The sequence below is a fragment of the Centruroides vittatus genome, unplaced genomic scaffold (genome assembly GCF_030686945.1).
Source record: "Centruroides vittatus isolate TY-2023 unplaced genomic scaffold, ASM3068694v2 contig_567, whole genome shotgun sequence".
Lineage (NCBI taxonomy): Eukaryota > Metazoa > Arthropoda > Arachnida > Scorpiones > Buthidae > Centruroides > Centruroides vittatus.
Window position 1 is genome coordinate 1 of NW_027122338.1, and position 119,282 is coordinate 119,282.

Genomic DNA, 119,282 nt, shown 5'->3' on the forward strand with positions numbered 1-119,282 from the left:
AGGGACTAAGAAGCTTTTTCTACCCGTTGCAACGCTCAGGCTTTAGGGGTGTAACAGCGCCCCTGCCGACCACCACGAGAAACTGTTTTGTCCCCTGCGCATTCTCGAAATGTGAATACGGGGGTTAGACGCGTGACAATATTTATTACTCGAGTTTAGGAGACGCGAGCGTCTTGGGTTTCTTGGAAGCAGTCGGTTGGGTGGGTGACGTCATTCGTGAATTAGGGTCGAGGCTACAGTTCGAAGTTCACCCGAGTTGAGACTATTTTGTGGAATTCCTTTGTTCGAAGGAGTTGTGGTTTGTGGGACGATATCCCCGTCTTGGATTTTAGGATATAAACTGTTCCGGTGTGCAAGAATCGTAGGTAAGTTGATAGAGTTGTTGCGCGTTCACGTGGATAAATTAATTCGGGTTGTTAGTACTTAAATCGGATGGTCGGTCGTAACGTTTCGTGGGTCAGCCATCTTCGGGTAAGGTGACGAAGACACTTCTTAGATTTAAAATAAATGTTAATATTAAGTTATTTGGAGTAAAGAATCCTTGAATTCCGGATAGAGGTATGTAAGGTTACATAAATTCTTATTTTTACTCTCTCGTTAAGTTAATATTCAATATATATCTAGGTTAATATAATATAAAAATCTCGTCAAAGGGGGTTAATCTAGAGTTTTAGGATAATAACTAAATATTTGAATCCTTCGCTAAAAAAAAAGACCATGAATGTAGCTAAGAATCTACAAATATAGGTAATTTTCAAAATGTTCGTAGGTTAAAACAAAAATCAAAAATAGCGGCGTAGAGATGGTCCCGTTAATAGGTTTGAACAATAGATTTTTGTTTTTGTCGAGTCGGGTCGCCTCGGGGCTTTTCTTCTTGGAAAGTGCCCCGTTGCGTGCTAGGCGAAGGCGGTCTCCTCGTGTTCCTCTTCCGGTGGAGGTCGGTGACTAGTCGAGCGGGAAAAACAAATTACGGATTTATACAATTTAGATTAATTCTATTTTGCTTCAGATAATTTAAATCTTCAAATAAAATATTACTTTTATCTCTTCTTTAGTATAAACACTCATAGATTAAATACAAGTTCTTAAAAAGTTTGTATTAATGTTTTTGTTTATTTTTCAGATACGTCAAATTACACAAAGTTTCGCAATGAGTCATAAATGTGAATTTTGTTTTAAAACTTTAAAATCTATTGTCGATCGCCACAACAGAACTCGCGCCAGAGAGAAGCCGTTCAAATGTGATATGTGTAAAAAATGTTTTTCGACGAAATTTCTCATGACCACTCATCGCAGAATTCATACGAGAGAAAGACGTTACCAGTGCAAGATATGCGGCAAACGTTTTTTTCGTAAATCCTATTTGGCCGATCGTAGCAGAAAGCGTACAAATGAAAGGCCGTTCGAGCGCGACACGAGTCACAAAACGTTTACGTATTGCTCAAGTTACGGTAAACACGAGAAAATGCGTACCGTTGTAAAAGATTTCGCGTGTTGTTTATGCAGTAGTTATTTTGCTCGACAAGATAAAATGGTTAAGCATATTCGACTGCATATTAATTTGGGCTGTCCAAAGTGCGATTGCCAGTTTTCGTGCGAACGAAGCTTTTTAGCTCACGTTCTTCAACATTCGGAGGAAACGCCACGAATGTGTGACACTTGCCTTTATCCGTTTGCTCGAATTTCTGCTTTTAACTCGTATAAGCGTATTCTGTCGTCGCCGGAAGATGCATCTTACTGCACGAAGTGTGGATCAAAAGTATAAATTGAAAGAAATCTAGTAAACTAACTTTCAGTTTTGTGCCATGTTTCCCTATTCAGTCGTATGCGCATTAAATATCGCTTACGAACGAAGAGGTTTAACTTTGATGTCTCAGCTTTCTGCCGAAAGAGTAAATGTAAATTTTTTTTTATTTGAATGTAATCAAATGACCATTGTATTTCAACAGTAAAATTTTTATGTTTTGTATCGAAGATGAGATTTTTATATAATGATTTATGAATGTGTTTGACAACTGAAATTTAGAGGAACGACTAATATTTTGTGTTTTATTTACTTTTTATTTTTTAATTGTTCTCCAATCAAAAGGTGTATTGTAAACGAATGTAATGTCACTTACGTGTGTTGAAGTACTCGACAATGATTGTAACATTTTATAGTTTACTAAAAATATTTTATTATTTACGTATAATAAAATAAATATAAAATTAATTTTTCAAGCGTATTATTAAAAAGAAATATTTATAACTGCGCAAAAATATTAATATACAAAATTATAACTTTCTGGTCGAATGATTAAATACTGTATAATCAGATTGGAATTTTTATAGTAAAACCATGCTATTATTCGCCTGTCACTTGGATATCCGTGCTGTGTAAATCAACTGAAAACAGACCCTGATTTAACTACATCATGTTTTGGTATTAAAAGAATTATATAAATGATGATGTAAAAAAAGAACATAAGAACACATAGACAACTACAGTTAGTGTGATTGTTGTATTTGAGAAACGATCTTGAAAATCGGAATTAAACTTTGTTGTTATATATACATATTGAAACACTCGCTTCAAGTTTTATAGATTTTATTAGTTTAAAAATACGACTGACAAATTACAAAAAGGTTTGTAGATTACCGCGGGAAAAAGATACGTAAAATGTGCATTTCTACAGTTAGCTTTCGATTTTGTATTTAAACAAGAAGTAGTTCACAAAATTATCGTAGCTGCCTTCATCTTTCATATTTCGTGTTAAAGTACCTCGACTCGATATGTACAATTTGATGGTGGAATTAACACCGTAAGAATTTAGTGCATTAAAGATAGGCAGTTATTTATTGAAAACACAGAATTTTTGAAAATTTAAAAATATAACTTTTACTGAAAGGTAAGTGTGTTTAATTAGAATTAAACCAAACAGATTAGAAAAGCTACGGCTTAAGCAAAATCTGCTGAAAAAAAAAACTCTGTCACAATTAATTTCTGATTATTTGTCATTATATAACTTTAAGATATTTATATGACAGATAATGAGAAATGAATGTTCACAGAGTGCAGCAACATCTCAGATTAACAAATGAACTGTAAACATTTCCTTAGGAAACATTTTTAGATAAAAAAAATGTTTATTGTTTATATTTAATTTGACTTTTGTTACATTGCACATTTTCAGGAGTATCATTGAAGATGCTATTGATATTTAAATTCTTTTAGGTTGTTAGAAGGGTACAAACGGTCATTTCGAATACTCTTAATATATACAGAGAGAACGTCGAACGTACTATTTCATGTTTTTCAGTTATTAAAAGAGTTAGGGAAAAACTTCTTGTTTGAGTTACTGAACTAGGAGTTTTTTCAAAATATTAGCGAAATGTTTTATATAAAACTTAAGGTTATTGACTAAAATTTTGAAACACTGATTAAAATATAAGAATTGATTTCCTTTATTAAATTGGTGCAGAGTTTCAGTTACTTTAACCTATAACTGATTAAAAATGTAACCGTGTTTAAGTTCAATGTATCGTAAAGGCCAAAAATTCTAACAGCTTTAATACTAAAGACAATAATGAAAAGTATTACACTGATTATAAAATATAAACAGAGTCAAATTGATTTATTCATTTTATTGTAATGTAGCCAATGAAAGTGAAACTGTGTTGCTGTATCCTTAACGCCAGTCTAATAAGTCCTGATAATAGAAAATACGTACTAGTAGACGGAAATAATATTATAATAAATTAATTACATCGAGGCATATTGATTTAATACCGTGTAACTTGTGTTCGGGTGAAAAATAAAGACTGTTTTTTCTGATAAGTTTTTTTTAAATTCCAGAATCGAATCATCAGTCTAATATGTTTTAGTAATAAAAGTCGTTGTAGACAAATGACAAATTATTTATTTATTTACTTAAATGCAAACGACAGAAAAAGTAATTAATAAGGGAAAATTTAAATCTGTAAATGACCACATTTACCACAATTGCTTTCAAACTACTTAAGGTTCAGTTTTTAAGTTTATATTTCCGGATTTTCCGTTATCAAACTTCCACATCTTTCCTTTATCCTTTCGTTGGTAAAGTTAATTAATTTTAGATGCAAACTGCGTCAATTTATTTAAGTTTCTTACTCGTAGATTAATTTCTTTATTTCTGCAATATATATTATTTGCCACAGTTTCGCATTTACCTTGTACTTGTACTCGATTAAATGCTTTAAATATTACAAATTGTTAAAGTTTGATTCGTACAGAAAATCATTACAATGTCTCTTAATTATTTTTTGCCATTTTCCTTATCAAAAAAGAAAACTAAAATACCCGTTTAAGTTTGAGAAAAAATGAAAATAATCCGAACAAATAGAAAAAAATACAGTTTATATTTATTTCAAATTCAGTGATGAAATTTTTATTATAATAATTTAACTGGAGTCGGACAGAAACATTCTTTTGTGTCACAAAATACGATTGATTAACACAATACAAATACGTCTTAGAAAAAGAAGAAAAATATTTTATTTTGTAATATCAATTGCTTTAAACGAACAAATGTATAATAAAAGTGCAAACCAATTTTTTTTTTATTCGTAAAATATTAATTTAACGTCCGATATTGTCCCTTCCAATGCAACGGAAATAAGCCAGGAAATTAAAAACTTTATACGTCATATATCTGTAGGAAATCGATGTCACTGAGGTCATAATTTAACGCGTTTTGAGTCGGTCAGAAAGAAATAGTAACAGTATCAAACACGTAAGTACACGGATTGCCAGTTGTGTATTTTTTGTCGACTGTTTTTGCTGTTCTCCGTGACAAGTGAATTAAGTCTGGTCGGGAGAGATGAGGTTTGTTATCGTTTTGCAATTACTATTTCTAGTGGTGAATTCGTGTCAAGAGTTTTGGCAACATTGGGGAAATGTTTCTTGTACTTCAACGGCAGACAGCTGCTACGAATCAAAGAACTTTTCCTCTGTTGATATATTCGATCAATCCTTACGGCTGAATTGTGGCGACAAAACGATTGACTCTCGTTTGATGCGATGTTTAAACGTTAGAAATGTACAAAAGATATCATTTAGAGATTGTTTTCTGTCGGAGATTGACGTTGGAATATTCACGTTTGGACATGCAATCGAGCACGTCAACATCTGGTATGTATCAATCCTGTATGAAAGAAACTTCGAAAGCGCCTCGTTTAATAACATGACCAGTCTGCGATCTGTCGAAATACGAGGAGTGAAGACGTCGGAACTTCTAAATTTAACTTTTCGCAATGTTCCGTCGCTGACTTCATTGACAATTGAACGGTATAACTTCAGTTTATTTCCGAACAAACCTTTCCGAGAGTTAATTAATCTTTTCGAATTGTACCTCACGAATGGTAAGTTAAAAGTTTTACCCGAAGATCTATTTTATAATCTTCATAATTTGACCAAGCTGGCCTTAGATAACAATTACATCGAATCGATTCATCCACTTGTCTTCAGAAATCTCACCAAACTCGAATATTTGCATTTAGGATCTAATCGAATAAAGGATTTACCAGGTGACACGTTGAAAGGTCTTTTTAATTTAAGGACATTTTCTATTATTAAGAACCGACAATTATCAGAAATCCCATCCGGATTCTTTAAGAAACTGCACAACTTGACTGAATTTTCTGCATGGGATTGTTCTATTTATTCACTCGAAGACGATGTATTTTCTGACTTAATTAATTTGAACTACGTCGATTTAAATTCCAACAAAATTAAACATCTCCCTCCAAATCTTCTAAGAAATAATAAACTGCTGACAAAGTTTTCCTGTTCGTTTAATAGAATATCGACACTTCCGACAGGAATTTTTCATGGACTTTCTGAACTGCGATGGTTAACGTTGCGGGGAAACCGGTTAGAAAATCTTCCCGAAGATGTTTTTCAGAATTTGTCGTCATTGAAAACTCTCATTTTATCATCGAATAGCCTGACATTATTACACGAAAACGTATTCCTCCCATTGATTAATTTAACGGATCTCGATCTATCTGAGAACAATTTAACTAAACTTACTGGTAAGTGTCCTTTTGGCAGCAGCAAGCATCTCAATTATCTAAATTTATATAAGACAAATTTGACACAATGGCCGACGATAAGTTGGACGGAATACAACTTGACTAAAGTCGATTTGTCAAATAATCATTTTGAAACCGTCAACTTGCCAATTTACACTCCAAATCGCGTGCAAATTTATCTGTCTAATTGTAAAATCAGAACAATTTACATCGATGACAAAAAATATGGATTTCAAATGCCGACTTATTATTTAAGGTATAATGAAATCACTTGTAACTACGAACTGCAGCAATTCGTTTCTGCTTTAAAATCAAATATAGAAATAGCGAAAAAAATGTTTCCAGACATAGAGAACACGAAATGTTTCGGAGAAGAACGAAATTTGCTCGATAATACATCTCTCGTAGTCGTAGGAAATTATTGTCCGATGAATTGCGATTGTTTTGCAGAACAAAATCACGTGATGGTCAATTGTTCCGGAAAGGGAATCGACAGAATTCCCGAAGTTCTCGTCCCGAATGCCACGATTGTCGATTTGAGTAATAATTACATAAAGGAGTTATCTGATATCGATTGTGTGACGTGGAGATACGTCACCCATCTGCGTCTGAGTAATAATTCTTTAATTTATATTTCGGATTATATTCTTTTGCCAAACCTGAAATACCTGTGGTTGAAGGAAAACCGGTTAACCCAATTTTCATCCGGATTAATGAACCTGGTCGACGTTTCTTCAGAATTTAAAGTTTACTTATCCAGAAACAATTGGAATTGCCATTGTCACTCGCAATTTACTAAGGACTGGTTGCTTAGAAACAGGCAGAAGATTGCAGATTTCTCCGATGTTTTCTGCGCGAGAAATTCGTCGTCTTTGTCTTTCACCGAAATTGCTTCTAACGACGGATGCACAGAAATTCCAGAAATAAATTTGTCATCTTCGGTAAATGCTTCTTCTTCGAACGAATATTGATTGGATGAAGTTAGTTCTGTTTCAAAATGGAAGATCGCGGTGGCTTTTCTTACTTCGTTAATGTTAATAGGCGTGATTGTTGTTGTTTGCGTTGTTTGTTGTCGCAGAGAAGAAAAATGTCGAGAAAGAAGACGAAGTGATTTGTTACAATGTTTACGCTGGACGAATTCTACAATTACGACAATTAAAATGTATCTACGTTCATCAATTTAATCAGTACTTGCCAATAAATTGTGATTATTTTATATTTGTTTATAGAAATGGATTTTGTTTATTTCAAATATGCTGTAACAAATGTTACTTGTATATGATTTTGTGATGAATTTGGTGTAAGTATTATATAATAAAATGTGTAATGATTAGATAATAAAGCTGAAAATCAATCACAAAGTCAATACTGAAATTTAACAATAAAACAATAGTTTATATACACAAAGTAGAGAAATGAAAGTAACAATTTATAATTCAGAAAAATTATTATTAAAACTAGCAGATAACCGGAAAAAAGTAACGATCGCGGAGATTAAGATTATTACATTATCGCCAATCTTACCCGTTTTCACAGAATGCAAGAATTAGGTCCCCTGTTTCCAGCCTAATTAGAGAATTTTTGTACGGGTCTAGAAATACGTTCGATTTCCCGCAAAAACGCAAAAAACCGCATCCCCAGCTCTAAATATTGCACGTCGCTTCCTCTGAACACTTCCATCTTAACATTTTCATTGTTAAGAAATACACTTCTTTCATACCCCACGTGATATCGTGTAAATGTGATACCCTACTAAAACGCAGTTAAAAATAAAAAATTGCATCTAAAATAGTACAGTAGAAGCCGAGTTCTTTAGGATAAGCCTTAAATCTCGTTTCTCTCCCCGCGGGGAGAATTTCGAAAAATCCTTTCTTAGTGTACATTCTCGTGACGTACCCTGTGTAGCAGATTTCAACTTTCAACTCCTAACCGTTTTGGCTCGGCGATTATTATTATTATCATCAACCCATCTCGATTATATTATAAGATTCGTATTCTCTGTAACACATCGTTGATATTTCGATAACAATTAACATTTTTCTATGCAGAATTTCCGGCAATTCGTTTCGAGATTTGCTATTGATATTATCTATTTCTCTGTAATTCAGTTTACTTATTAGCTGTTTATATTATTTTATACTTTGAACAAACGAAAAATGGAAAACTGCGTTCACTTTATATTACGGTGTAAATATATATAACAGTGCAAGGTACTTTTATAAGTAATTTTAGTGGATTGTCTACAGGAAATAACATCGAAATAATTGATTATCCGGTGTTTATTATAGAACGTTTGGAAGTTTTGTTAGTTTTTGATGGCAAATGGTTTAGTTACATCGCGACTTCACTTTTGTTTTCCCATACAATTAGTGTTTAGTTACTTTCATATTAACTTTTTCGTTATTATAAAAGATCTCAATCACAGAGACTCGAGGGAAATATAGGAGTGGAAATGAAAAGAAAAAAGAGATGTTATCCATAAAAAACGTTTGTCAGAAGTTCATTGAAATAAAAGCTGTAAATTAGGTCGTAGTCGAGTGATAAGTCATTTCCGCCTGGCAAAGTCGACTTCGGCGGATAAAATGTTTATTTTCTACAAAAGAAGAAAAGCCTTTTCCACCAAGGATTCTTACATTCGACGGATTTTTTCAGGATCTCTTTCGTCGAGTCTTACCTCGCGCGACCGCTTGTCCTCCGTTAATTTCACAACTTTCGGGTATCGTCGTTACAAATACGCGACAGGAGACGAGGTGCTTTCGTTCGAAGATTTGACAACCGCCCGTTTCTTGTCGGGTGTAGGCGACTTTCGGCTTCTGCTTCGTTCAACATCTTTCGGAAGCACCCGAATGACTGGAACGGAAGTAGAAGAGGAAAATGAGGCGCTTTCCTCTCGCTTATCATCGCCCGAAGTGTGCAGCTTTCTTAAAACGTGTATATAAACCATATCGGGAAATAAGAATTTAATGTATTTATTAATTTCCATTTTGTTTTAACATTCGATTGAATTCGAACTACACGAAAATTAATAAAAAGGGAACAGTCGACGAACAGTGAAATCGTAATTTACAAAAATGTTACTTTGAATAGGTCTATGCCAGTGTTCGCGAACACGACAATTTATGACGTCATTTCCACGATAAGTATTACGTATAGTGTTTGTAATTTCCTGGTTTCTTCCCGTTCCAGGGAAGAGCAATATTATATTAAAGATAAATGAAAAAGTGTCACGAATTAAAGTCTTTTGCCATGTTAAAAGGAGTTAATCGGTCGTTTTCCTCTATAGATTTGATTCGTTAAAATTTAAAATTCATTTTGACAATAGACGGAAGTTTAACTTGCAGGTAATCGGTTATTGTTCTGTTAAACTTAAGGGAAAATGAAAATGTCTTACTTCCGTATGTAAAGAAGACCGAAAAAAGATACTTTGAAAGGCACAGAAATGATTTCCTGTATGGAGACAGTACAATCAATTGTAATATTTTGCGGTAATGGTGGTATTTCCAAATCTAATGGAACTATGAATGTGATTGATGTGGCCAAGTAGAAAATGTCATTGTAAGTCTGTAGCCGTGTAAATTGACACAAGTTGTTACTTGGCGCATTTTTTTTACATTTCAAATAGATATCAATTGTTTCTGTTTAATAATTGTACTCTTTCGTCAAGACACAAGACTATACGTCGTTTAGAAAAATCGCTATAAGTAGTACTAATTCGCAAAAATAAGAGCATTTATAAATCTGAGTGACGTTTTAAATAAAATTTATTTGTATCCACGCAATTTCATCTTTATAAGCATAAAATTAAGTCGTAAAACTGAACTGACTCTATGGGAAATCCTGTGAACTTTAACCTATCCAACCGGAAGTATGGCTTGTATCTCACCAATAATACACAAGGCTTAAGTTTAAAATTTGAGCTTTCTACACACAGTAGTTTTTTCTCTACCTGGGTTTGCAGTGTTAATTTTTTAGACGATTTTTATTATTACTAATATTTAGCCAACGGCTTTACAAAAAACTTTGACATTGTGCACACTTTCCAACAATTCCGGGAAGCGGAAAAATCGTCTTCAGAACATGGCAATTCTGACTCCTGTATGTATAATCGGTCGGTGACTTCTTTACTTAAAAAGGACTCACTACTGTGACTCTTGACCGTAAAAAATGTAAATTACTTATCGTGATCTGGTCATAGCGACGAACCTCAATTATATTTTAATATAAATCATCTAGCAAACTCCTTCTCGAAATTAACGAAAAACGGACGATAGAAACTATGTTATAGGCCTGCGATTTGAATCTCCAGGCCCAAATAAAATTCAGACAAGGAAAATATTACATTCGTTTCTCAGTGACCTGTGTTTTCGAGAACTTTTTCGCCTCTTCCAGAGAAGAACAATAACATTTTTAACGTCAACTGCTGCAAATGGCGTGCGTATGGTAAGAAGTGTTTTTAAACAATTTTCTTAATTTTTATCATAGCGACGGAAGGAATCTCCTTGTAATCGTAGTGCTCGTGACGTCATTTCCAACGTGTCTTCCATAGAAACAAACTATTTTTTATATTGCGACTGAGTACAATGTCCACTAACGTATAACAGTTTATTTGAAAGCCTTTATTTCAATGAACTTCTGACAAACGTTTTGTCCCTGCTGTTCAAAGGAAATCTGAAATAATTGTGGGCGGATAAATCTACACTAGAAAGTCTCTATGTGTTGTTTAATGCTTTTAGGCCAAGTTGTTGGATTTTCTGTCATTTTTCGTCTACTACGAAGAGCCCAACTGTCAATTTGTCACTTTGTTGTTAGACGTTGTTCCGTGACCCCTGCATTCTGGCTCTTATTAATTTTTGCGAGAAATTAAAATATCTTTGTATATTAAGATCGAGCTTTTTTGTCGTTATTTTTTATATTCGGATTGTTAGCTCTATTGGGTACCGCTTGACAATTATCCACATCAATATGTTCCTCTTGAATTTCTAAATTCACATCTATCGAGTCTATTAATTTCTTCCTAGTTTACCTCTATAAAAATACCATTTTTGCCAAATATCTATCTACGGAGTCTATTTGTTTTGTACTAGTAGCATCTATTTTCTTTTTCATTTTCATTCTTCTATTGTCCCCAATTCTCTGTGATTAAGATATTTTATCTAAACGAAAATCTCAACACGAAAGTAACTAAACACTAATTGTATGGGAAAACAGAAGTGAAGTCGCAATGTACGTAAACCATTTGTCATCAAAAACAGAACCTCTATACATCGTATAATAAACACAGAGTAATAAAATATTTCGATATAATTTCCTGTAGAAAATCCATCAAAATTACTTATAAAAGTATCTTGCACTGTTATATATATTTACAATGTAATGTAACGTAAATGCACTTTTCAATCCTTCATTTGTTTAAAGTATAAAATAGCATAAACAGCTCGAAAGTTGAACTACAAAGCGAAAAATAATAACAAATTGAAAGCAGCAAATCTGAAAACGAATTGCGGCAGATTCCCCAAAGGAAAAAATTAATTATTATCGAAATATCAACGATGTGTTACGTTTTTTACTAATTATTTTACTGAACTATAAATTGTTACTTTCATTTCTGTATTTTCTGTATATAAAGTATTACTTTATTGTCGAATTTTAGTATTGACTTTGTCATTGAATTACAGTTTTATTTAATTATTACACATTTTATAATACTTAATTAGAATTAACCACAAAAGTATATAAAAGTTAGCCACAAAAGCATATACAAATTCATAATGACGATTTATTAGCAAGTACTGATTAAATAAATGAAAATAGATATATTTGAATTGTCGTAATTACAGAATTCGTCAAGTGAAAACATTGTAATGAACCACTTCCTCTTTATTAGTCTTTGGCACTCGCTGAACATTTCCTCTTGTGCGATAAAAAATAAAGCAAACCAGAATAATTACAACTATAAACAATAGCGAAGTAAGAACAGCCACTGCGATTTTCCATACAAAAACAGAACTAACTTTCTCTGGAGACACGCATTTTGTACACGAAACATTTATGGACGACGCCAAATTATCTTCTGCAATTTCTCTGCATCGGTCATTAGAAACAATTTCCGTAAAATACAGAGAAAACGAATTTCCCGAGCAGAAAAAGTCAGGAAAATCGACAATTTTCTGTCTGTTACTAAGCAACCAGTCCTTAGTAAAAAGCGAACGGCAATGGCAATTCCAATTGTTTCTGGATAAGTAAAGTTTAAATCCCGGAGAAACGTCGACCAGATTCATTAAACCGGAAGGCAATTCGGTTAACCGGTTTCCGTCCAACCACAGGAATTTCAGGTTTGGCAAAAGAAAATAATCCGAAATATTACTTATTGAATTATTACTCAGACGCAGATGGGCGACGTTTCTCCACGTCACACAATCGACATTTGGCAACTCCTTTATGTAATTATTACTCAAATCGACAATCGTCGCATTCGAAACGAGAACGTCGGGAATTCTGTCGATTCTCTTTCCGGAACAATTGACTATCACGTGATTATGTTCTGCAAAACAATCGCAATTAGTCGGACAATAATTTTCTATGACTACGAAAGATGTATAATCCAGCAAATTTCTTTCTTCCCCGAAACATTTCGTGTTTTCTATGTTTGGAAACATTTCTTTCGCTACTTCTATATTTGATTTAAAAGCAGAAACGAATTGCTGCAGTTTCTGATCACAAGTAATTTCATTATTACTTAAATCATAAGTCGGCATTTGAAATCCGTATTTGCTGTCATCCACGTAAATTGTTCTGATTTTACACTTAGACAGATCAATTTTCACACGATTTGGTGTGTAAATTGGCAACTTCACAGTTTCAAAATGATTTTTTGAAAAATCGATTTCAGTCAAATTGTATTCTGTCCAATTTACCACCGGCCATTGCGTCAAACCTGCATTCTTTAAATCGAGAGTACGTAGATGTTTGCTGCTGCTAAAAAGACTCTTACCAATAATTGTAGTTAAATTGTTGTAAGATAGATCGAGAAGCGTTAATCTAGTCAACGGGAGAAAGATGTTTTCGTGTAAAAATGTCAGGCGATTTGTTGATAAATTGAGTTCCTCCAATGACGACAAACTCTGAAAAACATTTTTGGGAAGATTTTCTAACTGGTTTCCCCAGAAATCTAACTCTCGCAGTTCAGAAAGTCCGTCAAAAATTCCTGTTGGAAGTGTCGATATTTTATTACAGCAACACCAAAACTTTGTCAGCAGTTTGTTATTTCTGAGAAGATTCGGCGGGAGATGTTCAATTTGGTTGTAATTTAAAAAGATGGTTTTCAAATTAATTAAGTCAGAAAATACATCTTCTTCGAGTGAAGAAAAGGAACAACTCCATGCATCAAATTTAGTCAAGTTGTGCAGTTTCTTAAAGAATCCGGACGGAATTTCTGATAATTGTTGGTTAAAACTAATGTAAAATGTCCTTAAGTTAAAAAGACCTTTCAACATTTCACTGGGTAAATCCTTTATTTGATTAATTGCTAAATCCAAATATTCCAATCGGGTGAGATTTCTAAAGACAAGTGGATGAATCGATTCAATGTTATTGTGACTTAAGTCCAGTTTTGTTAAACTGTAAAGATTATAAAATAGATCTTCGGGTAAAACTTTTAACTTACCACTCGTGAGGTACAATTCTGAAAGATTAATTAACTCTCGGAAAGGTCTGTTTGGAAATAACCTGAAGTTATATCGATCAATTCTCAATGAAGTCAGCGATGGAACATTGCGAAATGTTACATTTAGAAGTTCCGACGTCTTCATGTCGAATATATAGACATATCGCAAAGAGGACATGTTATTAAACGAGGCGCTCTCGAAGCTTCTGTTATGCCGGTTTGGTTCGTAGAATATTAGGACTTGTTCGATTTCATACCCGAAAGTGAATATTCCAAAGTCAATCCCCGTCAGAAAACAATCAGTAAATGTTATCTTTTGTACATTTTTAACGTCCAAGCATCGCATCAAACGAGAGTCAATCGTTTCCTCGCCGCACTCGATGGATAAAGACTGGTTGGATATTTGAACGGAGGAAAAGTTCTTTGATTCGTAGCAGCTGTTTTCTGATGACGGACAAGAAACATTTTTCCAATGTTGCCAAAATTGTTGACAAGAATTTACCACTAAAAATAGGAATTGCAAAAAGATAACCCACCTCATCTCGTCCAATGAGTCTTGTAATTACATCGACAGACGAATCTCAGAAGTAAGATCGTTAGAAAAGAATCAACAATAAAACACAATTCCGAACACCTAATATTCGATATCTCAACTGTCGCTACGTCGGCAACACGATAAATTATAACGTCAGTTACATTCAATCGTCACTTCCTACAGAAATATGACGTATACAGTTTTTAATCTGCTCGTTTATTTCTGTTGCAGTGAAAGGAACAATATCGGATAAACGTTAAATGAATGTTTTACGAATAAACAATTTGTTTTGCCCATTTATTACAAGTGAGTTGTTCGTTTACAAAAGTTGATATTGTAAATTATTATATTACTTATTTTCTTTCTTTAAGACGTGTGCGAATGGCGTTAATCAACTGTGTTTCGTGACACAAAAGAACGTTTCTGTCCGACTCAGGTTAAATTATTATAACAAAAATTTTATTAGTGAATATGAAATAAACATAAATTGTATTCGTTTTATATTTGCCAGACAAAGGAAATAGTACTTAAAAAGGAAATGTAAAATTTAATAATTTAAACCGTCAGGAAAACAAGTTACGTAAGTGTCGTTTCGGCGACACCGGACTTTGACATCGTCGATCAAAAGGAATAAAAGGGATCACAAAATTTTAGAATAAAAGAAACTTTAGAAAGGAAACATTTAATAGTTAAGACGCAATAAAGTAAGACGAAGCGAGAATGTATTAAATGGGATAGCAACAAAGCCCGATGATAGTGTGAAAATCAGAATTTAGGGGTCGGTATTTTAGGGAATTGTTTGTAAAATTCATGTTTATAATTGAAATAATATTTTATATTTTATTGTTGACACTTCAACAAACTTTGTGCTTTTTTTCAACGGAAGCGCAACACGGAACTTCCTTTGAAGGGGAAGATGTAACAAACTTTCACTTCCCAAATCTTTTGTGTATATTCTCTATAATTTGTAAAGAGAGATATATAGAAACGTAAGGCATTACGTTTATAAGGTGTTCATACCAAATGGAAAGTAAAGTCAACTTGAAGACTTCTTCGACCGAGAAGGGAAGAGAAATTCCGGTTCGACGGAAATCAACTTCCTTTTGTGGGGTCTTATCACCCCTCTCATCACCGACTCAACTGACGATTTTACTCCTCAAGATTGCCCCCGTGCATTCTTTTCACGTGGGAGAAATCCATATGTTTGATTGCACATTGACAAAGAATATTAGCGAAGTTAGCGCCAAAATCGAGGAGTTAGCCACAAGTACCTCGGAGGAAGAGTAGGTATCAACAGGCTTCTCCGCGAGTCGGCCAAAATCGAGGAGACGCCTTGAGAATACCTTGAGATCGCCTAAAGTTCGCCAGGAGTTAGTGTTCTGTCTCTATATAGAGGAGCCACAAAGAAGGCACCACCCGAGGCGACAGTATAACGAAGGCGTGGAGAAGGCTCTCCGTAGATAGAAGAATCCAATAGAATCTGGAATATATTCGAGGAATTGTATCTTACGAGTCAGCTCCCATATCGAGGTGAATAGTCAAGTCCACAACGAATTACGGACATTCAGAACTCTATATTTAGAAGACATCGATACCCGAAGACTACAAGAATACTTCTGAGGTTGTATGTCTTGTTAGATATTGGTAACTCTCTCCACTCACGACTTAGACATAGTTGTAACACAGAATTGACCTCCATACGCCAGTTACGCATAGAAGTTACAAAGAATAGCCATTGATTTAGGCGTAGTATATTTGGTTTGAATTATGTTATTTGCATATATACCCTATTGTAATCGATTAATTAATCGATCTGTTGTATAACTTTTTGTATCAATTGTTTAATTCGATTTAATAAATTTATTCGTTTATTGTTATATGCACGACTCATCCTTTCGGTGCACTCCCGTTCGACGTTCGCTCGACCCACTCGATCATACGCGAGGAAATTAAAAGCGTGTTTGGCCGCTATATCGACTAACTGGTGTTAGGAATCCCGACGTTAGGAGTAAGATAATCTCGCAATTACCGGACTCCGCAACTGTCATCCCATAATATAAGTCCCTCCAAAACACTCGTTATTCCAATTTGGAAGCCAACCTTTAGACGACCGAAGGTTACATTTAACAACTAACTGCCGATTAAGTGGTAGAAAGTACTTTCCCAACTTCGTACTCCCGGCTGACCTCACAATAGTCGAGAGGACGGTGTCGAATGAACCATCCCCGCAGATCTTTATCGCCACCTAATCTGGTCTCAATTCTCACCTACAGACAGGTAAGAGACCAACATTTTTCTGTCTCCTAAAATCACCACCCACATACTCGTGATCTTAGACCATCTCGACGAAAGGGAATAAAACTTCCCACCCTAATCGGCCAACTTACGTATTTGTCCGATTGGAAGTTTCCTCATTTTAATCATATTATGGCAAAATATAAAATATTTCTCGCGATTATTGATTATTTTTTCTCAAACTTAATAGAAAATAAAAATGTCCTGTCTTCGTACGTAAAGAAGACAGCAAAAAATAATTAAAAGGCACAGAAATTATTTCCTGCGTGGACGAAACTCTAACCACTTGTAATATTTAAAGCTTTAAGTAATAAGAATAAATTTATCTTTCCAGGAAGAAACTTAAATTAAATCAGGCAGTTTGCATCCGAAAATGATTACCTTTAAACAAGAACTTAGAAAGGAAGTATTTTCAATTTATATAAAGCGAAATCAGGAGAAATAAACTTTAAAAATAAAAGTCAAATACTTTAAATCGTGCGGAAACGATTATAGTAATTACGGTCGTTTGCAGCTTGTATTTATTAATTAGTTTTTTGCGTTTAATTACTTCATTAATCTCTCGCATTGACATTAACACGTACAATCAGTTCGAAAAGTTTAGGATAATTTAAATCCATCGCCCAACCCGTTAACCTTAAGTGGCAAGAACTGGGTAAAATAAATAACTATGATAAAGGTAAACAACGAGGTATTTAGCCTGGTCTTTATCCTTTATCTTCGTGTGAAAATATGAATTTCAAACTAAAGTGTTAAATAGTCACAATTTCCTTCCATGTGGGATTGATTTTCAAAACGTTTAGAACAATATGAAATAAATTGATACGTATTGACTAATTGTAGGTAACAACGCTTGAAATTTAGTGCAATTATGGGACTTTTATCACGGGTAGCGTTGTGTTACCAGGTTCATTCGACTGGACTGGACTTGGAAAATCGTGATTTTTAACGGGAGTGTGTGGCGATATCTTCCGGTATTTCCTTATTGCATAATGAAAGATCATTCGCGAGATGACGATGCGATCTTTCAACAAGATGCAGTTTAAAGTTACGCGTGCAAAAATGCCAAAGAATGGATTACATCTTAAAATATAAAATCCTCGGATTGACCCGGAAACACCGAACTGGACTCCGTTTGGAAAAGAGTGACGACGAGAATCTAACCCAGGTAATAAAATAGATTTAAAAATAAAAATGTACAAAAATTGAGTCCGAAATTAAACGAGTACAAGGAAAATCATTTATTGAGAGTACGTTAAAAAAACAAGTTATAGCCTATATTTTGACCTGGTGACAATACCGGCGGCAATTTTTTAATATATTTCTAATAATTTTTCAATTTAAAATATATGCTCTGTACCTCAAATTAGCAGTTGCTTGGTTTCGTACATCACTCTTTTCATTTAACAATAAAGTCGTGCCGGTCATCTGTTTAACTCCACAAGCAACAATAGGAAGCAACAATAATCACGCCTGTTTACACGAGCGAAGTAAGAACAGCCACTGCTATTTTCCATCCTGAAACAGAACTAACTTCATCCAATCAATCTTCGTTCCAATAAAAATCATTTACCGAAGATGCCAAATTATCTTCTGGAACTTGTTCGCATTGATCATTAGAAACAATTTCGGTGAAAGACACAGAAGACGAATTTCTTCCGCAATAAACATAAGAGAAATCTGCAATCTTCTGTCTGTTTCTAAGCAACCAGTCCTTGGTAAAAAGCGAATGACAATGGCAATTCCAATTGTTTCTGGATAAGTAAATCTTAAATCCCGGAGAAACGTCGACCAGGTTCATTAAACCGGAAGGTAATTGGGTTAACCGGTTTCCGTCCAACCACAGGAATTTCAGGTTTGGCAAAAGAAAATAATCCGAAATATTAATTATTGAATTATTACTCAGACGCAGATAGGTGACGTTTCTCCACGTCACACAATCGACATTTGACAACTGCTTTATATAATTATTACTCAAATCGACAATCGTCGCATTCGGACGAGAACGTCGGGAGTTCTGTCGATTCCTTTTCCGGAACAATTGACCGTCACGTGATTTTCTTGCGCGGAACATTCGCAATTCATCGGACAATAATTTCCTATGACTACGAGAGATGTATTATCGAGCAAGTTTCTTTCCTTGCCGAAATATTTCGTGTATTCCATATTTGGAAACATTTCCTTTGCTAATTTTATATTTAAGGTATGCAGTTAAGGTAAACGATAAAGTTTTCCCTCGTAATGCTTTCTCGAAGAGGATGGAAATGCAAGGTGGATCGTGACATCGTTTCGATGCTTCAATAATGTCTCGAACTGTAAAAGAATCGTGAATAAATCTTATATATTTTGGCAGTTTATGTTCTCTTTCCAGGTCGTTCTATTGGAAACTTGGTGTTGAGGTAAATCCGCTATCGAGGGGTTTCACGGTTATTAACGAAGCCGGTTATGGCGAGATTAATAGAGAACATTATATAGGAGGTTGGATGTTAAGTAAATTGTTAATTTATGGAGTTTTAACACACAATAGGTTTTATTTGGTGATTGAAATTACTTAGGTAATAATTCGTATATAAGACCTGTTATTTGGGAAGATATTTGGATGGAGATTGTTACGCTCGTTTAAAGTTAGAATTTTCATATTCTAATGGGCCATTTTAACGCACGTACTGGAATTCATCCACAGGATTGGGTCCTGGAAATTTTTGGGTCGGTTGGATTGGTGTTGGTTATAGAGAACTAGGAGCCCGGGACGCCCCTTAGTGGGCGTTCATTACAAATTTCATGATAATTAAAAATCATTATTTAGTGTTATTAAACATTCTATAAATACTTTAAAATAGTTTAATTTGTTTATTTACCTTCGCTGGTAACATTCGCTAGGGCGCCCCTAGTGGGTGTTAATTTAAATAATAATTTATATTGTTAATTTAAATGCTTGAAATATGATACACGATAGGGGCGCCTCTAGTGCCCGTTTTTGGCATACCGTTACGCGGACGGACGGTCGGACGGGCACGCGTTCAATGGGTTATATATATTGATATTAAAATATTAGCTTAACTATTTCACTTATCGTTTTATCGTAGCGGTTCAAATCTATCCGGTTTTTCGTTATTCGCCCCCTAGTGAACATTACAGGCATTCCGTGACAGTAATAAATTCCTATTACAAATATACTGAATTATTTATATTGTTATATTGACCAAATAATAATGTATTGGCCAAATAAATAATAATAATTTATATTGTTAATTTAAATAATAATTAAAATTGTTAATTGAATTTGAATGTTTGAAATATGACACACGATAGGGGCGCCTCTAGTGTCGGTTATCAAACGGTTACGGGACGGACGGACGGAAGGAAGGACGGACACCTGTTGAATGGGTTATATATATAGATATCGCAGGATCTGATAGCAAATGTGCAAAGTTAATCCATTTTAGGTTTCTGTGAGAATTTTGGCTAACTGATTATGAATGGTAAAGATTCATTTGTCTGTAAAGGTTGTTATTTTTATGTGAGTTATTCGTGTAGTTCAGTTATTGATTTGGCTCTAATTAGATTCGGGTAACATTCTAGGAGGGGGAAAGGGGAGGTTAACCCCCCCCCCAAACGATAGACCCCCCTGTGCGATCAAAAAATGTCTAATGAACCACACCCCTACAGGCGACCCCCACGAGATATAGCCCCCCAAAATCGGGCCGCGCGAGATCGCGGCGCGCGTCGCCCTGCTAACTCGCGTCGCTCAGCGCGCGGGTCTCCCTGCTAACTCGCGTCGCTCAGCGCGCGCGTCGCTCAGCGAACGTGATAGCGATATGAAGCACACGCGACAAAACGTACGTCATTTCCGGTCACGTGACTCCGCAAAATGGAAAATATAAAATCGTTTATATATAGTATAAATAATTTTTAGTCACGTGACTCCACAAAATGGAAAATATAAAATTGTTTATATGTTTATATATAGTATAAATAATTTTTATGTAATAATTTAATAAATAGTAAAAATAAATAATTAATTCTGCTAAAATTTATTATTATTACTTTTAGATGCTGACGTGCTGTTGCAACTTGGGTATTGCAACTTGTAATAACAGCTATCGTAAGGGTCGAGTTATAAACTCCGTAACGTAACCGTATCCGTATTCGTAAATGTTTGTTACAAAGCGATGCTCACGCTAGACTCATCGTGAGCATGCGCAAAATCATCGGTTGTTATTGCCAGATCTAACACTATAATTATTTATTCATTTTATTATTTTTCTATTTTTTTTATAATCAAAGTAATTCTTATCTTAAAATTTTATATTATTCAGAAGCAGCATTGTCGGGCAAAAGTTACGTTTAAATTAATCTGTCAAAGTTTCGTCGGTTGCTTCCGACACAACTTCCGATTGTATATCGACTCATTCGACTGACGGCGACCTAGCGCATGCGCAGTTGGTCAATTCTTCATATTCCTACCATAAAAGTTTGATCGATCCAAACTTTTCTTACGGAATACGGTACGGCCATACGGATTCGATACGGTGTTTATAACCACGATATACGGATACGGTTACGTTACGGAGTTTATAACTCGACCCTAAACAGCTATTGTCATCTATGCTAGTAATGAAAACTTTCACTACCGACAGTAAATTAAAGAAAGAATTGTTTATTAAAAAGAAATCGAATAAAACTGATAAGAAAACTTTTACATGTAAATAAACAGGATTAATCAAAAGAATATGTTAAATGTCGTAAAACTTTACAAGATCTTCATTTTAAATTAATATATGAAAATTGTATTTTAAAAATTGTAATAATAGAATATTTAAAAAAGTGTGTAGGCCTACCTGATTTTAAAAATTTGTTTATTTTTGGTTTTAAAAAGAAAAAAAAAGTGGTTTGACGATGTAAATTAAATTAATTTACTTGTAAATTCTACGTAGGTGATTTATATATTAAAATTAATCTTTTAGGAAACTATTGTTGTTATAATATCATAAAATAGATAAAATCGATTTCATTTACAAAGTAGAACCAGACATAAAGAAAGATGCGTATTAATTCATTTTACGATATATACAATTATTAGTGTGTTAGATAAAATGTATAGATTAAGTTTATTACTGAGCGCTCATCGCCACATGTGATTTTGTTTGAGGGAACTAATCGTGCGTTCATTAGGGAGGGAACATTCGTGCGTTCGATTGCGGGTACGAAGGGGTTAAATTGATATTTTATATTGATCGAAAATTACTGGTGGAATATACACATAGGTAAATTCGAACTATCTGTACAAATTTTCTCTCTCTTGCCAAAGCAAGTCATTTGTACGCAAATTAAGAGACTCATTCATAATTTTTTTCGTTTTGTTTGTATTCTTTGATCTATGTATAGTCCTATTGACATTTGTTATCGCGAAATAATTTTGGGAGCTTTTTGCAACATGAAAGTTTTATTTTAGATAGACAAAAAATGTGTGCAATGCAAGAACGAAGGCAAGTTAGTGAAAAATAGACAAAAATGTTATTTTCCGTGTACAATTTGCATTAAATTTTATGCTTACCCTACCTTACACATCCTTTTGGACGGTCGGATGGCCGAGCGATCAAGGGGAGTATTTTTTTTATTCCTCCGCGCGAGCGGCACCCGTTTAAAAATTCCTGCCGAAGTGAGCGCTGTCAGACAGCAAAAACAGCCGCTTGTAGCAGTAGTTTACGGTGGAAAGCAACATGGCGTCCTCCATGGCTCAAACAGTTTCGTTTCGGGGTCCATTATGTGGTTTTATGAATGAAAATTTAGAAGTTATGAAAGCGCAAGTTAGTACACGCAGTGATGTATCTTCTCGAATTTTTTTGAATGGTGCCCGGCATTCTAATTTTTTTTGTGGCTACTTTGAATGCTCTGTCTGCAAGATAATCCATTTCATGGTTAAGGTTTACAATTGAGACTCTTGGTCTTTAAAAACGCATATTTTAAAATCGTAGATTTTTCTATTAGGATACTATCGACAGTACCGGCGCCGACATCTTTCTTTCATTCACGTCATTTCTAAATGCCTACAAACAGCAGCGCACTCCTGTAGTAGTGGAGACGCGAGCGACTGCTATTAATTAACGAACGAACCCAAGGTGGCAGCCTACCGCTTTGGGGACCCGGGATCGAGTCGAAAAATCTCCATGAATTTTTCGGGAGGTGGTCTGTCTGGATATGTCAGGCCCCATCCTCACCAACCCGGTCTCTCCATTGTGGGCCTGGCTAAATACATAATGGGCTAAGGCCATTATTAGCTCACAAATGACTCCTTGACAAGAGAGAAAATTTATACAGCTACACGGAATGTTCATATCCCGCGTTTCTTTATGCAGCGCTCGAGAAGCGCTTTACAGCGAACACACTGAAACTGGTTTCTAATTGGCCAACATTGCTCATGATGTCATTTCGCTGCACTCTCGCTGCATAAAGAAACGCGGCCTATATAACAAACACTGAAAAGAAAAATATATAGTTTGGTTATTTTTGCCTACCATTGTCACTTTAATCGCGATACTCAGAAGGTACGAAATTGCACAATCTGATTGGTCAAGTAGACACCAATTGGAAATATCTTTTAAAAAATTTAAGATATATTTTTTCCTAATGTTCACTGTGACCGGGATGACGTAGTATAGTCCTCCCGATTCGATGGCGCGGCCCGATTTTGGGGGGGCTATATCTCATGAGGGGTCGCCCGTAGGTGTGAGTTCATTAGACATTTTTTGATCGCACAGGGGGTCTATCGTTTGGGGGTTAAACCCCCCTTTCCCCTCTCCTAGAATTTTCTATCAGGCCGAGTTTAAACTGTAATTTGGAAGAAATTTACTAAGATAGCAGCGAAGCCGAGATCGGTAGGTTCCACGTCGTTTTAGAAGGGTGATTGCAGTCTAGTGGTAAATCGAAAATGTAACGAATTCAGGGCTATTCAGAGTTGATTTTTTGGTCCGGTTAGTAATCGATATTTTTGTCGATTGGAATAAGAAATGTAGAGGTTTGATAAATTTTCTTGGGTTGATCCGGAATGTAGAACGAGTATTTTAAGTTGGAATGCGACGAGACGGGTAACATTTGGAGATGAAATTGCGGCAGCTAATTTTGTTACGGAAAGGAATGTCTCTGGTAATTTATACAGAGCGAAGAACAAATTATATCTTCAAAAATTGAATAAAGATTTAACTTCTGGAGACGGTGTGCGATTTTGGAAGTGCGTTAATTTATTTCTTCGGGCCGGGCGCGTGAACCTGCCAAATCTGGATTGGATAGAACATTTCGTGAAAGTATTTGGCTCGGAATGTTATAAGCCAGATCTTTTGTTATATAATTTGTGTTATAATTGGCAAGATAATGTTTTGAATGTCGAGGTTGTCTTTTTAGTAGCAGGGTCAACTGTGTCATCAAAGAAAGACGGAACTGCTCCAGGTAGGCATTTCTGTAGAATTTTCGAACAATTTTCCTACACTATTTAATTTTTTATCTTCTTTACTTAATAACATTTACAAATCGGGAGGCATTCTAACAGATTGACGCGTAAGTAAAATTATTCCAATACATAAGAAAGGTTGTAGGAATCGTCCAGCGATATTTCCTTATTACCCACAATTTCTAAGATATTCCCTAAGATTCTGTATAGGAGATTAGTTACGTGGCTGGATAATTATGGGTTTTTTTTTTAATTTTCAGATTGGTTTTCGCTCTGGATTCTTAATCTTGGACAATATTTTTGTATCGTACACTTGTATTTTAAGGAGAAAACGTGAAAAACTTCTTGCCTTTTTCGTAGGTTTACAATAGGCATTTGATTCTCCGGACAGAGGTATTTTACGGCAACAGTTATGGGAATTGGTCTAAGTTACAGATGTGTCAATTGGCTAATCCAATTATATACTAATTCGAAAACTTGTACTATTAGACAGAGATGTGTATTAAGATCAATTCCGTTTGATTTCTATAATAACGCATTTGTTAAGGAATTAAGTCTTTAGAAGCACCGGGACGTGATCCGGAAGGTTAAGATTCTTACTTACGCGGACGATTTGGTAATGTTGGCAGATTCTCCAATAAGATTACAAAAACGATTAATTTTAGTGTAGACGCCGCGCATAAATTATGTCTTAGTATTAATGTTAACAAATCTAAGGTCACGGGGTTCGTGCTAAAAATAAAAGTGGTACTGACTCCTGTTTGTATAATCGGTCGGTGATTTCTTCACTTAAAAAGGACTGACTACTGTGACTCTTGACCGTAAAAAAAAAAAAAATTACTTATCGTGATCTGGTCATAGCGACGAACCTCAATTATATTTTACCATAAATCATCTAGCAAACTCCGTTCTCGATATTAACGAAGGACAGACGATAGAAACTATGTTTATATAGGCCTGCTATTTGGACGGCCGGATGGCCGAGCGGTCAAGGTGGCAGCCTACCGCTTTGGGGAACCCGGGATCGAATCCGAACGAGTCGAATAATCCCGAGGTTCTATCGTCCGTCCTTCGTTAATTTCGAGACGGAGTTTGCTAGATGATTTATATTAAAATATAATTGAGGTTCGTCGCTATGACCAGATCACGATAAGTAATTTTTTTTTTTTTTACGGTCAAGAGTCACAGTAGTCAGTCCTTTTTAAGTGAAGAAATCACCGACCGATTATACAAACAGGAGTCAGAATTGCCATGTTTTGAAGACGATTACTCCGCTTTCCGAACGTTTAAACTAATTTTAAATTTTTCGTTCGCAAGGTAATTGTTTTCTTGGAAAGTGTGCACAATGTCAAAGTTTTTTGTAAAGCCGTTGGCTAAATATTAGTAATAATAAAAATCGTCTAAAAAATTAACACTGCAAACCCAGGTAGAGAAAAAACTACTGTGTGTAGAAAGCTCAAATTTTAAACTTAAGCCTTGTGTATTATTGGTGAGATACAAGCCATACTTCCGGTTGGATAGGTTAAAGTTCACAGGATTTCCCATAGAGTCAGTTCAGTTTTACGACTTAATTTTATGCTTATAAAGATGAAATTGCGTGGATACAAATAAATTTTATTTAAAACGTCACTCAGATTCATAAAAGCTCTTATTTTTGCGAATTAGTACTACTTATAGCGATTTTTCTAAACGACGTATAGTCTTGTGTCTTGACGAAAGAGTACAATTATTAAACAGAAACAATTGATATCTATTTGAAATGTAAAAAAAATGCGCCAAGTAACAACTTGTGTCAATTTACACGGCTACAGACTTACAATGACATTTTCTACTTGGCCACATCAATCACATTCATAGTTCCATTAGATTTGGAAATACCACCATTACCGCAAAATATTACAATTGATTGTACTGTCTCCATACAGGAAATCATTTCTGTGCCTTTCAAAGTATCTTTTTTCGGTCTTCTTTACATACGGAAGTAAGACATTTTCATTTTCCCTTAAGTTTAACAGAACAATAACCGATTACCTGCAAGTTAAACTTCCGTCTATTGTCAAAATGAATTTTAAATTTAAACGAATCAAATCTATAGAGGAAAACGACCGATTAACTCCTTTTAACATGGCAAAAGACTTTAATTCGTGACACTTTTTCATTTATCTTTAATATAATATTGCTCTTCCCTGGAACGGGAAGAAACCAGGAAATTACAAACACTATACGTAATACTTATCGTGGAAATGACGTCATAAATTGTCGTGTTCGCGAACACTGGCATAGACCTATTCAAAGTAACATTTTTGTAAATTACGATTTCACTGTTCGTCGACTGTTCCCTTTTTATTAATTTTCGTGTAGTTCGAATTCAATCGAATGTTAAAACAAAATGGAAATTAATAAATACATTAAATTCTTATTTCCCGATATGGTTTATATACACGTTTTAAGAAAGCTGCACACTTCGGGCGATGATAAGCGAGAGGAAAGCGCCTCATCTTCCTCTTCTACTTCCGTTCCAGTCATTCGGGTGCTTCCGAAAGATGTTGAACGAAGCAGAAGGCGGAAGTCGCCTACACCCGACAAGAAACGGGCGGTTGTCAAATCTTCGAACGAAAGCACCTCGTCTCCTGTCGCGTATTTGTAACGACGATACCCGGAAGTTGTGAAATTAACGGAGGACAAGCGGTCGCGCGAGGTAAGACTCGACGAAAGAGATCCTGAAAAAATCCGTCGAATGTAAGAATCCTTGGTGGAAAAGGCTTTTCTTCTTTTGTAGAAAATAAACATTTTATCCGCCGAAGTCGACTTTGCCAGGCGGAAATGACTTATCACCCGACTACGACCTAATTTACAGCTTTTATTTCAATGAACTTCTGACTAACGTTTTTTTACCAATAACATCTCTTTTTTCTTTTCATTTCCACTCTTATATTTTCCTCGAGTCTCTGTGATTAAGATCTTTTATATAAACAAAAACGTTAATATGAAAGTAACTAAACACTAATTGTATGGGGAAACAAAAGTGAAGTCGCGATGTAACTAAACCATTTGCCATCAAAAACTAACAAAACCTTCAAACATTGTATAATAAACACCGGATAATCAAATATTTCGATGTAATTTCCTGTAGAAAATCCACTAAAATTACTTATGAAAGTATCTTGCACTCTTATATATATTTACTCCGTAATATAAAGTGAATGCAGTTTTCCATTTTTCGTTTGTTCAAAGTATAAAATAATATAAACAGCTAATAAGTAAACTGAATTACAGAGAAATAGATAATGTCAATAGCAAATTGAAAGCAGCAAATCTCGAAACAAATTGCCGGAAATTCTGCATAGAAAAATGTTAATTGTTATCGAAATATCAACGATGTGTTACAGAGAATACGAATCTTATAATATAATCGAGATGGGTTGATGATAATAATAATAATCGCCGAGCCCAAACGGTTAGGAGTTGAAAGTTGAAATTTGGTACACAGGGTACGTCACGAGAATGTACACTAAGAAGGGATTTTTCGAAATTCTCCCCGCGGGGGAGAGAAACGAATTTAAGGCTTATCCTAAAGAACTCGGCTTCTACTGTACTATTTTAGATGCAATTTTTTATTTTTAACTGCGTTTTAGTAGGGTATCACATTTACACGATATCACGTGGGGTATGAAAGAAGTGTATTTCTTAACAATGAAAATGTTAAGATGGAAGTGTTCAGAGGAAGCGACGTGCAATATTTATAGCTGGGGATGCGGTTTTTTGCGTTTTTGCGGGAAATCGAACGTATTTCTAGACCCGTACAAAAATTCTCTAATTAGGCTGGAAACAGGGGACCTAATTCTTGCATTCTGTGAAAACGGGTAAGATTGGCGATAATGTAATAATCTTAATCTCCGCGATCGTTACTTTTTTCCGGTTATCTGCTAGTTTTAATAATAATTTTTCTGAATTATAAATTGTTACTTTCATTTCTCTACTTTGTGTATATAAACTATTGTTTTATTGTTAAATTTCAGTATTGACTTTGTGATTGATTTTCAGCTTTATTATCTAATCATTACACATTTTATTATATAATACTTACACCAAATTCATCACAAAATCATATACAAGTAACATTTGTTACAGCATATTTGAAATAAACAAAATCCATTTCTATAAACAAATATAAAATAATCACAATTTATTGGCAAGTACTGATTAAATTGATGAACGTAGATACATTTTAATTGTCGTAATTGTAGAATTCGTCCAGCGTAAACATTGTAACAAATCACTTCGTCTTCTTTCTCGACATTTTTCTTCTCTGCGACAACAAACAACGCAAACAACAACAATCACGCCTATTAACATTAACGAAGTAAGAAAAGCCACCGCGATCTTCCATTTTGAAACAGAACTAACTTCATCCAATCAATATTCGTTCGAAGAAGAAGCATTTACCGAAGATGCCAAATTTATTTCTGGAATTTCTGTGCATCCGTCGTTAGAAGCAATTTCGGTGAAAGACAAAGACGACGAATTTCTCGCGCAGAAAACATCGGAGAAATCTGCAATCTTCTGCCTGTTTCTAAGCAACCAGTCCTTAGTAAATTGCGAGTGGCAATGGCAATTCCAATTGTTTCTGGATAAGTAAACTTTAAATTCTGAAGAAACGTCGACCAGGTTCATTAATCCGGATGAAAATTGGGTTAACCGGTTTTCCTTCAACCACAGGTATTTCAGGTTTGGCAAAAGAATATAATCCGAAATATAAATTAAAGAATTATTACTCAGACGCAGATGGGTGACGTATCTCCACGTCACACAATCGATATCAGATAACTCCTTTATGTAATTATTACTCAAATCGACAATCGTGGCATTCGGGACGAGAACTTCGGGAATTCTGTCGATTCCCTTTCCGGAACAATTGACCATCACGTGATTTTGTTCTGCAAAACAATCGCAATTCATCGGACAATAATTTCCTACGACTACGAGAGATGTATTATCGAGCAAATTTCGTTCTTCTCCGAAACATTTCGTGTTCTCTATGTCTGGAAACATTTTTTTCGCTATTTCTATATTTGATTTTAAAGCAGAAACGAATTGCTGCAGTTCGTAGTTACAAGTGATTTCATTATACCTTAAATAATAAGTCGGCATTTGAAATCCATATTTTTTGTCATCGATGTAAATTGTTCTGATTTTACAATTAGACAGATAAATTTGCACGCGATTTGGAGTGTAAATTGGCAAGTTGACGGTTTCAAAATGATTATTTGACAAATCGACTTTAGTCAAGTTGTATTCCGTCCAACTTATCGTCGGCCATTGTGTCAAATTTGTCTTATATAAATTTAGATAATTGAGATGCTTGCTGCTGCCAAAAGGACACTTACCAGTAAGTTTAGTTAAATTGTTCTCAGATAGATCGAGATCCGTTAAATTAATCAATGGGAGGAATACGTTTTCGTGTAATAATGTCAGGCTATTCGATGATAAAATGAGAGTTTTCAATGACGACAAATTCTGAAAAACATCTTCGGGAAGATTTTCTAACCGGTTTCCCCGCAACGTTAACCATCGCAGTTCAGAAAGTCCATGAAAAATTCCTGTCGGAAGTGTCGATATTCTATTAAACGAACAGGAAAACTTTGTCAGCAGTTTATTATTTCTTAGAAGATTTGGAGGGAGATGTTTAATTTTGTTGGAATTTAAATCGACGTAGTTCAAATTAATTAAGTCAGAAAATACATCGTCTTCGAGTGAATAAATAGAACAATCCCATGCAGAAAATTCAGTCAAGTTGTGCAGTTTCTTAAAGAATCCGGATGGGATTTCTGATAATTGTCGGTTCTTAATAATAGAAAATGTCCTTAAATTAAAAAGACCTTTCAACGTGTCAGTTGGTAAATCCTTTATTCGATTAGATCCTAAATGCAAATATTCGAGTTTGGTGAGATTTCTGAAGACAAGTGGATGAATCGATTCGATGTAATTGTTATCTAAGGCCAGCTTGGTCAAATTATGAAGATTATAAAATAGATCTTCGGGTAAAACTTTTAACTTACCATTCGTGAGGTACAATTCGAAAAGATTAATTAACTCTCGGAAAGGTTTGTTCGGAAATAAACTGAAGTTATACCGTTCAATTGTCAATGAAGTCAGCGACGGAACATTGCGAAATGTTAAATTTAGAAGTTCCGACGTCTTCACTCCTCGTATTTCGACAGATCGCAGACTGGTCATGTTATTAAACGAGGCGCTTTCGAAGTTTCTTTCATACAGGATTGATACATACCAGATGTTGACGTGCTCGATTGCATGTCCAAACGTGAATATTCCAACGTCAATCTCCGACAGAAAACAATCTCTAAATGATATCTTTTGTACATTTCTAACGTCCAAACATCGCATCAAACGAAAGTCAATCGTTTTGTCGCCACAATTCAGCCGTAAGGATTGATCGAATATATCAACAGAGGAAAAGTTCTTTGATTCGTAGCAGCTGTCTGCCGTTGAAGTACAAGAAACATTTCCCCAATGTTGCCAAAACTTTTGACACGAATTCACCACTAGAAATAGTAATTGCAAAACGATAACAAACCTCATCTCTCCCGACCAGACTTAATTCACTTGTCACGGAGAACAGCAAAAACAGTCGACAAAAAATACACAACTGGCAATCCGTGTACTTACGTGTTTGATACTGTTACTATTTCTTTCTGACCGACTCAAAACGCGTTAAATTATGACCTCAGTGACATCGATTTCCTACAGATATATGACGTATAAAGTTTTTAATTTCCTGGCTTATTTCCGTTGCATTGGAAGGGACAATATCGGACGTTAAATTAATATTTTACGAATAAAAAAAAAATTGGTTTGCACTTTTATTATACATTTGTTCGTTTAAAGCAATTGATATTACAAAATAAAATATTTTTCTTCTTACTCTAAGACGTATTTGAATTGTGTTAATCAATCGTATTTTGTGACACAAAAGAATGTTTCTGTCCGACTCCAGTTAAATTATTATAATAAAAATTTCATCACTGAATTTGAAATAAATATAAACTGTATTTTTTTCTATTTGTTCGGATTATTTTCATTTTTTCTCAAACTTAAACGGGTATTTTAGTTTTCTTTTTTGATAAGGAAAATGGCAAAAAATAATTAAGAGACATTGTAATGATTTTCTGTACGAATCAAACTTTAACAATTTGTAATATTTAAAGCATTTAATCGAGTACAAGTACAAGGTAAATGCGAAACTGTGGCAAATAATATATATTGCAGAAATAAAGAAATTAATCTACGAGTAAGAAACTTAAATAAATTGACGTAGTTTGCATCTAAAATTAATTAACTTTACCAACGAAAGGATAAAGGAAAGATGTGGAAGTTTGATAACGGAAAATCCGGAAATATAAACTTAAAAACTGAACGTTAAGTAGTTTGAAAACAATTGTGGTAAATGTGGTCATTTAGAGATTTAAATTTTTACTTTATTAATTACTTTTTTTGTCGTTTGCATTTAAGTAAATAAATAAATAATTTGTCATTTGTCTACAACGACTTTTATTACTAAAACATATTAGACTGGTGATTCGATTCTGGAATTTAAAAAAAACTTATCAGAAAAAACAGTCTTTATTTTTCACCCGAACACACGTTACACGGTATTAAATCAATATGCCTCGTTGTCCTTAATTTATTATAATATTATTTCCGTCTACTAGTACGTATTTTCTATTATCAGGACTTATTAGACTGGTGTTAAGGATACAGCAACACAGTTTCACTTTCATTGGCTACATTACAATAAAATCAATAAATCAATTTGACTCTGTTTATATTTTATAATCAGTGTAATACTTTTCATTATTGTCTTTAGTATTAAAGCTGTTAGAATTTTTGGCCCCTACGATACATTGAACTTAAACACGGTTACATTTTTAATCAGTTATAGGTTAAAGTAACTGAAACTCTGCACCAATTTAATAAAGGAAATCAATTCATATATTTTAATCAGTGTTTCAAAATTTTAGTCAATAACCTTAAGTTTTATATAAAACATTTCGCTAATATTTTGAAAAAACTCCTAGTTCAGTAACTCAAACAAGAAGTTTTTCCCTAACTCTTTTAATAACTGAAAAACATGAAATAGTACGTTCGACGTTCTCTCTGTATATATTAAGAGTATTCGAAATGACCGTTTGTACCCTTCTAACACCCAAAAAGAATTTAAATATCAATAGCATCTTCAATGATACTCCTGAAAATGTGCAATGTAACAAAAGTCAAATTAAATATAAATAATAAACATTTTTTTTATCTAAAAATGTTTCCTAAGGAAATGTTTACAGTTCATTTGTTAATCTGAGATGTTGCTGCACTCTGTGAACATTCATTTCTCATTATCTGTCACTATAAGACGTCACTTTAAGATACGTAATGACAGATAATGAGTAATTAATTGTGACAGAATTTTTGTGACAGAATTGTGTGACAGATTGTGACAGTTTATATCCTAAAATCCAAGACGGGGATATCGTCCTACTAACCACAACTTCTTCGAACAAAGGAATTCCACGAAATAGTCTCAACTCCGGTGAACTTTGAACTGTAGCCTCGATTCTAAGTCACCAATGACGTCACCCACCCAACCGACTGCTTCCAAGAAACCCAAGACTCTCGCGTCTCCGAAACTCGAGTGATAAATATTGTCACGCGTCTAACCCCCGTATTCACCAACGCGAGTTAAACAGAGAGTTGACGAACTCGAGTTTAGATATAAATCAGTCAGATTACGAGCTTCTTTTCCTTCGTATTTAGATAAAAATTTAACTCTAGAGTTAATGTTTTAAAACAATCCTGCGTTCGAGATTAAACAAGTTTTGTTTCGTCAGCAGCGTCTTGATTGGTTGAAAGCAAACACGTGTAACACGTGTAGAATATGGCGGAAAGTCGAGAGGATAGTGATGTTCGCCGTAATTTCACAAACTTTGAAAGAGAGATACTACTCGAATTAGTCGAGAAATATAAACAAATGATAGAAAATTCTGATTTGTGAAATTGTGTTGCTGTATCCTTAACACCAGTCTAATACGTCCTGATAATAGAAAATTCGTACTAGTAGACGGAAATAATATTACACGTTACACGATATTATGGTGTTTCGACCGGTCGGTCCCTCGTCAGCAGGTTTACGTCCAATAATTTCTAAAACAAAATATAAAGTTACTACAAATTGATAAAATACTCGTTAATAAAATAATAAAAAACAAAATAAAACTTACAGTTTTTGATTTTTAAATACATCAACATTCAAAAGCGTAAGTAGCAGAAATCCAATTTTTTTCCCTTATTGTTATTCATTTTATTTCATCGTCTTGCTGTGTGGATACGTTCATATAGCTGCCCTTTATATACGTTCATATAGCTATCCAAGATGCCACAGGTTTTCCGTCCGTTTGGGTATAGAATTTATCATCAAACTGGAAATAATTGTTTTCAATAATTAATAAGCATCATTATATTAACCGTTCCGGTGCATCTATTTGTGATAACAAATTTTTAATGTCTTCTTTAGTAATGCTCGGGTACATATTTATATGCAGCGTTACTGATTCATATTATCACTAATAATAATTTTATTATTTTTAAATCTCTTTAATAATTTATCTGTGTTTTCACTATATTTAGATATTTCTAATAAATTTAATATATTCTTCAAATATTTTTCTAGATTATAATGTACATAGTTTTTAACGTGTATTAAATTGTGTACAGTAAAGGAATAAAGAATTTTTAAAATGTGTTAAATCGGTCACTCGATGCAATAACGTAAGATAACCTTTGTAGTTATATACATCAAATTCTACAGTATAACGATCATTAAAACGATAACTATATAAACACTTTGGCTATTTCAGCCTACCACTGCCACGTTTATCGCCAAACTGGGATAGTAACAAACGGCACAGTTTGATTGGTCAAGTAGACAGGAATTGAAAATTCTGCATATTTTAAATTTTTCAGATAACGTTTGTTTGATGTTAACTCTAAGATACTGCACCATTCGCAGCCGAATATCAAATGGTAATCTGCCAACCAATCAAATTTTAAAAAAAAAACGGGCCAAACATTTAAACTCGGCACTGTCGCCGCTTAAAACATATTTTGTGCTCACCGGTAACCTTGTATTATGTAACTTTACTATTCGAATGCCACAATACCGCTAGTTCTATAGAAAGAATATGTGAGAATAGGGTTAATGTTACCTATGGTAAGGAAGACGGTGACGGGGAGATTATTTCTACCCTACGTTCGACGTGGCCGCGTATCCGGTCGCCATCACAAAAAAATAATAATAATATTAAAAAATACAAATAAAAAATAGGGTAACTTACTTTGTTACTGAGCTTTTTCCCATTTTCCACGTTTCCTGTCGACAGAACTTGACTCTCCGGTACGAGACGAGGCTGTTTTTTTCCCCTTTCGTTTTAACAATTTTCTCTTTCTTCACCTTTTTCTTGTGTTTCCCTTTTGTTTTTCTTTCTTGCTGGCAATAGGTGCGGGAGCAGTCGGAATAGTCTCCGATTCTTTCTAACTAGGTATTTTTCCGTGACCGGAATATATCATTCTTACGTGTTTAATAAAGGTGTGAAATTTTTCGCCGGGATTTTTTAACGGCCATTTGTGATACTTCTTATACATAAATGCGTACGTACATATATGAATCCGACAAATCTTCTGCGTAATGTTTCGGCAAATTCTTCTTGTTTTTTTAAGAAACTCCACAACCTTTCGATATTCTGAGTATGAACGCCTGTAATCGGATTGACAAAATTTTCGGAGTGATTTCTTATCCTTCTAATTCGTCTATGTGGTTATATCCCTTCCATTCGTCTGTGAATACTATGCTGCCGGAATTAACATATTTCGATATTATCCAATTCAGAGTTATTTCGGATCTGTCATTAACCTGGCATATAAAACAACTGTTGTCCTCCCGGCATATACTTCCAACCACCCATTTAGTACTTTTCATTTTTCGTCCTTTTTCGTATTTACGTTTACGTATCACTGTTTCGTCTATTTCCACCGTTTTGCCAACACCTATTTTGAACGATGTCAGATTGTGTAAGGACACTAACATAACGAAACGTATGTGGTTCGACCAGTCTATGCCTGCCTTTTTAGAAATACCCGAGGAAATTGCCGAATTACTCGTCGCGCACTCTAAACCGATATAGTGCCGTACGAATGTCAAAATATTCGCCCACGAAATATTGCCGCATTTCTCTTTGAACGTTCCTTCGAAAGCCGAACCATTCCGCCAGCATTTTCGGCAACGCATCCCGCATGATTTCCGGTCGCTGCGATAACTCGATTTGCATGTTTTGCCACATTTCTGGCCAACTTCCTCGGTGTGTCGGAGGTCCAGCTTTACGGCAAATTTCAGTCAGCCATCAATTCTTTCGTCTTATCCTAGTTCGGAAGACTCTGCTTCGAGTAACTGATAAAAACGTCGCGCAGTACACTCTTTCCAAAATTCGTCCGATTCTAAATCGCAATTCGACGTGACTAACTTGTGAAAAATATCCATTCAAGAATTGTAGAAAACGCTTAGCCAATTTTTCAATTAATAAATTTTAATCGCTTAAATTCACAATGAAAATTAATATGATTATTAATTACCTCATAATAGAAAAATTCCAAACGTCAAAATAATCTCGCACGACAACACGCCTACTCCACTATCGGGGGAAAAAAATTTGCATAACTGCCGATCAATCGCGTCGAAGTTACGAGGTTACGGGAAACGAGTCCACGTCGAACGTAGGGTAGAAAAAATTTCCTGGTCGTTGTCTAGAATGTAGGGAAAAAGAATTTCCCCATCGCCGTCTTCGCTACCATAGGTAACATTAACCGAGAATAGTTCTTTTTATACGATAATGAAGTGTTTAAATTTTGACTGCAGATTGTTTCAACTACGTGCGAAGTGTGTTCTCGTAAATATTGCGTCCATACAAAACTTATTGGGCTGCAATTTCAAATATTCTCACTGTCGTCCGGCTGTCTCTGTCCTTTCTTAATCTCGAGAACGGAGTGAGATAGATGCAACTCGAGACCAGACGTACAGTACAAACCTTCGGGGCAGGAAACGCTGCCTAACCGTATACGAACTTCTGATTTGTACCATTAGTCACGTTATTTCAATTTAAAAAACTTTTTAAACGCAGTTAGATACGTAACTAGCACGACTCTATTCTGACAAATCAAGTACGATGTTCGGGAGCAAAACACCACTACACTGCTCGCAGACAAGTGCAATGTGCCACCTCTCTGCGCGTAACGGCACATTTATTTTGCACTATATCGTTGTTGCAGTAACTCAGTGAATATTATAAATATTTTTTTAAATTATATCTTTTTTGTAAGAATTGTATGTAGTTAATTATTTTTTTAATTTTTTGACATATGGCGCTACCGGATAAGCCAGCAATCAAATCGATAATTTGGGGAGACGTAAGACATGATATAAGCTAGAAGTATTTGAAAGTAACTTAACCAAGTGCAAATTTCCTAATCGGTAGAGGTGACAGACATATAAAAACGATTAAAAGAACAATTAAAGATATGCGACAGATATCCGTTTTTCGGTAACGAGTATGGTCCCACGGACAGCTGTAGGGCCAGGCATACTATCAACGAAACCGTCTGCCGATCGAACTCCATGCCTCCCCAATCCACGATGCCCGTTGTAGAGCCGGTGTGACGTTCGGCCAAAAGGGCCGGCAGGTAGTGTTTCGACCACCGGATTCCGTCACGCTCGTCGTTCCACCAGGGACGGAAGCAGAATTCATCCGTAAACAATAGCCGGTGGCACTCGGTGATCCAGTTACGATGACGATTACTAACGTCAAGAAAACCCGAAAAACTCCTCGTGGCAATTCCTTGGTCAAGGAGTTTAGTAGTTTTATCCACTCGGCCACGGACAGGCTTGTGTGTAACAGACAGAGACGTCGGGCTACTGTTTTGGAGAACCCTAAAATCGAACTGAATTCTTCAGACTAGCAGATTTTATCCTTAATCATGCAGTCATTCTGTCATGCAGGTTCCGTTCTTTATAATATATTGTACTTCAACATTTAAAAAACGTGTAATTATTATGTAATTATACGTTATTTTTAAATATTAAAGCATATAGTACCATTCTCATAACTAGAGATAATTCGGATGTTCAATCGGATAAGGTGACAGCCTATTAGTTTGAGCTCGGGATCGAAGAGGACGGGTATAAATACTCAAGAATTTTTTGGGGTGTGATCCGTCCGGATATGTCGGAATCGGTCCCCCATCACCCGACCGCTGATTGTGGGCCCGGCCGAATTTATAATAAGCTCGCTAAATGGCTCTCTTAGTACCGACAGAGCGGATTTGGTTAATGTTACCTTAGGATCCAAAATGGCAGCCAGGGAAATTTTTCCCTACGTAGGAGACTGCGACGGGGAAAAAATTTTTCCCTAGAGTCGCGACGTCGACGACGTGGGGAATTTTTCTCCGTTCGGTTTCTACCCTGCGTTCGACGTTGCCGAGTATTCTGTAACCTCGAAACGGAGACGGAAGTGTGTAAATTTGCGACGGTAGAGGGAGCCTTTTCGTGACGTCGTGCAAGAGTAAAATCGGCAGGAAATTCGTAGGTGTGTTACGAACGAATATGCAAATGCATGATCTGTGACGTGATTTCTGTTCATTTCTGGGCAATTTTATGCAAATCGACTAGTTTCCAGTTAGAATCGTTTACTGCTGTGTTGCGACGAATTGCGTATTGGATTAATTGCTGTGTTTGTTTTTCGTAACGATATTTTATTCGCACACAAATTGCTATCGTTGAATATTTATTATTATTATTTCCTCCAGTATTAGTAAGTACTGTTATTTCTTTTATAACAATTTAATCCTAAAAGTTAGAGAACCAAGTAATCAGAAATTAAGGAAAAAGCGTGTTTTTTCTCTATCCTTACCTCCCTCGTTTAGTTTATTGCCAATTGTTCGATAATGACTAGTTTTGCCGATTTGAGTTGCAACGACGAATTTTGGTCGAGATGCATTTCCGAAAATTTTTCTGTTTACGCGGATTTCCGCTTTATACGGGTTTCGTTTTAATTGGACTTTCAAGTCTGTTGACCTTCCTTTCGTTTTTCACGCTTTCTTCCAGTGAAGTTGTGCTCTTTCTTTTTGCCAACGTGCACTAAGGGGTGCACAATAAAGTACATATTCATACACGAAATCTGTAGTGTTGATTGAACTTTGCCGACGTTTCGTGTAGTAAATAAGAGAACGAGACTTACACTAGAAAAGGGAATTCTTCGCGGTGGAGAGCAGGTTATAAGCCTGAGCCGTCGTTAACCTCTTAACAGTGGAACAATCAGACGTGGCGCTACCAGTAGTTGTGGAGTAGAAGCGTGGGAAATTTTTTAAGAATTTTCCCACGCGTTTTTCTCGTTTCCGTTTAGGAAAAAAAATTTTTAAACAGTTACGTCTTGTAAAGAAAAAATCGTTCTTTATTGTCACATAATTTTTTTATATATGAATTTTTTTAGCGGTATTTGTTTGCTAAAATTTTTTTTTTCAAATTTATATTAAATTCTTTTTTGATTTTTTATCCGATACGATTTTTTCAAAACTTTTGAATTTATTTTCAATTTTATAAAATTTTTTAAAGTTTTAGGCATTTAAGTAATGACGATTTTTTCCAACCTGCGAATCAAATTCAAGAAAATGTAATTGACAGTTAACGAATTTCATCCACAACAATAGAAGACGTAAAGGTTGTTATGACTACAACTGGCGGCCTTTCCCCCAGACTGAAATGTGGGTGAAGGTCGTCTCGTGTTCTACTTTCTGTAGAAGTGACGTAATCATTGTAAATAAAAGAAAATTTCAGTATATCGTTTATTTAAAATTTTAAAATTCCTTGTTCAAATTTACGCCGAAATATTAAAGCGAATTAAAATATTAGCATTTTGTAAATAAACTTACTTGACATATAATAAATTTAAATAAATTAATCTTTAAGAAACAACAAAACAATAAAAAAATGTAGAAATATTTTTATATTCATCTTCACATTTATAACATATGTTATCGTCATTGACCGATATTTAATTTTAAAAACAATTTTCATCATTGGCATGCATCAGAAATGAAAGCATAACTTCCCTAAAACACTTCACTGAGTGGGTTCGCTTCACTCTGAAAAAGCTGACAGTTTTATCTCAGAAATCCAACGTGTGACCTACTTTCTCGAACATAGTAAAACAAACTAAGTTACAGTACAAAAATACACATAAACGCAAATAAATTAGTAACTCAATAATACATACCTTCATTTATATCCATATGTTATATCCAAAGGTCAGTTATCCCAAATTGTCGAAAAATAAATTATTTTCAACTTTTCTTTCTGAATTTAGAAGTAATTCACAGTAAACTTTATGCCTTAAAATATCCATTGCAATCAACGCAAAATGTATGAATCCACGTAATAAAAAATTATCGCAGTGAACTTCGAAAAAACGAGAACACAGAATTATTAAACCGCACTTTACGAAATCTGGCGCGAACTGTCGTATACAATAAACAAAACGAAAATGCTCTTGTCCAATGTCATCACGTGACAAAAAGTTTCTAAATAAACGCTAAAAGTTTTAAAGAATTCTTTCACAAAAACCGATGAATTTAATTAATACACAATAACTAAATCTGCTTAATAAAGGTTAATAATTTTCCATTATAATTATGCAAATTAGATATAAAAAAGATCATCGCGCAAATTCTCCCGCGAACCATGGATGACTCTTACGTCATCTGGATTGAAGTTTCCTGCAAAATACTGAAAATTTTTATATAATTATTTTACTAATCCAGCCAAATTTAAATAATATAAAATGTCTAGATCTGTTTAATAAAAATTAGTAATGTACTATCACTAATATGCAAATTAGATATGACAAAGATTACTGTGGAAAAATTCCCGCCAAGATAAAAATAGCTTTCGGTCACGTGATCACCAAGAAATACGCGTTAAATTTAATGTTTGTGTACAAATTAATACATTTTAACTAATGTCATCGTTTAAAATTTAATGTTTCTGTAAAAATTAGTAAATTGTAACAAATTTCATCAAAGACAACAGAATAATTTTCAGCTTATAAAAACTCTACAATAAATGATTATTTCTTCGAAAGACGTCGATATGCACGAATAAATAATAAATATACAATAATGCATTTATCCCTTTTAAGTGGATATTGTAAACATTAAGCTATTTAATTTGTTTGGCTTTTATAATTTAGTTTCCGAATATTTTACTGTGAAATTCCATTTAGTAAACATAAACAAAGACAAGCTATTAGTTATAAACAGGACAATAGAATAATTTTTACGTAAATTGAGTGAAAATACAGAAAAAAACGAATTATATCAAAGATGGGGACAAACAAGCTTACATCCCCAGAACAGAGCTTATAATTCGTTGTTATTTTCAGCCTGTTTCTACTTCGACTGTTTTTTGTTGGTAAAAAGTTAATGTTTTAAGATGTTCTTAGTGAAGAAACATAAAAGTATCGAAATATAATATTCACACACACAAAAATATTCATGTATGTCGACATTAGAAATTTGAAATCAATTATAGAATGTCCTGGATAGAGATATCGTGTGATTGTCTGTTTCTTCTGTCTTATTTTGTTTTTCTACGTGAAAATAAGATATCTTTTATAACTATTGATAATATAAACATTTTGTTTCTTTATATATTACTTCAATTACAGCTGCAAACTTTAACACATGGAGCATGTGAGAAAGTATTATTGTATAGATTATTACATTTTTATGAATACACCTGAGACTCGTGACAATATAGGCCTATATTAACCTACTTTAAGTGTCAATATTTTATTTAGAATCATTTTAAACGTTATTATTACATCAAATTATGAAATGGAATGTTCCAAGTATAGGAGTAAGAGGGAGGGGAAAGAAGCCATGCGTGGGGAAAAAATGAGTTTTTATCTAAATTATAATAAAATTTACTTATATTTACGAGAAATATCGCTAATTTTCTTCTGGAGAAATGTATCTTGATAAAATTAATTATCTATATGAATGAAACTTTCAATAATACATTAGTTACAATGACTGACGTTCCTTTCTTACCCTTTCTGTAGTATGTCTTATTATTAAACATAGTTTCTTAGATTATAGCATAATAATGTGTAAAAAAAAAATGGAAAATTTTGTTAATTTGTAAACGCAGATACAATCACATAACAAGCATACTGTATCCTCTGTATATTTAAAGTCAGTTATTCGCGATTGAATTTTTCCAAATAAGCCTGTTTAATCCGTAATTTATTTGACAGAAAGAAATTGTTTATGGACGTATTTCATTTATATAATGTTTTTCTCGTGATATTATTTTTAATATCGGAAAAAAATATACATTTCTACTATGGACATACATCAATATTTTTAATTCTGAATATTATATTTCGATACTTTTATCTTTCTTCACTAAGAACAAAGTACTTTTATTTTGAAAAATTAACTTTTTCCCAAGATAAAACAGTCGAAGTGGGAACCAGGCTGAAAATGACAATGAGTATATGAGCTCTGTTCGAGGGATGTCAGCTTATTCGTCCCATCTTTGATATAATTCGTTTTTTTCTGTATTTACACTCAATTTACGTAAAAATTATTCTATTGTCCTGTTTGTAATTAATAGCTTGTCTTTGTTTCTGTTTACTGAATGGAATTTCACAGTAAAATATTCGGAAACTAAATTATAAAAGCCAAACAAATAAAATAGCTTAATTTTTACAATATCCACTTAAAATGGATAATAACATTATTTCATATTTATTATTTATTCGTGCATATCGACTTTTTTCGAAGAAATAATCATTTATTGTAAAGTTTTTATAAGCTGAAAATTATTCTGTTGTCTTTGATGAAATTTGTTACAATTTACTAATTTTTACAGAAACATTAAATTTTAAACGATGACATTAGTTAAAATGTATTAATTTGTACACAAACATTAAATTTAAGGCGTATTTCTTGGTGATCACGTGACCGAAAGCTATTTTTATCTTGGCGGGAATTTTTCCACAGTGATCTTTGTCATATCTAATTTGCATATTAATGATAGTACATTACTAATCTTTATTAAACAGATCTAGACATTTTATATTATTTAAATTTGGCTGAATTAGTAAAATAATTATATAAAAATTTTCAGTATTTTGCAGGAAACTTCAATCCAGATGACGTAAGAGTCATCCATGGTTCGCGGGAGAATTTGCGCGATGATCTTTTTTATATCTAATTTGCATAATTATAATGGAAAATTATTAACCTTTATTAAACAGATTTAGTTATTGTGTATTAATTAAATTCATCGGTTTGTGTGAAAGAATTCTTTAAAACTTTTAGCGTTTATTTAGAAACTTTTTGTCACGTGATGACATTGGACAAGAGCATTTTCGTTTTGTTTATTGTATACGACAGTTCGCGCCAGATTTCGTAAAGTGCGGTTCGATAATTCTGTGTTTCTCGTTTATTCGAAGTTCACTGCGATAATTTTTTATTACGTGGATTCATACATTTTGCGTTGATTGCAATGGATATTTTAAGGCATAAAGTTTACTGTGAATTAGTTCTAAATTCAGAAAGAAAAGTTGAAAATAATTTATTTTTCGACAATTTGGGAGAACTGATCTTTGTTTGGATGTAAATGAAGGCATGTAAATTTATTTGTGCATATAATTATCTAGTTCTAATTTCGAAACATTTATTGCATTTAGTGTTTATAAGCATGTTATTTAGACATGTCTACCAATTTATTGCTAAAACGTAGAACTACGTCAAAGAAGAATACAAACTTTAATTAGCAAGTAGTATCTTTATTAAAAAACTTATTTGTTGGTAGATTTTTTTACATTTAAAGTGTAATTACATGAAACTAAATGGATGTGAACATAGAAAGTAGAATATGGCAAGACTAATAGATAAAACTATTATTACATATTACTCGATCAGAAAAATTTATACTTGAAGAATTTTGTTTTGATAATTATTGCCTAGGGTTTATGTCGAAAATATTTTTCAGTTATATTTGTAATTACAGTTAATTCGAATAGTAATGGCGCTTAAATATTTATAGAATTAATTGAAGTTTTCGAATTTTGTTTTGAGGAAACTGAGGAAGGCAAGAGTATCTACAGTTGTATAATGAACTGAATTTAAGTAAATTAGGTGACTTTGTATGTTTCGATGTAGTTTTTTATAATATTACGATATACGAACTTTCGATTTTGTAAATTGTATTATACTAAAAAATAAAGTTTTTCGTTATTCTCCTACTTAATGATGTATTTATAATGTTTCTGAACTAAATAATACTTATTAAATTGAAATCCGAGCATTACAAATTACTATGAATATTAAAGAAGACCGTTTTACTATAAACTACTACGGTATACTACAGCTTACTCCAATGTTGATTCTACGAAAAGTAGGTCAGACAAGGACCGTTAGACTAATGACGTAGGCTGTTTACTTTTTCCGGTTGCATCGGTGCACTCCCGATAGCGTCATTTACAGAAGTCACACCTACTTTTTTCTGATGCGAGCCAATTAGGAATATTAATTTTTTTAACCAATCAGATGACGGCGGGAGATTTAAATTCGATTTATGTCGATAGATGGCCGTCTAAAATTTCATATTTATTTTAATTTTCTCTCTTTTATTGTAATTTCTCGAGAACTAAAGGATATTCCAAAACAAAGTTGGAGAACCCAACTACTCGTGAAAATTCTACGACTTCACGAAATGGTCCAGGTATTTTATAAGAATTTTTTAACGACTATAGTCGTCCTTCACAACTGCCACTCGATCGTCTTGGACGACTATTCTCGTCCTTCACTGTTAAGAGGTTAAGCGATCATTGGCTGAACACGATTGTATTAACTTAGTACTTTAAAGATGAATTGGCCCACCGAAACATTATATATTCGAAGTGAACATGAACTGATTTACATTCTTCCTCGTAAACATTCATCTGTGAACATTTCGACCTTAAACAATAAAGAACAAAATTGTGGTTTCTTAACTGCAGTGTTACGTCAGAGATGTCGAACTAACCCGCTCCGACTGACGTTGCTTCCGCTTTCACTATATTCATTCGAATGTCGGGTCATAACTTATGGCGATTGATGTAATTTGATACGTTCTATTTCGGATGATGACGTATGTTTTTCTTAAGCCGTGGTCAACCCATGCGATTTCCAGCCGCGCAAGCGACCGCGACTGCAACACGCGCGAGTCGCGCGCGTCTTCTCGTGGTCACATTGTTCGTTGACGTTGCAACTCGAAAACACGTGACCCTATAATAAACCAATAAAATTCAGTAGCTTGTTTTTCAGTATTTTCGCGAGTTTACCGACATTTTACGTTCTACCTCATAGTATTTGAGAAATTTTAGCCACTATTCTTATTAAAACGGCAAGCAGTTCTTTTTCTGGAATTAGTAAAAGAAAAAAAAGGCAATTATTTTGATAGAACAGGCGAGAATACACGAAAAGATAAAATCTTCGATAAAACAAAGAATTAATATCCCACGGGTATTCGCGATCCTGGATAAGCTCGATCGATCTCGATTCTGTAAAAGTATTAATTTTCTAACTATCCGCCATGAGGATGAACTACAGTGGTGCCTCGTATAACGTACAGTACGCCTCGAATAACGGACTTTCCGGCATAATTGGTGACTGCTCCATGTGTGCGTTCTTTAATAGCGGTCGCTCTGCGTCTCCGCTACTACGGGAGTGCGCTGCCGTTTGTAGGCATTTAGGAAGACGGCGAAAGAAAGAAATATGGCGGCGCCCGCGCTATCGATAGTATCGTGACAGAGGAATCTATAATTCTAAAATATGAGCTTTAAAAGGCAAAAGAAGGATCCCAATTGTAAAATTTAATCATAAAATTGATATTTGTTGAAAGAGCATTCAAAATACCCTCGAAAAAAATTCGTAAAGACACTTACATCACCGCGCTCGCTAACTCCCGCTTTCATAATTTCTAAATTCTCATTTATAAAACCAAATAATGGACCCGGAAACGAAACTATCTGAGCCACGGAGGACGCCACGTTGCTTTCCACCGTAAACTACTGCTACGAGCGGCCGTTTTTGCCGTTCGACGGCGCGCACTCCCACCGGAATTTAGGAACGCGTTCGGCAGGAATTTTTAAACGGATGTCGCTCGCGCAGAGTTACGAGGAGGAATAAAAGAACGCACCCCATGTTCATTTATTTTATGATACAGCACGGTTATTTTATCCTGCGGAACGAATTAGATGTTTTAACATGTATTTCTATGGCAAAATGCGTTTCGTATAACGGACGTGCACCTGGAACGGATTAAGTACGTTATACGAGGCATCACTGTATTTTCAATGTTGTTACCGTATGACGTTGCACAAAGGCATTTGTTCATTGGATGCGCGTTTGGAATCGGCGCGAAAAGAACAAACTTGTCTGTAGTGGCGGTTGCATTCGCCGGCGCGGCGGGAAATCGCATGGTGTGACCAGGGCTTTAGCGATTCAAATGTTTTCGTTGTCTAACAACGTTTAGATCTCGTCTGTGACGACGTACAATACACATACCAAAAAACACTTCTACGTAATAAAGACAATCACTACTTTTTGAAGGATCAGTCGTACGGTGACGAATTATCTATTTATTTTTTTAAGTGCAAACGATAGAAGTAATTACCGATAGAAACTAAAGTTAACATTTAAGTCTGTAAATAACCACACTTTTTACAGTTATTTCCTCGTCTTTTAAACTACTTTCGTTTTTGTTTTAAAGTTTGTTTCTCCGTATTTTCCTTTATCAAACTTCAACATCCTTCCTTTATCCTGTCGTTCGTAAAGTTCATTAATTTTAGATGCAAATTACCTCGATTTGTTTAAGTTTCTTACTCGAAGATTAATTCATTTTTATTTGCCAGAGTTCCGCATTTATCTCGTACTTTTATTTACTGTTGTAAATGCTTTAAATATTACAAATGGTCCGAGTTTCGTTCAAACAGGGAATCATTTCTATGTCTTTGAATTATGTTTTTGCTGTCTTCTTTTCTTATCAAAAAAGAGCACTTTTATTTTCTCTTAAGTTTGAGGAAGAAATATTTTATATTTCGTCATATGATTGAAATTTCACACGGCGAAAAAACTTCCATTCGCACGAATATAAAACAATTACAATTTATATTTATTTTAACAACAATAATGACTTTATTGTATTAAGGAGACCTTCTTACAGGGGGAGAGATAAGACAATAAATAAATAATTGGCATGTAATAACATTAATGTACTGTACAATACATAACATCAATCAATACAATACAATCTTACATAAATATATAAATGTACAAATTTCGGAGAACGTTGACAAAAATAATTAATTCTGACGGAAAATCGGTACTAATTCTGCCGTTTAAAATATATAACTGAGATTGGAAAGCGTATTTAAGTAGTTGTAGTCCCATATTATTGTATTTGTTATCCTTAGATTTACGAATATTATGAATCAGTGAGTTCGGACCTTTAAATTCTAAATCCATTTGTTGCGCTATACCGGCATTCGAATCTCCTATTATAATAGCAAATGGTGAAATATGTTTCAATTTTTCGTATTGTTTAAAAATATCATTTAAAAGTTGATGCTCGGGAGGAATGTGGACTAATATAACAATAATTAGTTTATTTTTCAGAAAGATCAGATCAGAATTATTTACTTGTAGTATTACTATTATATAATTATTATTTTTTGAATTGATTTAATTTCTCCTATTTTTTTCTTAAATAATAGACAAAGACCGCCGAAAGGACGTCCGGGGCAAACGCTTTATGAGCTAAAGTAGATATAATGTAATAATTACCATTATTTTTAATTAGTTTATCGGGTATTGAAGTCATCCAGGTTTCTGTAATTCCCAAAATGTCAGTATTATTTAAGAGGTGAATAAAGTCACCGGCGGTAATTTAATCTGTATACCACGTTTTTTAAGTCAATATAATGAGGGAGTAGTAATTTTCGTCTAATACGAGAGTTTTTAACCAAATCTGTTGATATATTTAATTTTCTCCAGTCTTCAATCGGATTACTTTGTTTTAGCTTACTAAAGGAAGTGATAATATTGTTTCTCAGTTGATCGGATTCTAGGATAACACATTTAATGTTAATTTTATCAGTAGGAATATTATATATAGATTTAATACTTTCATCCATAGTGCGACGTATATTTAGAGAGTGATTCAATAAATTCAGGACTTCGTTATGATTTGCATCTGTAAACGATTTTGAATAATCGTAAATTATTAGTTTATTAGGTTAATGTTACCTATGGTTCCAAAATGGCGGTTCGTCTACGATTCCAGCAAATAGAAGAAAGGAAACACTGGAGAGGCACGTTCTAACCTAACCTAACCTATTGTAATAAATTACCGTAATTATTACCAACGAAACTATTAGAATAGGTCACGTTAAATTAGAACGTGCATCCCTACTGTTTCCTTTCTTCTATTTGCTGGAATCAGAGACGAGCCGCCATTTTAGAACCATAGGTAACATTAACCGTTTATTATTATTAAGTGTATTATTGAAAGAATTGATGTTATATTGCATTAACTCTTTGTCAATCCGGAGTTTAGATATTTTTTGATCAATCTATTCGTTTCTTTCAGTAATTAGATGAATTCGGTAAATTCATTACGAATACCATTAATTTCTTTTTGAATATATTCAAATTGACGTTCTAATTATTCGTTATTTTCATAATTAAATCAACGATTTTCAACCATAAAGCTGTAGTTGCGGTGTCCGGGGATTCGATATTTAGATTTTCTAGCGAAGTGTTTGAAAGAAATTTTTCACTTTGCGAAGATGAATTAATTTTTCTCAGTTCCACATAGGTAATAATCAATTTTTTTTCTCCTTCCCGAGATTTACGATTGACGACTGGCTGATTGGAAGGATGGATAGGCGGTTTTCCTCGTTTCGTAGGAGTTTTCTGTAATGGGCCAGCATTCGGATCTATTCCGGCTATTATTAGCAGTAGCAGTATCGTCGTAAGATTATTCATTTTAGTATAAATAATTAAATAAATACGTATACTAAGATATTATTAGATTTGAGAAGAGTGAGCTGAGAAGTCACCAGTCAGCGCCCCCCGTTCAACCCTAATTATTCCATTATAGTTCTTTCAATTCCATTTATAAAATTTTTATTATAATTAACTGAAGTCAGACAGAAACAGTCCTTTGTATCACAAAACATTATTGATTGACACGTCTTAGAGAAAAAATAATAATAATATTTTATTTACAATATCAATATGTTTAAACGAACAATTCCCGTGTGATAAATGTGCAAACCAATTTTTTTATTCCTAAAATATTAATTTCACGTTAATCCGATATTGTTCCTTCCAATGAAACGGAAATAAACGAGGAGATTAAAAACTGTATACGTAATATTTCTGGCGGAAATGACGATTCTATGTCACTGACGTCATAAGTTATCGTGTTTTCACTCAGTCAGAAAAAAGTAGTAACAGTACTAAATATGTAAAGCTCGGTTTGACTATTGTGTATTGTTCGTCGACTGTTTCTGCTGCTCTTCGTGTCGAATGAATTAGTATTTTCATCGGACGAGATGAGGTTTGTTATCGTTTTGCAATTGCTATTTTTAGTGGTAAATTCTTGTCAAGAGTTTTGGCAACATTGGGGAAATGTTTCTTGTACGTCATCGGCAGAATGCTGCTACGAATCAAAAAACTTTTCCTCCGTTAAAATATTAAACCAATTATTATTCATCAAGTGCGGCGAGGAAACAATTGACTCTCGTTTGATGCGATGTTTGGACGTTAAAAATATACAAACGATATTATTTAGAGATTGTTTTTGTCCGGAATTGACTTTGGAATATTCTCGTTTGGATATGGAATAGAACACATCAAGATATTTTACGTATCAAACGTGCATGAAAGAAAGTTCGAAAGCGCCTCGTTTAATAACATGTCTTCTCTGCGATCGGTCGAAATAGAAAGCGTGAAGACGTCGGAACTTCTAAATTTAACATTTCAGAATGTTCTGTCGCTGACCTCATTGAAATTTGACTCCTTTAAGTTCAATTTATTTCCGAACAAACCTTTCCGAGAGTTAATTAATCTTTCCGAATTATACATCACGCATGGTAACTTACGACTTTTACCCGAAGATCTATTTTATGATCTTCACAATTTGACAAAACTGGACTTAAGTTACAATAACATCAGATCGATTCATCCACGTGTCTTTAGAAATCTCACCCGATTGGAATATTTAGATTTAGAATGGAATCGGATAAAGGATTTACCCGGTGACATGTTGAAAGGTCTTCATAATTTAAGGACATTTAATATCAGTTGGAACCGAGAATTATCAAAAATTCCGTCCGGATTCTTCAAGAAACTGCATAACTTGATGGAAATTAATGCAGTGTCTTGTTCCCTTTCTTCCCTCGAGGAAGATGTATTTTCTGACTTAATTAATTTAAAAACCGTCGAGTTAGTTTTCAACCAAATTGAACATCTCCCGCCAAATCTTCTGAGAAATAATAAACTGCTGACACGATTTTCCTGTTTGTATAATAAAATATCGGCACTTCCAAGAGGAATTTTTCATGGACTTTCTGAACTGCGAGAGTTAGAGTTGCGGGGAAACCGGTTAGAAAATCTTCCCGAAGATGTTTTTCAGAATTTGTCGTCATTGCAGATTCTCGATTATATCAGAAAATCGCCTGACATTTTTACACGAAAACATCTTCTTCCCATTGACTAATTTAATGTATCTCGATCTGTCTAATAACAGTTTAACTACAATTATTGGTGAGCATCCTTTTGGCGGCAGCAAGCGTCTGCGTACTCTCCGTTTAAAGAATGCAGGTTTGACACAATGGCCGGTGTTAAATTGGACAGAATACGACTTGACTGAAGTCGATTTCTCAAATAATCGTTTCCAAACCGTGAAACTGCCAATTTACACACCAAATCGCATGATAATTCGTTTGTATAATTGTAAAATCAGAACAATTTACATCGATGACAGGAAATATGGATTTAAAATGCCGACATATGATTTAAGTAATAATGAAATTACTTGTAACTACGAACTGCAACAATTCGTTTCTGCCCTTAAGTCAAATATAGACGTGGCAAAGAGAATGTTTTCATATATAGAGAACACGAAATGCTTCGGAGAAGAAAGAAATTTGCTCGATAATACATCTCTCGTAGTCATAGGAAATTATTGTCCGATGAATTGCGAATGTTTTGCAGAACATAATCACGTGATGGTCAATTGTTCCGGAAAGAGAATCGACAGAATTCCCGACGTTCTCGTCCCGAATGCGACGATTGTCGATTTGAGTAATAATTATATAAAGGAGTTGTCAGATGTCGATTGTGCAACTTGGAGAAACGTCACCCATCTGCATCTGAGTAATAATTCTTTAAGTAATATTTCGGAATATATTCTTTTACAAAACCTCAAATTCCTGTGGTTGGACGGAAACCGGTTAACCGAATTACCTTCCGGTTTAATGAGCCTGATCGACGTTTCTACGGAATTTAAGATTTACTTATCGAGAAACAATTGGACTTGCGATTTCGCTTCGCAATTTACAAAGAATTGGTTGCTTAGAAACAAACAGAAAATTGCAGATTTCTCCAATATTTACTGCAGAAGAAATTCCTCTTCTTTTTCTTTCACCGAAATTGTTTCTGATGATCGATGCACACAAATTCCAGAAGATAATTTGACGTCGTCGGCAAATGCTTCTTCGTATGAAGGTTATTCCGCAAATGTTTTCGAACGAAGAATATCAAAGAAATTTCTTTTTTCTCCGAATGAAGTTAATTCTGTTTCCGGATGGAAAATCGCAGTCGCTGTTCTCACTTCGCTATTTATATTAGGTGTGATTATTGTTGTTTTCATCGTTTATTATCGCAGAAAACGAAATGACAAGAATGAGCCAAAGAATAATCGAGACGATGTGATTTATTACAATGTTTACACTTAACGAATTCTGTAATTACGACAATTCAAATGTATCTATATTAATCAATTTAATCAGGAATTACCAATAAATTGTTATTATTTTGCATTTGTTTCTATATAAATTAATTTTGTTTATTTCAAATATGCTGTAATAAATGTTAGTTTTATACGCTTTTGTGGTGAATTCTGATTAAGTAGTATATTATACAATGTGTAATAATTAGATAATAAAACTGTAACTGAATCGCAAAGTCAATAATGAAATTCGACAATAAGTAATACTTTATACAGAAAAAGTAGAGAAAGGAAAGTAACAATTTATAATTTAGAAAAATTATTATTAAAATTTATATTCTCTGTAACATATCGTTGATATTTCGATAACAAATAATATATGTTTCTGTGGCATTATATGCGTCTTTCCCTCCTAGTAAAGAAACGTGGACCTGTAGCTATACACACAATATTAATATTGATTAAAGAATAAAATTCCGTATTAGCAAATGTAAATAAAGAAATCGAATTTGAAAAGTACCAACCAAATTTAACAAACCTTTTGCTCGTCGTGCTGTCAAAGTTATCTTTCGATACCGTAAGCGTATTAAGTTAGTGTTATCTACTACAATAAGACCCCGCTTGACGAGGAGGATACGTCTCTTGACGACGAAGTGCTAAACGAAACAGCGTTAAACCAGATCATTTTAACATCGAGTAAATAGAGATAGAAAACACGCGACAAAAACCAAACAAATTTTACTATAATTTTAAGTTATATTTATATTAATTTGCATAATAATATGTTAAATTACACAAACATAAGCACACAGAAATGTAAAGTTTATTTTTTGTGACGAAGATTCTGGCTCTACTGAAATTCTTGTTTTTTGCGATAAAGTCGTGAAGTCTTATTTGTGGCTTTTTTCTTTTCTTAATTAAGCAAATGTCGGGAGCGGAAGATTGCATCTAAAACGCCTCGTTTCGCTTTTGCACTCTTTTCAAAATCTGGATCATTCGGTACAGTTTGATCAACGATTACGGTTATTGTTACCAAACTTTTCCTAAGGAAATCTGTAGAGAAATTCTTTGGGTGCTTCGTTTTCAGAATCGCTATTTTCCAGTTCTATACGAATTCCTTGTTCTGCCAGTTATTGAAGATCGTCGTTGGTAAGGCTTCACCAGAAACCTTCTGTAACTCCTCAATACCCTGCTCGTCTACATCTCCTGTATTGATCAAGTTGACAATTTGTTCGACCTAATGATACACCGATAGGCTCTTTTCGTTGAGAACTTTTGGATACCTTCAGCCATAACTTCATAAATTCAGTCATAACATTTTGTTCATGCATTTATCAGTTAATTCTTACCAATTGTTAAACCACCAATTCACACAAGGAGACTTGTGCGAATTGGTGGTTCAACAATTAGAGTAAAAGATCACATCTCTATTCCTACCTAACATCCTACTTTATAAAAGGTACGTGGATGACATCGTCATTCTTTGGAAGGTTGAGCCCAACATAAATGATTTCATAGATTTCATGAACAAGAACTTATATGCCTTACTGTCAAGATAGAACAAAAGAGCATTTCCCGAATGTCAACGTTCGCCTGGATGCATGCGGAGTGCAAACCAGCGTATATTACAAACCTAGCTACGTACCAATATTTATTCCATCGAACTCTGCGGACCCTTTTTCTTACAAGATCTCTGCATTCCGTGCCCTAACTAGAACGGCTTACACCCACCATACTAGACGAGAGGATACTGTGGCTGAAATAAGGCGCATTGAAAACATAGCGGTAAAGCACGGGTACAGTAGAGGCATGATACGTAAGTTATCGAGCAAATACGCCAACTCGCTAACGAAGGATCACACTGATACAACACAAGTAAAGCCCAATAACACACACATTCATAACAGTAAGCAATTACGCACGGTGGTGCAATACCACCTATGCCAACCAAAGACATACTACCGTCCTATCTGCCTATGCTATTGACCCCGAAATACAAGCCGACCTCCATAAGGCCAAATTGGTAAAAATGTATGATCAAATTCAACACCTTTGCAACCTAAAAGCGTTAGAAATACACAAAGCCGGCCTGGCCGGCGACTGTATTTATGCAAAGGATGCCGCTAGTATTTCTTACGCATGGAGGTGGTGCTACGAAAAATAACGGGAGCAACACTAGCAAGTAGATAGCGTTTCTACACCAGTAATTACATCTTATTATTTGTGTGGTGATGTAAAGATATTTTTATCACTTCATAAACACGTACAATAAAAATCATTTTCCAATGTTTAAATATTTTGGAATTTAAAATCATTTGTAAACACTGTGTTCTAATTTCCGGTTTCGAATTTATACTGGCCAATATTAGACTGGTGATTTGATTCTGTAATTTAAAAAAAACTTATCAGAAAAAACTCTTTATTTTTCACCGGAACACACGTTACACGATATTAAATCAATATGTCTCCATTTCCTTAATTTATTATAATGTCATTTCCGTCTACTAGTAGGCCCTACGTATTTTCTATTATCAGGACTTATTAGACTGGCGTTAAGGATACAGGAAGACAGTTTCACTATCATTGGCTACATTACAATAAAATGAGTAAATCAATTTGACTCTGTTTATATTTTATAATCAGTGTAATACTTTTCATTATTGTCTTTAGTATTAAAGCTGTTAGAATTTTTGGCCCCTACGATACATTGAACTTAAACACGGTTACATTTTTAATCAGTTATAGGTTAAAGTAACTGAAACTCTGCACCAATTTAATAAAGGAAATCAATTAATATATTTTAATTAGTGTTTCAAAATTTTAGTCAATAAACTTAAGTTTTATATAAAAAATTTCGCTAATATTTTTAAAAAACTCCTATTCCTAAGGCTTACACAAATTTATCAAGTACTCAGCAAAATTAAACATAAGAAAAGTTTAGTAAGTCAAACAAGAAGTCTTTCTCTAACTCTTTTGATAACTGAAAAACGTGAAATAGTACGTTCGACAGTCTCTCTGCATATATTAAGTGTATTCGAAATGACCGTTTGTACCCTTCTAACACCCTAAAAGAATTTAAATATCAATAGCATCTTTAATGATACTCCTGAAAATGTGCAATGTAAAAAAGTCAAATTAAACATAAATAAACATTTTTTTATCTAAACATTTTTCTAAGGAAATGTTTACAGTTCATTTGTTAATCCGAGATGTTGCCGCACTCTGTCACAATTAATTTCTCATTATCTGTCATTACATATCTTAAAGTTATATAATGACAGATAATAAGAAATAAATTGTGACAGTTTTTTTCAGCAGATTTTGCTTAAGCCGTAGCTTTTCTAATCCGTTTGGTTCAATTTTCATTAAACACACTTACCTTTCAGTAAAAGTTATATTTTTAAATTTTTAAGAATTCTGTGTTTCCAATAAATAACTGCCTACCTTTAATGCACTAAATTCTTACGGTGTTAATTCTACCATCAAATTGTACATATCGAGTCGAGGTACTTTAACAGGAAATATGAAAGATGAAGGCAGCTACGATAATTTTGTGAACTACTTCTGGTTTAAATACAAAAACGAAAGCTAACTGTAGAAATGCACATTTTACGTATCTTTTTCCCGCGGTAATCTACAAAACTTTTTGTAATTTGTCAGTCGTATTTTTAAACTAATAAAATCTATAAAACTTGAAGCGAGTGTTTCAATATGCATATATAACAACAAAGTTTAATTCCCATTTTCAAGAAGATCGTTTCTCAAATACACCAAATTCCAACAATCACACTAACTGTAGTTCTCTGTGTGTTCTTATGTTCTTTTTTTACATCTTCATCATTAATATAATTCTTTTAATACCAAAAAATTATGTAGTTAAATCAGGGTCTGTTTTCAGTTGATTTACACAGCACGGATATCCAAGTGACAGGCGAATAATAGCGTGGTTTTACTATAAAAATTCCAATCTGATTATACAGTATTTAATCATTCGACCAAAAAGATATAATTTTGTATATTAATATTTTTGCGCAGTTATAAATATTTCTTTTTAATAATACGCTTGAAAAATTAATTTTATATTTATTTTATTATACGTAAATAATAAAATATTTTTAGTAAACTATAAAATGTTACAATCATTGTCGAGTACTTCAACACACGTAAGTGACATTACATTCGTTTACAATACACCTTTTGATTGGAGAACAATTAAAAAATAAAAAGTAAATAAAACACAAAATATTAGTTGTTCCTCTAAATTTCAGTTGTCAAACACATTCATAAATCATTATATAAAAATCTCATCTTCGATACAAAACATAAAAACCTTACTGTTGAAATACAATGGTCATTTGATTACATTCAAATAAAAAAAAATTTACATTTACTCTTTCGGCAGAAAGCTGAGACATCAAAGTTAAACCTCTTCGTTCGTAAGCGATATTTAATGCGCATACGACTGAATAGGGAAACATGGCACAAAACTGAAAGTTAGTTTACTAGATTTCTTTCAATTTATACTTTTGATCCACACTTGGTGCAGTAAGATGCATCTTCCGGCGACGACAGAATACGCTTATACGAGTTAAAAGCAGAAATTCGAGCAAACGGATAAAGGCAAGTGTCACACATTCGTGGCGTTTCCTCCGAATGTTGAAGAACGTGAGCTAAAAAGCTTCGTTCGCACGAAAACTGGCAACCACTCTTTGGACAGCCCGAATTAATATGCAGTCGAATATGCTTAACCATTTTATCTTGTCGTGCAAAATAACTACTGCATAAACAACACGCGAAATCTTTTACAACGGTAGGCATTTTCTCGTGTTTACCGTAACTTGAGCAATACGTAAACGTTTTGTGACTCGTGTCGCGCTCGAACGGCCTTTCATTTGTACGCTTTCTGCTACGATCGGCCAAATAGGATTTACGAAAAAAACGTTTGCCGCATATCTTGCACTGGTAACGTCTTTCTCTCGTATGAATTCTGCGATGAGTGGTCATGAGAAATTTCCTCGAAAAACATTTTTTACACATATCACATTTGAACGGCTTCTCTCTGGCGCGAGTTCTGTTGTGGCGATCGACAATAGATTTTAAAGTTTTAAAACAAAATTCACATTTATGACTCATTGCGAAACTTTGTGTAATTTGACGTATCTGAAAAATAAACAAAAACATTAATACAAACTTTTTAAGAACTTGTATTTAATCTATGAGTGTTTATACTAAAGAAGAGATAAAAGTAATATTTTATTTGAAGATTTAAATTATCTGAAGCAAAATAGAACTAATCTAAATTGTATGAATCCGTAATTTGTTTTACCCGCTCGACCAGTCACCCACCCGCTCAACTAGTCACGGACCTCCACCGGAAGAGGAACACCAGGAGATCGCCTTCGCCTAGCACGCAACGGGACACTTTCCAAGAAGAAAAGCCCCGAGGCGACCCGACTCGACAAAAACAAAAATCTATTGTTCAAACCTATTAACGGGACCATCTCTACGCCGCTATTTTTGATTTTTGTTTTAACCTACGAACATTTTGAAAATTACCTATATTTGTAGATTCTTAGCTAAATTCATGGACTTTTTTTATCGAAGGATTCAAATATTTAGTTATTATCCTAGAACTCTAGAATAACCCCCTTTTGACGAGATTTTTATATTATATTAACCTAGATATAAATTGAATATTAATTTAACGACAGAGAAAGTAAAAATAACAATTTATGTAACCTTACATACCTCTATCCGGAATTCAAGGATTCTTTACTCCAAATAACTTAATATTAATATTTATTTTAAATCTAAGAAGTGTCTTCGTCATCTTACCCGAAGATGGCTGACCCACGAAGCGTTACGACCGACCATCCGATTTAAGTACTAACAACCCGAATTAATTTATCCACGTGAACGCGCAACAACTCTATCAACTTACCTACGATTCTTGCACACCGGAACAGTTTATATCCTAAAATCCAAGACGGGGATATCGTCCCACAAACCACAACTCCTTCGAACAAAGGAATTCCACAAAATAGTCTCAACTCGGGTGAACTTCGAACTGTAGCCTCGACCCTAATTCACGAATGACGTCACCCACCCAACCGACTGCTTCCAAGAAACCCAAGACGCTCGCGTCTCCTAAACTCGAGTAATAAATATTGTCACGCGTCTAACCCCCGTATTCACTAACGCGAGTTAAACAGAGAGTTGACGAACTCGAGTTTAGATGTAACTGGAAGTCAGATTACGAGCTACTTTTCCTTCGTATTTAGATAAAAATTTAACTCTAGAGTTAATGTTTTAAAACAATCCTGCGTTCGAGATTAAACAAGTTTTGTTTCGTCAGCAGCGTCTTGATTGGTTGAAAGCAAACACGTGTAGAATATGGCGGAAAGTCGAGAGGATAGTGATGTTCGCCGTAATTTCACAAACTTTGAAAGAGAGATACTACTCGAATTAGTCGAGAAATATAAACAAATGATAGATAATTCTGATCTGTAAAACTGTGTTGCTGTATCCTTAACACCAGTCTAATACGTCCTGATAATAGAAAATTCGTACTAGTAGACGGAAGTAATATTACACGTTACACGATATCATTGTGTTTCGACCGGTCGGTCCCTCGTCGGCAGGTTTACGACCAATAATTTCTAAAACAAAATATAAATTTATTACAAAATTGATAAAATGCTCGACAATAAAATAATAAAAAACAAAATAAAACTTACAGTTTTTGATTTTTAAATATATCAACATTCAAAAGCACAAGTAGCACTAATTCAACATTACCTCTAATATACTCCTGCATACAATAACAATAGCTATCAGTTACATTCATAAAAGGTGGTTTAAAACATTTCTAAAACTTACATCATCGTTCTTCTACCATTTCTCGGACAATATCTTATCACCAGATTATCTTTGCTTTTATACCTCCTTTCGTCGACGATTCTGTTCCATGATTGGTGTATTTCCCTCCCTAAACTGTTATTCATTCTATTTCTTTGTTTTGCTTGTGTGGATATGTTCATACAACTGCCTTTTAAAGTTATTTCCTTTTTGTTTCTTTATTTTTATAGTGCTCAGGTCGATTTCGCCTCCTTTTGTATTGCAATGTTCTGGTATCGCTGAATTTGCAGCCTTGGACCTATCCAAGATGCCACAGGTTTTTCATCCGTTTGGGTGTAGAATTTATCATCAAACTGGAAATAATTGTTTTCGATAATTAATAAGCATAATCAAATTAACCGTTCCGGTGCATCTATTTGTGATAACGAATTTTTAATGTCTTCTTTAGTAATGCTCGGGTACATATTTTTTATATCCAGCGATACTAATTCATATTATCACTTATAATAATTTTATCATTTTTTAATCTGTTTAATAATTTATCTGTGATTTTACCCTATATTCAGACATTTCTAATAAATTTAATTTATTCTTCAAATATTTTTCTAAATTATAATATACATAGTTTTTAACGTCTATTAAAAGTCTATCTTTAACTGGGTCTTTATGTGTTTTTACTCTTGTATTGAATATAGGTATTCTGTTATCTTTTCTTTTTATATATTTAAGGTCTTTTTCCGTTGTTAATTGGTGTATTTTTAAACTTTCTAATTTCTTATCCAATAATTACGTCAGTTGTTTAATGGGTCCTTTTCTAGTTATTTATATGTTCCTTCTTGAATTAATTCCTCGACTACTTCAATTTTTCTTTCATTTTTCATAATTATTACTTGTTTTGTTTTGTCATCTCGTAATAGTCCTAAATTATTATTTATCGTAAAGGTTTTTACGTTATTAATTCATCTCTTATAAGTTCTTGCCTTATTTAAAGTCTTTTTTTCAGTTTCTGATTATTATTTTTTGCATACCTGTTCTTATGTCTTGTCTTTCATCTTCGGGAAATTTTTATAAAAGATGTTCTGTAAAAACAGCAAAATCTTCCATTTTAATCATTGCTGGACCATTGAAGTTCATTTCTAACTCTATTGTCCTGGTATTTCCACATCCGTTATATTCAGTATTAATGTTTTAATGTTGGGTATCCGATTTTCTTATACCAATTTATTATATTTATTTACAAAAAGTTACCTGTGCTTTTACTTTTCCTATTTTTTTCTTTCTTTTCTTAATAATTTTTCCAGTTTGTACTTTTTATAATTAATATTAGAATTGAAAATTAGGTTATTTATTTTTTTCACATCACGTTTTTGTAAACTTTTGCTGATATCCACAGGCAAACTTACTGTTGGTAATCTAAAGCTTCTATTTTGCATCTTCGTAAGTACTATATTTCGGTTTTTAATTTTTTTCATATGAATTTTTAAAAATCCCTGAGCAAAAAGCACGTTTTAGAAAACGTTTGAAAATTAGTTTCCGTATTAAAATTGATAATGTGTATTATCGCTAAAAAAATGGCATTAATATAGGTTCGGTCATAGGACCCAAAATTGGAAAAAGAAGTTTATTATACCGGGGAGACTGGAAGAATATTAGAAGAAAAGATGAAAGAACACGAAATAATACTCAATCACTGTGGCGAAACTAATAGTACAATTATAAAGATAATATTACAATTTTCTTTCCAGAAAATGATGTATAATTAAGATAGTTTAAAATACATTTAGCAATAAAAAATAATGATAATTTAATTCGTTTAAATAGCGGGATGATAATAGGTGACGTTTGCGATGACGTCGCATACGAGAATAAAAAGACGTTACGCCATACAGGATAATTGTTCCCGTGATTCATTTCGGTTGTCGGTGTTGGTTCTATCGCCAATTGTATCTATTGTCAGTTATAAAGTCAATAAAATATCTTTATTGTAATTTTATCTGTAAATTTATTAAAACAATTTACGCTTGGTAGACTAAAACGGTGGGCAAAAGATTCGCTCCCGAAATCCGTATAAATGAAACATATGAAAATTAATTTTCTGAGTAATTTTTGAACTCCGGCGAAAGTTAGATGTGAAGGACATTAATATTAAAGTTTTATTCGTCCAGAACCCTTTCTTAGGCGGTTAGAAAAGTTATCGATTATATTCGGTTGATATTGCTAATTATTCCATATCATTTACGAAATTTTTATTATAACTGAATTAAAAAGAAATATCCCGATGAGTCGTACCAAACGTCACCATCAATCTACAGCGGAACACAATCGATTAACTCCTTTTAACACGTATACGTAACACTTATGTCGGAAATGACCGAACCATATCAACGACGTCAAAATTTTTCGTGTTGTCGAACACTGCCATAAACATAAACATGCAGAGTAGCATTTTCATAAATTTCGATTTCACTGTACTGTATTTTTGTGGATTGTTTCCCGAGGATCGTAGTGACGAATGAATACAAGTTTCACTGCACAACGAGGCTTTGTTTTAAGGTTTTCCAAGCTTAAATTAATGAAAGCCTTTATCAAATCGACTCTGTTATAAGAAAGACTCCATAACCTGGCAATATTCTTCTTAAAACTTAAAGAAAAGCGCTTAAATGTTAAAATGAATCAAAAGAATTTGCAAAAAATGTGACGCGAAAAACGTCATTAGTTAAAGACTTTCCGTTGGAAATAATTTATAACTTTATAACTAATTAAATTAGTCTAATTTAATTTTTATAGTGTAGGTTTCGAGAAAAGTAATGAAATACAGACTTTACAATAAGAGTTTTATTTATAAAATAACAATGGCATATTCTTTACTGAATGAATGAAAAACTAATTTTAAATAAATCAGCAATGAATTGTTCAACAATTAAAAGTTTGGTGGCGCCATCTGTTATCATATTTTATTAAAACGTCTTTTTTTATTTTTAACTAAAATAAAATGGCAAAAAGCTTAATTTTGAGGCAGGGACGAGTTTTATAAAAAAAAAATGTAAATGCTAATAACTACTAAAATTCTCATTAAGTCTAACCCTATTGAAGTTACACACGACCTCCCTTAATCTCCCCACTCCATGAAACTTTCACCACCATAAAACTCATAAAACTATTATTACAAATGACAATTACGTCACGCTTTACCACGCGGCGATATAAACTGGAAGCTCGTGTTCAATTCGCTGATACAAGACTAGAATAAAATCGTGCCCCACGCATTTACACATCCATAGATACAGAGATTACCGCCCCTCCGAATTTTTATGCATTTCACGACGTTTCAAGGTGCCACGAGCCCATAAATGTAAAAATCATTTTATTTCGAATCGCCATATTTTACCTCTGTTATATGTGGGGTTTAGACGAGTAACATTCCTAAACCGTTAAGATAATAAATTTGCGAGGGGTTGCGGGGGAGACGAAGAGAACGAGGGAGAGAGTCGTGGTAAGGGGAGAAGCGAGGCAAGACGACGGCTGGTGACTGCGCGAAAGAAGAAAAGGTCAATAAAACGTTACGAAGGCGAGAACATTATCGTTCTATCAAGACGGTTACGACGGTTACGAACGCTGGAAGATTATTGTCATTTCTAGTTCTATATTTTTATCACCTATTCCTACATGTATTAACCAGGAAAGTAATAAATAAACAGTACGACAAAAATAAAAATAAAGAACCCGCAAAATTATCAAAAGTAGTGAAATGGTAAATCATAAATATGGCAAGCTATTGTGTGCGATTTAAAGTCAGCCGGTGTTTACGTGCGATATCCTGAGTTGTTTAATTAAATCCTCATTTTCAAATTGGTGCCAAAACCGCTTGGAACTTCTAAATTTTTATGGTTCGATACAGATTGTAGGTTGAGTGTTGCAAGAAGAAATCAGGCATTGAACAGGATGAGACGAGCAACGACTGGGAATGGTGTAGCAGTGAGTAATTTTGTCAAAGGACGTAGTGTTACTAGCAATTTATGTAGTTCTAAGCTTTTTTTTTTTTTTTTTGTTTTACAGAGGATTAATGAAAGTTTGACGTCTGGTGACAGTAAGCAGTTCTGTCGATTCGATAATTTTTCTGTTAAAACTAAATATAAGGAGCTTCCAGATCTTGATTAGGTGGCTTTTTTTTCTAGGCAATTTCACTCTAGAAAATATTTACCAGATATTTCTGTATATAACTGGTGTGTGAACTGGCAGGATGATGTGTTGAATTTGGAGATAAAAGAACAAGAAGTTCAAAAGGTTTTAGTTATACTCAACTAGTAGCCCGGGACGCTCCCTAGTGGGCGTTTTAGCAGTTTTACAAATTTCTATGAGGCATGTTTAATGCACTTAATATATGAAAGTTGTGCGCGCTTAATTTTTAAAAGTTTGATGCACTTAATCTATCTTCTATATATATAACCCATTCAACAGGTGTCCGTCCTTCCTTCCGACCGTCCGTCCGTTCGTGCCATGAAAGGTTTCTATTATTATATTAAAATATTAGCTTAACTATTTCACTTATCGTTTTATCGTAGCGGTTCAAATCTATCCGGTTTTTCATTATTCGCCCCCTAGTGAACATTACAGGCATTCCGTGACAGTAATAAATTCCTATTACAAATATACTGAATTATTTATATTGTTATATTGACCAAATAACAATGTATTGGCCAAATGAAGAATAATAATTTATATTGTTAATTTAAATGATAATTAAAATTGTTAATTGAATTTGAATGTTTGAAATATGACACACGATAGGGGCGCCTCTAGTGTCGGTTATCAAACGGTTACGGGACGGACGGACGGAAGGAAGGACGGACACCTGTTGAATGGGTTATATATATAGATACTACTCCGGGTATTGATGGTATACCGATAGATCTATATACGTACTTCCTAGGCTTGATTAGATATATGTTACATTTGCTTAATAATGTATATCAATTAGGAAATATCCCGTTGGATTGGCGTATATGTAAGATCATTCCTATATTTAAGAAGGGGCTTAGAGATTTACCTGATAACTGTAGAGCAGTTTCGTTACTACCGGCGATTTCTAAAGTTTTTTTGTAAAACTTTACGTTCGCGACTGGTAACTTGGTTAAATAAATACGAGGTACTTTCGGATTTCCAGGTTGGTTTCCGGTCTGGTTTCTCAACACTGGATAATATTTTTGTTCCATATTCAATAATTCAAAAATCTTTAAAGAAGAAACGAAGTAAACTCTACGCTCTTTTCGTTGGCTTTTCTCTGAACAGCACTTAGCTTATAATTGTACAAATATCAATAAGAGCTGAGTGCTGTTCAGAGTAAAGCCAAGAAATTTTAACTGTTAAAAGTTTATTTATAAAAATATTTTTAACTGTAAATAAGTAATTTTAAGCGTGATGTATACTAGTTAATACCTCCTTACAAGACACACCACTTAGAAAGGAATCAGTTCCTGGAACGTCTTGTTCCTCAAGACAGAATGAGAATAATTTCAAGAATATATAACATTTCTGTTATTTTATTTTTCATGCGGAAGAAATCTAAGCACCTCGACCTTTTGCACTACAATTTGCATTTAATGATTCGAGTCTGAAACTTTCTGCCATATACAAAATAACATTTCATTTTATATTTTTCATACCTTAAAAACTGAAGATTCTATACCATTATTATAAATAGATTTTCATTTCGCAAATCAAAGTGCACTTTCGCTTCTTAATTTCGTGATCATTGCATTTACATCGTGAACTTGACGATGTAACGGTTTATCAGTCGAGTAACGAGGTAACGCGTATCTCAACTTCTCCCAAAACCATCTTTCGCCTAACAACAAGTAAGTCCTACTAAGTAGCAACTCGCGCATATCTGTGGGAACTACGTCACATACCGAATTATCCTTCAATACGAAAATTATCCTTTCCATCTTATCCTCCAAAGACTGCACCAAGGCCGCTTGAAACTCCGCTTGACACCACACGCTGTTCAAAAATTCTGCAGACAATAGCAATATCGTCTTCTTGCTGTTTCTAATCGAAGCTTCTATGTGACATATCACATCATAACCGGGTAGCCAATCGCGCTCGTGGATGCACAGCTTAAAGAAAGGGGGTTTCTCCTCCAGTTCCTTCAGCAAACGCATGACGATGTCCCTGTCGCTGCCGGTGTAAGAAATGAAAGCATCGAACGCTTTATCTTTGTCCAGTTCGGAAATATTGCAGCAGTACAGCGAAGGAAAATGCACGTACACGTAAGCCAAGATGGTGTTTCTGTATTTCAGAAATAAGAAAGCCAACACCATTGCTAATATTCCTATTAGACAAACAACGGAACCGGAAACGATTAGAGCAACGTTCGTTACGATCGAAGGAGGCAAACAAAACGCATCATCCGGAAAATTCAATACGGAAGACACGACAACGGTGTTGTTCTCCGACAACAATCGACTGCACTTCACTTCTTCGGCTTCCACTATCTTACGAACGTTGCGATTCAACCACGATTTGAAGGGTTTGAAAGAACAATTGCACCAAAATGCATTGTTTCTAATGTCTACTCGAATGTCAAAAGCGTCACTTACGTATTTCAAAAAATTTTCAGGAAAATCTTGCAGACGGTTGTATCGAAGAGAGAGAATTTTCAACGAAGATGGAAACGTCCAATGCTCAGAGGGATTTAAACTATTGTGGTCCAAGTACAGTTCATCCACTCCAGACCAACTATCCGTAATTTCCAGTGTAGAAAGAGAGTTGTGTTCCAGGCGAACGATTGTGGTGTTTTCGGGAAGTATTGCGGGAGCGTGGGAAATATTGGAGAAAGAACAGTTCACCATGACCGAAAAACTTTTATACAAATAACAGTGGCACTTCGGTGGACAATTTTCTACAACGGGACACACCACGTAGGAAGGAGTCAGTTCCTGCAAAGACTTGTTCCTCAAGTCAGAAGGAGAATAGCAAAGCAGCGATCGACCGACTTCCGAAAACTGAACCTCTTCGACAAAATTCCTCAAATCGCAGTCACACCGGAGGGGATTACCAGAGAGAGAGACGTTACTCATATTCCTGGTGATTTTCCCCTCGACTGTGGTGATATTATTGTCCACTAATAAAATTACAGAGCGATTATCCGGAGGGAGGTCTTCGGTGCGAAGAGTCGACAGGCGATTGTAATTCAATCTGAGCAGCGAGATGTTATACGCGCTCCAGTCTATTCGAGGAAACTCTGTGAAGGAGGCGTTGGAAAGCCCCAGATATGTCAAATGTGGCAGTCTTCCGAACGGTGTCGGTTTCGGTAAAAAGCCCAGAGGATTTTCATCCAGATATAACATTTTCAGCTTATTCAATACTTGAAACTTTCCCTCGTCTACCTTCGTTATTCTGTTTCCTGTTAAAAACAATCCTTCAATATTTTGAATGTCGTCAAACACTTCGAAGGGAATTCTAGTCAGAAGATTGTATCGTAAATCCAGCATCGACAGCCGTTTGTTACTACGGAACACGTTGGAAGGTAATTCTTGCAAACGGTTCTTGTGTAAATCTATTTGTTCAATATACCGGTTATTTACAAACAAATCGGGGTGTAGACGATCGATTCGATTTTCACAAATTCGAACCTTGTATAAGTCATAACGAGAATAAAATATCTTCGGTGGCAATTCACTGATATTGCAGTTGCAGGCAAAGAAAGACCGTAAATTTGAGACGTTTTGCAATAGCATTTCCGGTAGAGAACTAAAATGGTTGCTATCCATGTCGATAGAGATCAAATTGAAATTGTCTGCAAACAAAGAAGAAGGAAGAGTATTTAAGCGATTATCGTTCAAAAAAAGCTTTCTAAGGCTCGTCATGCCTCTAAATATGGCGGGAGGAAGAACGGTCAGCAAGTTTTTAGATAAATAAAGTTCCTCTAGAGATTTCAATTCGTGGAAAAGGGTCTCCGGAAGATCCTCTAAACGATTGTCGAAAAGGTATAAAGATTTGAGTCTATTCAAACCACGAAACGCATCTTCTGGAAAACTTCTTATTCTTCCTGATACTACGTAAATCGTTTTTAACGAGGGGAGCCCATTGAATAATCCGTTCGGAAATTTTTCCGTCATCACGCGCAACACATTGATTTTTTCTAAGTTGCGTAACTCCTCTAAAGTGTACGTGACGTTTTCCATATAGTATAAAATAATGTCGCGAAGATACGGTAGGTTTTTGATGGTAACACGCGAATTTGGTGGAACGTCTTCGGAAATCAAATAGAAATGCTGAACACTTTTATCTCTCAGGGAAGTTCCGACGTCGGAAGAGGGAAGGAGGCATTCTCTTAACGCCACGGAAGCGAAGTAAGTAGAATTAGTGCACACACGAATCTGTTCGGCGTCGAAAGTGTTTCCTCGACACACCACGTGAATGGCTCCGTCGTAGTCGCTGATGTAAGAAGTAACGTTCGATCCGCATTCTATTCTTCGATTCACTCTTTGAGTAATGAGACCAAATCGGTCGGTGACGAAGAACCACCCCTGTACTGTCGTGCAAAGGAACACCAATTGAGCCAAGAAGATTTTCTGCACCATCTAAAACGAAAGTAAAACGTTTCACTTTCTGAACAGATCTATTTTACTCGAACACGTTTCGGTTTAATAGTTTGTAGTGTACGATGCAATTATATAGCCACTACGTACGATACGTAATTATAAAATACTGTAGTCTAACTCATCTCTGTTTCCATTCCGCCATTTGCAACTGTGATTTGTTTTTGGTGCGTCGGTTGTTGGAAACATTATCTGTGACGTAATGTATACGTTGTAGTTTTATTACCGCATTAATTTCTGCGTTAAATTAAATAACACGTTTTACTTGGAATTTTTTATGGCGGCTGCTGGAGACGGATAAGTGGTACCGGCAGAGTGTCGGCTAGTGTTCTTAGTACCCAGAATTATCGTTATTATGACGTTCAGCATTAATTGATTATTTGTAACTGTTGCTAAAAAGAGGTATCATTTAAATTAACTAGACGTAAATATAACAACAACTTAGTGTATATTAGATTCTCCTTTTTCCTCCGAGATGCCCCGTCATTGGCGCCGTTAGCGTCGAGGCCTCCTAAGCATTGCATAAGCCGATTATAAGTTAGCGCCTTCCGCCGATCCTGGATGGTTGTGTCGCGTGTCCAACTATTGTACTCGATTATAAAGAAACGCTGTATCAAAGATATAAGTCAAATCGGAAGACTTTAGTATAAATGTTGGTTAATATTAAAGGGTAGATCAATTTAATGCCGTGGTAGAATCTTTTAATGTTTTACGTTTTTCGTATTGACGTTATACATTTTCTATTGCATGAATTGATTTAAAACGCAAAAATCCAGCAACGAGTTTCGTAACTTATCCAGCTTCACCGAAAGTATTTTCAACGCGATTTTCGCTTCATTTGCCAAAATTTGTATTGCTTCAGGGGATGCTCCCCGTACATTTTTAGAAAAATTTTTTACGACAAAATCTAAATGTACCGGATGCGTAGTTTTATTTACTTTTGTAGATTGCGGCTAACAATTACTTAAAATACAATTGCGTCTGGCGCCATCTGTTAAGAGATATTATTAAAAATAAGTCGTTCATTTTTAAAGTTATAAAAATGCAAAAAGAAGACTTAATATTAAAGATACGGACGATGTCTGTAACCTAAATAATAGATAGACGCCAATAGTGGATCAAATTTTCATTAAGTGCCACCCCAGGAGATACGTCACTCGACTCCAAAATTAAATAGCCTCGATTTCCCGTGTATAGAAGTTACCCGTTACCCTTTACCCATTGCGAGATATTAAACGGAAGAGATGTCTACAGAAATCGTGGAATTTTTCACTTTTTGGGAGATTTGGAAATCTCAAAACACGAATATTTGCAAATCCCCGGAGAATCGAATTAGTCACGATTAGAATATTTTTCTGTGTTTTGTTATGATAGAGAAAGATTCGCGTAGAGATGGAAAATCGATGCACAGAAAATGTAATTGGTTAGATTAAAATATCTCATTTAAATATGTGTTAACAGATCACACTATTAATGACTAGAAAACGCACTATACATTTGAGATTGAGCAAGACACAGCTTTTAATACTTCTAAACTAACATTTATTTTTTTCGCTCTCGCTGCAAAAACTAAAAAACATAAATTAATTTGCACTTGACAAATGAACGGAAAATAAATCTTTTTTTTCTTTTTTTTTCCTGCAGTTGTAGCACTTTCCCAAAAAAAGTGAAACTCTCCACATACGTGGTCCGATTTTGTCAATTCTTTAAAATACTAGTGTCATCGCAACCTGACCAACTGGTTAAATCAAGCCAATATTTCGGAAAAATTCGAACGTGTCTCGAACAAGAACGAAAGAAATAAATGTTATTTAAATTTATGCTAACACTACTAATTTATTTGGAAATATAACCAGTTGTTTTTTTCACTCCACTTTTATGCAGCAACGGGAGTAGCGACGGTGGGGCAGGCTGGGGCGCTTTCTTCACCCTGGTTCATTTAGTCAAACGAAAAATTATTGGTAAATAGGTTATAAGAGTATTGAGCGGCAAGAAAGAGTGTTTGAATCGTGGCGGGAAGAGGCTATCCTGTTAGTCGGTGAAGGAAGCGCTCTCTGGTGAACGAGTGGGGAATTGGCGGTTCGAAGTGTGGATGATCTGTTGTAAGACTCAAAGATTGTATTGATAGAATGTTCGAGAATCGGATTTAGGGAAAACTTCTAGTACCTTCTGTTCCCTATTTAAGCGCTGCAATCAGTGCGACTGAGTCAGCCGAGTGAGTTGACGTATATGCGCTTGTTCGGAACATACCGCCAGCCAGGTTGATTTGAAACTTCCTCTTGTCCATGTGCAATACTGGAATTCTTACGTCGTTTTAAATTAGTAAGTGCTGTATTTACTTCTATTGTATGTTGTAATTGTTTTAATAAATCCGTTAAATATCAACAGACGGTAAGAATGCAACGAGAAAACATGTTTTTCAAACGCATTGCGCCGCTACAAAATAAGAATTCATTGTTAGTGTTTGTCTCGTAACAAAATATTCAGCGATCCCGCAATCGGTGGTAAATGCTCTTCAGTCAAAAAGTGTGGACTTACTTCAATGCGCAAATCGCATTAAGAAATCACAGACATCGGGAGAAAACACCGTGGAAATGCGATTGTTGAAAGTCGAAGTGTTATAGCAGAAGCTGAAACAATCGGCGAGAATCTTGCAACAGATTTCAATATGCCCCGAGTCATAACTCATCAGAATCATCGCGCGAATCCACTAGTACAAATTCCTAGCGAGTTTTGGAGATCATTAATTATTCCGTTGATAGATTCATTAATAATGACTCTGGAACAGCGTTTTTCTGAGGAAAGCTTGTCCGCATTCTTATTGCTTACGTTGCACCCACACGTAATGCTTGATATGACGTATGAGTATTTATTTTTAAAAAATCTACAAGTTTTTGTAGTTACTACAAATTTGAATGATTTAGTCGGCGAACCTGAACTTTGGTAAAACCAATGGAAATGAAGAAATGTGCCAAATGCCGAACTAAAGGATATAGAACTAGGTGCATTAGTTAAAGAAATGCAATTGTTCTACCCATCTGCAGTATATAACGAACGCTAGTTACGTCACTGGCACAGCCTTGCACAACGTGCGCTATCGAAAGGTACTTCGGCATCTTACGCAGGGTAAAAACTTGAATACGGTCAATGATGACAGAAAATCGACCTGTCGGCCTTTGTATGATGAATGTGCATAAACAGGGGGTTCTGGAAGCTAAAAATTAATTTGAGAAAGAAATTGTTACTAGATTTAGCAAGAACTCCCGTAGGCTAGTGCTGAAATAAGATTTAGGTAGGTTCGAATAGCATTGCAAATAATTACTTTTAGCGTGTTCAAATGTTCAAATAAAACCATTTTTTAATAAACGACGTTATCTTATCCCTTGCCTCCCCTAGCCAAGTGCTTTTATCAACTATTGTTTTCGAAGAATATATTTCAACTTTTCCCAAAACCATTTCTCTCCCCACTTCAAGTAAGTTCTCGTCGAAAGCAAACGACGAAGATCATCCTCCAGCTCCTTGGAATTCTCTAACTCTTCCACCAAAACCAGAACCAAACGATGAGCTTGGTCTTCCATCATCTTGTTGTAAGCCACACGAAACTCCACACTGAACCACATGCTGTCCAGGAACTGTCGAGACAACAATATCACCGTCCTTCTACTATTAAACACAGAATACACGATGTTCTCGCTAATAGGATTACCCGCCAACCAATCACGTTCGTGAACACAAAGGCGATAAGTTGGTTCCAGCCGATCCACCATTTCCATGGTTAACTCTGAATCGGAACTATTATAACACACAAAAGCGTCGTACTTCTTTTCCTCGTCGTCGAGGACCCTGTAGCAACACGGCAAGTACACGTCTCGACTGTACAGAAAGGCCAATATAGCGAGTCTGTAATGGTAATAGACAACTACGAGAACTGATAACGTCAATACAAACACTACCGAAACTGTAAGAACGATTACTTGCCATAAAGGCCATACGGGTTCCTTCAGACAGAACACATCCAGCGGCGTACTTTGAATTTGTTCATGCGTTACGGAATTGTTAACTGTATTGACTCTCTGGCAGGTTACGTTCTCAGAATCACGGATCTTAGGCAGATTTCGCGTGAACCACTTCTTGAAATGGACAGAGTGACAATCGCATTTCCACTCGTTTCTGGAAAGAAAGATGCTGAAGTTTGACGAACCTTCCACGTGCATCATCAAAGAAGGGGGCAAATCCGACAACTTGTTTCCATCTAAAGCCAAATAGCTGAGATTACCTGGAACGACCCAATCGTTGAGTGACGTTAGAGAATTGTTACTAAGATAGAGAAGGGTGACGTTTTGCCACGTAGTCCCGTCCACTTCCGACAAATTGTCAATGTGGTTGTCGTTCAGAAAGACGAATGCTGCATTTGTAGGAAGATTCGCGGGTAAATTAGAAAAATTTCTATGAGAACAATCCACTACAGTTTGTTCTTCTAGTGTCAGGTAGCAATCGCAAAACGAAGGACATTCCTCTTTCCGCGGACAGACGCTATAAATTGGCCAGATTTCTGTCAGTTTCTTTTCGGAATGTCCACTGCATCGCAGGATATTGGAATCTGGAAAAATGCGAACGGCGTTTTCGCCAGCGTGAAGAAATCGTAAGAACTGTCTGATTCGACAGTCGCACTCGATGACATTTTCTGTGACGTTATACACTGGATGACTGTTAGAATTTCGTCGATAGTCGATGTAGATGGTGGAGATGTTGTTGTGGTCGAGCAATATCTTGGTATGATTCCTGGTAAACACGGGTAGAGTGACTTCCCGAAGTTGATTGCGGGATAGATCGACTTCAGTCAGGTTGTGATTCGACCAATCAATGTCAGGAAAAGTCTTCAGATTCGAGTTGCTGATGTTTACACTTTGCAAATAATTGCTAGAAGCAAAAGGATATTTTGCGGATAAACGTTCAAAGTTGTTATTTGATAGGTCGATGATCCTCAAATTCAAAAGTGGTAGAAGTGTATCGTCGTGCAAGGAGGACAAACCGTTATCAGATAATCGCAACATTGCCAGTGTTGATAAGTGCAAAAAGATATCTTTATGTAAATGGTTCAGTTTGTTATACGCTAAGTCTAATAATCCGAGTCTCTTTAAGTTGGAAAATACACGCGGCGGCAAAGTCGATAATTTATTTCCAGTCATAAACAGACGATTCAGATATTCCGTGTTATTAAACAGTGTTTCCGGTAGTCTTGTAATTTTATTATAATCTAGGAATAAGTCTGTCAAGGAGATAGTGTCTGAAAATAAAGATTTCTCCAGATCTACCAAAGAGCATCTGGATGCCCGAAGTTCTTCTAATCGTATCAAGCCTCTTAAAAATCCTTTGGGTAAGTTTCTTATTCCTGTATTTCCACTCATTTGCAGGGAAAATAGCTGAGTAAGAGAGGAGAGCAAATTTTGCGGAAGAACCGTCAGTTTATTGTTTCTGATCCGAAGCACTTCCAGGCTGAAGAGATCGGAGAACAGATCTTCCGAGAAGTTCTCGATCTGATTATCGGATAAATCTAGATGTTTTAACAGTGTGAGATTTTTAAAGAATCCAAGTGGAATCTCTTTTAATCTGTTATTGTACAAGCTTAATATTCTGAGATTTCTCAACTCTTGGAGTAGCTCCGCCTGAACATGCTGAAGAGTTCCATTTACTATTCTCAAAATTGGAAGATTTGTCAGGTTTTTAAATGGTGGCTGCGTAAAGGAAGTGAAATTATAGCGGTTTATTAGTAATGCGTTGATGGTGGGTTGGAAATCGAGCGTCAGGTCAAATGATCCCGCGGTTCTTATTCCGTACAGGGATACGTTTGTGACAAATGGCAGCTTTTCAAAGTGCAAAGTTTGATAATTCGGTTCGATTGCGGTAAATGCAATTTGCAGATTGCGTATGGCGAGTCCAGATAAAAATTCATTCAAACTAAAATTCCGAGAATTACAATTGCGCATTTTTAAAACAACGTCTTCTTTTTGTTGCAAACACCGGAAGATCCGACGATCAGGATCCGCCCCGTAGCAATCGATAAAAAGAAAGCCGAGGTTAACAACGACGAAAATGTTTTCGCCTAGAAGACAATCGGTTCTGGTTTCCCGTACAAAAAACTTGGGACACGGGACATTCCTCCATCTGCTCAAGAACTCTGTGCAACACTGAGCCAAAGCGATACACCAGAGCAGGTTCAACAGGTTTTTCACTTTTATTTCCGTGGCATTCTGTAAAGAAAACTTTCATTTAATTTGTTACAAAAGGGTGAAATGCCGAGAAGAACGAGTCTGAACGGGCATTAATTGGTATTTTTACTGTAATTTTAACGACTTAAATTAGTCTATACTTAGAAGATATTGCTGGACGTTTTTACAGCCCGATTTTTTTCGCACAATAGCTTGTAATTTGTTTAAAGCGATATAAAGTCGGGAAATAAAACACTACTGCATCGAAGAATTTCGCACAAGGTCCAAAGAGCTATGTAATGCAATAAACTGGAAAGTAACGCTTGGCAATACACTACAAACTGTCATCGGTAATGCCAGACGAAATGCAATTAAACAGCAGAAACGGAATCGACATCAGAGTGTTTCGTACAAATACAGTCTCGTCCATCTTGAGGTAAATCACTTGAAATGCACATTTGGAGTTTGCAACACTCTGCATTAGGTCTATCGTCAAATGCTAACGTGTTCCCGACGCGAATTAGATTAACCGAGGAGGAATCTGATGATTTTAATCGTAATTGGCGCGACATTGGTGAACAGAAGGATTACGTTTCACCGCGTGCCAATTTTGAAGAAGGTCTGGGTACTGTTTGCTAAAAGAGGATTCTGTTGGCAGTAAGAAAAAGCACTTTAGTATTTTCTAAGTCTTCTCGAGATATTGACGTGTCGTTACAGCTATATTATAGTCCCTTAATAGCTTCTGCCGATATCTTACGTAGAAATTGTCGACAATTCCGAGCCATTTTTTTTCGATATTTTTATAAAAATCGATAATTTCTGTTTCCATCTGACGGGCAAAATCTTAACTTTACGTCACGCATATACGGACGACAAACAAACCTTCAAATAGATTTATGTAAATAGGACATCCACCGGAATTTCTATGTATACCGTTACACCGTTACACGACAATTTAACTAGTAAATATATTTTAATATTAATTTTTCATTTACTTGTTATTCTGTAAACTGTATGGATGAAAACTTACGAATTCACGTCTTAAAAACAAGAAAATTTACGTCATACGGACGGGGAACGTGTCTTTAGAAAGAATCAAATAGGCCTACGTCTTTTTCAATTCTTTTTATAAGAATGTAAGTTAACTTTACCTGTTTCCTACGGACGGTCATCCGAACGTTCTTTCAACCAAAAATAAATATACAATTGTTCAAGGACGAAATGACGCAAACAGGAAAGTCGACTCTTGCCACATCTCACGTCGGAAGATGAAATCGCCGTGTATATTTTAGTACTTAATAAATATTTTAATTCGAATTATAGAAAGGTTTTTCTCAAATAATGTGGTTTTATACGAATTTATCCAAAGAACTAAAGATAAACAATGCTTTCGTCTACTTCTAGTGTTTGGCATTACTCGCTTATCGAAAGGTCTTTTCTTTTATACAACGCAAACGTCACTGGGTATAAGAGGAATTTCTCAACGTTACGACGAATCATTAAACACTTACCTGGAGGCAGATCCGTCGACGCTCCACCGACATGTTTGTTCGTTTAACTCCTTATAACGGGATGGTAAGCAGTTCTGTCGTTAAATCGATAAACTCCGACAGGAAGTTTCCTTTTCTCTTTAACGCTTAATGATATTGCAACGCTGACGCAATAACCTGTCGGAAAGACGGATGTGACATCAAGACGGGATTTCTCTTAAAAATCCCTTTTTTTCCGAGATGATTTTGGACTAGCGTAATTTTAAAAGTTAAACGAGTATCGGCCGAATTTTAATAATTTTGAAATTTATTAAAACTTAATCTCTTTGTAATACGCACGTAGTCCATTGCACCCCACCAACGAGGAGTTTTCCGGATTTTATTCACGTATATACGGAAAATTCTTCGTATATCCCAAATAGGGACCGCCAGAGGCAATCTGCTGTTGCCTTTCGTGGACATTCGGTAGACACCCCCGCTCTTCCGCATCCTCTGTTTTCTGCACCTTGTCTCGCACACTTTTTTGTGTTTTTATAATTCTGTGTTAATCAAATTTGGTAAAAGATATCGCGTCCTTCCCAGTAAGGCCGCGACTACACTAGCCGTAAAAGGGCCGTAAAACCCCTCACCGTAAAAGCTTTTAATCACGTGACCATGATATTTTACGCCTGAGCAATTCGTAAAATATCATGGTCACGTGATTAAAAGCTTTTACGGTGAGGGGTTTTACGGCCTTTTACGGCTAGTGGAGTCGCGGCCTAAGAATTCAAATCAGAAATCCTGGTGTCGAGCGGAGATGTTTCCTTCCGGGAAACCGATAAGGTATTGTACAGATGACCCAAATTATTTCCTTTTTGTCACGTTGTTTCGCATTGTTCAGTCTACTTTTAGGCTTTTTTATATTTATAATTAGAATCAGGCAAGTAATTGTTTTTCTTACAGATGAACTCCCTTTAATTATTAAATATATCACAAGATGGCGACTTAATCGCTCGCTCTATTTAAATGACTTTGTTTCGTTTATTAATTAGCCTTAATTTCGCCCGAGTATTGCTTATTCTCGTCTACTTCCGGAATAAGAAGTGCATCGTTTACGTAATAAATATTTCAATTTGAATTGTACAATATACAATCGATATTAAATTATCGATAGAATCGGACGTAAGAGAAATGATATAAACAATGAATTAATGTTTTTCTCGTGTTACGGAATCTTACTCTAAGCGTTACTCTCACCGAATAAAAACGGGTTAATCTATTACCTGAAAGGTGTCCGTGGCCGCGCCACCGACATGGCTACTTATCCAATTCCTTATATCGGGGTCATAAGCATTTATATGTCGTTAAATCGATAAATACTAACAGAAAGGTTTCTTTTTCTCTTCAAAAGCCGTCGATATCGCCAGGCTTACGCAATAATCGGTTGGAAAAACAACGGGAGATAAAGGCAGAATTTCTGTGAAAAATTCTTTTTGCTGTCAGATTATTATTACATTATTTCGTACTTCTAACTCTTTCATTATGTTATATTATAGTATTTGATTTATATTTACAAAGGTTATATTACGTAAAAGTTTAAGACACCGAGTGACCAATGTAACACATTTTAAAAATTCTTTAAACCGCGTACACTAGGCAGGGCCCGCTCTAGCGGTTACGTCGCCCCGGACAAAAAGACAAATTGCCGCCCCTGCTGAAATTTCCTCCGCTAATTCTACCCCATTTACGTCAACAGAATCACCATCAGTTAAAACGCATTCTAAATTCTTACAATGTTTTAGTAGCATTTGTTTGGAGACGATATTTAAATCGCATATATTATATAAGAATTGAAAATACTTACTATGATTATTAAGTTTTTCAAATCTAGTATCTAATGCATTTCGTGCTTGATCGATAGTAAAATAAAAAAAATCTATGTTATATTTTTCTTTTGGATCTTCGATGGGTTCATCTCGTGCTTCGTATAAGAAGTTCCTTTTCCTTCTTCTAACGCGGTGTCGTGTTATTCTTGATCCAAAATTAGCCTCCGCATCAATTTCGGTAGCGATTTCTTTTGCATCAATAATAGTTTCATCGAAGGACGAATCCGATCAAAGATTCTTAAAAAATATTTTTCAGTTTTGTAAAAGATCAAGTGCGAAGGCCAGATCAAGATCTTTTGTTTGCATCAATTTGCTTATTGGATTAATGAAATTTAGTAATTTATGCCAAATAACTAATGAACACAAAAACTTAAATTGTTTAATACAATTCAATAAGCCCGAGGCCTCGTCTCTTGTTAAATTATCAATTTCTTTGTTTTCGTAAATGCGTCGTATACATCTCCCGAATGACATCTCAAAGGCTTTAAGGTCTCTATCCTACTCTCCCATTTGGTGTCACTCAGTCAAAGTTTTAAAAGTATCGCCCATCGAAAAGTAGATGCTGAAAAAAATAAATGTATTTTTTGGACCGCGTTGAAGAAATTAGAGGCTTCCAAGGATGGTTTTGCCATATCATTAACAGTGAACGACTACGACAGGACATGCTGCTAAATTAATTTTTAGTTTGTGCTCTTTATATATAATTTCAGGGTCCATCAGATAAGTACTACTCGCAAACATGTGGACACGCGGATACTGATTGTGACCAATTGAAAAACATAAATTTAGTGTGTACTTTTTGATTTGTCCTAATTTAAATTATTTTTCAAATAGTTTATATTAGGGCATTGTATTAGAACTATGTAAAAAAATTAAATAAGGGAATATGAAGCCTGCTCTTTTATCTATATCTGTATTTTCATTTTAAAATATTAATTTATAAAAACGTGTTAAAGAGTCCGACTTTCTTACTTAAGGATTTTCAAAAATTTATAATATTTTATTTTAATGTTCCAATTCTCTCGTAAAGCCTAAGGATATCCTATAGAGTAGACCGAAAACGTTAGTTTTCAATAAAACTATTTCGGCAACAAGAGAGGTGTGTTGTGATAAGCTACATAAATTTCTTTTTATTATGAATTGTAGAATTTATACGTCTACGAATTTTTCAAATTGCAGCCCAATAAATTCCCACAGTCGTCCTTCCTTAACCTCGAAAAAACAGTCAGGAAGATGTAAGCCAATAGCAGATATGAAACGTGTAGGAATAGTTGGATTCGATTAACTACATAAATAGTGTAAAGTGTTGGTTTGTAAACGGTAAGAAAACGAAGGAAACGCCGACCTGGCTGATTGGATTCAAGGGTGGTCCGATGGAAAACACCCGGCATTGGGTGACCACCCACATTGGAGATGGACAGTCGCGAAGGTAAGCTTCACCCTCATTTGATTGAAGGAAAGCTGTTCGCAAGGGCGATCGGTAATTGGTCCGAAGTTCTCGTCCAAAAGTTCTTAAATTGGAGGGCGAGCAAAAGAGAATGGGAAAAGGGCTGGAGACTGGTAACACGGAAGTCTCAGACACTTGGAAAGCCCGCTGAGGTTAGAGAGAGCCAGCATACTTCTCTGCAAGATATCTCAGGAACGATTGTGTATTGAGACCGGAGAAACAGTGCAGTATAGTTACTTTACAGGCTGAGAGAGGCTTCTCCACAACTTAATCGTTCCCGAATGCCAAACAAGTACTGTACGTGAGGCACCACGCTTTGTGTATCCTATATTTATTGTGTTTTCCAACTCGTATAGTCAATCTATACTTTGTAAATAAACTACGTATACTGATTAGTTTTAGTGGAGGTGTGCATTCACCAAGCCTACATCAGAACTATTTCGAGTGGTGCTTAATCCAGCAAACCAACTGGAGGAGACAGAGTTTAATGAGGAAACTTCACCGAAAGATCCAATACAAACCGGAAGTCACAATTCAAATAATTTCTCTCCCGAATGGAGTTAAATAAATCACCGGCACGAGTTTATTGTTAAATGAAAAGAGTGATGTACGAAACCAAACCAATACTAATTTGTGGTGGAGAGCATATATTTTAAATTAAAAATGATTAGAAATGTATTAAAAAATTGCAGCCCGGTATTTGACCACGTCAGAATATATACCTTTTTTTAACGTACTATCAATAAATTATTTTCATTGTACTAGTTTAATTTCAAACCCAATTTTTTGTACATTTTTGTTTTAAATCTGTTTTATTGCTTGGGTTACATTCCGTCCGTCATTCCTTTTCAAATGGAGACAAGTCTGGTGTTTTCGGGTAAATCCATAGATTTTATATTTTAAGATGTGATCCAATTTTTGGCATTTTTGCACGCGTGACTTTAAATTCTATTTCGTTGAAAGATTGCATCACCATCTTGCGAATCATCTTCTATTGATATCACGAGGGAGTATTCGAAGACATCACCATTTCTGTCCCGTTAAATAATCACAATTTTCCAAGTCCACTCCAGTCGAATGAACTTGGAAACACAACGCTACTTGTGATAAAATCCACAAAATTACAGTAAATTACAAGCGTTATTAGCTGCAATTGAACAATATTTATCAATTTATTCCATATTGTCGTAAACTTTTTGGAAATCAAACACTTAAGTAGGAAATTAAACTTATTTAACACTTTAGTTAGAAATTCATATTTTCACATAAAGACGAAGCAAAAAGACCAGGCTAAATATCTCGTTATTTAGTTTAATCATATTTAATTTTACCCAGTTCTTGTCATTTCAGGATTGGCGGGTTGGGTGATGGATTTAAATTATCCTAAACTTTTCGAAGTGATTGTACTTATTAATATCAATGCCAGAAATTGATGTTTAAAGGTAATCATTTTCGAATGCGATCTGCCTGATTTAATTTAAGCTTCTTCCTGGAAAAATACATTGATTCTTCTTACTTAAATATTGATAAATTACTTGCTGGAGTTTCGTTTAACTCGAATATTTATTAACTTGATTAAATGCTTTAAATATTAAAATGGTTGGAGTTTCATTCACACAGGAAATCATATCTGTTTTTATTTTCTATTGAGTTTCAAGAAAAAATAATCGATAATCACAAGAAATATTTCACGTTTCCTCATAATATGATTAAAATGAGAAAACTTCCATTCGGACGAAGATGTAAGTTAACCGATAAGAGGAGGGGAAGTTTTATTTTCTAACGTCGGGTGGTGAAAGGTCACGAGTTTGTGAGTAATGATTTTAGGAGGCAGAAATATATTGGTCTCTTACCTGTCTCTAGGTAAAAATTGAAACCAGATTGGGTGGCGAGAAAAGTCTGCCGAGATGGTTTATTCGACACCATCCCCTCGACTATGGTCGTACTTTGTTGATGTCCCATTGTGTACATTCTCGCTTCGTCTTACTTTATTGCGTCTCAAGTTTTAAATACTTCCCTTTTTAATATTCTTTTATTATTAAATTTTTCGTGTTTCAACGTTTCTATCTTCTTAGTAAAGGTTACTAACCTGTTGGTTACTTTCATTTTTTTATTTCTTCAAATTCTTATTAAATTTTCTATGGTAGCTGTATTATATGTTGGTCTATTAGTAGTCTCTTTAATCCGAAAAATTGACGGTAGACTGTCTCACAGCTTAACAAATTCAAACTCCTTTATTGCCTTTTTACAAATGCATTTCGGATCAGTATTATTTTTTCTCATCCCTCTTCGGTGCTATAAAACAAAAATTTTATATTAACAAAACTAACGCGAGCAGAAAAAACAAGAAACACTTTAAAAAAAACCGCTTTCCAATACTTTAAGTTCTTCATATACTCCTTAACACCTATACAGTACTTTCGAGTTCTGTTTACATTGCCATCTAAAAATACCGCTATTTTCCCTCGCAACAGTGCATTACAGCAATACTACAAAGTATAACATCTAATTAACAATTCAATCTATTTTTTATCACGAATTTCCAAAGTTTTAAAAAAATGTGTAAAGGTTTGGAATATTTTTAAAAAAGGCCTGTACGTATGTATAATTGATTATTTTAAAGTACAGTTTTCTCTCCTCTACGACGATTCTATCAACATGAACTATTGGCACGTTGCACCCCTATCGGGTTATACCACCGCTGGTCGCTATCCCATTTGATATATTTACTAAATTATTATTATTATTACTGTTATATTTTATTATTTCTACACGCTCTTTAAATTTACGTTTATAGATATTTTTTTCATAGTGTAAAATCTTGGTTTTGTTCCTATCTATTTGGCACTTACTATTTGTTACTTCGTGTTCCTTAACACGTGATTCCAACATCCGCCCAGTTTCGCCTATGTAATATTTCGGATGTTGGCAATTACAATTAATTTTGTAAACTAATCCCGTTTTTTCCCGTGTATTACTATTACTTTGATTTGTTACTTTATGTATTTGCTGCGATATTTTATTCGTCGAAGACGGGGCCAAAGCTATATTGTCATTTTTAAGGAATTCAGAACAATTATCATATATATTTTTAGTTATGTAAGGGAAAGTTTTATAATTAGTATCCTCTTTATTTTTTATATTAAATTTATTTTTATAATATTGTGTTTGCCAATTCCTTAAATAATGTCTTGGGTAGTTATTAATTTATAATCTAAATTGTTTAATTCAATTTGGCACTCACTCTGTTTACTCGTTCTTGTATATATTTTCTTTAAGTCCATCATATAAGCATTGTTTTTTATAGTATCTGGGATACACGAATAATAACTAATCGTTTTGTTTACGTTAGATGGTTTTTTATATGTTTTAAATAAGAAATTTTCTTTTTCTTTTATTATAGTTATATCTAAAAAATCAATTTTATTATATTTTTCTAATTCTATATCAAATTTTATATATTAGTTTATGTTATTTATTGTATCAAAAATTATTTTTTCATTGGTTATCTGGTTGTTAAAAATTAATAGGTAATCGTCTACATATCTCATTACTCTTTTCGCTCTTGGAATATTTTGTATTTTATTATCTATATCTTTCATTACCAATTCAGCCAGCTTTGGCCCCATCTTTGACCCCATCCTAACTCCATCCGTTTGTGTGTAAAAATCATTATAAACTTCAAAATAATTGTTTTTATAAGCCAATTCTACAAGAGTTATTAATTCCTGATTAATGGTTGAATTAACGAGGCTGTTTTTAACTAAATTCCATTTTATGTTCGGGTACATGTTTTTTACATCTATTTTTATTTTTTGAATTATATTAATCACTTCACCCGCATTTTTAATAATATTTTTTGAATTTTCAATACTTTTTAATTGTTGTTTTATGTAATTTTCTAAATTATATAAAATCCGATATCTAAAATTTACTATCGGTCTATATTTTTCACCTTCTTTATGTGTTTTTAAACGTATATTTAATTTTGGGGTTCTATTATTTTTAAAATTCAGTATATTATTCTTATCTATTTTCTTAATTTTATTGTTCGGATACATGTTTTTTATCATGTTCGTTAAATCTTTTTTCGTTTTATCGTATGGGTTTTTAGCTAATTTTATACATTGTACGTTGTTAATTTGTTCTTTTGTTATCGCTTATAAGTCCTTATTGTCTATTATTATCAGTTGTTTTGTTTTGTCAGCCTTAATAATAGATAAATTATTCGTGTTTAAGAAATTTTTAGTTTTACTTAAATTTATTTTATATTTATTAACTTTATGTCTATTTTTCTGGTGCAAGTGTTTTATGTCCTGTATTACAGAGTCTATAAGGTTACTTTTCTTTTCTTTTTTAATAGGTAGATCTTTAATAGTTTTATCTATATCAGCTATTAAATCTACACTTATTTTATTTGTAGGTAAGTTAAAGTTTATACCTAGGGTAAGGAAGTTTTTAATATATTTAGTGATTTGTATTTTGGTTTTATTAATAATTAAATTGTTTTCCCATTCTTTCCTTTCTCTAGGGATTGGATACCCAAAAAGTTTACGTAATTTAAATCTTTCTTATACTTATATTTATTAGCAATTGCTTTATACGGATTTTCTTTATAATCGTGTCGATGTAACGCTTTTCTTAATTGGTATTTCAGATTATTCCATTTTTTAATTTTACTCCTTATTACTGATTTTATAATTTTCCTTCCCATTTTCCAAATCATGTGTTTTGGTATAATATTTCTTATAGTTCTGCTTAATTTTAAGGTATTTGGAGTATATTCTTCCCTCAAAAAGTTCTTTTATTCTAAAATTTTGTTTTTCCTTCGATTCCTTTGCGAGTGACGATGTCAAAGTGCGGTGTCGCCGACTCGACACTTACGTAACTTGTTTTCACGACGGTTTAACTCAATAAATTTTACATTTCCTTTTTATCGACTATTTCCTTTGCCTACCAAATATAAAACGAATACAATTTATATTTATTTCATATTCATTTATGAAATTTTTATTATAATAATTTAACTGGACTCGGACAGAAACGTTTTTTTGTGTCTTAAAACAGAATTGATTAAAACCGTTCAGATACGTCTTAGAAAAAGAAAATAAATAATATTATATTCGATATCAATGTGTTTAAACGAACAAATCACTTGTAATAAATGTGCGAAACAAATTTTTTATTGGTAAAACATTCATTTAACGTTAATCCGTTAAAACATATCGTTCCTTCCAATGCAACGGAAATAAACCAGGAAATAAAGTAAACACCGTATACGTGATATTTCTGTTGGAAACCACCATTCAACGCCATCGACGTCATAATTGATCGTGTTGCCAACGTAGCAACAGTAGAGATATCGAATATTAGGAGCTCAGAATTGCCTTTCATTGTTGATTCATTTCTATGGATCGTACTTCCGAGTTTCGTCTGTCGATGTAATTGCAAGATTCGTTGGACGAGATGAGGTAGGTTGTCTTTTTTGAATCGCTATTTCTAGTGGTAAATTCTTGTCAAGAGTTTTGGAAACATTGGGAAAATGTTTCTTGCTCGTCATCGGCAGATAGCTGCTACGAATCAAAGAGCTTTTCCTTTGTTAAAATATTCAACCAGTCCTTGTCTATCAAGTGCGGCGAGGAAACGATTGATTCTCGTTTGATGCCATGTTTAGACGATAAAACTGTACAAGAGATAAAAATTGCTGATTGTTTTCTGTCGGGGATGGACTTTGGAATATTCACTTACGGGTATGCAATCGAAAAAATCCAGATAGGGCACCTGCCATTAGTGTATAAAATTATGAAGATTTTAAGCTTCGAGAGTAAAAACTTCGAGAGCGCCTCGTTTAATAACATGTCTTCTCTGCGATCTGTCGAAATAGAAAACGTCAAGACGTCGGAACTTCTAAATTTAACATTTCAGAATGTTCCTTCGTTGACTTCATTGAAAATTGAATGGTATAACTTCACTTTATTTCCGAACAAACCTTTCCGAGAGTTAATTAATCTTTCCGAATTATACATCACAAATGGCAAGTTAAGAGTTTTACCCGAAGATCTATTTTATAATCTTCACAATTTAACAGAACTGGACTTAAGTAGCAATAACATTGAATCGATTCATCCACTTGTCTTTAGAATTCTCACCAAACTCGAATTTTTGAATTTAGGAGATAATGGAATAAAGGATTTACCAAGCGACATGTTGAAAGGACTTTCTAATTTAAGGATATTTTTTATTTATGATAATAAGGGATTATTACAAATTTTGTCTGGATTCTTAAAGAAACTGCACAATTTGATTTTTTTTTTATCAAACGAGTTGTTCCATTTCTTCACTCGAAGAAGATGTATTTTCTGACTTAACCAATTTGAAAACCGTAGATTTAGAAATGAACCAAATTGAACATCTCCCGCCAAACCTTCTGAGAAACAATAAACTCTTGATAAAATTTTCCTGTTCGTATAATAAAATATCGAATCTTCCAACAAGAATTTTTCATGGACTTTCTGAACTGCGATGGTTAACGTTGCAAGCAAACCGGTTAGAAAATCTTCCCGAAAATATTTTTCACAATTTGTCGTCATTGCAGTATCTCGATTTAACATTCAATAACCTGACATTTCTACACGAAAACTTATTCCTCCCATTGACTAATTTAACGTATCTCTATCTATCTTACAACAATTTAACTAAACTTACTGGTAAGCGTCCTTTTGGCAGCAGCAAGCATCTGCGTGTTCTCGGTTTAAATTACGCAGGTTTGACAGAATGGCCGGTGATAAATTGGACAGAATACAACTTGACTCTAGTCGATTTTTCAAATAATCATTTTAATACCGTCAAATTACCAAGTTACACAAAAAATCGCGTGCAAATTTATCTGTCTAATTATAAAATCAGAACAATTTACATCGATGAGTGGAAATATGGATTTGAAACGCCGACTTATTATTTAGGTAATAATGAAATCACTTGTAACCAAGAACTGCAGCAATTCGTTTCACTCTGTAAGCCAAATATAAAACTGGCCGAGAGAATGTTTCCTCGTATAGTGTACACGAAATGTTACGGAGAAGAAAGAAAGTTGCTTGGTAATTCATCCTACGCAGTCATAGGAAATTATTGTCCAATAAAGTGCAAATGTTCTGCCGAACAAAATCACGTGATAGTGAATTGTTCCGATGAGATAATCGTCAGAATTCCCAATGTTCTCCACCCGAATGCGACGATTGTCGACTTGAGTAATAATTATATTAAAGAGTTGTCAAATATCGATTGTGTGACGTGGAGATACGTCACTCATCTGCGTCTGAGTAATAATTCTTTAAGTAATATTTCGGATTATTTTTTTTTGCCGAACCTGAAATACCTGTGGTTGGACGGAAACCGGTTAACCCAGTGTTTCCCAAACTTTTTAGGCCACGCCCCACTTTAACATTTCTAAAATCATCATGTCCCCCCCATATAATAATTTTAGTTAAAAATTTATTTTTGTTCTTTTTAGTAATATGAATGATAATTTTGAAAGCGATTTCTTACAACTGTTGTCAAAACAAAGAAACGAACTTTTAATAAATAAAAATAAGATATTTTTAAAACTTAATTTAATTTGATTTGTGGACTTGATGCTTTTTACACAGCGATTTTATATCTGGCTCAAGCTTAGTTAGCTTAAGTCTCAAATCTCCACGTTGTGTTATATCCAGACGATTTCTTTTTTTAGTCAACAAATCACTCACAGCACTAAAGCCACATTCAGCTAGATATGAAGATGAAAACGGTAATAAGAGTTTTCTTGCACATTTTGTGGTATTGGGGTATTTTGCTTCTGTTTCATCGCAAAGCCATGCCATCGCACCTTTAATATTAAATAGAGTTATTACAGATTCGTTACTTTGCAACTCCGCGAGTTCTTCTTGATATTGCAGATTGGATATATCAGCAAAATCCACCAAAACTGGTTGCACCATCCATGTCGGAAAATTCATTTCTTTTAAATCAGCAAATCTCTCTTTAAAATCCGTAATTAAAATGTTTAAATGATTAACAACTTCAAGTATTGCAAAGTCAGAAACATTACACTTGTTGAGCCAATGAAACTGTTCAAAATTTCTGTTACTTAAGTGTTTCTGACTTAATTCTAGATTTTTAACAAAACCAAATATTTTTGCTTTGGCATCGACCAGTGTTTTGCTTGGTCCTTGTAATTGCTTGTTCAATATATTTAGCTTCTCAAAAATATCGGCTAAGTAACTTACATATGCTTTGCCATTTGTTGTCAATAAGAACTTCATTTCAGGCTTATCAATTAAAAACTTTTTAAGCGAATCAAACAACTCAATAAATCGTTTTAAACAATTCCCTTTTGATAGCCACCTTACTTCAGTGTGTAGTAACAATCGTACATGGCCTTCATTTTGCTCCTCACAAAATAGCTTAAATAAGCGCTCGGTTTTAGCGCTGGCTTTTATCGAGTTAATGCATTTGATAACTGCATTTAGTGTTTCATGGAGGATAGGAGACATGTTTTTAGCCACCAAGTTTTCTTTATGAATAACGCAGTGAATAAGGGTCATTTCTGGATTATCAGCTTTCATCAATTGTAAACAACCATTTTTCTTGCCCATCATATTGGGGGCACCATCTGCAGCACACGAAATAACATTCTTCATGGGGATCTCATTGTCATCCAAGTAGCATTTGAATATGTTGTAAATGTCTCTCGATTTGGTAGTGCTTTCTAATTGTTTACAAAATAGCATTTCTTCTGCAAACTGTCCACGTTCAATATATCTAACATAAGTGATAAGAACGGCCTCACTGTCTCTTAGAGTTGACTCGTCCATCTGCACAGAAAAATTTCTGGTTTTTAGTTTCAAAACAAGTTGTTTTTCAATCTCATCGCCCATCTCGTCGATCCTTCGGCTGACAGTATTGTTACTAAGAGGCATTGCTACTACATCCTCGTCATCTTTTTCTAAAACGGTTTTCATAAAAGCAGAAATGGAGGGCTTTATTAGATTCTCCCCTATTGTGTGGCTCTTCCCTGATTTAGCAATTAAAAAAGAGATTTGGTAACTAGCCTCTTGGATACAACTATTTGTTATATTTCTAGACGTGAATATTGAAGTAATTGTCGTCCTTTTCTCGAACTTTTCCTTCAATGTTTTGAAGAAACTTAAATCTGAATTAATATAGTCCTTGTGTTTGGCCTTCAAATGTGCTTCAAGCCGACCCAATTTCATAGATTCGTTTGTCAAACATTGCTGGCATATTAAGCAAAACGGCATCCTCTCATCATTAACTGCTGGTATGAATCCATATTTCAGATATTCCTCTGAATATTGACGAACTTTCTTTTTTGTTGTTCCACTCATTTTTTATGGGCTAAAAAAATAAAATTTTGTAAAAATAATTCAATGTGACAGAGTAAACGTAAATTAAGAAAAAATTGTTTTTGTGTAGATATACATTTTGCCGCAAGTAATACTAGGGATAAACGCAAGCCCTGAAGATTCCAGAAGATTAGATTGCGGGAATTAAATTCTTATGGACTCCTTTATCAAAGACACTCCTATTAGAGATATTCAAACTAACAAAAATAGCACAATTTATTAGTTTATAAATATTATCAATAGTTTTAAACTTTAAAAACTTATATAAAAAGTTAAATGTTTAAAAAATAAACAAAAATTATTCAATACGTAAAAATTATATTTATACAACATGTATCAATAAATTCATTTAATCATATAAATGACAGACAATTAAAAATATTACGACATATAGGTGTTAAAAATATAAGAGTTAAATTCTTAGAAAAATTTTGCAAAAACGTTGTGCGACTTTAAAAGATACAAGATTTCTGCGACAAGAGATACAGCAAAGGGAAAAGCTGAAAAGTTACAGTAGTGAACCGAAAATCGGAATCAATTGGGGACTGGGGTTGTTAAGATTAGGGATTTGTTCCGATTACGGTTTATGTACGAAAAAATATATTAACCTGTCCGATGTTCAAATTTTTCTCCGTTGCGTGTCGCTTCGTGTTGAATTTTCGTCGATTTTAAGCCTAACGAAAATTTTTATAATAATAATCGAGGCTATCGTATCGTTAAAAATTATTTCTGCATTTTGTACAAACAAAATAAATATATTGAAGAATATAAAAACATGAAAATTATACTTTAGAAGTAAATTTAGTATCAAAAACGTTCGATTCAGCACGACACAGTACGACTGAAAATCGTGCCGATTACCGGCGATTCCTATTACCGGGGTTCCGATTTACGAGTCTCTACTGTACTTGCGGACTCTAATAACAGTTTAGGTTTTGATACCATCTTAAAAATTATTATAAATAATTAAAGTCCTCTATTTAAAAAATTGCTTTTTCATATTATTTGTCACCTAAAGCGTTGCGTTAAAAAAGCTCATAGCGAAGGGGGTAAATTATGTCATGTCAATTCTCAAATTGCCCCCCTCCAACCAGCAAATTGCCCCCCTGTGGGGCGTACGCCCCACTTTGGGAAACACTGGGTTAACCGAATTACCTTCCGGATTATTGAACTTCATCGACGTTTCTCCGGAATTTAAAATTTACTTAGCCAGAAACAATTGGAATTGCCGTTGTTATTCTCAATTTACTAAGGACTGGTTGCTTAGAAACAGACAGAAGATTGCAGACTTCTCCGATGTTTTCTGCGCGAGAAATTCGTCTTTTTTGTCTTTCACCGAAATTGTTTCTAATGGTCGATGTAAACAAATTGGAAAAAGTAATTTGGCATCGTCACTAAATGTTTCGTGTACGAAATGCGTGTCTCCCGACGAAGTTAGTTCCGTTTCCGAATGGAAAATCGCAGTAGCTGTTTTTACATCGCTAATATTATTCAGTTGGATTGTTTTTGTTTACTTTGTTCATTGTGGCAGGAAAGGAAACGTCGAGAAAATGCCAAAGGCTGAAGAAGAAGAAGTGATTTATTAAAGTGTTTACACTTGACGGATTCTGTAATTCCGACAATTCAAATGTATCTACTTTTGTCAATTTAATCAGTACTTGCCAATATATTGTTATTATTTTGCGTTTGTTTCTATCAAAATGAATTTTGTTTATATCAAATGTGCTGTAATAAATGTTATTTTTGTATGCTTTGCTGGTGAATTCTGATTAAGTATTATATAAAACTTGTAATAATTAAATAATAAAGCTGTAAGTCAATCACAAAGTCAGTACTGAAATTCGACAACAAAACAATAGTTTATATACGCAAATTAGAGAAATGAAAGTAACAATTTATAATTCAGAAAAATCATTATTAAAATTTTAATCTTCCGTAACACTTTGTCCATATTTCGATAACAATTGATATATTTCTGTGGAGAATCTCTCGCAAATCGTTTCGAAATTTTCTGCTTTCAATTTGTTATTTTTCTGTAATTCAACTTAAAGTATTTCATGCTTTAAACAAGTAAAGGAAGAATGACTGCAGGCACATTACATTACAGTGTAAATATATTTAGCAGTGACGAATATTTTTATAAGTAATTTTAGTGGTTTTTCTACACTAAATTGCATGGAAACATTCGATTATCCGGTGTTTATTACACAATGTTTGGAGGTTCTGTCAGTTTTTGATCGCAAATGATTTAGTTACATCGCGACTTTACTTTTGTTTCCCCCATATAATTAGTGTTTAGTTACTTTCATATTCACTTTTTCGTTTAGATTAAATATCTCAATCTCAAAGCCTTGGGGACAATATAAGACGGAAAATGAAAAGATAAAATAGATGCTACCGGTACAAAACAAATAGTCGCTGTAGGTAGATACTTGGCAAAATATGACATATTTAAGAAAGTAAACTAATAAGAAATTACTAGACAAGTGATCACAGACTCGACCGATGTAAATTTAGAAATTCAAGAAAAACATATTGATGTGGACAATTGCTCGCCGGTACCCGATACAGTTAACAATCTGAATAAAAAAAAAATAACGACAAAAATTTAGATCCTAATAAACGAACATATTTTTAATGTCTGGCAGCGACCATTAACAGTACAAATGAAGATATAACATAACAGTCTAACAAAAATGAAAAATTGACAGTTGGGCTCTTCATAGTAGACGAAAAGTAATAGAAAATCCAGAGACCTGGTCTGAAAGAATTAAACAATACACAGAGATTCGCTAGTGCAGATTTACCCGCTTAAAATTATTTCACATTTCCTCTGAAAAGCAGATACAAAACGTTTCTCAAAAGTTCATTGAAAAAAACCTTTCAAATAAACTGTTATACGTTAGTGAGCGTTTACTCGGTGCGATGTAAAATATATTTTGTTTCTATTGTCGACATTTTGAAAATGACGTCGAGAGGGCTACGGCTAAAAGCAGATACCTTCCGTCACTACGACCACAATTAAGAAAGACTAAAATTTCATAAAAAACAGTTAACTTCATAAAGTGCACGTTTCGCCGAATAACCCGTACATTGTTGCGAATTTGAAAGTGGCAACTGCCAAAAAAGGCAATAAATTTTGGATGCCAGCAAAACACAAGAAAAAAGTATCAAATTTTAAAACTATAATTATAATTTCATAGGTTATTTACGGATTTCTAGCATGTAGCTTTAAAAGTGTTATTGTTAATCTATGGTATACGCCTTTTCAAAAAATTCAAGACAGGAATAAAGTCGTGTTACGTACACTTACAGGCCCACACATCCGTACATACAGAAATAACCCTCCTCCGGAATGTTTTCATTTTTCGACCTTTCGAAGTCCCTCGAGCCCATAAATTTAAAACTCTGGAGCGGGATCGTCTTTTCCGGATTGCCATATTTTATCTCAGTTATAATTACAGGGAAAGTAATAAATAAACAGTAAAACAAAATTAGAAGTAAAGCGCCCGCAAAAATATTTTAAATCGGGCTTGGGATTGGTTAGGACTTCGGCCGACAACAAGAGGTAGCCAAGTATATACTAGTGAGGAATAACTGGACAGAAATCCGGCTCTTGGTTCTTCACCGCGTTGATTGCCTTCTAAGACATTAGCGAAACGATAAAATAACAGTGAAATATTTAAGAGTACGTCCAGAAAAATCGATACCATCGAACCGCTCGGTTACAGAAAGAGGTTAAGGAACAGAGCACTTATTTTTTGTCTGTTTGTGCTTTGTGAGTAAAAAGAAGATTTTTTTCTACACCCGTCACATAGGAAATGTTTTTGATTGGTTGTAATTTCAACTATTTGAACGTGACATCTTTGTGTTTAATTAGTTCGATAATGGAGGTTGAAAAGCGCGCGATTCATTTCACACCATAGGGAAATTGATAATGACCCATTTTACCCATCTGAGAATAAAATGTTTGATGAATTGTTAAAATGAGTTTAACAATAATTTAACTCCATCAAAAAGGGCCAACCATTAAATGACATTCGCTGTGTAAACTAAAAAGATATGAAAAAACTGAATAAGGACATATGTAGCCTGGTCTTTTATTTATATTTTCATTTTAAAATATTAATTTCTAAAAAACGTGTCAGAGTCGTGATATCTTAGATAAGTCGATGATTTTCAAAGACTTTATAAAATTTTATTCTAATACTTAGTTAAATCTCCTTTATTATCGAGTGCAGATTTTATTGGGCTGCAATTTGAAAAATTTGAAGACCGATAAATTTCAGCCGTCCGTCCGCCGTCTGACCTTTAATCTCGAGAAAAGTGTCAGAAAGATGAAAGCCGATAGCAGATATGAAACGTTTAGCGGCAGTAGGCCCGAATATAAGAAGGTTCGATGCGAACCGGAAGTCACGTTGCTTTAATTTAAATATTTTCTTTTCGAAATGAGTTAAATACACGACTCTTGCTAATTTTGTAAATTTGACACTTATTCCTAGGTTGAACTGCATAAACAGTGCAAGTTTTAAGCTATTAGTCAGAAGTAGCGAAGCTTATAATACTTGTAACCAGTGTTTTTAATTCATTACCAATTATAACTAACTTTATGCAGCCAAAACTACTGACAACTTGTTACAAAAGTTTTCGTTTGACACATATTGTAATTTGCTAACTTGTAGAGTATGTAACAACTTCAAGAGTTTTACGCAACAGTTTTTCTGTTTTATAAAATTCTGGAGAAAACGTAATGTAAGATGCTACAACAACACTGGCAAGAAACAGAAAATATTGCCATTTTAATTTAATACACGCATTTACAATGAAGAAAAATTATATTTAGAAATAATCTAAAAGTCTAACACGTTTGCATCACACGAAGATCACACAACGCAAAAGTGCGTCGATTGGCAACGAGCGCGTTAATCGAAAGGCCCGACTCTGTCACTTTCGTCCAAATGCCTTCTATAAATTGCATATTTTGCTGCACATTGCAACATAAATCTCAATCACCAAAGAAAGAGCAATATTAACAGTTTAGAATTAACAGGGACTGATTTCATTAAAAAATTATTCACACAATGCGCGTGTCGCTAAACAAACTGTAGATTGCAGCGGGTTTTTAAAGTGGCAATTGCCAGAAAAGTTGATAAACTCTGCATGCAAAATAAAAAGATTTAAAATTTTAAAAATGTATTTGTTTTTTAAAGCACCCACCCACGAGTCTGCACTTTTCTGTCAGTCGGCAAAAATATGCAGACTCGTGAGTAACGAGTCGGGAGTCGTATATATTTTTAAATCGATTCCGACGCCCGCCTATGAATTTCAAAAATTTACTTTATAAATTTTCGGCTCTTTCAAATCTGTATTAAATTCCCAAAGACAATTTATATTTAGGCTGCGGCATACGGAGTTGGTCACAAATCGTCACAATTAAAAACTGTCGTTCTGTTCGAAATATAATTTAGCAGAATTAACATGAAATTTAAAAACTTGCGTATTACCTTCCCGGTTGTTATATATAACAGAGGAAAAGTATGGCGATCGGGAAAAAAAATGATTTCTGTATTTTTTGACTCGAGACACCTTGAAAGGTCGAAAAATGAAAAAAATCGGTAGTTCTTTCTGTATGCATGTATATTAGTGCGTGTATGTACGTGTTTGTATGTGTATGTATGTATGTGTGTAGCACGATCTTTTCACTGTTTGAACTTGATAATTTCTGTGCTTTTTGTCGAAAATTTCTGAAATTTCGCAGGATTTTGTTTGTTTATAAAAGACATTGATGCTACTAAATATCGGCGGTTAAAGGTCGAAGAGGTAGGGAATAAGGAAGGTGGTGTGTATTTGCAGCAGGGTCAGACTTAATGACGATTTTACTCGTTATTTGCAATTTTTTATAAAACCCATCTCTACCCACAAAATTAAGCTTTTTGTCGTTTTATAACGTTATAAATTTTTATAACTTAGATAATGTGGTACGTACATTTCACTTTAAAATATCGATCTGATTTTTGTAAATAAATTAATTCATCTATCGATATCTACATTCAATTTGCCGATTTACACGTAGCGTTACCTCTTAACAAAAAAATTAAAAAAATAAATTTAAGTTTAAAATATATGTAGTATATTCACTTAAGTCGCTGCCACAATGGTATGGCGCGAATTAGAAGCGCTATATAATTACTGCGACAGGTAGCATATAGCACTTGCCTGCGTGCAATCGAAAGTGTTATCGTATGAAATATCTGTATTTAATTTTCCATATCTAACGACTCCGTAGTTATTTATTTCTAAACGGTACTTTCTTAATTCTTACAAACGCCCTTCGGTAGCCCAGTGGATAAAACCACCGAACTCTGATAGTTAGTTAGTCGTGAATTGAGGCATGGCCAATGGTCTGGCCGCGTGGAGTTTTCCGGGTTTTTTTCATGTAAATAAGGTCGAGTTTCACATATCAGTTTATCTGGAATGCGTCCCTTGACAGGTCGCTGGCGTGTCGCATTGCCGTAACCGAATCAACCAAAGTAATTCTAACCAGCGATTATTTATTGTGACATCGTCACAATGCCGGCCCGAAACATTTCCTTACAATGTTCGCAATTTTTTAGTGGTGGTCTTTGCCCCTGCACATCATACTTTTCTTGTTAGCAATACAATCGTGTTCGTCACCATTCCAAGTATACAGTTAGTCCGGGCCTCCCGCCCTAAGCTTTTTACATCTAGTTTCGACGTTCATGTTTACATCTTCTTTCTCGGATTTTGGAACACACGCAGACAGGCAACAGTCAAGATTTATAGGTTTACGAGTGTTTAAAATTTGCAGCCTATAATTTTTCTATAAACGTCATATTTAAAAGAACATACTGACCGCATAATTTATACAATCTGTTGAGAAGTATAAACACTTTATTATAACATAAAATGCTTAATTAATACTTAAGTAAATGCTCTTTAACCTACGCCGAAACACCTTACCTCACCGAGAATTATTTATTAACCGTAAAAAACGTTTTCAGCCCTTACCCAACTTTTTAAATTTATTTTATTATTTTAAACTGTATAAATATTACCGTAACTAGCAGATAGGCCCGGCGTTGCTCGGGCAAAGTAACGATAGCGAAGATTAAGATTATTACGTTATAGTCAACTTTACCCGTTTTCACAGAATGCAAGAATTAGGTCCCCCTGTTTCCAGACTAATTAGAGAATTTTTAGATGGGTCTAACAATATGTTCGATTTTCCGCAAAATCGAAAAAGCTGCACTTGCGTCTTGCACGTCGCTTTCTCTAAACAAGTCCATTGTTCCATATCCTGGAATCCCGAACCATGAACAATCAATAGAACATGTAAATTGTTATACAACTTGGAAAATTCTAGAAAAAAACATTAAAACTGGACAAAATCTCATTGATAGTGTTATGCAAAAACAAATAATGGTAGAAGTAAATAAGTGGCGCCATATTCTTAAAATTGTTTTAAATTGTGTGATGTTTTGTGCTACAAATAATTTAGCTTTAAGAGGAACGCATGGAAATTCTACCGAGAATAATGTGAATAGAGGCATTTTTTATAATTTAATTGAACTTGTCAGCAAATATGACATTACTTTAAAAACCATCTTTGATAAAAGAACAAAAGGCCAAGTATCGTATTTAAGTCCAAAAATCCAAAACGAATTTATTTTTTTACTAGCATCTAAAGTTCGAAACAAAATTATAAATAATATAAAGAGAGCAAAATATTTTAGCATAATAATTGATAGTACTCCTGATATATCTCATAAAGAACAAGTATGCCAGATTATCAGATATGTCAAAATTGAAAATGAAATGGTAACTATCGAAGAGAGATTTGTTGATTTTGTACTATCAAAATGTAAAACGGGACAAGGACTTGCAAATGAAGTTTTGGATAAGTTAAAAAGTGATGGTTTAGATTTTAAAAACATAAGAGGACAAGGGTACGATAACGGAGCAAACATGGCCGGAATATTATAATGGCATGCAAGCGCATATAGCACGATTAAACGATCTTGCCAAATTTGTTCCTTGTGCCGCGCATTCGCTTAATTTAATTGGAGTGCACGCAGCAAGCATTACCGTGGAGATGGTTTCATTTTTTGGAATAATCCAGAAATTGTTTAATTTTTTTGCTTCTTCTACTCGAAGATGGGAAAAAATTACAACATTACTAAAGACAACACTAAAAGGACATAGCGATACGAGATGGTGCTCTAAATCACGTTCAGTAAGTCACTTAAAATATCAAATTAACGAAGTTATAGAAGTCCTTAAAGAAATATCGGAATATTCTTCATTTGGAGATGGTGTCGCTACAGCTAGAATTATTATTGGATATATCGAATCATACAATTTTATTTTTATGTTAATTATGTGGGAAAATATTTTAGCCAAAATAAATGTTGTAAATAACCAGTTACAGGATAAATCACAAGACATTTTTCGCTCTTCTGAATTATTAAATGGACTGGTATCTTTTTTTCAACACTTTAGAAATAATCAGTATGATATTATCATGTTCGAATGCAAACAAAAATGTGAAGAGTTGGGAATTGATTCAACACCCAAGATGAAGCGAAAACGCAAAAGAAAACTGTTACCTGGAGAAAGAGAAGAAGGAACTATACTTTCAAGTCAGGACAAATTAAAACATTTGTTTTATGAAGTTGTTGACAATATTATATTCCAACTAGGTGATCGATTTAAAAATACGCGTTCAATATCATCGATTTTTGATTTTTTAAATGGAAAAAATTTGGTTACCATGCCATTAGTAGATTTAAAAAAAGCTGCAGCCGACTGTTGCATTGTATATAGTGAATTGGATGCAATGCAATTAGTAAATGAATTAGAGTGCTTTCAAAGTCAAGCAAAAATAATATTTAAAAATTTGATATCTTTACACCATTTACAAATATTAGAGGGAATAGTTAAGTGGGATCTCTGTGAGTCTTATCCCAACATCAGTATTGCATTAAGGATAATGCTTACTCTGCCCGTGACTGTTGCTTCAGGTGAGAGAAGTTTCAGTAAGTTAAAAATCATTAAGAACTATTTACGTTCTACAATGTCCCAAGACAGATTGAGTAGTTTAAGTTTATTATCTATAGAAAATGATATTTTTAAAGAAACTGATTTTGAGGACGTTATAGATGAATTTGCAAATCTGAAGGTGAGAAAAGTTCATCTTGTTTAAGTTTATTTTGTGATTGTTATTCGAAAGATATTAGTTAATATTGTGAACGTTCATCAATCTGATATGTTAATTATACTTTATTTTTTATGTTTATTACTAAGTAATTATTATTTTTGTTTTGTTACCAGTAACATACCAATAAAGGGTTAAATATTTATTTAATTTTGACATTTAAAAGTGATATTATTAACTCCATAACAATGTTGATAAGCAGCAGCAGTATGTATGTTGGAGTCATTTGCCGTGTAACAAAGTGAAATCGATGATAGTCAAAATTTAGTAAACGATTAGTGGAATTAATAGATGCGCAATTTAGAAATTAAAATGAATAATACTGTAGTTGTATGAAAGCACCGATTGATAACGCATTCGTAGAAACGCATTATCGAGATTACATTTATTTATTATTCTTTGAGATAACGCCATTTGGGCGACCGTGGAACACTTTGTTGCATTACTACACCTGTTTGTAAATTCACTAGTAGATTAATAATGTATTATTGTATATATTTGTTTCTTAACGTTGTTATAATAATACTCTTTACATCAAGTAACACTTTCAAATGCCAAAATTGATTGATTGTGAAATTGTTCGAATTTTATTAAATTTAAATTCATTGAAATAATGTGTTATATTTTGTTTAAAAAAAAACATAATAGAAGATTATTTATAAAGATATATTTTAAATTATTTACCGTATATATAGTTGAAAAATATATAGAATGTCATTAGATAATTTTTTTAGAATAACATTTTTTTTTTTAATAACAAAAATTAAAAAGGCGCCATTTTTATGCTTTGGCAATAACTGAATGATCAAAAACATGAAATTATACCATTCCTCTAACCAAGTTATAATTTAATAAATCAACCATTAAATTTTACAAAAACAAAGTCTACGAAGCCTTAAAAACATTTTGATTCCTTAAAATATTACAAAATTTCAGAAAACTGTCATCTGGCAATTCTAGAGATGATTTTCATAGCACATTGCACATACAAAAAAAACCAGATATTATTCAAAAATGAAATTGGGGATACTATACTTTGAGTATATATTTGAACTCGGGGACCGAGACGAGTTCAACGATACCCTACTTTTGGACCGGAGACGAAAAATGAAAAAGTTATCATACTTTTTCTGGTAATCACGCGATGATCGGAAGTCACGTCGCTCTCGCTGCTAAGGCTATCGCGTGTTTAACAGGCAGTCCGGCAAGTCGGCCATATATACCTTCAACAGAGGCAGACGTTGATTATGAGCACACCGATCGAGCACAATTTGAGTTAAGTCCTTTCGCATGCCCCCAAAATCCTCTACGTCGGAGCCTACGGCCCCCCAGTGGCCGACACACTCGCCATCGCTTGCAGTCGGCTAGTACTACGCACCGCTTTTCGGCTCGTCCAACAAACCTAACCTATTTTTCCGGGAGACGACCATAGCCCGAAGTCACGGTTTGCAGACTTTACCGAAGATGGCGGTACTAGCAACTACGGTGCCGTCTGCACCAGAGCATTAAAAAAGTATGACGACTTTCTTATCTTTTGTCTCCGGTCCAAAAGTAGGGTACCGTCGAACTCGTCTCAGTCCCAAGTACAAATATATACTCGAAGTCCCGAAGTTCCATAGGGTGCAATCTATAGAACATCCATAAAAATATCTCAAGAATGTTGCTCCTCTTATGACAATGGGGTAATTTGGCTTAGGCTTTAAGCAAAGATGCCTCCAAAACTTAGTTTTTTATGTTAAAAAAAGTACACCAATTAAAATTTCTTTTGATAGGTAATAGAAATTCTGCTTTTATTAGCTGTATTGATTTTATCCCTATAGGCCTACATTTTGGAATTTTGGAGCAGTCGATACTTCATGTTTATAAATGGCCCCAATCAAATGTCAACATACACCAGAACCTAAAATGTTAAACACGTTAAATAATTGTCGAGAATCACGGAAACGACTCCGTGCCTAGTGAAGAAAAACAATCACCGACCGACCGTATATACAGAAATCAGAGTTGCCCATTTTTGGAAGTCGACTTATCCATCCCCAAATACTTAAACTAATTCTGAATATCTCACTCAAAAAACACTTGTTTTCTTATTTGGTGTGCAAAATTTTAGGTTTCTCTATAAAGGAACTGCCAAAATATAAGTAATCGAAAAGTGCGAAACTCGCCAAAAATGCCCGTTTTCTTCTATTCGTCACCCGGCTTTGCAGAAACTCCTAGAAAAAACTACCAGGTTTAGAAAGCTCAAATTTTAAACCTAAGTCTTTCTAGTTATCGGCAAGGTGTTGGCGTAACTTCCGAGACAAGAGGTCAAAATTCGCGGAGTTTCCCACAGAGTTATTTCACTCTTACAGTTTAATTTTATGCCGGTAAGGATAAAATTTCAGGAAAAAAAAAAAACAATTTTCATTCGAAACATTATCCAGAACGACCAAAGCTCAAATTTATGACAATTAAAATATTTCATAACGGTTTTATTAAAAGCGTACGAAAAGCATTGGGTTGGCAGTCGAGCACCAATCAAATCGTACGTCGTCGTCTCGGGTCTCGACGTAATAAGACAATCCAAAGAAAAACATAAAAAAATAGCCATAACAGAAGAATTCCGACGATTGCTTGTGTGACGTAACACGCCAGTCAAGAAACCACAATTTTGTTTTTTATTGTTTAAGATCGAAGGGTTTATAAATCGAATGTTTACGAAGAAGAATGTAAACCAGTTGATATTCACTTCCGAAGTGAATACGAAATATTCCCCAAGGAGATTTTTTTGCTGTTTTATTTATTCGTTTGCAAACTTTTTAATTCGCGAAAATTTGAATTTTATATTCACAAAAAGCGGAAGTTTATTGATTATTGTTCTGTTAAAACAAAGGAAAAATAAAATGTTTTTTTTTAGATACGTAAAGAAGACTGCAAAAATGTCCTTTGAAAGACAGAAATGATTTCCCGTATGAATGAAACTGCCATCATTCGTAACATTTAGGGAAGAGTTGGGCAATGACAGTCGGAGTGCAATCCGGCTCACTTAGGTATGTCGAAAGCGAATGAAACTGTGAATGTACGATTGACGAGGCCAAGTAACAAATGAGGTCGTAATTCTTTTGTAACTTTGGGGTGGCAATTAGAAATATAGTGTTTTTCTTTCATTTGCATGTTCTCCGGGTGATGGCTTAGAAAATTTTGCAAATTTCAACCGAGAATAAGCATATAATTATTTTAAACTGTTAGTTTTCATCATTATATGTATAAACTGCACATATTTATCTTAACATTCCTGTTTTTCGATGGATTTATGATATGCCGTTAAGCCAACAAAAGAGTAGACAATAATACATTGTAATTTTCTAGAATAACTTTTAGAATTTGTCAAACTACAGGCATTTAAAAAGTAAGAATAATTTTTTATTCGAATAAAGAAACTTAAATGAGGCAGTGTGCAAATAATTAGTGAGGAAAATAATTGTTGTAAACGCAATCTATGTCAACATTCCCCAAAGTGTAAAGTAAATATTTAACGATAGCTTTTTAAGTGATCAACGAGTTGCTCTTACTTATGTACAGGAAAACAAAATTAATACTTTGTATGGGATGAATTTGGTTGTGATTCTGGCAGCATCTGTATAAGAAAGGCGCAATTAGAAGCAGAGTTGGATTTGGAAGTAAAAGTTAGAGAAATAAATTTCTCTTTATTTAAAGGGGAAGGAGTGTAAGGAACTCAGTCCGAGCGTTATTTTTATTTTATTATTATTTTTTCCGTTTTATTATATTTTGTTTGGGGCTTATGTTTATTTAGGACGAAGGTTCCCCACCACTCTCTTGTTAGTAATGAAAAATGAAGATAAAACAACTCACGGAAAAAATAAGCGCCGTAGAAAAAATCTCGCGCACTTGCGCTGCCTGGCGGAAGTAACACGTCCGCAGAAAAAAAAATGGAGGGGGAGTCCCCACACTCACTAGTAAAGAAATACTTGATAAACCGTCTTAACATCTCAGAAAATTATGATAAATACTTTGTAAACGGTTTATCAGCTTTGTCGGAAACTTAAAGCTGCCAGAAAAGAAAATTAATGTTAGCAACTAAGTATGTAAATAAGGGGAGTAACACAGCTGAAGTGTGACGTCACCTCACAGTATAAAACCCGTACGTTAACCGAAGGAGAGAGAGGTGATTTCCAAATCGAGGCGACTTTGAGAGAGAGGTGAATTCGAAAGCGAAGTATTTTCTGATAGAAGTCCAGATTGATAATTGGACGATCCAAGGTGTTAAAGAGGAGTTCGATTGACGATTTGACGATATCGAAAGGATTGAGGAAATAGGTTCTTCGTATAGTGAGGTGACAGATAGACGTTTAATTAGTAAGAGATTTTGTTCATAGTTTCTAAGTATTTGATTTGTCGAATTTTCAAAGGGGAATTAATATTAAGTTAAGCTAAGTAGCTGAGTTTATTGTCGGGTTGACTTGTTGATTTTCGTTAATAAATTTTGTTTGGATTATTGACATTTGTACGTAGTACGTTCTACTTACTAATTAAATATATTTGAACTTTTGATTTGACTTGATATTTATCGTTATTATTACTAATTTTTCGGTGCACGCTTAAAAGCCCAGGCCTGGCAAACTAATCTCGAATCCGCGTAAAGTACCCGTTAGGTTAACGGAAGTTTTACCGACCGCAATTAGTGTCGGTTTCCTAAGATACTAAAAATAGTACTTTACAGCGCGGTGTTGTCGAGGTGTTTACTGATTGTATATTTGTGCTCCTCGAGCCTTTGTTTTAAACTGCGCATGGTTGCACCCACATAAACAAGCTTGGAATTGAAACGCTGGTCGTGTAAAGGCACCGAATATATACCCGTTGTTGAATTCCGATCCTTTTTCTTTTTATCGTTTCTTAAAAGTTTGAAAACAGTGGGATTACGTCGGTATACAATGCGAAAATTATTAGACCTGGCGGTACATCAATGTATCTTGTTTAAAAATGGGATGTAATTAAGCACTATTCTTTTTATATTTATTCCGAACACATTTTATGTTCTATAGCTAATGTTGTATTTTATTGTAACTGAGAAATATCGTTAAAAACGATTGAATACGTTATTTTTATTCAATTTTGTTGGATTGATAAAGGTATAGTTTATTTATAAGTAATTTAATTATTAGTGTTAGTAAAGTAGTAGAGTAATTAGTAGCAAAGCGGCAACGTCGACAACGTAGACTTTTTCGCCATTATTTAGAAAGTTAATTGAGTATTTGCGGATTCGCAGCGCTGGATCTAGCACCTGGTGCTGGATCCAGCAGGTCGAAGAATGCGCTGGATCCGGCTGGATTGCTGGATGAGGGATCCAGCAATTGCAATCCCTACCTACGAGTGACTAACGAATGGAATCGGAGACGGTCCAGGTAGGTGCGTGCGTGCCAAATCCCGAGGGTGCCGATACCGGTCGATGTCAAATGCCTCTTTTGTCGCGTCACTAGTATATCTCCGAAGGACGCGACGAGGTTGTTGTAGATTTTAAACGTTTCTCACCGTAGCTGTAAAAATCTAAATACGTTAAACTTAACAGATTGTCCTGTAGTTCGTTTTCTAACTAATTCTTTTTAGGACCGAGTGTTCAAGGAAATTTCCAAAATTTACAACTTTTCGGTCACTCTCGTCGAACTGAAGAAATTTCTGTCTTTATTACATCTAATATTACGAAGAGATCCCACTGTACTCGGCAAGAGATTGGTTCGGTTAAGCTTCTGTTTAAGTAAAATTTCGGCTCTTTCATCAGGGTTTTATTTATGTTTCTAATTCCCTAATCGCTTAATTATTTAATTAGTTCTTAAATAGAAATAAGTCGAAATTGGTTACTTTGTACTCGAATATCTGTAGTCTCGGGAAAGAAGTGGAAAGGAATTTTTACGACAACCGATACATAAATCGTAAATTTAAGGAAAATAAATTCTAGAGCTTTTTTCTGTACCATTGTACGTTTGATTCATTGAATTTGATTGTAAACGATGCTGCCAAAGTAACAATTAATTTTTTAACACTGTACTAGAATTGTAGACGTTTTTTTCTCCATTCCCTTACAGATCGAGACGTACTAAATCGTAATATCGCCGGTTTAACATTCGAAATCCGTAAGTAATATAAGATGGGAGAGCGGAATAAACGCGGAATAAATATATCAAATATTTTAATGGATTTTTTAAAACTCCCGTCAACTATACTGGCACGTTTTTATGATAGTTCTGTAAACTCCTATCGGTTGGGTTAAGTTATAAATCTAGTCTAGGGTGGGCAACCTTTTTTATAACACGGGCCAGAATAAATTTTACGTTTTTTCCGCGGGCCATAGTAGTCAATTGACGCCTTCTTGTGACTCGTAATTTTTTAAGTGTGCAAATACGAAATAAATAAATAAAAAGTTAATTACTACATTTATTTTTTTTATCGTTTTCGAAAATTACAAAGAATTGGAAAAATAACTAATTAAATCTATTAAAGATCTCGCGGGCCGGATAGAAACTTTTCGCCAGCCGTAGCTGGCCCGCGGGCCGGGGTTGCCCGCCGTTGATCTAGTCTACTCGTGATTCGCATAATCGGGCGAGGGCGGCCGAATATCTAGCGGGCAGGCGGCTAACAATCGGTCCGGGATATAAAATTAGAAGCTTTATGCGTGTGTCGCTTCTACCAGCTAAACCGGGTGAGGTTGGTGCTCCGTAAACCGCATGTGACAATGCCTATATAATATGGAAACTGACCCGGTTTCGACATTCTTTCCGCCACCGAATTATTCGAATATACAATAGCAATCTTATCGTTTTTTTCACACGTAGTATAGAAATTTGTAAAAGATACATAATGCAGTTATAATGGAATATTAATTTTAATTAATTCAAAGTACGTTAAAATATGAAAATTTATATTTTATAAAATACAAGGGAAGGTCATTGGAAGGTGAAATCGGCGCTTCCATCGCTTCCAATGACGGCACGCCACTGCTGTTGATTAAACTTTGACGACGTTTCGTGTAGTAAATCAACAAAAACGAGACATACACTAGGAAAGAAAATTCTTCGCGCTGGAGAGCAGGTTATAAGCCCCTCAGGTGGTTAAACTTTTCCAATCTCAATCATTTGATTCTGAATCCAAAAATGAGGATAATGAGAAAAGTTCAAATGTGAAAGTAGACTGAACACGACTTGTTAATTTGGTACTTTAAGGATGAACTGCCTGCTGAAACTTTTTGTATTCGAAGTAAACATAAACAGGTTTACATTCTTCTTCGTAAACGTTCACTTATAACATTTCGACTTTAAACAATAAAAAACAACATTGTCGTTTCTTAACAGGAGTGTTACGTCATAGATGTCGATCTAACCCGTTCCGAGTGACGTTGCTTCCTCTTTCACTATACTCATTCGAATGTCGAGTCGTAACTTACGGCGATTGATGTAATTTGACACGTTCTGTTTCGGATGACGACGGATGTTTTTCTTCAGCGATTCAAATTTTTTTTTGTCTAACAATGTTTAGGTTTCGACTGTAATGACGTACAATACACATTCCAAAAACACTACATAATAAAGACAATCGCTACTTATTGAGGGATCAGTCGTAATGTGACGAATTATCTATTTATTCGTTTAAATGCCAACGATGGAAGAAGTAATTACCGATAGAAATTAAAGTAAAAATTTAACTCTGTAAATGATCACTTTTCTACAATTATTTCCTCGTCTTTTAAACTACTTTCGTTTTGGGTTTTGTTTTAAACTTTTTTTCGCATTTTCCTTTATAAAAACTTCAACATCCTTCCTTTACACTTTCGTTGGTAAAGTTAACTAATTTTAGATGCGAGCTTCCTCAATGTATTTAAGTTTCATACTGAAAATCAATTTATTTTTTAATTAGAAAGCCTTACTGTCCTTAAAATTCTATTATTATTTATAGTCATCTACATGGACGTTATTTATTAATAGGACATTATACTGGTGTTTAAGGATTGGGACAGTAATGAGAGTTAATTCAGGAAAAATTCTTTATTATATCACCTGTAGTAGCAATATCGGATATTGCTACTACAGGTGATATAATAAAGAATTTTTCCTGAATTAACTCTCATTACTGTCCCAATCCTTAAACACCAGTATAATGTCCTATTAATAAATAACGTCCATGTAGATGACTATAAATAATAATTCAATTTATTTTTATTTTTCAAATATGAATGATAGCCTGAAGATGGTCTGAAGATCCAAATAGTCTAAAAACGTTTGGAGTAAACAGAAAAAACTCGGCAAATAAAAATTCAGTTGTGTTCTTATTATGATTAACTAATGTTGCCGGGAAGGATGACAGATATATTCATTTAACGTTAATCTGATCTTGTTCCTTCTAACGTAACGGAAATAAACGAGGAAATTAAAAACTACACTTAATCTTCCCTGTTCGAAATGACGAATCAATGTCAGTGACTTTGATTCGTTGTCATAATTTATCGTATTTCCAATCAGTCGCGACAAAGTAGTAACAGTATCAAATTCGTAAGTACAAGGTTTCTCTATTGTGTATTTTTCTCGACTGTTTCTGCAGCTCTTCGCGTCGAATGAATTAGAAGTTTCGTCGAACGAGATGAGGTTTGTTATCGTTTTGCAATTGCTATTTTTAGTGGTAAATTCTTGTCAAGAGTTTTGGCAAGATTGGGAAAATCTTTCTTGTACGTCATCGGCAAATCGCTGCCAGAAATCAAAGAACTTTTCCCTGTTGAAATATTCGATCAATTCTTATCCATCAAGTGCGGCGAGAAAACGATTAACTCTCGTGTGATACGATGTTTGGACGTTAGAAATGTACAAGAGATAAAATTCGCTGATTGTTTTCTGTCGGGGATTGACTTTGGAATGTTCATTTTCGGGTATGTAATCGGAAAAGTCCAGATTTTGTACGCCGAGAGCGCCTCGTTTAACGACATGTCCTCTCTGCAATCTGTCGAAATACGAGACGTTAAGACTTCGGAACTTATAAATTTAAGATTTCCCAATGTTCTGTCGATGACTTCATTGAAAATTGAACGGTATAACTTCACTTTATTTCCGAACAAACCTTTCCAAGAGTTAATTAATCCTTCCGAATTATACATCAGGCATGGCAAGTTAAGAGTTTTACCCGAAGACCTATTTTATAATCTTCACAATTTGACAAAACTGGATTTAAGTGACAATGATATTGAATCGATTCATCCACTTGTCTTTAGAAATCTCATCCGATTAGAATATTTGAATTTAAAAGGGAATCGGATAAAAGATTTACCCAGTGACATGTTGAAAGGTCTTCTTAATTTAAGGAAATTTTATATTTTTGAAATCATTACTTATCACAAATTCCGTCCGGATTCTTTAAAAACTGCACAACTTGACTGTATTTTTCGCATGGGTTGTTCCTTTTCTTCACTCGAAGATGATGTATTTTCTGACTTAATCAATTTGAAATCCGTCGATTTAGATTTCAACCAAATTGAACATCTCCCGCCAAATCTTCTGAGAAACAATAAACTGCTGACATCGTTTTCCTGTTCGTATAATAAAATATCGAATCTTCCAACAAGAGTTTTTCCATGGACTTTTTGAACTGAGAGAGTTACAGTTGCGGGGAAACCGGTTAGAAAATCTTCCCGAAGATGTTTTTCAGAATTTGTCGTCATTGAAGACTCTCAAGTTATCAAATAATCGCCTGACATATTTACACGAAAACATCTTCCTCCCATTGACTAATTTAACGCATCTCGATGTATCTGGCAACAATTTAACTCAATTACCTTCCGGATTAATGAACCTGGTCGACGTTTTAACGGAATTTAAGATTTTCTTGTCCAGAAACAATTGGAATTGCCATTGTCACTCGCAATTTACTAAGGACTGGTTGCTTAGAAACAGGCAGAAGATTGCAGATTTCTCCGATGTTTACTGCGGAAGAAATACCTCTTCTGTGTCTTTCACCGAAATTGCTTCTAATGACGGATGCACAGAAATTCCAGAAATAAATTTGCCAACTTCGGTAAATGATTCTTCTTCGAACAAAGATTGTTTCGGTGAAGTTAGTTCTGTTTTTGGATGGAAAATCGCAGTGGCTGTTTTTACTTCGCTAATGTTATTCAGTTGGATTGTGTTTGCTGGCTTTGTTTATTGTCGCAGAAAAGGAAATGTCGAGAAAGTGCCAAAACATAAGGAAGAAGAAGTGATTTATTATAATGTTTGCACCTGAAACATTCTGTAATTCGGATAATTAAAATGCCCTCGTGTTTGTTCGTTTTAATGTAGAAGCGTTCATAAATTGCTATTATTTTTCGTTTGCTTCTATTGAAATTAATTTATTATACTTTTTTGTGCATTTTTATTACAAATTATGTTATAAAATGTATAACTACGGCACAATAAAGCAGTAAATTAAGTATAAATAATAGTGATGTAACGAATATTCGGTTATTACCCGGTATTCGGCCTATTCGGCGTATTTTTCACTATTCGGCCGAATACCGAATACCTAAAAACAGGAGTAAGAAATAACAAAAACTGTTATTTTAAAGATTTTTTATATTTTACACTATTACTAGCTGACCCGGCCACGCGTTGCTGTGGCTCAAAATGTATCTATTATAAATGTATAACACTTCCCCCGTGGGGGGAATTTCAAAAAATCCCTTCTTAGTGTACATTCTCTTGACGTACCCTATTAAAACGCATCTAAAATAGTATAATAAAAGCCGAGTTCTTCACAGTAAGCCTTAATCCCGTCACTTTTCCCGCTGGGGAATATCGAAAAATCCCTTTTTAGTGTATATTCTGTTGACGTAACCTATTAAAACGCAATTAAAAACGCAAAAAACCGCATGTAAAATAGTATAATAGAAGCCGAGTTCTTCACGGTAAGCCTTAATCCCGTCCATCTCCCCCCACTGGGGGGAATTTCGACATGTATATTATATAAAAACACGTACGTATTCGAATGCAACGTTGTGTCAAAATTTCAAAGGAATCGGTAGGAACAAACGAACGTTATATTTTATTTATATAGATAGAAAATGATCTGCTTCAGTCCATTCTCACAGAAAAGCAGAATGCCTGACAGAAAAGCAAACTTAGGTCGTCGGAAGTTAGCGCCATCTGTTGGACATAAAAGCCTTAATCCATATATAAATATATTTTTGAAAGGGGGAAATGGTGTAGGGGTATGAAAAATAGATAGTAGCCGATTCTCAGACCTACTGAATATGCATATAAAATTTGGTAGAAATCGGTAAAGCCGTTTCGGAGGAGTAAGGTAACTAACATTGTGACACGAGAATTTTATATATAAGATAAAATAGCGAAAAGCACAATTTTGAAAGCAGGGACGAGTTTTATAAAAAGTTGTAGAAGCTAATAAACATTAAAAATCGCCATTAAATCCCACCGGACTGGAGATACATACGACCTCTTTGTCTTTCCACTCCTGGACTTTTAATCACCCACATTTAATAGCATCGATTCTTCTAATAAATGAACAGAATTTTCAAAATTTCGGAAATTTTCGACGGGCGCAGGAGTTATTAAGGTTCGAAGAGGGTGAATAAAATCGTGCCACAAACATTAACATCCATAATACAAAAATTCCCCCACATTTTTGCATTTCTCGACGTTTCGACGTTCCCTGATCCCAAAAATGTAAAATTCTGAGGCGAAATTATTTTTCCCTGATCGTCATAATTTCCCTCTGTTAACAACCGGAAAGTAATAAATAAACCCTGTTAAAGAGTTGGAATTACATACTCGAGTGAATGATTTTCAAACACTTGAGAATATTTGAAATCGTTATTAAAAAGTTTAGATTGTAAGATTTAAATACTTAAATCTTCTTTGTTATCAATTGCAGATTTTATTGTCTGCAACTTGATTCATCACTGTCGTCCATCCGTCCGACCTTCCTTAATCTCGAGCAAAGATTAATACAGATAAAAGTCGAGTGCATATATAAAAAATTTCAAGAGCAGTAGACTTCGATTAACTACTGTACAACGTTGTAGGTAAATTACGACAGTACGTATAAGTATCTTTTATCAAGTACTAAAATTTTAGTATAGAAAAACAATTATATAATGCTACTTAGCTATGAAATAGTAATTACTATTTCATATTTAAGCAAGTTAGCGTTTTTTAATTAAATAGAAATATTTCCTTTTATTATTATTTTATTATTTATTTGTTCGTATGTTAATATATTTCTTTTCGTGTATTTGTAATTTTTTCCTCGTATGAATTTTTGAAAATCCCTTGTGCAAAAAGCACGTTTTAGAAAACGTTCGAAAATTAGTTTCCTCGTTAATGTATGACGTCATCAATCTGTATTGTGTCAAACCGCAGACTCTTGTCAGAAGGTGGCAGTGTGAACTGTACGCACGCTTATTTTCCGAGTATTAACGTTTATGCCGAAGATTGGCATCAACTATCCTGCAGGAAAACAATTCATTTACCTCCCGCATCTGCTGTTTTTCAATACTTTCACAAGCATCAGTTTCACAAGCATCAGTTTACAAATTTCGTTCTTACGAGTGTTAATCGTTAACGTATGTTTGTTTATTAACGAACCGGTGCTTTGGATTGTAATGTCGTTAAGTAAAACGATTGGCACATTGTACGACATGTCTTTGAAACACCAAGTAGGCAGTAAATTTGCTATTCGTAACGTATTAATCGTGTTCCGCAAATCCGTAACTTCCGGATTATATACCAATCAAAGCTATTCCCTTACTTAATGGAGACCTTTCATTAGGAATCGTGCCGAGTAAGCACGAGTTTACAGCTGCATTTACAAATAACTGTGTTTTAAACTCGTGTAGACATAAAGCTAACAAGTTTGTTTTCTTGTTTTTTAGTTGGATTTTCGTAAAGTTTCTGGACGAAGAGGCAATTGGCGTGGTTCCTGTTCGTGTGGCGTTGTAAACAATGGGCTGCTCCTGGTAAACCCTATACAAAGTAAAAATCTTATTAAATTTAACGTTTAGTTTATGTAATTGACGTATTAATTGTCATTTTAATTGATTATAAAACTGAAATACGAAAACGCAACCTAGGAGAAGAACTGACTGGGAAGAAAACTGCCTGTGGTAAAGTTAACAATGAAGACATCTTCAGACGACGAACGCCCAACAAAGAAAAAAAGAAAAGTACAACAATCTGTCATTCCATTGACAAATGATAAATGTAACGATGAAAGTTATCGACATTAGGAAAACATTTTCTATGTTTTAGGAAGCGATTTTGCTGTCGTGTGTCGTGACTTTATATTATGCGTACTGTTCTACTATTGTATAATGCCTAAACGCAACCCGTGCCGCCTTTCAAACGGAGAAGGATTAGAAGTGACTGAAGGTAACGCAAAATCGATATTTTTAAAAAAGTTGTGTACAAAAATTAATTTTGCGAAGAAAAACTCGTTTGCATTATAAAAAATAATTATTTTATTTAAAGCGATGTCACGCGCTTTGCAACCGTTTAAAGGGCGTAAGAGTGACAAACGCGTGTAATTATGCTATCGAGTTATCAGCGACGTACTTTCTCCTTATTTTTCATTTAAATTTTCATAAAGAACGGGCTTAAAATTACGTTTTCTGAATAAATCATTTAATACCAATCAATTATTTCAATTCTTATTATAATAAAATAGTGAATGCTCGATTATTCCGGATCATTCTCTCCCAGAGATAACTTACAATGGAGTAATAATATTTTATTAAGTACAGTAAGACCCCGCTTAACGCTGCCTCGATTAACGCTGATTCGAAATAACGCGGTCTGCTCGAAGCCTAAAAAAATATCAAAATTTACGCCGATTCGAATTATAGCGGCATTTCATCGGTTCGTATATAATACGATTGTTTACGAACACGAACCAATGAAGTAAAGGTGGCAATTCGTCGTAGCGCCGTATTTCCCTTAAATCTATGTTTGTGTTGTGCAACTTTTGAAAAAATATGACACCGCGGATGCCCCAGGCAATATCGACTTGGCTTGGCAAGGATTAACTGATAAATGCATGAAGTGTGGAAGAAAGTATGGCGGAAAGAACCCAAAAGTTCTCAACGAGAAGAGCCTATCGCGGTGACAAAAGAAAAATGACAAATAAGTCCAAAGTATAAAATACTTTAAGTAAGTTCAATTAGAGAAGAATGCGTAATAAGAAATTAAAAGCAACAAATCTCGAAACGAATTGCCGGAGATTCTCCATAGAAAAATATTAATTGTTATCGAAATATCAACGATGCGTTACAGAGAATACAAATTTTAATAATATTTTTTTTGAATTATAAATTGTTATTTTCATTTCTCTACTTACTGTATATAAAGTATTGCGTTATTGTCGAATTTCAGTATTGACTTTGTCACGGAATTACAGTTTTATCTAATTATTACACATTGTATAATATAATACTTAGTCAGAATTGTAGTAATTACAGAATTTGTCAAGCGAGGACATTGTGATAAACCACTTCCTCTTCATCAGTCTTTGGCACTTTCTGAACATTTTTCTTTCTGCGATAAAAATTAAAGGAAACAACAATAATCACACCTATTAACAATAGAGAAGTAAGAACAGCCACTGCGATTTTCCATCCTGAAACAGAACTAACTTCGTCGGAAGACACGCATTTTGTACACAAAACATTTACTGACGACGCAAAATTATCTTCAGCCATTTGTCTGCATCGATCATTAGAAACGATTTCGCTGAAAGACAGAAAAGACGAATTTTTCGAGCAGAAAACATCGGAGAAATCTGCAATCTTCTGCCGGTTTCTAATCAACCAGTCCTTAGTGAAAAGCGTATGACAATGGCACGTCCAATTGTTTTTGGATAAGTAAAGTTTAAATTCCGTAGAAACGTCGATCAAGTTCATTAAACCAGAAGGTAATTGGATTAACCGGTTTCCGTCCAACCACAGGAATTTCAGGTGTGGCAAAAGAAAATAATCCGAAATATTACTTAAAGAATTATTACTCAGACGTAGATAGGAGACGTGTTTCCACGTCACAACTCCTTTATATAATTATTACTCAAATCGAGAATCGCCGCATCCGGGACCAGAACTTCGGGAATTCTGTCGATTCTTCTTCCAGAACAATTCACCATCACGTGATTTTGTTCAGCAAAACATTCGCAATTCATCGGACAATAATTTTCTATGACTACGAGTGATGTATTATCCAGCAAATTTCTTTCTTCTCCGTAACATTTTGTGTCCTTTATATTTGGAAATATTTTTTTTCCTAATTCTATATTTGACCTAAGGGCAGAAACGAACTGCTGCAGTTCGTAGTTACAAGTAATTTCATTATTACTTAAATCATAAGTCGGCATTTCAAATCCATATTTCCTGTCATCGATGTAAATTGTTCTGATTTTAGAATTATATAGACGCATTATCACGCGATTTGGTGTGTAAATTGGCAATTTCACGGTTTCGAAACGATTATTTGAGAAATCGACTTCAGTCAAGCTGTATTCTGTCCAATTTATCACCGGCCATTGTGTCAAGCCCGCATTGTTTAAACGGAGAGTACGCAGACGCTTGCTGCCGCCAAAAGGATGCTCACCAATAATTGTAGTTAAACTGTTATTAGACAGATCGAGATGCGTTAAATTAGTCAATGGGAGGAAGATGTTTTCGTGTAAAAATGTCAGGCGATTTTGTGATAAATCGAGAGTCTGCAATGACGACAAATTCTGAAAAACATCTTCGGGAAGATTTTGTAGCCGGTTTGGTTTCCCCGCAACTCTAACTCTCGCAGTTCAGAAAGCCCATGAAAGATTCCCGTTGGAAGTGCCGATATTTTATTAAACGAACAGGAAAATCGTGTCAGTAGTTTATTATTTCTGAGAAGATTTGACGGGAGATGTTGAATTTGGCTGAAAACTAAATCGACAGTTTTTAAATTAATTAAGTCAGAAAATACATCTTTTTCGAGGGAAGAGAAGGAACAACTCGATGCAGAAAATACAGTGAAGTTGTGTAGTTTCTTAAAGAATCCGGACGGAATTTCTGATAAATCTCGGTTCCAACTAATATTAAGTGTCCTTAAATTATAAAGACCTTTCAACATGTCACCGGGTAAATTCTTTATTCGATTCCATTCCAAATCCAAATATTCCAATCGGGTGAGATTTCTGAAGGCAAGTGGATGAATCGATTTAATCTTATTGTAACTTAAGTTCAGTTGTGTCAAATTGTGAAGATTGTAAAATAGATCTTCGGGTAAAACTCGTAAGTTACCATACGTGATGTATAATTCGGAAAGATTAATTAATTCTCGGAAAGGTTTGTTCGGAAATAAATTGAACTTAAAGGAGTCAATTTTCAATGAGGTCAGAGACGAAACATTGTGAAATGTTAAATTTAGAAGTTCCGACGTCTTCACGCTTTCTATTTCGACCGATCGCAGAGAAGACATGTTATTAAACGAGGCGCTTTCGAACTTTCTTTCATGCACGTTTGATACGTAAAATATCTTGATGTGTTCTATTCCATATCCAAACGAGAATATTCCAAAGTTAATTCCGGACAAAAAACAATTTCTAAATAATATCTTTTGTACATTTCTAACGTCCAAACATCGCATCAAACGAGAGTCGATCGTTTCCTCTCCGCACTTGATGAATAATAATTGGTTTAATATTTCAACAGAGGAAAAGTTTTTTGATTCGTAGCAGCTGTCTGCCGATGACGTACAAGAAACATTTCCCCAATGTTGCCAAAACTCTTGACAAGAATTTACCACTAAAAATAGCAATTGCAAAATGACAACCAACCTCATCTCGTCCGACGAAAATTCTAATTTATTCGACACGAAGATCAGCAGAACGGTCGAAGAAAAATACACAATAGAGTAAACGTGCTTTACATATTTAGTACTGTTACTACTTTCTTCTGACTGAGTGAAAACACGATAAATTATGACGTCAGTGACAGGGAATCGTCATTTCCGTCAGAAATATTACGTATACAGTTTTTAATCTCCTCGTTTATTTCCGTTGCATTGGAAGGAAGAATATCGGATTAACGTTAAATTAATATTTTATGAATAAAAGATTTTTTTTGCACATTTATTAGACGGGAATTGTTCGTTTAAACAAATTGATATGGTGAAATAAACATTATTATTTTTTTTTCTAAGACGTGTCAATCAATTATGTTTAACGACACAAAGGAATGTAGGAGTGTTTTTGTCTGACTTCCGTTGATTGTAATAAAAATTTCACAAATGAACATAAAATAAATATAAGTTGTATTCGTTGCATATTCGTTCGAATGGAAGTTTATTGAATACGTAAAATTTCAATCATATCGCGGATTATTCTTGTTTTTTCCTCAAACGTAAGAGAAAATAAAAACGCTCTTTTTGACAGCAAAAACATAATTGAAAGGCATAGAAATGATTTTCTTTATGAACGAAACTCGGACCATTCGTAATATTCAAAGCATTTAATCAAGTAAATAAAAGAACAAGATAAATACGAAACTCTAACAAATAATTTATAAAAATTTGAAAAATAAAAATAAATTGATTTTCAGTAAGAAACTTAAATAAATTGAGGTAGTTTGCATCTAAAATTAATTAACTTTACGAACGAAAGTATAGAGAAAGGATGTTGAAGTTTGATAAAGGAAAATGCGGAGAAACAAAGTTTAAAACAAAACCCTAAACGAAAGTAGTTCAAAAGATGAAATAATTGTAGTAAATGCGGTCCTTTACAAACATAAATGTTAACTTCAGTTTCTATCGGTAATTACTTCTATCGTTTGCATTTAAAGAAATAACTAAATAATTCGTCATTTTACGACCGATCCTTCAATAAGTAGCGAATGTCTTCATTTCGTAATAGTGTTTTTTAATATGTGTATTGTACGTCATCACAGACGAGATCTAAACTTGGTTAGACAACGAGAAAATTTGAGAAAACATCCGAAATATAACGTGTCAAATTACATCAATCGCCGTAAGGTACGACCCGACATTAGAATGAGTATAGTGAAAGCGGAAGCTACGTTACTCGGAACGAGTTAGTTCGACATCTGTGACGTAATACTCCAGTTAAGAAACGACACTTTTGTTTTTTATCGTTTAAAGTCGAAATGTTTACCAGGAAGAATGTAAACTCGTTCACGTACACTCCGACTATAAAAAGTGTCGGTAGGCCAATTCATCCTTAAAGTATCAAATTAATACAATCGTGCTCAGCCATTGCTCGCGTAACTGTTGCTCGGGCTTGTAATATGCTCTCCTCCGCGAAGAATTCCTTTTTCTAGTGTAAGTCTCGTTCTCTTACTTGTTACAGGAAACGTCGGCAATTTCCAACACTACAGATTTCGTATATGAATTGGTACTTTATTTTGCACCCCTTTGTGCGAGTTGGCGGAAAGAAAGGGCCCAACTTCACTCGGAGAAAGCGTGAAAAACGAAAGGAAGGGCAACAGACTTGAAAGTCGAAGTAAATCCGCGTAAACGGAAGAATTTACGGAACGGGGCGATTTTGCATGCTAAATTTCACTCTAAGTCGAACCAGTGTAAAGCGGGAACAGTAATGGCGTTTTGGTACGAGAACTTTGGAGAAAGAAACAAAAGAATTTGGAAAAAGACTATTACACTGTTTTGGCTATTAACAAAAGAAGGAGTTTCTGATTAAGAACTCCTCCTTTTGTTAATAGCCAAAACACCAGTGTAATAGTATTATTAATCTGATAAGTTTACTTTGACAATGTTAGAATAAAATGATTGTTAAGGACATTAAGGCAACTTAATTTATTTTCTATGCCTTTTTCATTTGTTTCCTTATTGGTAGTCGCGAAAGACTGAAATATGTTCGTTACTCGAGATTGAGTTATTTTGATTTCATGTCGTATATTTAGGTGCGGTGGGTCGCGGGTTGGACATCTCTGGTTTAAACAACAGTCTTTAAAATCGAGAAACACGTCGTTCGGAGATTTTGATAACCGCCCGTTTCCTGTCGGATGTAGGCGACTTCCGCTCGACATCTTTCGGAAGTGAAGAGGAAGAGGAGGATCAGGCGCTTTCCTCCCGCTTATCATCTTCCACTTTCTTAACTCTTTGAAATTATCCATTCTTCAATCAAAACAAGCGACTGTTGTAAAAACAGAACTCGCATCAATTAAAAAGTATTCCTATTTAATTTCATCTAAATTTCAAGCAAGAAATATATAAATTTTAAAATGCAATAAAGATTTATGATAGAAGATTGTAGAAAATGATCGTTTTTGTTACAATCTTAGTTCGAAAGTCAGAAATCTTTAATTATAAAATACAGCATAATAATTTTAATCTTCGATGCATAATTTAAAAAAGTCGGTTTATACAAATTATACAATTCTGTCGATTGCCATAATACTAAACATTTGTAAAAATAGAGAAATTCCAATTGATTAAACTTTAGAATATAGTGGTGTGAGTTTCACACGGGATACAATGTGTATGTAAATCATATAGGGGCAATAACAATTTAATGTATTTATTAATTTCCATTTTGCTTTAACATTCGATTGAATTCGAGCTAAACGAACATTAACAATAAAAAGGGTGAAAGTATCTCGTAAACCAAGTGGAAAGACTCCATTTGACGTCTCTCTGACCAAACTCATCAATTGTTATCCAAATGGAGCTTCGTGGGAAAATGCATGCCATTAATTGCGATATTATGCTTAACAATGTTCAAAAATGCCTAAATTTAGATAGTTCGTAGTCAAAACTTTCCGATAAAATCGCTGTAAATGATGCAAAACTCGGAAAAACGCCGGAAGTAAATCACTTTTAATCTGGCGATCTGAAAATTCAACCGTTGGCAACGAATTGTCAGATCTATTGTTGCGACGACGCAAAATTAATGTAAAACCTTTGGATTGTTCACCGAATTTCGTGATTTTTCCGCCTTTCTGTTGCCGAAGAGACGGATTTTCGCCGATTCTTCCTCGCATATGCATTGGTGTTAACGGTAATATATATTCAAAAATGTAATATTCTGGTGTTTCGTGTCCGGACAAAAATGAATAAATATTTCGATTCTACGACGATCCTTCGAACCGAAAAAGAATAGACTCGAAGTACAGTAACCCTCTTTTATCTATCTTGTTGTAATTTTTGTGAGAAACCCTGTGTAACGTATGAATAAAATTGAACTTTTGTTAATTAAGGTGTCCGAATTTCATACATAAAGTCTTATACACGATAAGAAAATAGGTGGAAAGTTACGCTCTGAAATATACGAAAGACAATGGAATTTATTCAGTGACTAAGCATCTCTCTTGGGAATGATTTCAATACCAATAACAATAATAAATGTTTAAAACGAATTAGATACTTCATTCTACACGTATTTGACAAAACAGAAGATGAAATACGTCGCCAATACGATTTCTAACTCAAGCTGTCTGCCGCTGCTGACAGACACGTAGAACAGCTCACTGTTATCGCTGATAAATGTTAAAAGAAAGAAACTTTCAATTACAATGATATGTAATATATAGGCCTGTTATATGAAATATTTCGTTTTCGTAATATTTGGAGTAAAACATCGAATAAGAAAAATGCGAAAATTGTAGTCTTAATTGTGGCAGACCGATCGACTTAAAAATTATTTTTCCATCTGAAACACGTGTTTTTGTATCTGGACATCGGAAATTTTAACCTAATTGATTTTTTCGGTCATATAAAAAACGATGGTATAAAAGTGTAAGATTACATATACTACCACTGACACACTGATTTCTCTTAGAAACCATAACTGCAGTTAAAAATCCTCTCTGTCGGTACTAAGAGAGCCATTTAGCGAGCTTATTATGAATTCGGCCGGGCCCACAATCAGCGGTCGGGTTGTGGGAGACCGATTCCGACATATCCGGACGGATCACACCCCAAAAAATTCTTGAGAATTTATACCCGTCCTCATTCGATTCCGAGCTCAAACTAATAGGCTGTCACCTTATCCGCTTGAACATCCGACTTAACTCCACTTATAAAAATGGGAGTATATGCTTTAATATTTAAAAATAACGTATAATTACATAATAATTACACGTTTTTTAAATGTTGAAGTACAATATATTATAAAGAACGGAACCTGCATGACAGAATGACTGCATGATAAAGGATAAAATCTGCTAGTCTGAAGAATTCAGTTCGATTCTAGGGTTCTCCAAAACAGTAGCCCGACGTCTCTGTCTGTTACACACAAGCCTGTCCGTGGCCGAGTGGATAAAACTACTAAACTCCTTGACCAAGGAATTGCCACGAGGAGTTTTTCGGGTTTTCTTGACGTTAGTAATCGTCATCGTAACTGGATCACCGAGTGCCACCGGCTATTGTTTACGGATGAATTCTGCTTCCGTCCCTGGTGGAACGACGAGCGTGGCGGAATCCGGTGGTCGAAACACTACCTGCCGGCCCTTTTGGCCGAGCGTCACACCGGCTCTACACCGGGCATCGTGGTTTGAGGAGGCATGGAGTTCGATCGGCAGACGGTTTCGTTGATAGTATGCCGGGCCCTAAAACTGTCCGTGGGACCGTACTCGTTACCGAAAAAACAAATACCTGTTGCATATCTTTAATTGTTCTTTTAATCGTTTTTATATGTCTGTCACCTCTACCGATCAGGAAGTTTGCACTTGGTTAAGTTACGTTCAAATACTTCTAGCTTATATAATGTCTTACGTCTCCCCAAATTATCGATTTGATTGCTGGCTTATTCGGTAGCGCCATATGTCAGAAAATTAAAAAAATAATTAACTACATACAATTCTTACAAAAAAGATATAATTTTAAAAAATATTTATAATATTCACTGAGTTACTGCAACAACGATATAGTGCAAAATAGATGTGCCGTTACGCGCAGAGAGGTGGCACATTGCACTTGTCTGCGAGCAGTGTAGTGGTGTTTTGCTTCCGTACATCGTTTTTTATTTGTTTAAATAGAGTCGTTCTAGTTACGTATCTAGCTGCGTTCAAGAAGTTTTTTAAATTGAAATAAAGCGACTGGTGATACAAATCGGAAGTTCGTATATGGGTAAACAGGGTGTCCAGCGCCTAAGGTTTCTACGTCTGGTCTCGAGTTGCATGTATCTAACTCCGTTCTCGAGATTAAGGAAGGACAGAGACAGCCGGACGACAGTGAGAATATTTGAAATTGCAGCCCAATAATTTTTGTATAGACGCAATATTTACGAGAACACACTTCGCACGTAGTTGAAACAATCTGCAGTCAAAATTTAAACACTTCATTATCGTATAAAAAGAACTATTCTCTGTTAATGTTACCTATGGTAGCGAAGACGGCGATGAAGAAATTCTTTTTCCCTACATTCTAGACGGCGACGGGAAAATTTTTTCTACCCTACGTTCGACGTGGGCTCGTTTCCGGTAACCTCGAAACGGAGGCGCGAGATTACACGACTCCGTTGGCACTTTGACGCGAGTGTTCGGCACTTATGCAAATTTTTTTCCCCGATAGTGGAGTAGGCGTGTTGTCGTGCGAGAAGATTATTTTGACGTTTAGAATTTTTCTATTATGAGGTAATTAATAATCATATCAATTTTTATTGTGAATTTAAGCGATTGGAATTTATTGATTGAAAAATTGGCTAAGCGTTTTCTGCAATTCTTGAATGGATATTTTTCACAAGTTAGTCACGTCGAATTGCGATTTAGAATCGGACGAATTTTGGAAAGAGTGTACTGGGCGCCGTTTTTATCAGTTACTCGAAGCAGAGTCTTCCGAACTAGGATTAGACGAAAGAATTGATGGCGAACTGAAATTTGCCGTAAAGCTGGGCCTCCGACACACCGAGGAAGTTGGCCAGAAATGTGACCAAACATGCAAATCGAGTTATCGCCGCGACCGGAAATCATGCGGGATGCGTTGCCGAAAATGCTGGCGGAATGGTTCGGCTTTCGAAGAAACGTTTAAAA

The 119,282-nt window shown here is 34.5% G+C and overlaps 11 protein-coding genes across 11 annotated transcripts; 6 read left to right on the plus strand and 5 right to left on the minus strand.

Annotated features, from left to right (window-relative positions):
• Positions 1 to 4,776: 4,776 nt before the first annotated feature.
• Positions 4,777 to 7,412, plus strand: LOC136979018 (carboxypeptidase N subunit 2-like). The gene has a single exon (XM_067274896.1). It carries the CDS (start codon positions 4,839 to 4,841, stop codon positions 7,020 to 7,022), a length of 2,184 nt encoding a protein of 727 aa, XP_067130997.1. The 5' UTR covers positions 4,777 to 4,838; the 3' UTR covers positions 7,023 to 7,412.
• A 4,482-nt stretch (positions 7,413 to 11,894) lies between these two features.
• Positions 11,895 to 14,424, minus strand: LOC136979021 (protein toll-like). The gene has a single exon (XM_067274900.1). The coding sequence runs from the start codon at positions 14,253 to 14,255 to the stop codon at positions 11,895 to 11,897; it is 2,361 nt and encodes a 786-aa protein (XP_067131001.1). The 5' UTR covers positions 14,256 to 14,424.
• A 3,663-nt stretch (positions 14,425 to 18,087) lies between these two features.
• Positions 18,088 to 18,618, minus strand: LOC136979010 (uncharacterized). Its single transcript, XM_067274889.1, has one exon. The coding sequence runs from the start codon at positions 18,616 to 18,618 to the stop codon at positions 18,088 to 18,090; it is 531 nt and encodes a 176-aa protein (XP_067130990.1).
• Positions 18,619 to 28,017: 9,399 nt separating this feature from the next.
• Positions 28,018 to 74,467, minus strand: LOC136979011 (uncharacterized). Its single transcript, XM_067274890.1, has 6 exons — positions 74,357 to 74,467; positions 70,051 to 72,887; positions 69,209 to 69,266; positions 63,756 to 66,618; positions 63,081 to 63,224; positions 28,018 to 30,605 (listed from the first exon to the last, which is right to left on the minus strand). Exons 1-6 carry the CDS (start codon positions 74,387 to 74,389, stop codon positions 28,408 to 28,410), a joined length of 8,133 nt encoding a protein of 2,710 aa, XP_067130991.1. The 5' UTR covers positions 74,390 to 74,467; the 3' UTR covers positions 28,018 to 28,407.
• On the plus strand, positions 48,702 to 50,076 carry LOC136979019 (leucine-rich repeat-containing protein 15-like). The gene has a single exon (XM_067274897.1). The coding sequence runs from the start codon at positions 49,139 to 49,141 to the stop codon at positions 49,940 to 49,942; it is 804 nt and encodes a 267-aa protein (XP_067130998.1). The 5' UTR covers positions 48,702 to 49,138; the 3' UTR covers positions 49,943 to 50,076.
• An 8,841-nt stretch (positions 74,468 to 83,308) lies between the features above and the next one.
• On the plus strand, positions 83,309 to 84,010 carry LOC136979012 (leucine-rich repeat neuronal protein 3-like). The gene has a single exon (XM_067274891.1). It carries the CDS (start codon positions 83,309 to 83,311, stop codon positions 84,008 to 84,010), a length of 702 nt encoding a protein of 233 aa, XP_067130992.1.
• A 31-nt stretch (positions 84,011 to 84,041) lies between these two features.
• On the plus strand, positions 84,042 to 85,088 carry LOC136979013 (leucine-rich repeat-containing G-protein coupled receptor 6-like). Its single transcript, XM_067274892.1, has one exon. The coding sequence runs from the start codon at positions 84,042 to 84,044 to the stop codon at positions 85,086 to 85,088; it is 1,047 nt and encodes a 348-aa protein (XP_067130993.1).
• A 169-nt stretch (positions 85,089 to 85,257) lies between these two features.
• Positions 85,258 to 87,030, minus strand: LOC136979014 (zinc finger BED domain-containing protein 5-like). Its single transcript, XM_067274893.1, has one exon. It carries the CDS (start codon positions 87,028 to 87,030, stop codon positions 85,258 to 85,260), a length of 1,773 nt encoding a protein of 590 aa, XP_067130994.1.
• A 7,352-nt stretch (positions 87,031 to 94,382) lies between these two features.
• LOC136979015 (zinc finger MYM-type protein 1-like) lies at positions 94,383 to 96,271 on the plus strand. The gene is given in 2 exon segments (XM_067274894.1): positions 94,383 to 95,049; positions 95,051 to 96,271. Coding segments are annotated over 2 exon segments (1,797 nt in total). The 5' UTR covers positions 94,383 to 94,473.
• An 8,975-nt stretch (positions 96,272 to 105,246) lies between these two features.
• LOC136979020 (leucine-rich repeat-containing protein 15-like) lies at positions 105,247 to 106,049 on the plus strand. Its single transcript, XM_067274899.1, has one exon. It carries the CDS (start codon positions 105,247 to 105,249, stop codon positions 105,901 to 105,903), a length of 657 nt encoding a protein of 218 aa, XP_067131000.1. The 3' UTR covers positions 105,904 to 106,049.
• A 5,288-nt stretch (positions 106,050 to 111,337) lies between these two features.
• On the minus strand, positions 111,338 to 113,196 carry LOC136979017 (carboxypeptidase N subunit 2-like). Its single transcript, XM_067274895.1, is given in 2 exon segments — positions 111,338 to 112,099; positions 112,102 to 113,196. Coding segments are annotated over 2 exon segments (1,419 nt in total). The 5' UTR covers positions 112,759 to 113,196.
• Between the last annotated feature and the right edge of the window lie 6,086 nt (positions 113,197 to 119,282).

Bases quoted from the DNA above. Each gene is read 5' to 3' on its own strand.
- LOC136979021 (XM_067274900.1), bottom strand. From the start codon at position 14,255: ATGAGGTGGGTTATCTTTTTGCAATTCCTATTTTTAGTGGTAAATTCT.
- LOC136979012 (XM_067274891.1), top strand. From the start codon at position 83,309: ATGCCATGTTTAGACGATAAAACTGTACAAGAGATAAAAATTGCTGAT.
- LOC136979011 (XM_067274890.1), bottom strand. From the start codon at position 74,389: ATGTCGGTGGAGCGTCGACGGATCTGCCTCCAG. The intron at 69,267-70,050 runs GTTGATAAAAGC...CGATTGTTTCAG, and splicing joins TATATTCTTCGAAAACAATA to CTTCTGCTATAACACTTCGA. The intron at 63,225-63,755 runs TTTGATTTGCGA...AATATTATCCAG, and splicing joins ATTAAGAAGCGAAAGTGCAC to TGTTGAGAAACCAGACCGGA.
- LOC136979020 (XM_067274899.1), top strand. From the start codon at position 105,247: ATGTCCTCTCTGCAATCTGTCGAAATACGAGACGTTAAGACTTCGGAA.
- LOC136979019 (XM_067274897.1), top strand. From the start codon at position 49,139: ATGTCTTCTCTGCGATCGGTCGAAATAGAAAGCGTGAAGACGTCGGAA.
- LOC136979013 (XM_067274892.1), top strand. From the start codon at position 84,042: ATGAACCAAATTGAACATCTCCCGCCAAACCTTCTGAGAAACAATAAA.
- LOC136979014 (XM_067274893.1), bottom strand. From the start codon at position 87,030: ATGAGTGGAACAACAAAAAAGAAAGTTCGTCAATATTCAGAGGAATAT.
- LOC136979010 (XM_067274889.1), bottom strand. From the start codon at position 18,618: ATGTTCCGCGCAAGAAAATCACGTGACGGTCAATTGTTCCGGAAAAGG.
- LOC136979018 (XM_067274896.1), top strand. From the start codon at position 4,839: ATGAGGTTTGTTATCGTTTTGCAATTACTATTTCTAGTGGTGAATTCG.